Genomic DNA, 121,896 nt, shown 5'->3' with positions numbered 1-121,896 from the left:
TGCCCACCTCTGTGCGAGGCCTCCAGGTCTTGCCCTGGCTGGTTAGGGCTTGGTTTCCTCACATGAATGCTTGGGCCACTTGCTTCCCATCTGTGGTCCTGAGGCGGAGATGCAGTGCCCCTCCTGCCCAGGACTATGTGGCTGACCAGATGGCAGGCCGACTAGGAAGGGATTGAGCTCCCTGGGGCGAGGCGAGGCCCACCCCATGTGCTGCCTGGTGGCACCTCACAGTAATGGAGACTGAGGCAGCTCCTGGGGAAGCTATCCAGGCGAAAGGAAGGCAGGACCTAGCTGGCGGCATGGCAGCCTCAGGCCAGATCCAGGACAATGTGACTTTAGAATTAGAGCTCAAGGGAAACTTTATTTAGTCTTCTTTTAAAAGCAACCTATTTTGAAAGGAAGTTGAGGTTAAGAGAGAAGAACACAAAACTAAGACAAATCAGACGGACAGACAGACAGGAGAAGGCAGGTGTGGCCATGGCCCTCATCAGATCTTTTCCATCTTAGAGATGAGGTCATCACAGATCCTGGTCAGCTCATCGTTTTCTTTAGTCTGAAGGAAAAATTAAAAAATGAGTTGCTGGGCTTTTACAGGATACTCAGGGGCCCTGCCCCCTGCACCTAGATAGACAGGCTGCAAGGGAGAGGCAGGCGTGGCCTTCCGTAGGCACTGGCAGCCAGGATGGGGCCTCACACCCCACCTTCTGCTCCACAGACTTCTCCAGAGAGTGGATCTGCATCTGTGCCTTCCTCAGGCTCGCCTGGTAGGCCAAGGCCTCCGCCTGGGCCTTGCTCCGGACCTGGGTGATCTCCTCGTTTGCCCTGGAAGAGGGAGGGGCAGAGGCTGAGGCTAAGGCTAAGCCCAGCCCCGCCCCACCCCTACCCATTCTGGTCCCCACCCAGCACTCACAGCCTGAGCTTCTCCTCTGCGTGGGCCTTCAGTGCCTGGTACCTCTGGCCCTCTTTCTCAATCCTCACTATGTAATCCTCTACGCACTTCTTCAGTGACTCTTCGTTCTTAGGAATGAGCAGATGAGAACTCTTTAACAGTGTGCCATTTTGTCCACTGTGCCAGGCTAAGTGGGCAGGGTTCCCTCCACGCACATTCCCAGCCCTCTGTGTACTACGGGACAGGCCCTGGACCTTCCCCCTGGGACCGAGGCCTGGCCTTCAAGTCTTCAGAATTGCCAGGCCCTGCTGAAGAAAGCAGGGGACCACCACATAGGCCCCCAGACCCACTTGGCAGGAGGACACGATGAATACTGAGGGACCCACTCAGCTTTGCTCTCCATGGCGGTCCCTAGACACACCGAGAGGCCGACTGCTGAGGAGCAGTGACCCTAGTACCCCATGCTCCCAGCCCTTGAAGTGGCATTTAAATGGATTCCTACCTGCCACTTGGAAAGGGAGCCCCTTCAGAGTGCTCCCTAAACTCAAGCCAGCTGCCACCAGCTGTTGTGCAGGTCCCCTCTCTCTACACCATGAGTACCTGCAGCCCTGAGGCCTTGCCCCTTGCCCTGTTCCTCCACCCAATACCTGCATAGAGATGTGCTAGGGCTTTTGCTGAGGTCCCTCCTACCTCTTGAACCTGTGTCTCACAGAAGGCGTCATGTGACTCTTGCTCCCACTCACCAGCACCTACTGGATACAGTCTATCCCGTTCCCAGAACGCCACACACCCTGGAGCCAGGGAAAATCGGGCAGAGGACCCAGGCAGACCCCATTCACGGTACCATGGGCACTGACTGTGAGCCACCCACCTTGCGGTAACCTTCAAGAACCTCCTTCTGTTTCTCGAACCGCTTGAAGAGGTCAGAGAAAGACTTTTCCATGGAGTTCAGATCCATAGTGAGTTGGTCTCTTTCTTTCAGAACCTTCTGGATTTCAGCTTTGGCAAGCTCCTTCTGTTTCTGAGCCTCCTCTTGAGAAAATCAAACACTAGGACTCAGGGAGCAGCCCCTGCACTGGGTGCCACAATCAGCCACAGAACAAGAGGCAGGGCACAGCAGGTTAGATTCTGTCCATTAACCTTGCTGCTGGGATCTCTGGAGCAGGACAGGCCAGAAGCAGCTGCTGCTTCCATGCCAGCGCCTGACAGATCCTTGGAGAGAGGGCAGGTCCCCCCTGAGACCTGGAGGCTTGTGTTCAGCTTGAGGCCCATCACAGGTTGTCTGGATGTAAGGCTCTGCAGGGGGGGCAGGAAGCACCGACCCCAGCCCCCTGGGGAGGGGAGGGGAGGGGAGGGGAGGGGATGGGATGGTGGGGTAGACTGTGGACTGGGTAGGCAGCATCTGTCACCCACCCTGGCAATCATGGCCCTGGCTACCAGCTCAGGGGACACAGATGGAGACACGTGGGGGAAGTACTCGTGAAGCAGCTGGCACTCACCCATTGCCTGGCACACAAGCCCTTCAAACCCGTCCATGACCTTCCTGTGGAGGAAGCATGTGATTGTCTGTGGCCACCCATGTCAGGCCATCCTGGGTGTGAGCCAAACACGGCTGCAAGCCTCACCCCATCTCCAGGTTCTTCACGCGGAGTTCCTCACACCTGCTCTTCAGCTCCAGGTTCTCTTCCTGTGTTGCGCTTACCTGAACAAGCCACATGTGGTTGGCAGGTGGGTACACCTGGCTGCTGAGTGGGTGCACCCACAGGGACCTCCCCACCCTTGAGGTCTTAAGAACCTGGTCAGGCTGGGGGCTGCCTGCTTCACGTGAATGAGGTGTGGGGTCCCTGGCTGCTCCTATGGACCTGTACCTGCCCAGTGAGCCCAACTTCATTCCAACTGGCTGTGGGTCAGGTATGTACCAGAAGCCCAAGTTAGGTGAGCCCTAGACCCACAGGGTGGGGCTTGCAGTGAAGACCAGAGGGCTGCTTGGGCACTGAGGTAGGGCAGCCTGGGTGTGTCTGGTTCAGGTGTGTATCACTGGCCCCTAAGAGGACACTGCCCTGTGGGTCACAAAAAGCTACACTGAAGCAGATGTATAGTTTGAGCCCAATCTGCCAGCTTTCCTTCCTGGGCTACCTGGCCCCATCTCTGTGCAGACTAGTGAGCATAAAGGCAGCTCAGAGTGGAGCCTGAGGCACCTGGACCTTTTGTGTGACCCTGTGCACAAAGGTTCTCTAAGGTGACCCAGAACCCACAGTTAACACAGGCTGAGGTTTCTGCATATCCAAGGAGCAAGGAGAGATGGCTGAAGCATGGGATATGAAGGGCAGGGGGCTTCAGACTCCAAGAAAGTCAAGACAAGCCTTCCATCCTGCCCAGAGCCACGTCCATGGGGGCTGGGGTGCTGGAAAGGGTTTGACCCAGGATTGCAGCAGCAAGTTACTACCCTCAGCACTGAGACACTGGTGCCTACTTGCCATGGCACACTGCAGTGAGACTGCCCCACAGATAAATGCCACATCTACACGGCCATCTTCCCCACAACTGAACCCCTCCTGGGAGGCTAGGTGACAGAGGTCTTAGCTGACTGGGGACACCTGCTATCTCTGTGTAGGGATAGCTGCCTGCTTGGACCTGGAAGGACATGTGGAATCCTAAAATACTTGGGCTGCAGTGTAGGCTGAGGCCCTGCGGAGTGACTGATGTCAGCCAGGGCTAAACCAGGCCCAGCGTTGCTGCAGCAGAGATGGTTCCACCTAAAGCAGCAAGGGTAGTCAAGGTCACTGGACCCAGCAAGGAACCAGGTCCTGTGCTCAAAGCTGTCTGTGCCCAGTCCTTGGCTACTCCCCAGAATGGCTGGAGAGCTGGAGAGTAGGGGCACTGTTGGCCTGGGTCCTTACCGCTGCATCCAGGTCCCTCTGGCTGTATTGCAGGACGTCCACAATAGACCCGACAGACACAGACAGCGGTGGGCCTCCAGGCTCCAGGAGGCATGCGGGTGGGCCTGGTGCCTGGGAGGGCGATAGACAGGCTGATGGGAGCTGCCTTGCTGCCTCTAACCTCTCACCAGAAGCCAGGGCCACAACCAGACAGAGATGCCCAGTGAGGGCCCCACAGCAGAGATCTCGTCTGTCATGGAATGGCCAGGGGGCCCTTGCCCCATCATCAGACCCAATGTCTTCAGACCTTCAGAAACATAAAACAGGCCCACAAGCTACCCATGTCTTTTTTTTTTTTTTTAAAGTATCTTTTGGGTTGTAGATGGACATAATACCTTTATTTTTAATGTGGTGCTGAGGATTGAACCCAGTGCCTTCCACATACAAGGTGAGCGCTCTACCACTGAGCCCCAGCCCCAGCCCCCACCCGCATATACTGAGACCACAAAAAGACTGCTCCAAAGAGACCTCGATGCTTACAGGAACATCTAACGTGCCCAAGAAATCCAACTCCACAAGCCTGGCTTCCAGCGGGTTTCCCAAGGAAGGTTCATCGGCATCCTGTGTGCTGAGACTAAATAGGCAGCAGGGTCACTGACACGTTCTCCATTGAGAAGGACAGGAGGGACAGTCACGTCCCCCCAGCCCCAATGTGAGGGATGGAGCCCAGGGCCTTGAACAGGCAGGCAAGGGCTCCGCCACTGAGCCATGCCTCCAGCCCTGATGAGACAGAATCTTACCAAGTTGCCCAGGCTGGCTTAAACCTACCAACCTCCTGCCTTGGCCTGCCAAGTAGCTGGCCCCAAAGGCATGCCACCGCACCTCATCATGTCCAGTTTAAAAAAAAAAAAAAAAAGGTACCAGGGGATTGAATTTGGGACACTCGACCACTGACCACTTCCCCAACCCTATTTTGTATTTTATTTAGAGACAGGGTCTCACCGAGTTGCTTAACAGTTTGATTTTGCTGAGGCTGCCTTTGAACTTGTGATTCTCCTGCCTGAGCCTCCTGAGCGGCTGGGACTACAGGTGTGCACCACTGCACCCAGCTGCCATGTCCAATCTTAACCACACTCTGTTTTTGGTTTTCAGGTTCATAGTAGAGGATGCAGAACTGCACCTGGCAGGCTGGACATCTCTGATGAATTGGGTCCTCTCCCGTCTTGCCTGCCATCACCCACAGTGCTCTCCTTCCTGGTGTTCAAGGCCCATGGCCGCACTGTCCACAGCAGACGTGTCCAGTGGGAAGGGCCTTAATTTTGGGTCCTCACAGTACAGAGAATTCTCACAGCCAGAGGCAACAGCCCTTTCTCTTCCCTGGCTTTAAATTTCCATATCATGCTAAGTCATTCTCCTTGAAATTAGACAAATATGCCCATTTTTCTTCCAGAGCAGGGGTCAGCCCAGATTTTCTGCAGATGCCAAATAGTAAATGCTTTTAGATTTGAAGGGCACACAGCTTGTCACAGCTACTGAGTTCTGCCCCTGTAGCATAAGACATTACCCAGACCATTTGTGAGGGAACAGGTGTGACCTTGGGCCAACAAGCTTCACTTATGAAGTATATGTAGCTGAGTGCAATGGTCATGCCTGTAATCCCAGAAACTCAGGAGGCTGAGGCAGGAGGGTCACAAGTTCAAGGTCAGACTGGGCAACATAGTGTCTTAAAAAATAGAAAGGGCTGGGGATGTGGTTCAGTAATAGAGCAACTCTGGGTTCAGTACCCAGTACAAACGAATGAATAAATAAATGACTAAATAAATGAATTAGGTAAAATAGTAAAATATAGGCAGTGAGCAGAATTTGGCCACAGGTCATGGTATACTGGACTCTGTTCTATAGGATCTACTTTTCTTAATTTTAACAATTAGGGCCTTTAAAAACTTAGGGTGGTGTGTATGGTGAGGGTCAGCGGCCCCACCACATGAGACTGGCTGCAGCTCATGACCTGCTTATCTGCCACCACGACCGATTTCTAGTTCAGATCAACCCCCTTAGTCGAGAGGATTCACCTCCCTGGCCCATGTTAAAAGCTCCACAGATGAGGGGACATACCTTGTTGTCACTGGAACCACGGGCACTGGTCGCAGAGGGCTGTCTTTCAGCAGAGGGTCGAATTTCAGGTACAAGGACTGTTTCCTCCAGGCTGACTCCTTAAACTGGAGGGAAAGGGCAAGGTGACAGGCTCCTCTGCTATCCCACAGGTGCAGCCCCATGAGCTGGGCCACCTGCTTGCTGACAAGGGGCCTGGGGAAGGACACGCTTGGCCTGCTTCCAGTGTCCCTACCACTGCCCGAAGGCCACCTATCCAGCACTGTGGGTGTCTACCGGGTCTCAGCAAAGGGGCCAGGACCATAGGATGCTGGGACAAGACGCTATAGGAAAGGGGCCCCACAGAGACTCGGCCACAATGCCGGTGCTGTGGGAGTCCCAAGGGCTGAGCACCAGCACCGCACAGGGTGACAGCAGCAGGGGTGGGTCTTAGGGTACAGACCTCTGGTGAGGCTATCAGAGCCTGCCACTTACGGAGGAAGTCCCAAACTGCTCCAGGTAGTCCACCTCAGCACCTGTGCCTAGAACTGAGAGAGAGTCACAGTGGGGTCACCTCCTCACACCTGGGCCTACAGCTGTACAACGATGCTTCCCAAAGTGCTTGTTAGGGAGGGACCACAGTTCTTTGGTGAAATTAATGCAGCTAGTATTCCCAGCCATAGGCCAGAGGCTTCTCCATGTCCCGGGAAGAGCCCCACCAAGAACCTGGTTTCATGTGGTAAGCAAATCCTCTCTACACATTCAAAGCTGATGCAGTTTTTCTTTGATAATTTCCTATGCAACACTGATTGAAGGATGTGGAACCCTGGATACAGGGGTCAACCGTGTCCTCAAGTCCTACCTAACAAGAGATTGACCTCTCAGTTAACAAAAAGATACCATATTTCACCACATAGTCTTTGTAGATTTTATGTCAAAAGAGGGTTGTGACCATTTTGTGAAGCTTAAAAACATTATGCTGTTTTACTTAAAAATCATTCATTAGGGGCTGAGGCTATATAGCTCAGAGGTAGAGCACTTGCCTTGCATGTGTAAGGCCCTGAGTTCGACCCTCAACACCACATAAAATTAAATAAAGATATTGTAACCACCTACAACTAAAAAAATGTAAACCACCTAAAAAAAACCCATTTATTATCAGGAATTACAGCCTCTGGGACAAGAGTCCACTGTGTTTCTCCTTTGCTAGCAAAGCAATAAAACTTTTCCCTTTTTTCCTTTTAAACTGTGTCCTCATTATCAGATTGACATCAGGGACAGGGACCGAGCTTTCAGTAACAAATTTGGCACCCCAGGTGGGGCCCAAAAGCACCCCTCTCCAGTACTCTTGGGCAGGCCTGGCTCTCCAAGGAACCCACTTCCATGCTGAGGATTCATGTGCGGGAAACTTGTTAAGAGCAAATGCAAGAGAGTTGGGAGATGGGCGGGTATGCCTCGGGTCAAACCAGAGGAGCTGTTCCCGAGTCAGGGGAGGGACTTCAGGGGAGGGACTTCAGCAGCTGCTGAAGCTCCTTTGGCTTCAGGAACTCCTGCCTTCTCCGAGTTGTACAGGTTGTGATCCACTTTGAGACAAAGGAAACTGAACTCAAGAAAGTCATGACAACTTTGGTCATCTGAGAGATCCTTGCCCTATGTATACTTTGTCCATTCGCCTGCCATCCGCCAATGTGGACCTCTGGACTGCTCTGATGCTGTATATCCTTAATTGTCCACACCCCACTTGATAGAGAACAAGACTTTGGTTTACTCCCCCAACTTTGCCTACTCTCAGCAGGAAGCAGCTCGGAGATGTCATCACGCGTTTTCCATAGAAATGGAATGTAGAAATTGACAGTGAGGAAATGGAACAGTGGTCACACTTTATGCTTTTAGTATAGCCCCTGCTGCTCTGCCACTGCAACTTATTTTTAAAGTGGACATGTTTCTTTCCCTTCCTCTCTCCCTGCTCTTCCCTAATCTCAGGGGAGCAGGATTACCTTTCTTCCCCATTTTAGGCAGAGTTACCTGTCCTTGAATACATACCAAACATAAGAATGAAGTAATCCAGACTTTGGGGATGGCATCAGAAGATCTCAGAAATCACTATCTTCCAAATTATCAAGTGAATTATAGCTCCAACAGAATACATGGTACATGGCCTTGAATCGCCTTTTTAAAAGCCCACTGTTCCTGCTGATGAGCAGAATCACAGCCTCCGGGGCAGGAGTCCCCAGTGTTTTTTCCTTTGCTAGCAAAGCAATGAAACTTCCTTTTTCTCAAACACACACACACCCCACAAAAAAACCAACAAAACCAAAACCATTTATTACTAATAGCCAGGCACGGGGATGCACATCTATAATCCTAGCGCCTGTGGAGGTGGGGTAGTTTGAGCTTAACCTTAGCAACTTAGCAAGACCTTGTCTTAAAAAGAAAACCGGGGATGTAGCTTAGTGGTACAGCCCCCCTGGGTTCAATCCCTAGTCCAAAAGGAAAAAAAAAAAAGCCATCATTACCAAACTGTCCTTGGTACAAAGTTAGGATGCATGGAATGCTTTTGAATGTATGTTAAAATTGTAAAACTGAATAATCCAAATCACTGCACATCATTTTTCCCTGACAGTTTAGTAAACATTTTTCTTGTTTGGGGAAAGTAAAATATTAGTACATCAGTTTTACTGATTTGTGCACTCTACTGAAAATATTACACTTGAGAAAATTTACTACAGTGTTGCAAACCATGGACTTGGTTGTTAGGAACTAAACAGTCTTCAGTGCCACTCCTGTAAGCCCTGTCTGCCATTAGTGCAGAAGCCTCTAAACAAATCACACACAACTTTAGGTCTGTTTAGACAAAGCACAGGTGCCGAGAACTCTGGGCCCATGGCTCAGTGTGCATGCAGACGCCGCTGCTTGGCTCTCTAATGTGGGTCAGCACTGCTACTGAACCACATCCCACTCTCTTCTCACTGGCCCGACGGACAGTTAAACCATTGCAACTATTGTTCAACGTAGGAAACGTAATATTATTTTCAATATTAATAATATTTATGTGGTGGCAACAATTATACAGTTAAGAGATGGTAACCAAATATAAAAAAATGAGCAAATGATGTGAAAAGACATTTTGTCCAAAAATACACAAAAGGCAACGAGCACATGGGAAGGTGCTCAAAAGATGTTTGCTAGCTGTCTGGGAAACATGAGCCAAAACCATCATGAAAATCCCTTTCACGCCTGCCAGGAGGCTGGAACCTGTAAGAGATGACAAGCACTGGAGGGGCTGTGGAGAAATGGGGCCCTCCTGAGCCACAGACATGAGTGTAAAATGGTGCAGCCACTTAGGAAAACCGTCTGGCAGTTCCTCAAAAAGCCACATATAGTTACCAGCATCCAGTAATTACACCCCCAGGTAGGCACCCAAGAGAAACGACCCAGACCCATGCACACACTTGTGTAAGAGCATGCAGAGTATTGTCACTCTTCTTTACCCTCCTGATGCTGGGGATTGAACCCACAGCACTCACCACTGAGCTGCCTCCCTAGCCTTTTACTTTTTGAGACAGGGTCTCATTAAATCACTCATGCTGGCCTTGAATTTATTACCCTCCTGCTTCAGCACCCTGAGTAGATGGATTTATAGGGGTGGGCCACTGTGTCCCACTAGTAGTGTTACTAAATAGCAGAAACCATCCAAGTGCTTTATCAATGAACAAATGTAAAGCACGCATCCCTGCCACACCAGATGAGTCCCAAAGGCCTTAAACTTGGTGAAGAGACCAGGCACAAACGCCACGGCACATGTGACTGCAGGTCCCAGACTTCTTGACCAGGCCACAGTAGCCAACAGGGAGCTCTCACCAGCTGCCTTCCATCCTTCAAGCGACGTAGTCACAAGTTCCCACTGGCTGCATAGGAATGCCGTCTGTCAGCGGGTACCCAGTTGCTCATCACTCATTGGATCTCACCTGTGCATTACTTTGTTCACATCTTTTGCCTACTTTGGGAATCCACAATTTATATGTCTAGGGTCCTCTATCGTAAAAGTATTATTTATTCTACTGAAAATACCTTATCTTTTGATGGACCAGAAGTTTTTATGATAAACACTTAAAATCGGGAAACAGACACCTGTAAATGATACAGCTAAACCAAGAGACAGAACAGAAATGTCCACAGGACAGCTTTCGAGCAAACAGAGCAATACCAGGGCTGCGTACCCTCAGCTGGGTCCCTGAAGCACTCCTCCTCCAGGTCCGAGGCAGGCTCCAGTCCCTGATGAGGAGGGGCGGGCATCAGTTGAGCAGAGGGGGCTGTCAGCTCATTCTCCAGACAGTTCTTGGGAGCCAAGCTTCCTTTCTACAGGGAAGGTCAATGTCATCTCACGCAGCTGAAAACCCTCGTTAGACTGTCTCACCCAGTCTCAAAACACACCAGAAGGAAAGGAGGCTTTGGGAAAGAGGGGTGGGCAGCAGTGTATCCAGCCTGATGACAGAAGATTTCACTGGCCTCTTCTGCCCTCCATGTAAATGGCTGCATAGTATAAGGATGCACCTATGTACACACATACACACTGTACCTTGTCCTCTGCTCTTGGGGTCTCAGATGCCATCTGTACCACAGGTATGTCACTGGTTGGGGCCGAACACAGCTGCCTGGAGAGAGAAAGTCAGCAGAGGCTGGTGTTCACCGCATTCCCCACTCCAGCGCTGAGCTGCCACCTGCCTATCTCCTGCACTGCTGTGCTGGTTCACCTGAGAAGGTGTTCATGCTAGAGGTGCATCAGCGTGACTTGAGGAAGTCACCCTAGAGGAAACAGGCTGCGTATGGTGTTGGAATAATGGCACTCAATACAGGTCATGGCTGCCCCCTGAAGGGACATGCCCAGGGACAGTGCTGTGCCATGGTGCTGGCTTTACCGCTTATCACCTGGTGGTAGGCTGTTCTTTCTCTTTTTTAAGCCGAACACATTCTATTGCATATCAGCTGAGGCAGCTCCCAGCACCTGTGCTCCCCCCAGCAGCCCCCCCCCCCAGTTTGGTTCTGAGCCCCGAGGCCCTTTCTTCTAAGGTGCTGTGAAGGGACAAGTGGCAACTTTGGATTCAGGTGCTTGGTCACACACAGAACAGCTGCCCGACATGCCTTCCCCATACTCACTGGCTTGAAGGAGAGTCCTCCTGGGTTGCGGGTCTGACACATGGTTGCTCAGCCACAGGTGGTGCTGACCTGATTGCTGGGCTTTCTGGAGGCCAGGCCTCTTTGCCATCAGGCTTGGAGCCACCTCCTAACGGGCTGAAATTTGGGTCACCTAGTTTGTTCCAGCCAAGGAGAGAGTCCTGGGGAACAGGCTCAGGGCCCTCGCCTCCCTCTGCTGCCTCCTGAGGGGCCTGGTCCTGCCTGCCCTTGGGTTTCTTTCCCCGTCTCCCAGGTAGAGCCAGCCTTCTACTGGTGGTTTCATTAGAGAAATCGAATTCTAGTCTTATGGGCTCACACCTTGGCAGGACAGTCATTTGGCCAATGGCCTCTTCCTTCTGAGGACTTGGGTTTGTGGCCCCATCAGTCTGCAGAGGGCCAGCTGGGGCTGAGTTCTCAGGACCAGATGAATAGATGTGGGGAGAGAGGAAGGCACTGGCTGCTGGCTCAGGGGAGCCTGGGGTCTCACTAGCCAGGTCTATGGGGAGGGCCCCTCCACATGGACTCTCAGGGCTGGTACCAGGTGAAGTAGCCATGGCTGAGGCAGTGCAGTGTGAACTTTCTGCAGGGGCTCGGGGAGGGGTCTCCATCTTGTGTTGAGGTGCTGTCCCCAGAGGATCTTCTAGGGTCTCAGAGGTGGATGGCATCCTTCCAACTAAGAAATGAGAGCTAACACTTTCCTTTGAGGCTTGACCCGGACTGTCAGACACTTGTCTTGGAGACAACATCTGGTTTTCAGGACTTTCTGGGCCCTGGGAAGAGCTTAAGGAGCTTGGATCAGCCAGGGTGGCCAAGCTGGGTTTTTTTGAGCCATCATTATTTTCAAACGCTTCAAAGCTTATGTTTCCTGGAGGAAGGTCAATATCGGCCACTGCTTCTGCCTGGAGAAACCCATTTATAGCTTTGGTGTCCACTTCCTTGGTAATCTGTTGGCTTCACAGAAACAGACTGGTTAACGCCAAGGGTCCTAAGCTTTTCAACAAGATTTCAGTCCACATGGAGAACATTACCAGAAGACACAAGAATGTTTGGCTAACTCTTTCCTCTTGCTTAAATCTTACTAAGTCCATGTTCATAGGATAGTGCATCAGGGCACACACTGGCTCAGAGTAGAGACACGATAAGCCAGCAGTCCCAGTGAAAGCTTTCTCACTTTTTCCTCTAATGTGGGGATTAGAGCTAAGTGGCTGGGGGGTCAAAGCACACATGGTTCCAGCTTTTCACAGGGAAAGGGAAATTAAGGTCAGGAATGCTGCTTTCAGACAGTTGGCTGCCGTGGAGAACATCAGGGTGCAGAGGGCAACTCCCAAGGGATCTGCTGTCCCTGTCGTGCCTCATACCTAAGAACAAGGGTGGCAGAGAGCAGGGTGATGGAGCCACAGAGCCTCTGACAGGCAGGAAGGTCTGTCAGGACAGTCAGCGGATGGAGGGTAGGGCTGGGGACTGAACTACAGTGCAAGAGGGCACAGTGCCATTTTGGAGCAAGTGTTATGTGATCTTGGATCACTCAAAAGAGGCCAGCCTCAGCATTTCAGTGACTCAGAGAAGGGACTCTGATTATAGCCCTATTCTTTTCTCCAAATTTGAAAGCATTAAAATTAAGAAATTGGGATAAGGAACTTCTCAACTCCTTCGACTGCTCACAGCTATGCTCCTCCCTCCCAGGTTGCCACCTCAACACACTAGGATAATGTTTGGCCAGCCACTTTCTACTCTCCCCAATAAATACATGTCCCCACCATGTAACTCAGCAAAGTATCAGGAAGGAGATGAATGGAAACAGGGCAGTAACACCACGCCTGAGACCCTGATGACAAGCTCACAGATGAAGCTCATAGCCAACTTCCAGCTCCTCTCCACCTCCTGGCCTATGGCCAGTTGCTAGGCAGCCCCAGAGACACAGGGCAGGGGCAAGAACCTTCCTGGCTTCAAAGCAGGCCAGATCCATGGCAGCCAAGTGGCAAGTCTTCCTTCTTAAAATTGTCAAAGATCATGAGATTTACTCTGATCTCATCTGACCAAATTTCAAAAAGTATAAAATCATGTTGAAAAGTAGCAAGGACATATGGGAAAGCAGTAGATTCAGGTTGGGAGATGGGTCCACAGGGTGGAGATAGCACATGGCCCAGAGAAATATCTTCATCTATTAGTGACATTTTATTTAAATCAGGTGAGAAGCACAGCAGTGATATTTCTTAGGCTTTTTTCTCTACACATGTGAAATCTGTTTAAAAGTTTTGAACAGTTAAATATGCAAAAACCAGCACAAAATTGTGCTAGTGAGGTCTCTTCCTGCTCTGGACATGGACTTGTCCCTGGGGTCAGGCAGGTGGAGAACTGCTCGGGCTTTGCCTGGAAGCAGCTCTAGTCAGTCATTTTGATAGGTTGGTGGCCCAACAGCTAAGCCTAGCACCCAAAGGTGCTGGTCAAGTGTTTTGTCTTGATCCCTTTGGCCACACATGTGCTCTGACTAGTGTACCATAGGACAGTTTCTCTGCCTATGAGCCTCCCCTGCTCTCTGCAAGTGCCGACTTTCAAGCAGAAGGAAATAAGCAAAATATGAGAGGAAGGACACTGTTGATTCCCTGGAGACAAAGTCAGAACATTTAACCAAATTACAGAAACAAAGACCAACTGGCAAGGGCACAGCAAAGAAGTGAAGCATGAAATCAAAACTTTTTCTAAGTACCTGATAATTAACTTTCTCCTGACAGGCCACATCCTGCATCTGCTCAGAGCAGAGATCAGGAGAAAGCCAGCCTAGAGGAGACAGAGCACTCCTGCAATGCTCCTCAGGTAGCAGAGTTGTAGATATGCAAGGACACCAGCACTTACTTCTCTTTCTGTATCCAGGTGTAGTGAGAGTCTTCTAATACAATGCTATTATCCAGAGCAAAAGGAGTCTCAGATTTGCTAGTCATATTAGGACTTAAGATCCTGTGCGTCTGTGGATCTCGCAGAGGTGTCTGAAAAGTCACCTGTGGGAGGGTGAAGAGAGTATCTCTTCCATGATGCAGTTCCCCATGACCACGCTGGCAGCACCATGCAGCTCAGGGCTCCCCACTCACCTTTGCAGCTTTGGCCTGGTTTCTAGGTGGCACATTTTCCTTCTGTGACGGACGAAGGACAGATGATCTTCCGGTAAGTTCTGGTGGTGAAAACAGGAAGTCACAATTCTCTGTACTTTTTTCACTGATGGCATTTTCGTCATTTAAGACCTGCAGACTCATTCTGAAAAAGGAAAATGTTTTGTATCAATATGAGGGCAATGACACTGTCATCTGCATAGACACATCCCAGGGACAGAGCTGCCCCACAGTGCCACAAGAAGTCTTCCCTCCTGCAAAGGTGGGCAGAGTCTTAGAGTCTCCATTCTGCTTCAGGCTGCACTGCCACCTTCTGGACCAAGCGCTGACAGGGCTCATGCTGACAGAACCAGTGCTTAGAGACTGCTCCAGGTGTATCACACTGTTGGGCAAAAGCCAGGGTACAGAAGGTCCTAGTCTTTAAGAAGAATTAAGAGCCAGAGGAAGCCTCAGGTTACACATGAGCCTCTCAATGTGGTATAAAGCAAAAGTAACAGTTGTAGCTGATTCTATAGGAAAGCAGCACTAGTCTGTACCCCTCCTACTAGGCAGGAGAAGGGAAGGACTAGGGTATTTGCAGGCTGGAAGCCAAGAGAAGGCAAGCCAACAGGAAAAAGAGATACTCAGTAGGTGCCAAGAAGGGCCCTCAGGCCCAGAAGATTCTAAAATGGCTCCATTTCTACTCCCCAGGTCCTCATGTTGGTCACTCACAAGACACAGATTTCATTTACAGCATAAGCAATTCAGGTGTAACCAAAGAACCAAGTATCTACCTGCCCAAAAGGACTCCATGGGTACATGGTTCTGTTAGAGCCCTGGAAGTTTAGTTTGAAGAGCAAGAAGGGAGGCAGAGAAAGAGGTCAGCACAACCAGTACCAGAGGTCCTTGCTGTCTCAACTTGAAAAGCCCACTATGGAACTGTGAGTGGATGGACAGGGAAGGAAGTGATGAAACCAGAATCTCCTGCAGGCTACAAAAACAGGTGCAAGTGGGAAAACAGAAGTAAAGGGCAATTTAGGTTTTTGGTCTGAAAAACTGGGTTACTTGTCAGGGAGTACAGAAGACACTGGATGACTGTGGGAGGCACAAGCTTAGGACTCTGGGACATGCGGACCTAGAGGAAGCCTTTGCAAGAGGAAAGTGGGAGAACAGTCAGCTCATTCTTCTCAGGTGGGACCATGAAGGATGGAAAAGGCTCTTGAGCAGAGTATGAAAAGCCAGGATTGTGTTTTGATGCCCTCTGTGTGCAGAAGTGACTGCTGAGTAGGGGACAGAGTATAAGGTACACTGGGGTCTTGCGACTGCACCAGTCCCATCAGAATCAGCATCTTAGGGAGAGCAGGTTAGGGTCCAGGTGTTCATGGGAGGTGGAAAACCTGGAGTTGGTGATGGCCCTCAGGTGAGGAACAGGAGAAAGCATGAAGGATGACCCCTGGAAGGCAGCTAAGCAACCCTGCTGCTAGGGAGCGCAGCAGGAGCTGGTGGGGATGAGATATCCTGCTTACAGCTATCAGAAGAGGGGCGGCGACTCCGCAGCTGTTCGAAATCAAACACTTAAGGCTACAAGCACGCATTTGTGAGTCAGCCTCCAGGTGACACTCCAGGCAAGATGAGGTCACCTGGGGGCTGGAGCTGAGGAAGAAGACAGCTCGGGCTACTGCTTCCGGGAGGACGCCGCCCGCCACGTCTGGAGGCCGGCAAGAGCGCTTCCGAAGCGGCCGCCCGCTCCGAGTTTCCGAAGCGCCGCGAGAGCCCTCGCAGGGAGCCGGGAAGGGGCGCAGAGCAGGCGCGGCCAGAGCCCTCGGGGCTCAGGAGGAGCCTCGCACGCGCCGGGACCCCGCCAGGGAAGGCGGGCTCGGGGCCGGCGCCGCCGCAGGATCCGGGTGGGGGTCCTCGAGGCTGGGACTGCGCCCTGCGGCCGCCGCCTACCTGTCCGCCGCCGCGCCCGCCGCGCGGAAGGAAGAGAGCCGCCCTGGCTCCGCGCAGGCAGCCGAGCCAAGAAGCCGCGCCGAGAGGACCCAGTAGCCGCCGCCTCCCAGCCCGCGGTCGCCGCCCGCCGCGCCCGCGGATTCAAATACCGACGGTTGGCGCCACCCGGCCAATCAGCGTGCCGCCGGGGGCGGGCCCACAGGGCGCCGGGAACCAATGGGAGGGCACTCTGGCCCCACCGCTCGCGCACCGCCCGTTCTGCTTCCGGTACCTTGGGACCGCAGAAGCCGTGGCCCCAAGCTGGAGACGGGGCATTGCCCACGAGTTTCGGGCTTTGTTGCGCACGAGAGCGTGCAGCGCGGCATAGCCGGGGCCAGAGAGGCGCTCCCTGTGGCCTGTTTTCTCGCCTGTGAAGTGGGGCTAGGTGCAGCCCCCCTCTCCAGGGCTGCTCGTGAGGAGGCCCATACCATTACGGGGACTTGCAGGGCGACTAGAAACTTCCGTCCCGGCGCCTTGCTGGGGGCAGCTGGGCAAAAAACACAACCTCCCAGAGTGCCTCGCGGGCGGCCCGACGCGGACTCGCTCTCCCAGAGTGCCCCGCGGGCAGCCGGACGCGGACTCGCTCTCCCAGAGTGCCCCGCGGGCGGCCGGGCGCGGACTCGCTCTCCCAGAGTGCCCCGCGGGGGCCTGGCGTGGCCCGGCTTGGCCTGGGAGGCTGCTACCGCTAACTGTCCGAGATCCGACGCTCTGGCTTCTTCCCCGTTCTCGGGGTGGCGGCGCGATGGACAGCCCCGAGGTGACCTTCACGCTCGCCTACCTGGTCTTCGCCGTGTGCTTCGTGTTCACGCCCAACGAGTTCCACTCGGCCGGGCTCACGGTGCAGAACCTGCTGTCGGGCTGGCTGGGCAGCGAGGACGCCGCCTTCGTGTCCTACCACTTGCGCCGCACGGCCGCCACGCTGTTGTGCCACTCGCTGCTGCCGCTCGGTGAGCCCCCTGTGCGCGGGCGGGGCTTGCTGCGAGACCTCGGGGTGCCCAGTCGCCCCGCCCGGCCCGGCCCTGCAGCCGGTCAGTGCGGGTGGGGAAGGCGACCGGCACAGTCGGGTTCGAGTCCTGAACCGTCATGGTGGCTGGGGTTCAGGATCGCGCTACTGTGCCTGCCGTGGGGGAGGGCGCCTGGGCGAGGTGCCCTGGAAGATGAGTGTGGGGAGAGTCGGCGCGGATGGGCAGCTCGAAGTTGGGGGCCATGTAGATGCAGAGTTCTCTGCCAGGCCAGGACACTCAGGAGCTGTCCAGGGCAGTGCTGAGCAGTGACCCAGCTGCTAGTGGGGTCTCTGGGAGGCGGGGCTGTCAGTCGGTTAGAGGATGGATTTGGAGAGCGTTGGGGCACATTAGGGAACTAGGCAGGAGTTCTTTGGCACTGGGAGAAAGAGGTCTGGGAGGACAAACGGCAGTGCCACGTCTGCTGCTCTGTGGACACCGGTGGAGTTGGGTAATGGAGAGCTGGAGGCACCCAGACCTACCTCCAAGGGAAGGAGGGCTGAGGGGAGTCCGCTAGAGAGATGAAGATGGGACTGCTGTGGCAGTTGGTTTCTTGCCCTGATGACCCCGTGTCCTGTGAGGCAGATGAGGAAAGTGGAGCAGACTTTCTGACCATGTTGCTCCCTTGAAGGATGTGGGGTGGGTTTCTGAAGATCCTGTACTTGCACCCTCCTCATGGGCACTCCCTTTGCACCAAAGGAAAGCTGGGCACGCAAGTCTTTCATGGAGAACATACCTATAGCAGACAGCAGAGCTGGCCTTACAGCCTGTTGTCTCACCAACTCGTGTTGGCAACTTTCAAAAAGCTTCCAAGTTTCATAGATGTTAGTTATCTATTGCTACATAAGTTATCTTAACACATAGGGATTTGGCCAGAATAAACATTTACTGTTTTGTTTGTTTTTTGCAAATGGGAGCCTGCCTGTGTAGTCCCTTACCATCTACTTTGTTATTCATTCTGATGTTTCCATTGTGCGGATGTGGCAGTAGGGCCCTGGAGCTAGTTCCTTTGTCCTTGCAACATACTTCATTATTCTTTCTGTACTTGTTCACCTTTTTGTTTTGGTTCTAGGGATTGAACCCAGCAGTGCTTTACATTTAAGCTACATCTCCTCCTCTTTTTAAATTTTGAGACAGGATCTCACTAGAGTGTTTAGGGCCTGCCTTGCTAAGTTGCTGAGGATGGCCTGGAACTTGAGGCCCTCCTGCTTCAGTCTCCTGAACTACTGGGATTACATGCATGCACTGTTGTACCTGGTTTGTTTATATTTTTGCATAAATTGTCCCAGCTCTGGGATGGGTGTTGTCAGATCTGCCTTCTCAGGGTGGAATGGAAAGACCAAGATCTGACCCAGGTAGCTACCCCTAGGATCAGCCTTGTGACAAGGTCTTTGTGTATACTTTTGGTTTTCTAGTCTGTGTTTTTTTTTTTTTTCAATACTCTCATGTAAAACTAAAGAAGTAAATTGAAAACCTTCCCCCTAATGTGGTGTGGAGGTATAGGAATGGTGAAGCCCACCTGTCCTGGTAGCTGGCCAGGCCCAGAGCTAGTGTCAAGAGAGGATGTAGTCACTCCCCTCTGCCAGCCGAAGGGCAGCACTGTGACCTCCAGATGGCCACTGCAAGAGGAGGATGGCACCTGACAGCTCCAGCTTCCCTGAGGCACCTTCTCCTTTGCAGGCTACTATGTGGGCATGTGCTGTGCGGCTTCAGAAAAGCGACTCTACTCCCCCAGCCATGCCCCAGAGGCCTGGCAGCTCTTCCTCCTGCTGGCTGTGACCCTCCCTTCTGTTGCTAGCATCCTGATTTACTACTGGTCCCAGGACCAGTGGACCTGCCATCCATTGGCCCGCACCCTGGCCCTCTATGCCCTCCCACAGTCCGGCTGGCAGGCCGTGGCTGCCTCCATCAACACTGAGTTCCGGCGGATTGATAAGTTTGCTACTGGTGTGCCAGGTGCCCGTGTAATTGTGACAGACACATGGGTGATGAAGGTTACCACATACCGTGTGCACGTGGCCCAACAGCAGGATGTACACCTGACAGTGACAGAGTCTCGGCAGCATGAGCTCTCACCAGACTCAAACCTGCCTGTGCAGCTCCTCACCATCTGTGTGGTCAGTGCCAGTCCTTCTGTGCAACCCTTTGATATCCGGTAAGTGTGTGGTGGCTGCGGTCTGCTGCAGGGTGTGGCCTTCATTGCCCCTTGGGAGGCACTGGGTGTGGTGGTGAATGCTGCAGCACTCCTGGGGTCTGTGTGCTATGGGTCATCTGACCTTCCAGCATCACCCTCCTTCAGGGATCTTGCTGCTCTCAGCTTCCCCATGTGCTGCTCCTTCTGCTCTCTAAGTTTCTACAGTTTCTTGGAACACATTTAGGACAGCCCAGGACCATGATTTGGTGTCAACTTGGCTCCCAGCTTCTCCCCTCCTGGCTTTGGGGGTGAGTTTATAGGATCTGGCCTTAGGACCATCATTGTTGGCTGCTGTCCTGGGCACCCTTCAAGGCAGCTGGTTTCCCTGGACCCTGCCTGCCTCTGGGTCCTGGCTAGCGCCAGGTCAAGGCCCCTCAGGCAAAGGAACCCAACCCAGCAGGCTGCATCTCCTGCAGGCTGAACTCGACAGAATATGGCGAGCTATGTGAGAAGCTCCGGGCACCCATCCGCAGTGCCGCCAACGTAGTCATCCACCAGAGTCTGGGTGACCTATTCTTGGAGACATTTGCCTCCCTGGTGGAGGTCAACCCAGCCTACTCTGTGCCTAGCAGCCAGGTAAGTGCTAGCCTGAGGGGAGGGTTGGATGGACCTCACAGAACATGTCACCAGGCTCTTACAGCTCCCTGTGCAACCCCTGCAGGAGCTGGAAGCTTGCATTGGTTGCATGCAGACACGTGCCAGTGTGAAGCTGGTGAAGACATGCCAGGAGCCTGCCGTAGGCGAGTGCCAGCAGTGCTACTGCCGCCCCATGTGGTGTCTCACCTGCATGGGCAAGTGGTTTGCCAGCCGCCAGGACCCCCAGCGCCCTGACACCTGGCTGGCCAGCCGTGTGCCTTGCCCCACCTGCCGAGCTCGCTTCTGCATCCTGGATGTGTGTACTGTGCGCTGAGCTTCCCAGAGGATGTGGGTAGGGCCTTGGAGATCTGGAATGGACTCTGTGGCCCTGCCAGCCACTTGCCCCTGCCAGGGAGTGGCCATACCTCCCTGGCCTTGGCATTGGGCTCTATTCAAAGCACATGACCTGAAGCCACTCTGCCTTGAGCCTACTGTATGTTGAGGATATTTGTCTAAAAGAAATTTCATCAGAGATACTCTATCCACAGGGACTTCTGCACTTTGTCTTTCTGGCCACCTTCCTCCAGGTGAGGGCAGGTACTGAAACTGAGAGCATTCCAGGGCCTCCAGAACCTAGGACTGCCTTGATGACCTTCACCTGGCCACTTTGCCTTAACTTTACCAAGCACATCTATCCCTCAATTATGAGCCAGACTCATGTCCGTTCACCCAGGCCCATTCTCTGGCCCATGTCCTGGAGCTGGCTGCTGGCTCTGGTGTTGGGACACCTTCCCCAGCCATGGATACTGCTTGGAATACTTGAGGTGGAGCCCAACTGTGGAAGTGGAGATTTGGGGTGCCACTGTAGTGTGAAGGTCCAAGCTGGGGCATTTTGGTGGCTGCAGCCTGCTGAGAGGCTAGTCCTGGATGAGGAAGCAGGAGTAGCAAGCTGGGGTCAGTCCATGATGCCTCCACTCACTCCTGGGGGCCACCTAGCACCTGGAGGGTATTCACTGTGCCCTGGTGTATTTGGCTCCCATGGTCCACAGAAGACTGAGGCATCAGACTTGGCCCCAGGACAGCAGGGAGGATGTTGAGCCACAGGGACATCCAGAAGTCAAGCCCACCAGGGACAAAGGATAGGGCCAGTCATTGACTCTGAGTCTGCCTGGTTCTGAAGAGGTACTCCCAATGGTCAAAGTTCTGATGGGCATGCTGCCCTACTGATGATTTGATGGTTCAGGTTGGAGGGGAAGAAGTCACCCCCCACCAGCTCTGACACAGTGGTTGCTGGAGGGAGGCCCTCACATCTGTGCCCTACACCTTGCTGTTTCAAGCAGGCATGAAGGATCCAGCTAGCCCTACTTATCCAAGGCTGAGCCTAACCCCAGGAGGTTTTCCAGCAGAGCAAGCTGTTTTGGGGAATGGGGATTGGTGGCAAGGCCAAGAGCCAGTCACAGAATTTCAAGGGCTGCCTAGGAAAGGCCAGCAATTTGGGGGTTGTTTTTACCAAAAAAGGAAGTTTGTTTTATACAGATAAATGTAGCTAAATGATACTGTACTTAATAAAATATTAGTTTGAAGTGCTGTGCTTTATTTTACTTTTGATATTAAAGCCAACTTTTGCTAGGTGCTAAGGCCCATGCCTGTAATCCTAGTGACCAGGGAGGCTGAGGCAGGAGGATCACAAATTTTTAGGCCAGCCTCAGCAATTTATCAAGGCCCTATCTCAAAATGAAAAAAAGTAAAGGGCTGGGGATGTAACTCGGTGGTAAAGTGCTCCTAGGTTCAAGCATCATTGCTGGAAAAGAAAGCACCAAGCTTTTGTCACAGTTGGGGTGATGGCTGGAGAATATTAGGAAAGCTCTCGCACACTGATCGTTGTGCAGTGTTCAAGACAAGAAGGAATGAACGTGTTCCTGGTGTAGGAACTCAAGGGTGGACAGAGTGAGACCCATCTGCCTTAGCCTGCGGATGACCTTTTTGAGTTGGAAAGGGAGGGCCCGGCATCAGTCTCCATGGCTGCCCCTGGGCAGCAGATGCCAAAGCCCAGCCCTCCGGGTGTGGGAAAAGGACTTTGGAGCTGGGCACAGCCTCTTTGGCCTCTGCTTCCGCTGCTGCTTAGGCGGAATGCGCGAGGACAGCACGAGGTCTGGTGCACTTACCCTCCTTCGGCCCCTAGCCAGGTACAGGGTGGACCGGTTCCTGAAACCTACCACTATTATGCCCGGGGGCGCTAGAACTGGGGCCCAAAGCCTCGGTGAAGCAAGCAGGCCGGCGGTGCCATCGCTGCTGCCTGCATCTAGGGTTGCTAAGCCACTGAGCTACATCCCCAATCCTTGTTTATTTTGCGACAAGATTTCGCTAAATTGATGTTTGACTTTGAACTTGGGGTCTTCCCTGCCTCAGCCTCCCAAGTCGCTAGGATTACAGGAGTGCGCCACCACGCCAAGCAACGCCAAAGTTTATAATGGCTTAAAACCAAAGACTAGAAACCCAAAACCCAAGGCGGCCGTAGGATCTGCGGACCAAAGCCAGGCCGTACTTTCCGGGTTCCCGCCAGCGCGGAGACGCGCCCCCTGCCCGGACCAAGCCAATCAAAAGCCCGCTCCTTTGGTCGGGACCAATCATTGGAGCGCCCGCTCTGGCGGACCAATAGAAAGGCAAGTCGCACCGTCTATTCCGTGTGGCCACCGCGCGCGCGTCGAATCTCCCGCCAAGACCCTTCCGCCCGCGAAGGCGCGACCAATCAGCGCCCGAGCAGCCGCGGAGACGGCCGTCTGGAAGCCAGAGGGGGGTATTCTGTTCCTCCGCCTCTTCTCAGCTAAGCCAGTGGCGTTGGCTCGCATTCTTGGGCGGTAGCCTCCGGCGGCGAGGTCCCACGTCTCCGCCCGGCCCTGGGGCCTGGGCCCAAGCCTTGTCCTCCCGCAAGGAACACGTAGCGGAGCGGGGATCCCCCGCCGGCGCGGACCTGGTGGTGTCTTCCGACCCCGCGCGCGCGGGAGCGCCGAGGGCGGGGCAGCGCGCACAAAAGGGCGGTTGGGGGCGGGGCGCGCGCAGAGCCTGTTCGCGCCGGCGCCGATCACGCTGACGCCGTCCCTGCCGCCATGGCTTGTCGGCCGCGAAGCCCGCCTGCCTACGGGAGCCGCCGCGACCGCGGCGCTAGGTGAGTGGGCCTGTGATGGGGTCTCGGGCCTGGCCGTGTGCGGCGCGGCGGGTCCCGGGGCCTGGCCGTGTGCGGCGCGGCGCGTCCCGGGGCCTGGCTGGGTGTAGGCTGGGTCCCCGCCGCTGACCGCGATCTCTGTCTCCGTAGCCCATCGTCCCCTAAGAGATGGAGCCTCGGGCGGAAGCGCAGAGCGGACGGGAGGCGCAGGAAGCCCGAGGACGCGGAGGAGGGCCAGCACCCGGCTGATGACCGCAGACCCGCGAGGTGGGCCTCGCAGAGTGCATGCGACGTGTTGCGGGGGCTGGTCTGTGTGCCCCGTTAGGCGGCGTCAGGTTAGGCAGGCGGGCGCTGGGTCCCTTGTCTCTGCTCCAGGCCCGGGAAGCATCCTCTCCGACAGGTTGCTGCAGAACCGGTTTCAGCCCGAGTTGATCACTTCGTGAACCTCTGGTAAACCCTGAGACGGTGCTGGGAGCTACTTGAGGATATTTCTTTAAAAATGATCTAATAACAAGCTGACAAACTATGTCAGTTGTGTTTTACTTTGAGCAGATTTTGCTAAGGTATGTTACACCGGAGTAATAGAGATGTTACGTAAAAGCCAGGATGAAAACCAAAAGTTAAGCTCCAGCTCCAGGTAGCTCATCTTTTCCACGCTGGTGCACCCCGGAGTCTTGCCATTTTATGGCCTGTTTGGTGTCTGCTTGGCCCAGCATTTTCTAGGTTAGGCACTTCTGGGAAGGTCAAGATGTGCACCAAGCAATGTCGCTTGGGACTTGGACAGCAAGTGGAACAAGATAGTCCAGAGGGACCAGGAGTACCCGAGGAGAATGAGCTGGTGATGGGCTGCTCAGGGAGAACTTCTTGAGGGACTCTGGTGACTGGATGAAATGGGAAGTGATCCCTGTACCACATTTTATTCCTAGGCTTTCAGGTGGGCTTGAGTGGCCTGAGAGCTGACTAGAGGACAAGGACAAGGCTGCTACTGAGCTGTATGAAAGGACATGGTGATTAGGCCAGATGGGGGTAGCAAGGTGGTGGGGAACACTTGTTTAGTGTGGGCCCTTGAAGGCAGGACCTGGAGGATTTGTTGATGGTTTGGGGGCTAGAGGAAAGAGGAGTCAGGGTGACTTGAGCCTTCAGGCCTGAGTACCTGTGTTGACTCCGGAGTCTTTTGCCCAGGATGAGCAGATCTCCTGTGGGGAGGGACTCAGGGATTAGGCTAGAGGAGGCACAGTGTGAGTCACCAGTACGTATAGATAATGTTTAAAGACTTGGAAGAGGGGTATGAGCAGGAGCCCTAACTAGTTCTAGGCTAGGTAGAAACGGGAGGCAACAAAGCCTTACTGAGATCAAGCTCTAAACCTTTCCCAGTTAAATCCTTACAATGTCTAGAATGCCTGATATCTGGACTCAAACCCTCAAGCAGATAGGTCAGCTGCACAGCCTCATTCCACCAACGTAAAAGGAATACTTCTGTCCTGGGCTTTTGCACTTGCTGTGTGTGCACTAGCTGTATCTCCATGCTAGTCATGTTGGGGTAGGCAAGAAGTGGTCCCTTTGGGAAGAGGTTAGTTCAGTGTATAAAATAGGCTTTGTTGTTTTCAGATGGGGTAAATTGGGCATCCAATCTGCCTTGTCAAAAATGTTCTTTAGAGGCTGGGATTGTAGCTCAGTGGTAGAGCGCTTGCCTAGCACGGGCAGGACCTGGGTTCAATCTTCAGCACCACATAAAAATAAAGGCATTGTGTTGTGTCTGTCTATACCTTAAAAAATAAGTAAACTTTTTAAATGCATCACAAAAGGTTCCAAAATATGAGAGGTGGCATAAGATCGCTTGTGCATACTCTTTAAGCTATCCTTGTGGGGGATCTGGAGACCCAGACCTGGACCTCTTGCTATACCACTTGAGGGCTTTGCAGCCTATGGACAAGCCTCCCTATGCTTTACTCTGTATTTACAATACAGCTATTGAACCAGATTAAATTGTACTTTATTACTTGTTTTGATTTCAGGCTTTCCTGACCATTTTTAAAATTTAACTTAAGGTTCTCAGGGGTGACTATGAGGGAAGAAAGTTACATAAATAAATTATTGTTGCAGTTATGTTTTCCAAAACATGCCATTTGATTTGTGACTATAACACCTGAGGTTGTTTATTTGTTGAAATTAGTGTCTAGTCTAGCTTTGATACACCAACAGTAGTCAATAGAAAGTTGGAGAGGAAAAATAAAAGATATAAATTTATATCTAATATAAATAACAGACATGATGAAGGTTCTGGCTGCCAGTTTTGGCATGAAGCCTTGATAGAATTGAGCTCTTGGGTTAGGTTTGACTCAACTGTAAGTGTGCACTTTATTGCCCTAGTGCAGCAAAGGCGCCAGACAGTACACTTTACATCCACAAGATAGTTGTGTGTATAATGGGTTTTGAGTCATGTGTGCCTGAAAGAAAAAAAGTAGCCACTCCACTTGATTCTTATGTGTGCCAGACACTACATAGCAGTAAGCATGTTATCTGAAATCTTTTATAAAACCATTACGTAATGGTTTCTTGTTTTGTAGCTTTAAGAACAAACTTCAGGAGGTGCCCTTCTCAGTACTCCTAGTGCCTTGTTGATTTTTCCTCTTCCCCCAGTCGACATGCCTCATTGTTTAGCCAGTGTTGGCTTAAGGTGGGTGGGCAGAAATCATCTAATGGAGCCCAGAAAGGCTTTAAGAGAATCTCCCAAACTCAGTGAACTAGTCAGTTACAGAGTAGAGATGCTTTCACATCTGATTCATTCTGCCAGATGGCCTGAGTGTTTCCTGACAGTGTGAAAGGGAACTGGAAGTGCTCCTGAGGTCAGATGGCCTTTCTGTTTTGTTGCAGTTTCACCACTCCTGAAGGCCCCAAGCCCCGTTCTCGGTGTTCAGACTGGGCCAATGCCGTTGAAGAAGATGAAATGAGGACCAGAGTTAACAAAGAAATTGCAAGGTACACATTTTGGACCACATTAAAATGTTTTTGTGGCTTTTGAATCTTACACTCATTTCAAGGTGTGCCTTAGAGCAGTGGTTCTCAAAATTTGGTTCCCAGGGTGAGGCTGTGGCTCATGGTAGAGCATTTGCCTGGCATGTGTGAGGCCCTGGGTTTGATTCTCAGAACCATATATAAATAAATAAAGTTCTATCAACAACTTTATCAGCATCTCCCGGGAGCCTACTTTCCAGGGCCTTAGTGGCGACCCTTCCAAGCTGTGGGTGGTGTGACGAGGCAAGTGCTCCACCACTGAGTTGCACACTCAGCCCAGCTCCACAGCCACTGACTATATCACCACTGTGTGCCACTCAGGTGAGGAGTTGTTCTCGATGGTGGCCTGGCTTGGTCTTCATGCAAGATGGTCCCCTTCCTTGCCTCATTGCATCCAGATGATAAATTCCTGGGTCACATCGTGGGCGTTTCTAGTCCCTCTTCTCCTTTTGCCCCTCACCATCCAACCCCAGCCCGGCTGGCTGAGTTGGTGTGGTTTGTTGCAGTATGTTGGATCAAGCAGGGGACAAGTAGGTGGGAGCAGATCTGTTAGCTGCCTCTGATGAGGATGCGTCTTGGGATTGGCTGCCTGTCCTCATCTGGCTGATGACGCTGTCGAGGGTTTTCCTTTTGGCCTAGAGACTCTTTGTGTGATGTAGGGTGGTGTGCCTGAGAGCGTTAGGACAGTTTTTTTAGACCTGGTTGTTCTAAACTATGATCTTGGCAGATAACCTTTGTTTTATAAGATGGTGTAACTGAGGTTAGTTTTGCATTTAAAAACAACAACAATATGCTGACTTCCAGGGAGAAGGCTGCATTCCTGGTGGCTGTCAACTCTAGAAGCATTGCTAGTTTTTAGACCTTTAAAGAAAGTCTTTTTTTCCTCCCTCTCAGATATAAAAGAAAACTCCTCATAAATGACTTTGGAAGAGAACGGAAATCATCATCAGGAAGGTACATGCTGTGTAAACATTTCTTTGTAATTGAATTGCAGATTGTCCTGATAGCACTTATTGATTAGCCGGTTCCTTACTGATTTGAAATAGTTTCTGTTGTGTACTAAATCCCCAAATGTACAAAGGTTCTGGGCTGTTCTGGGATTAATATAGTTTGGAACCCAGAGGATGATGATGTTCTAGCACTTTCTTGGCATAGCTTACATGGTGATTTTTTTATGCCAGGCTTGTTCTTAATCTTCCATGTTTTCAGTTCTGATTCAAAAGAGTCAGCGTCTACAGTGCCAGCTGATGTGGAGACTGACGAAAGTGTCCTGATGCGAAGACAGAAGCAGATCAACTATGGAAAGAACACTATTGCCTACGATCGCTATATTAAAGAAGTCCCCAGGTAGTCTTGTCTCCTTGGCACTTCCTAAATCAGCCCCACCATGCCTTGCTGAGAATTGTCTGTCATTGACTCACAGGAGCTTGTGTGCAAATCAAGGAGAATAGATTGGTATCTGAAAAGCACCCAAAATAAATAATGTCAGGTGGTATGCTCATGAGTCCTAGTAGTCTTGCAAATACAGTTATTAAAACGTACAGTGGGGATGGGACTTTGCCAAGGATCCTGAAGATGTAACCGCCACTCAACCCTGCTTTGTCTCAGGCAGCATGTCCTTGCCTCTCTCTCCAGGCAGACACAAATGGATACAGGAAAGGCTTTTGAATTTTCATGAAGTATTTGGTAACATTAAGATTAACATTTACTTTTCTGGAATAGATTGCAAATAAGTAGTGCTTTTTTTATATGGCTGGCTCATTTTGTAGACTCACCTGATCTGTATTTTGTCAGAGCTGATCTCAGAGCCTGGCTAACGTAGTTATTGAGAAATGTGAGAGGCTTGTGTTGAGGTGACCTTACTCCCCTGCAGACACCTTCGACAACCTGGCATTCACCCCAAGACCCCCAACAAATTTAAGAAGTATAGTCGGCGATCATGGGACCAGCAGATCAAGCTCTGGAAGGTGGCTCTGCACTTCTGGGATCCTCCAGCTGAAGAAGGCTGTGATTTGCAAGAAATGTATGTCTTTGTTGTATTCTAGTTCCGTTTCTCTGGCACAGTGACTGATGACAGGTGTTCCTAGAAGTTCTCAGAACAGAGTGATTCGCTCTCAGGGCTTGGCTTGGTGTCCCCTAGTCATGGGACTGTGGGGAGAATTTCAGGGAGGATTTTGCCTACTGGGTTGGATTTACCTTCTGGAGTTGGAAGAGAGTGTTCAGTAAATCTAGGACTCTGGTGGTTTTTTTCTATTCCCTTAAAAGATGAACATCCTTAGAGTTATTTGAGTCAGGCTGGCGATATAGCTCAGCAATTGAGCACTGGCCTAACATACATGGCCCTGAGTTCAATCTACAGTAATAACAACAACAAAAAAATTATTTATGAAGAGTTTTTTAAAAATATTTTTATTAGTTATTGTTGAACCTTTATATATATGTGGTGCAGAGAATCAAACCCAGTGCCTTACACATGCTAAGCAAGCACTCTACCACTGAGCCCCAGCCCCAGCCCATGCAGAGGTCTTATTTTAATTAAGGAAAGTTTTTATCTTCACAAGTTGTGTTTTGTTGTTGCTGTGTAGGTACTAGGTTTTGAACCCAGGAGCACTCGACCACCAAGCCACATCCTGAGTCCCAGCTCCCTTTTTTCTTTTTAAATTTCAAGGCAAGGTTTCCCAGGTAGCTAGGATTACAGGCATGTGCCAACGCCCCCGTCCTGTCCTGACTCTCAAAGCCTTGTTGGATTTCATTTCACAGACACCCTGTGGACCTTGGGGAAATGGAAACTGAATCCACAGAGAGCAGCTCTGAGTCCCAGACGAGCTCACAGGATAACTTTGTAAGTACTTGGATGTTTCAGATCATAAGATTGAATTCTGAGAGAGTGCCCTAAAGTTAGGCTTTTGATGAGTCCCACCGTTTACATTTATAGTAAAAGGCCTTTGCCCTCTGAATCCAGCATCTGTGTGAGCATTGTCACAAGTGTTGTAAGTGGTGTCTGGCTTGTGCTGGGGAACTATTGGCATAAAAATCAATGCTGAACGTTGCTAGATGAGGGATTGCTTTGTCTCTGGGTTTTTTTTTTTGTTGTTGTTGTTTTTGTTTTTTTAATGGTACCAAGTGTTGAGGGCCTACAAGTGCCTCGTGGCGGCTCGGTTATTTTGTGCCCAGCCAGATTGCGGCAACCAAGGATTGAACTCGGGCACTTAACCACTGAGCCACATCCCCAGCCCTATTGTATTTTATTTAGAGACAGGGTCTCCCTGAGTTGCTTAGTGCCTCACCATTGCTGAGGCTGGCTTTGAACTCATGATCCTCCTGCCTCAGCCTCCCAAGCCGCTGGGATTATAGGCATGCACCACTGTGTCTGGCCGCTACTTAGGTATTTAAAGTTAGGTTTTCTAGGGGGAAACCCTTTAAAGATAGTATACAGGTTGCCTCATCTCCAGTTCTGTGGATAATGAAGTGGAATTTTTTTTTTTTTGTGTGTGTGTGTGTGTGTGTGTGTGGTTCTGAGTTTCAAACCCAGTATCTTACACATGCTAGGCGAGTGCTCTACCTCTGAGCCACAACCCCAGCCCTGGGTTTTTTTCAGACTTTCCTGCATAAGTACAATGTACAATGAAAAGATTTCTTTATTATTCTTATAAAGGAGACTACCCAATGTTTTCAAATGGAAATATTCAAGAGTTTTTTTTTAATAGTTCTTTTTTTTTTTTAAAGATAGGGAGAGAGAGAATTTTTTTAATATTTATTTTTCAGTTTTCGGCAGACACAACATCTTTGTTAGTGTGTGGTGCTGAGGATCGAACCCAGGGCCGCACACATGCCAGGCGAGCGCGCTACCGCTTGAGCCACATCCCCAGCCCATATTCAGTCTTTAGTTTAAAAAAAAAAAATAGGTGAAAGGTTTAAATATACATACTTGAGCAATTGGTGCTTTTGGGTTCCTGTACCATATATGAACAAATAAACCAAGGTCCAGCGTTGCCTTTTACTGTCTGCCTTCCTATGTCGCCCGTTTGTATACCACACAGTCTACTTGTGATTAGTAGGCGACACAGATGTTCAGTAGAGGAATAGCAAAATGTTTGCTTAAGGCGTATAGCTTGTTAGACTTTGTCCACTTGCAAAATCCTAAAAATATTTTAAGATTTCTTTTGGCTTATAATTTCACAGGTATCGATCCATGTTAACCTGTCTTTGTTGCTTTGGGCCTAAGGAAAGGCAGAACATGGTGGAAAGACTTGGTAGAGGAAAACTGCTTAGCTTATGCCACCAGGAAAGCAGGAAGTAGGGGGATGGGAAGAGGAAGGGCCCTGGAACCAGATACATCCTTCCAGGGGCATGTCCCCACGCATCTATTTCCTCCCACTCCTTTTAATTTTTAAGATAGGATCTCACTAAGTTGCCGAGGCTGACCTTGAACTTGAAATCCTCCCATTTTGGCCTTCCAGGTTGCTGGGATTAAGGCTTGTGCCACCATGCCCAGCTTTCCCTTTTCAGTTAAATTTTTGAAGAAAAAAATTAATTGAAAGGTCATACCCTCACAGGTCAGTTAGGTGATGTCTTATATCACAGCAGCTCCTGTTAGGTGAGGCAGCCATGGCTCAGAGGTGTGAGGTGTTCCTTGGGGCAGGGGTGGGTGGATAGTTAGTGGGCAAGAATTTGAGACTTCCAACTAAAATAAGGTTTATTGTTGTGCATTGGAATCGCTCAGCAAGCCTGCCTCTTTGAGGGACAGATGTGACCTGTGCTTGTGTCTTTTAGGATGCGTATTCTGGCACACCCACCAAGGTCAGACACGTGGACTGCCAAGTGGAAGACGAATTTGATTTGGAAGCTTGCTTAACTGAGCCCTTGAAAGACTTCTCTGCTATGAGTTGACTGCCACCTGGTGGCCACTGGGAGAAGCAGGTGCCATCTCTGGCCGCGTAGAGGTCGGCCAAACATGTAGGCCTGTGATGTGCACTGGTAGCTGGGTGGTGTCTGTCAGTAGTTCATGGTCTTAGGATGAGTTGTTGTTCTTGCCTTACTTTCTTAGAAACATTAATTTTGTGTATAGTGAATGTTTTGCATGTTTTAACTTGTAAATGGTGCTGAATCCAAGGAATATTGATTGCAAAGCAGTCTTGAGCAAACTTGGGTGCATGGTGTTTCCACTCTCAAGTTGGAAAGGCCAGTGCAAGTGAACTTGTTTCCCACAGCCTCCTTAGACTTTTAGTTGCCGCTTGTCAGGTGGGCTGGTTGTAAACTTTACCATGTGTTCTTAGGACCAATATAGGGTGGTTTTCTTTGCAGGTACTTGACAAAGTATATTCAGTGTGAGACATATGATGATTTTGTGGAAATGTGTTTTCTGGCCTTTTATCAATAAGTCCAAGTAGTTTTTTCCCTCCCATACAGAGCTCTGAACAAAGATGTTAAATTAATGGGTTTTATGTAAGTTAAAGTCTCTGATTGGGTACTTGTAAATAGCACTAGGTAGGTCTTAACTGATGAGACAGTTAAGGCAACAGAGTGACTTAGGATGTTTTTTACAATCAGTTAATTGACAGTGTAAAATTACTGTAAATGATAATGTGTACAGATATTCAATTGTAAACTTGTTAAACTGTTGTGTTTTCATTGCTTTTGTATGGAATGATGTTGCAAAAATAAAAAGGAAAAAACTCTTTTAACGGATCTATGACGTTGCTGGATGGGCTCACTGCCTTGATGAACTTTGTGTAGGGGATCAGAGTGAGCCTCTTGGCATCCCTGAGGTTCTGCTGAGGTGCACAGGGAGAGCAGCCCAGGTTCTGAGAGAACTGAGCCCAGTGCCAATGAGAGTGCTGGCCCAAGTCCCTGCCTGCCCCACTGGTGAGGGGCCTTGATAGTCCTGGCTTTGGCATGGGAGCCTGCCCTGATGGGGAGGAAGCTACAAAGGCTGCATTCAGGGTCAGGTTAGGGGATAAAAATATGGGGGTGGTGATGCTTGTGAGGATGCATTTGAGTAACTTGACACCCCTTGGGGAGCAGCAAGTGTGGAGCCCTGAGGTGGGAGCAACGTGTAGACTGCAGTAAAATTCCAAATGGAGAGGATGGGAGGGCAGACTGCCATCTCAGGTGGTGGAATCAGAGACACCAACTTCCACCTGCTCCTGATACAGGCTCTCCAGGCTGCTTGCTGACCACTTCCTGGCTTCTGCTGCCCATGTGAGAACGTGGGCATTGATAAGCTAAAGGACTGTTGAACACACAGTGTGGGCTTCCACCTCTCCTGATGGCAAAGAAGGTAAAGTTAAGTAAGTGGCTTCCAAGCAAACATCAGGTGCAGAGAGCAGCCAGAGGTGGCTGTGCTGACGCTAAGGGCAGGGCTGCTGACTGCTTGAGGGTCTCAGACACTGGGGCTGCTGAGCTCATGAGCTAGTCCTGCAGAAGCCTAGGACCCAGAGGCTTCATCTGGAAGGGGGATCGATGTAGCCTTGAATGCCAATAAGAGGACTGGAAGGGACAGGCAGTGGGAAATGGGAAAAGACCTTTGGACCCTCTAGATCCTCTGGCAGGAAGCCGCCTGAGAAAACCCCAGCTGTATTCACAAATATCCCTTGATGGAAAGAAGGTGCTTCTGACAGTGGGCCCAGGATCCAGAGGGCAGAGCCAGGAGCCTGGAGGATTGCCCTGTGCCCAGCCTAGCCGGGAGATTGCTTGTGTGCCCTGCTGGCTGGATTGTGCAATTGCCATGGACTGGGGACCCCAGAGCATATGTCCCCCTCTGTGTTGTGTGTGTGGTGGGGCAGGAAGAGGTACTCATCCTGGGGTGCTGTACTTAGAAGCACATCCAGGAGCCTCGCCACACTGAGCAGCTTCCAATACTATGCCCTGCACTGGGCTATTGCTGTGATCAAGTGGAACTCTGAGGCCTCAGTGGGGTTGGTGTGTATATCCTCCATTTTGGAGGAATTTAGTTGATTTGTGACTGGGGTGGGCTGTGGTGGTCTCAGCCCAGGGCAAGGCAGATGAGGTGATGAGGAGGCCAGAGTGGGGGAGGGAGGCTCAGGCTTTGTTGAGGGGTTGGGCAGCTGGGAGCCCCAGCTCCTAGCTTTTGCTGCACATTTAAATTCTTGGAAGGCTGTTGAGCACCCAAGGAAATCAATCTTGAGCCTCAGCCCTTGCTTTACTGTGTGAACATAATCTAGTATTTTCTGTATGAGTGTTACAAATAACCAACAGGCGAAGATCAAGTTGTCTTTATTCTTGACTCTTGTACATCGAACCAAGGAGTGTCGGAATTAAATTAAGTGAGTTCAGCATGATTAATTCTTCACATCCCAGGCTGATTGCTATCTCATCCCATTCACCAGTCATCTTCCCGTCTCTGTGTGTAGACGGGGTCAGCTTATCAGGGCTGTCATCCCATGTCCCCTGACTTGCTTTCTCCTTATGTATTGTGCAGCTGTTCATTTCTGGCTGCTGTCAGGATCCTGTCTCAGCAATTCTGCCACCAGGTTGCTGACTCCTCCCTCCCTTTGGTAGGAAGATGTCCATCAAGTCTCCCAGGTGAGTCACTTGTCTGAGTTAGCCACGGGGGGGGGGGGGGGGGGGGGCCTTCTGAACCCTGGTGGACAGCTCTTCCAATGAGCTGATGGGTTTTAGGATCTTTGGTTCTCCAGCACGGGCAATTTGGAAGGTCTGCTGGGCTGGGTGCATCAAGTGCTGTGCAGACTGGTACTTGGCCTGTTGGCTTTGAACCTGGCTTGGCAAATAAACATGATTTTATGTTTAATAAGAGTTTGAAGCTGAGTGCACACACATAATCTCAGTGGCTCTGGAGGCTGAGGCAGGAGGATTGCAAGCCAACCTCAGCAACTTAACTTGGTGAGGCTCTAAGCAACTCAGCAAGACCATCTCTAAATAAAATATAAAAAAGGACTGGGGATGTACTCAGTGGTTAAGTGCCCCTGGGTTTTATCCCTGGTTCCAAAAAAATAAAAATAGGTAAATAAAATTATAGCTCAGTGATAGAGCAGCCCTGGGTTCAATCCCTAGTAAAGTCAAGTCCCACTCAGGGACTAAGGAGCAGGGTCCTGTGCCTACAGGCAGTGTGAGTGCCCAAAGGAACCCCAGAAGACAGAAGTAGACTGCCCAGCCATTAGAAGGACTGCAGCCTCGGTAGAGCAACAGGCAGCAGAGGGCAACTCAAGGAGACAACAGGATGGAGGTGGTTGCTAGAAGTGAATGAGCAGGGGAATGAACAGAAAGACAGGGCTGTGGGTGTGGCTGAGGGGTGGAGCACCTGCCCAGCAAGTGCAAGGCCCTGGGTTCCCCTGCTGGGGGTGGGGTGGGGGGGTGGGAAAGAGAGAAAAGCAGGGTGGAGGGGGGGGGGAAGAGGCATGCACTAGAAAGAGTTGCCCAGTGGCAGGCCATGGGATGTCCACACAGATGGTTCTGAGGAAACCACTCAAGTGGCCCTGCAGCTGCCAACTGAGCCCAGCAAGGCCGCAGGCGCTAGAGCAATGGCTCTGCACACCAGCAAGAGCCTGTGCATGTGGAAACAAGTTGACTTTTGCAGTGCTTTCCAGGCCGGAGTCCTGGGCCACATCCCACAAAGCACCTGTGGGATCCGATGCTTGTGGCTGCACAGCGCCTGGGCTGGGTGCCACTCAGCGCACAGCGCCTGCCTGTGCCACAGCCAACCTGCACAGCCCCTCAAGGGCATGGGCTGTGCTCCAGACTGCGCCAGGCTGCTGGGGGTGCAGTGGGACCCTAGGAGGTAAGCCAAGTAGGGAGGGCCCAGTGGTCAGAGGGGTGTCCTTCTCACTCCTGTGGGTGGACATGGCTAAGTGTGTCCCCTAGGGTGGCACTGTGGGAAGGCCATGGGCCCTCAGTAGGTGGGGCCAGGTGGGAGGTCCTTTTCTGGGGACATGCCCTCGGCCTCCCGAGTGGCTGGGATTACAGGTGGGTGCCACTGTGCCTGACTCTGGCTTCTTTTTCTTTTTTATTTTTGTGAAAAAGGAAAAAGATGGGTTTATTGCTTTGTTGGCAAAAGTTTCTGGTTGGGTGCTCACACTGGGCTCTTTCCACTTGGGTTGGCGGCTCGTTTTGTGTTGGATGGTGCTGGCTTTGCTCACCCCCACAAGATCCAGCGTGGGCTGTGGCCTTTCTGTGTATCCTCAGAAGCAGGGAGTGGGCTGGTTGGGGCACTGATGGATCTCCTGGACAGGTGCTGTACTGGTGTTCCCCACAAGGTGGGCAGAGCACCTGCGGGGATGCTAGGAGGCTCTGCCAGCTGTTCACTGTCAGTAGCTCTGTGCTACCCTCAACAGTATCCTCACCCACCAGCCTGTGTCAGGGCTTCCAAGAGAGATCGCCCTGGCCCCTCCCTCTGGAGAGAGGGACTGTGAAGGCTTCAGGTCTGAGATGTGCCAGGTCTGCCACAGGCTGTAGGCCTGGGGAGGTATCGCCCGCATCCATGGGCAATAGAATCGAGATCACCCTGCGTGGTTTGGGCTGTCAGCAAAAAGACCACACAGACACGGAAGTAATTTCTTCACAAAGCCTGGCGGAAGGCGGGTGGTGGTGGTGGACAGCTCTGCGACCTCCGGGGTCCTCTTCCACGCTGGAAGGCAAGAGAGCAAGTGCACCCGGAATCACTTTATTTATAGGGAAAAGACAAAGGATTTTCAATAGAATATTCTACACCAAATAAAGCAGGGGGTAAGCTTTCAGGGTGCTGTCCAGTCCCACTGGGTAACGCTCAAGCCCAGGGCTGAAGCAAATTCTTTGTCGAGCCAAGGTGAAGGCCACTTGCTTCGAAAAAGCTTGTGGTGTGCAATGCCAGGCCAACACCCCCTTTAATCAAGGCTGAGAGGAGTGCTTAGCTCATGGGCAGGGCGGCCTCCCACAGGGAACGGGCTGGTGTTACCCTGGAGTCTGAAAGCCACGTGTCATGGGGGATATCAGCCCCCCTGACCTTTATAAAAGTCCTTCAACTGATTGGGCAAGGCCCATCTGCATTGTGCTTTCAGCAGTCTACTGTGATTAATGCTGATCTCATGTGAAACACATCTTCACAGCAACACCCAGACATGCCGACTGAACGTGTTCTGAGGTCAGATGGACGTGGAATGAATCCTCATGGCACTTGTGATGCTTCTGGTCTGAACCGGCCATTGCTATTGTACTACTGTCATGGTGTTCCCTGTGTGGTGACTTGTTAGCTGCTGTCCTAAGGAGGGCTTCTCTTCTTGCTTGTTTGTCAACTTGGCTTAGATTCCTGGATTTTTAATTTTCTTTTTTTTTTTGGTACTGAGGATTGAACCCAGGGGTGCTTAACCACTGAGCCACATCCCCAGCTTTTTTTTTTTTTAATATTTTGAGACAGAGTCTCACTGAGTTGCTAAGTGCCTTGCTAAGTTTCTGGGGCTGGTTTTGAGCTCGAAATCCTTGTGCCTCAGCCTCCAAAGCTGCTGGGATTATACGTGTGTGCCACTGTGCCTGGCAGATTCCTGGATTTTTATTTCATTCAGTGGACCATGAGTAGTTATTTATTATCGTTTTTTTCTTCTTTTTTTTATTTTTGGTACTGGGGATTGAACCTAGGGGCGCATTACCATTGAGCCACATCCACAGCCCTTTTTATTTTTTGTTTTGAGACAGGGTCTCACTAAGCTCTTAGGGTCTAAGTTGCTGAGATTGGCCTTGACTTGGTGATCCTCCCGCCTCTACCTCCTGAGCTGCTGGGATTACAAGCGCATGTGTGCCATGGCGTCCAACTTGTTTTCCCCTTTTCCTTTTTTTTTTTTTTTGGTACTGGGAATTGAACTTAGGGGTATTTAACCACTGAACCACATCCCCAGCCTTTTTTTATGTTCTATTTAGAGACAACCTATCAGGTTCTCTCTTGTCTTGTGGGAACTCTGCCTCTTCTCACTTGAATAAATCCTACCCTATGCTAAAACAAAACAAAACAAAACAAAAAACAAAGGAATAAAAAGGGCTGAGGATGTAGCTCAGTGGTAAAGGGATCCTGGGTTCTATCTCCAGTATCACCAAAAAAAAAAAGAAACGCTTCCTTCCTACTTGCACTTAGATAAGGATATTCTCCCAGGTTTTCCCGAGGTCTTGCTTTGATTCCTCTGGGGCTGGTTTTGTATAAGGCAAGAGGTGGTAATGTGAATTCACTACCTGGAGAGAGCCAGGGCTGCAGTGCTGACTTGGCAGGCCTGGACTGGGTTCAATCCCAGCACCACACCAAAACAAAAACAAACATGGAAGGGAATCAGTGGCACTGTGGACCAGCCCCAGCCCACACCTGCCCTGGCCAGCAGGGCCCCTTCTGCAGGTCAGTGACCCCAGAGAAGCAGCTTGTTTCTGGATTCTGTCCTGCTTGCTTTTGGCCATTTGTTCTTTCTACTGATTGCTGGCATCAGCTTGGCAAGCAACACTGAAAGCTTTGTGTTTACAGGTTATTTGGAGAGAAAACCCGCCATCTCTGCGTTCTCTCTGTCACTGTGACAAAACATCCACTAAGCTAAGTCAGCATAAGGAGAGGTTCTTCCTGGCCCATGATTTTGTGGCCCTGTAGCTTTGGGCCTGTAGCATGTCGTGGTGGAAGCATGGGGGTCGCAATGTCCTCTTCAAAGGCATGCCCCCAGTGTCCTACTTCCTCCAACTGGGCCCTACTCCTAAAGGTTCCACCACGGGCTCCTAGTCGTGCCCCAAGCTGGGGACCAAGCCTTCAGTACGCAGGTCTTTGGGGGAGGTTAAGATCCAGACCACAGTTATCCACAAATACAGCTCAGCTGCCTCCTTCAGACCCTTCAACAGAAGTGTCTTATTTAAAACCTCATCTCACTCACCCGGACCTGAGGTTGAAAATGGCACTTTCTAAAAGATGCCGCTTTGTGTCCCGATTGTTGTTTCCTGGTCTTGTCCCGCACCCTGGCTGTCTATTACAAACCCTGATCTGTTTTTTTGGTGTTTGAATATGGAAAATCGTTCTGACTGTAAAACAGGCGTTGACTTCTTCCTTTCCAGCCCTTCTAACTTCTTTCCTTAACACTGAAAAGAGTGGACGTGGCGGGCGCCCGGCGGACCCCGCGCTCTGGACCCGGCCGGGCTGAGAGGCTGCAGGAGGAGCCCAGCACCCAGAGTGCGGCGCGGCTTCCCCCGGGCGCAGGCGGAACCGGCCCCTCCGTGTCGCCTGCGCCGCGTCCTCCTCGGCACCGCACGCGTGCCTATCGACAGCGCAGATCCCGAGAGGGCGAGTGGCTTCCCCAGAACCACAGGTCAAAGCCAGGCCCGGGAGGCCTCAGCTGGGATCCGTCGGCCACGCCTCGCGCAGGCCAGGCGCGGCCCTGCAGGCCCCGCGCCCTCGCCCACCGCCGAAGGTCGCCGCCGCCTGCCTTCGCCAGCTGCATCAGCTCAGTACGACGCGACCCAGTGAGCGCAGGCGCACAGGGCGGGCCGCGGCCGGGGGCGGGGCCGGGGCGTGACCAATGCCGGCGCGCCCCGCGCTCTCGGGGGCGGGGGCGGGGCGGGCGCGGTTGCCCCGCCCACGCGGCGCCGGCTCTGGCGTCGCCCCGCCCGTCAGTGCGGCCAAGAGGACGGAGCGGCGGCGGCGCGCGGCAGGCGGCGGGTGACGGCTCCGGCGGCGGCGGCGGCGGCCAATGAGGACGGCCGGAGGGGGCGGGGCGTCGCCGCGGTTTTGTTCCGCCAAGGCTGGGGCGCGTCGAGCCCATGTGAGGAGCGCGGCCTGCGCGGCCGGCGCCCGCCGCCCCACCTCGGCCCCTGCCCGCCGCCCGCCGCGCAGGTACCGAGCCGGCCGCCCGCCCGCGCCGTGCTCCGCCGCTGACAGCTCCGGCCCCGTGCCCTCGCCGCCGCTCACCGGGACCCGCGTGCACCCGGCACTCTACCGCTGTGCGCCCGGGACCCCCTTCCATTAGCCCAGGCCCCCGCGCGCCTGGGACCTTTGTGCGCCCTCGGAGCCCCGCGCGCCCCGGGGTCCCCAGCACCCCAAAACTCCTCGTGCACCCGGCGGCCTCCTTCCACCGGCGCAGGCCCCCGCGCTCTCGGACCCTTCCCCCGCCGGCTTTCGCTCCTCTCGCCTTGGGACCCTGTGCACCCTCGGATCCCCGCGCTCCCCGGGGTCCCCAGTACTTTAAAACTCCCCGGCACCCGGCGACCCCTTCCGACCAGTCTAGGCGCGACCCGGGACCCCCGGATCCCTCCTGCCGCCCCAGGCACCCATGCACACTGCAAGAGGCGCGCTCCACTTGTTGAATCAACTTTGCTGTCGCCTTGCAGAGCTGGGTGGGCCACTGCCTTTTCTGGGGCCCATGTGTTTGTCGGTCCCATAACCCAGGAGAAGGAGGGCATTTGAGGAGATAACGCAGCACATTAAGGAATCCCCAAAGGTGGACCCAGACGAGGTGGGGACCATCCCCAGCGACCTGCACAAGGTGACTCAGGTGGAATCCGGAGCCGCTTTTCCTGTGTAGGCTGCGGTCCCAGTAAGTGGCTTTAGGACTTCTCTGAGTGGAGAAGGGAGCACTAGGTGAGATGGCGTCTCCTGACTGACTCTGCAGCATGCATTTATTTCATTTTGCCTGATCTGATTACAGTCACAAATCTGAGGTTTCATCTCTCCATCTGTGTGACATTGACTCTTCTCTGTACTGGGGATTGAACCCAGGGTGCTTCACCACTGAGGGGTACCCCAGACCTTTTTATTGTTTATTTTGAGACAGGGTATCACTCAGTTGCTGAGGCTGGCCTCAAACTTATGATCCTCCTGCCTCAGCCTCAGGCTTGTGCTCAGTTGACTCTTTTTTTTTTGTAGATGGACACAATACTCTTATTTTGTTGTTTGTTCATTTTACATGGTGTTGAAGATAAACCCAGTGCCTCACACTTACCATCATTGTATGGCCACAACCCCAGCCAGCCCCTCAATTGACTCTTGACTTTTGTATTTCATAACAGGGTACCTCTTTGAATCTAAGCTTCCCTTGTAACTTTATGTTAATTTTTTTCCCTCTGTTTTCTATTTTTTTCCCCCGTGGTTCTGGGGACGAAACCCAAGTCATTTCACTTGCAACAAGTGCTCCACATATTTATTTATTTAACTCAAACTAGATTCATGGCTTAATTGAATTTATAATGAGCTCTCAGCTCTGAGAAAGTCTTTAGCTGGGGCTGTTTTGACTTCAGGACCTGCTGCTGTTGCACACCATTCAGGAGCATTGCTGGTGCGATTGCTGTGCTGTCCTTTCACAGTCACCTTGTCCCCAAGGAAAATCAGTCCAAGAGGGAAAGTCTGGCCTCTTGCTCTGAAGGTAGAAGGCCAGGGAACAGTTTTGTTTTGATTTGAAACTATTACTTCAAATTCCAAATGGAAATTGTTCAGAAATAGTGGCTTTTCCTGATATTGGGTTAGCCAGTCCAGGAGTTCTTGGTGGTAATTCTTTCAGACAGTTCTCCTCCCCTAGCTCTGGAGCCTTGTCCCTCTCCCGATTCCTCGGTGTATGCTGGGCACAGGAGATCTCCATCGCTTTCCATTGCTTGATCGATGGTTCCTCTCCCTGTCCTGTGAACTTGCAGCTTGTATCTGGGGTTTCTAGCACAGTTGTGGTTCCACTCTGAGGACCAGATGCCATGGTGGGGGGCTGTATGTGGAGCAGTGGTGGGTGCCTGCTTTGCATGCGCAAGGCCCAGGTTTCATTTGCACACTGCAAAAAAAACAAAAAAAACCCCAGAAACTTCCTTTGTAACCGTTCTGCCACTTTTGTATGAATCCTAATTTTTTGACTTACGTTAGATTTAGGGGCCACAGTGAGAGCAGTTTTTGTTGCTGCTCAAAGTATGTGAGATGAAATGCTAAGGCAGTCATTGTTTTAAAGTAGATGCACCAGTAGCTTTCTGGTTGTGGAGATGCTTGCTCATATCACTGTGTGCATAGGGAACAGTAGTATGAGGACGTTCCTTTTTGAGAAAATATGATTTAACTGGTAGAGAGAAGAACCAGGAAAACCCTTGGGTACTTTTCACTGGTGTACTAGAAATCCTGAAAACATTTTTTTTATTTTAAAGCAAATTAAGGGGGTGCTGGGGCTGTGGCTCAGCAGTAGTGCACTTTCCTGGCATGTGTGAGGCACTGGGTTCGATTCTCAGTACTGCATATAAATAAGTAAAATACAGGTCTGTCAGCAACTAAAAATATATATATTAAAAGGCAAATTAAAAATTTTTATGTAAACCTTTTTAGCATTTTCTGCAATGATATTTACCAAAGGAAAATTGGATAAAAATTTTCTAAGCATTTGCTGTAAGCATAGGTCATAGTTTAAACCTCGTCTTTGGCACTTGGGTGCTTTCAAACATTAGTTAATTTGATTCCTTGAGGTCTCATGGGTTGTCCTTTTTTGGGTCCTAGGAGTTGAACCCAGGGCACTTACCTACGGAGCCACATCCTCAGCCCTTTTTATTTTTTATTTTGGGTCAGGGTCTTGGGAAGTTGCTGTGGCTGGCTTTGAAATAGGATCCTCCTGCCTTTACCTTCACGCCACTGGGATTCCAGGTGTGTGCTAGGCAAGCTCTTCTTAATTTCAGTTCTAGGAAACTTAGGGTCAGAAAGGAGAAGTCATTGCTCAAGGAGCCCAGGGGGTACCGGCCAGCTGGGGCCACCTGCTCTCCCACCCATCTGTCTAGCTAGAGCTTGCCTTGTGCCCCTTTGTCAGAGTGAAGTGCCTGGGAGCTATTTCCTTCTGTGTGACGTACAGTGTGTGGGGACCAGCAGAGAGGAGGACTCCATTCAAGTGTCTTGTTGTGTCTCAAAGGTAGCACTTCAAGCTTGGTTTCTCTACATTTAAAAAAATATGCTTTATTTCTCAGAGCAGCAGCTTTAGGTTCACAGCAAAATTGAATCAGAGGGCAAGGGAGTTCCCATCTACCCCTTCTCCTATCCTACACAGCCAGCATCCCACCAGAGTGGCATATTGGTTCCACTTGAAGCTACTGTAGTACATCGTCAGCCGAGTCCAGAGCTAACACTGGGGTCCACTCTTGGTGTTACTGTTTTGTGGGCTTGACAAGTGTGTGATGAGTAGTGTCACTACTGAAGACCCCCTGTGCCATGCCTGTTCATTCCTCGCTCTGCCACATTGGTGGCACTGTCTTAGCTCGAGTCCCAGCGCAGGGCCTTTTCAGATTGGCTGCGCTGCTTTCACTGTGTTTCAGTTTCTTCCATGGCTCCTTGTGTCTCCTGGTAGCTCATTTCTTCTCAGCCTTGCACGGCACCCCTTGTCCAGATGTGCCAGTTTATTTATCCACTGGAGTGCTGAAGGGCACCTTGGATGTGTCCAGGTTTGGTGATGGGAATGAAACTGCTGTAGGCACCTGGGTAAGATTGTTGTGGACAGAAGTTTCTGCTTCCTTTGATTAAATGCCAAAGGAACATGACTGCTAGTTGTGGAATGAGGAGTGTTGAAGCTGCCAAATGGTCATACACAGTGGCTGTGCCATCTCTTATCCCACCAGTAGTGAAAAAGAGTGCCGTTGCTCCCCGTCCTCCTCAGGATTTAGTGTCCAAGTTCTGGATTTTGGCCATTCTAATAGGTGTGCAGTGGTACCTCAGGTTTGTGTGTTTTTTTCTTTTTTTCCCTTTATACTGGGGATTGAACCAGGGGTGCTCTATCACTGAGCTAACCTCCTAGCCTTTGTATTTTTCACTTTGAGACAGGGCCTGGATAAGTTACTGGGGCTGGCTTTGAACTTGTGTTCCTACTGCCTCAGCCTCCTGAGCTGCTGGAATTACAGGCATGCGCCACTGTGCCTGGCTATTTATTTTTGATTGGTACTGTCTATATATACATAAAGGTGAAACTACTTGTGGTATATTTATACATGCATATGACATGATTTTGTTAAATTTGTTCCACATTTTCTTGCCTTTCCTGTCCCTTCTCCCTCCATCTCCTACTCCTGTGATCCTTCCCCTATTTTTATGATAGTTCATTCCCATTTCCTTTCCCTTATTTTGCTCCAGCTTCCACTGATGAGAGAAACAGGCTGTTATGTCCACTCAAAAGTCCTGTGCTGAAAGCTACTCCATGATGCAATGGTATTTGGAGGTGGAGTCTGGGAAGTTCTTAGATTGTGAGGGCAGATCTCTCTGGAATGGGATTAATGTCCTTAGAAAAGAGATTATGGTTCTCCCTTGCCCTTGTATCATGTGTGGACACATGGTCACCTGTGAACCAGAAAGTAGGCCCTCACTAATCACCAAACCTGCCGGAATGGTGAGTAACGCATCTCTGCTGTTGACAAGCCATGCAGTCTTTGGCATCTGGTATGATGACTTCGTGGGTAAGAAGTTTGGGACTGTACTGAATGTCTAGTTGGGAGGAGATGGTGCTTTGAGTGTTGATCCTTTCCTCTGCACAGATGAGGGTTCTTCCATGTATTTAGGGTTTGATTTCTTTCATCAGTTTTGTGGTTTCCTTGGTATAGAGATTGTACATATTTTGTTAGATTTGTTCCTTAGTCATTTTTTTGGGTGCAAATGTAAATGGTGGTGTGTTTTTAATTTCAGGTTCCACTTGTTCATTGCTGGTATAGAGGAACGTGGTGACGCGTGTGTGCTGACTGCTGCAGTCTTATCTCGTCGGCTCAGTGTTCCAGAGGTAGTCGTCAGGCCCTTCAGATCTGCTGCAGAACGATTCTTCCTCCGTCTCCTGCTGAGAACAGCATAGTTCTGTTTCTTGCTCCCCAGGCTGTGGACCTTTTGTCCCTTCCTCTCCCACTGCATCAGCTGGGCTCTGGAGGGTGCTCTTGAGAAGCAGCAGTGAGGGGTATCCTTGCCTCATTCCTGGTTTGAGTGGGGGAGCTTCGTGTTTCTTGCTAATGCATGTGCTGCTGTCGGTTTTTATAGATGGTCTTCATCAAGTTGAGAAAGTTCTCTTTTTAGTCCATTTTTGTTAGAATACCTGGCGGTGGGTGGGTTTTAGAGAAGCAAGCTTCTCGCTCTCCTACCATGACATCCAACATTGAAGCTTTCTCTGGCGTCTGGAGGTGGGAGCCTACTCCCCACCAGCAAGTGAGCCATCAGTCTGCAGAAGAAGCAGCAGGGTCAGGTCAGCTCTGACACCACCTGACTGGAGACACATCAGGTCCCCAGACTACACCCATTTCGCCCCAGCTGCAGTTCTGGGCCTCTGGAACTTCTGACTGACCAGCTGTAAATTGACCTTCCCACAGCCCCCTCCTCCGGTTTGATTAACCAGAACTCAGGAGTACCATACACACATTTGCCAGTTTAATGTGGAGGAGATATATATATATGTTTTGAGCCACATCCCCAGCCCTTTTACTTTTTATTTTGAGACAGGGCCTCGCTAGGTTGCTGAGGCTAGCCTGGAACTTGAGATTCTCCTGCCTCAGCCCCCCAGGTCACCGTGCGTGCATCATTGCACCTACACAGAGAGAGTGTTTTAAAGAATACAAATGAGCAGCGAGGTGGAGAGGTGCAGAGGGCAAAGCCTAGAGGGGTCCTCAGTGCAGGGGGCAGGGCTCTGGAGCTGGGTTGCCACCCTCCCAGCACACAGGTGACTTCTGTTCACCCTCCTGTGAGGGTTCCCTATTCAGAAACTTCCTGGGCCCTGTCCTTCAGAGTGTTTATGGAGTCATTGTCCTTGCATGGTGTGACCCAGCATGGTGTGATTGGACACATAGGCTGACAGACTGGGTGGGCAAGTCCAGCACTGGCCTCTGACCAGATTCTTGGGCATGCCTTCCTGGAGGGCAGGGGCAGGACACTTCTCATGGGGGTCTTGTCAGACAGGTGGTGTTTGATGAGAACTTAAGATGAGATTTCTGTGACCTGCCCTAGGTAAAAGAAATTACGGGAAGAGAAGGCGGGAGAAGGCCGGGAACAGGACTGCTCTCTGAGGCCTGAGCCTGCTCCTGAGGCTGGTGGTACCCAGCACTAACTCAGTCAGAGCCGGGGCCAGGAGCACATTTTACACGTCGTGTCGCTTCATGTCACACTAGGTGGTTTGTAAGGATGGGAGGTACCCTTGTGGCCCGTCACCTGCTACTGCCCCGCTCTTAGAATTGTTACCTTGGCAAGGCCTGAGGTTTGGAGGGGACATGTTCAAGTTGTACCCTTTCTTTGTATCTACTGAGTTTTTTGGTACCAGGTACTCAGGGGCACTTGACCACTGAGCCACATCCCCAGCCCTATTTTGTATTTTATTTAAAGCGGTCTCACGAGTTGCTTAGCGCCTCGATGTTGCTGAGGCTGGCTTTGAACTTGGGATACTCCTGCCTCAGTCTCCTGAGCTGCTGGGATTACAGGCATGTGCCACCGCATCCGCCTCTGAGTTTTTATCATGAATGGATGCTGGTGGAGTTTGTCAGATGCTTTCTCCAGTATCTACTGATGTGATGACATGAGTTTTCTATGTTAGTCTGTTGATTTGTTGGGTTACACCAACTGACTCTAATTCTCATGCACTTTTTGCTCTGTAATAATGATATTATTTTTTTGTGGTACCTGCGATGGAACCCAGGGCCTTGCACATGTTAGGCAGGTGCTCTACAACTAAGCTACATGCCCAGCCCTTCCCAAGTACTTTTAAACTAAGATCCTACTTCCAAACAAATAGTTGTGGGTTTTACTATTAGCAAGATATTGAGAGAATTGGGTGTGGTGGCAGACACCTGTGATCCCAGCAGCTCAGGAGGCTGAGGCAGGAGGATCATGAATTCAAAGCCACCCTTAGCAACTTAGTGAGGCCCTAAGCAATTTAGTGAGACCCTGTCTCAAAAGGCCTGGGGATGTGGCTCAGTGGTTAGACGCTTCTGGATTCAATCCCTGGCTCCAAAAACCAAGAGATTGATTGGTTAGGACAGGTGCATTTTATTCCCTTTCTCGTTTTGTTCTGTCCTGTTTTGAAAGGGCTTTCCAGAAAGAATTCCGAGTTCTTGTGCAGCTTATTAGTAGCACTAGCTCTGTGGCATCAGAATAAGAATGTGTCCCGGGCTTCCCAGGACCCAGAGCATGGTATCTGCATACGCTCTCTTCAAAGAAGAGACAGCTCTGAGCTGGTCAGCAGCCACCAAACAGCAACAGTTGATGATTTCAGTGGCCGTGGGAGGTTCACTTGCTTGGCCGTGCTGAGAGAGGGACACCACTGGTACCTTCTCCCCAGTCCTGGTGCCAGTGTGGTGACTAATCAGTCTAGCAGCGAGGTGGCATTTGGCTCTTTTCTCTGGAGTAAGCGTCACTGTTTTAGTTACCTGGCAGCATAATAAATTGCCTCCAAAACTGGTGGCTTGGGACAGTAACAGTCACTTATTCTTGCGTGTGGTTCTGGGATCTGAGGTTCTGGAGCAGCTCCTCAGGGCGGCCCTTGCTCAGGGTCTCACCCTGGTAGGTCAGGGGGAGCCTCCCTGGCAGCACCCTTGCTGCCGGGTCTGGTGTCTGCCCGGAACCAGCTGCATTTCTCCTGGCCTAGTGCCTCCTGGGCTCGTGCTGCCCGTGTCAGTCCAGTGAGATCCTTGCTGAGCTCTCTGAGTACCCTCTGAGTGCCAGGGGTCGTGCCTGTGGGCTCCTCTGCCTGAGGCAGCCATGTGGCTCTCCTCGGCGTCAGTGACGAGTAGGGTGACAAACGTTGGTGGAAGTCCAGCCTGGAAACAGGACTGAGGTGACCAGTGCAGGACCAGAAGGAACGGCAGATGGCTCTGGGAGAGAGCAGGCTGAAAGGTGGACCGTTCCGAGGGGCCTTGGAGGTTCAGCGGGCCCGGTGGAGGCCCGTGCCACACAGAGCTGGGAGCTGGAGCTGAGGGTAGGCCTTGCGGGCAGGTCAGCGGCACCGCAAAGGGGGTGAGGTCCGGAGGAGAGGCCAGCGGTCTGGAGAGGACATCCAGGAGCTTTCCAGAGACAGCACTGGAGAGGGTTGAGGCATGGTCAGCAGCCAGCACGCCTGAGATCTGCAAGGTTGTTCTGTTTTCCAACACTGGGGAGAGAAGACCCTGAGAGCTAGAAGATGTTGGAGGGGTGGGCTTCCTGCCTCTGTGGGAAGAGAGCAGAGTCAGGGGCTTCATGGGCACCTCTTCCCAGGAAGCTGCAAGATACGGGGCCAGGCCAGAGGTAGGAGGACACTACCCTATGGTCTAAGCTCAAGGCTGCAGGGTCCTGATGTCTTTTATTCCTTATTTCTTTCTTTCTTTAATATTTTAGTTGTAGATGGGCGTTAAGACCTTTATTTATTTTTATGTGGTGCTAAGGATCAAACCCAGTGCCTCATACATGCTAGGCAAGTGCTGCACACTGAGCTACCGCCCCAGCCCTCTTGATGTCTTTTATTCAACCAAACTTGTTCCTAGGAGCTTTATAATTCTGTTGGGGAGTTTGGGGGAATAACTGTATTAGGCAGAAACTTTGCAAATGAGAAAAGGAGGGCTGGGCGCAGTGGTGCTCACCTGTAATCCCAGTGGCTCAGGAGGCTAAGGCAGGAGGATTGCAAAAGTTCAAAGCCAGCATCAGCAAAAGTGAGGCGCTAAGCAACTCAGTAAGACCCTGTCTCTAAATGAAATACAAAATTGGGTTGGGGATGTGGCTCAGTGGTCCAGTGCCCCTGAGTTCAATCTCCATATTCCCCCCACCACAAAAAGGAGGGAATTTTTAATTAGGGGACAGCCTGCTGGGCAGCTGACTGAGCATGCTCTGCATGGGGGTAACGTGGAAGAAGACTCACTGAGCCCCTGGGAGGTGTGGTGCAGGAGCTGGTGTAGGCTGTGTCCATGTCAAGGTGAGTTGGTCAGTATCAGTCACTGGTCCCAGGGAGGGGGAGGAAGTGGGGCAAGAAGGGAAGCACACCTCCCAGGGGCTGAGAGCACCCTCTGGGGTGTCTGCTGTGAGGAGAGGATATGGACTTGGATGGTATCTCACCCAAATCCACATGAAGTCCTCATCCACGGGACCTCAGAATGTGACCTTATTTGGAAGCAGGGTGCTGGAGTGGGGTGGCCCTAATCCCAAAGAACTGGTGGACACAGATGGGATGCATGGTGGGGGTGGGAATGAGGCTGCTATTAGGGAGAGGCCCTTGAACATGCCCCAGGGCCACTGAAGGGCCATTAGAGCTGTGCATTTTGTGGGGCTTGTTTAGGACAGCCACAGGATACTGACTCATGGCTTGGCCAATGCTCTGACTCCATCTAGTAGACCTGAATGAAGATTAAAAAAAAAAAGAACCCACTTTGATGCTGATGTGGAGGGTGAGTCCCCAGGAAGTGAGTACAGAGCCCCGCGGGAGTTCTGTCTCTGTCTAGGTAGAGGGTGAGCATCTGGGTCGGTGCCGAGTTGGGAGCCCTTGTCATTGCCCCTGTGGAGCCCCTGCCCCGCCTATGATGCTTGGGCAGAGGATGGGGGCTGTGCAGCCACAATGTAGGGTGACGGAAGAAGAAAGGTAGGGAAGAGCCAAGGGCTTGGGGCCAGGGCCAGGGTTTTGTCCTTTGTCCTAGAGAGACCCGGGAGGGTGGCTCTGGGGGCAGAACGTGGGAGGCCCCTTTCACTGGCGTTGGTGCAGGGGCCTGAGGACCAGCTTGGCCCAGCATGCTCCAGGGTAGAGTGGGAAAGAGTAGCAGGGAAGGGGCAGGGCCAAGGGGTCAGCTGACACTGGCTCCTGTGCAAGGAGGGCAGAGGTGTTGGGAGCTGGCTTGGTGAAAGTTGGAGTGGGAATGGGCTCCAGTGGGCATTGGTCCCTGGGATGGGCAGACCATGGGGCCCACTGTCCCTCCTGAGGTGTCTGGCTAGTGTCCTTTCCCAGTTCCAGAGCACTATGCGTGGCCATGTCCCACCCTCCTGTGGGCAGGGCTGGCCAGTTCTGTCACCTGAGCCAGGTATCCCACTTTGCCTCCGCTGCTGTACATCCACCTCTGCATCTGGGGGATCTTCCTGCCAGGGCCAGCCTCTGTCTCCCTCTTGGGGCCGCTGGCTCAGCTTTCAGTCTCAACTTCATGTCATCTTCCACGGGGCTTCTTAGGTTGCCCGTAACAGGCTGCTGCTTGCCTCTGATGGAGGCCAGTGGCCCTCCTCTCTGCCACCTCTTCCCTGGTGAAGGCCAGTGCCCTCCTCTCTGCCACCTCTTTCCTGACGGTGGCTGGTTGGTTTCCTCCTTACTGCCATTTCATTGTTTTGTGCTTCTCTGGCCTTTCCTGCCTAGACTTGTGCTTCCTCTGATCCTGACCAGCTTCATCTCAGAACCCCACCTAGGCTCCTGTGGAGGGGCGGAGCCTACCTGGAGGATAGGCATGCTGTAGCCTAGTGGCTGTGTCCTGGCATCACGGTCAGTTTCTTAGAGGGCAGAGGGGCCTGGCACTGTGGGTTGAACAGTGCCTCCCAGCTGTATTCAAGTCCTGACACCTCCCTCACATCTCTGAATGTGACCCTACTTTGAAGTTGGGTCTTTGCAGATGTGACCTAGATAGGTTAAGAGGAGGCCTCACTGGATTAGGATCGTCCAGTCCTCTGAAGCTGCAGAGCCTTGGGAGAAGCTGCTCACCTGTTAGGTGAGGACCTATGGAGAGGCAGAGATATTGATGCTTCCAAGAAGCTCAAGGCTCCCTCTGAGCCACTGGTCCCGGAGCTGCAGGGCCCAGCTGTTCCTCTGTACCTCCAAGGAGGGCTCTTTGACTCTGGCTTGTGGAAGCCCCTCAGTGTGGTGCTTTGTGGTGGCAGCCCTGGAAACACCCAGTCTTCTCAGTTGGCATCTTCCTGCTGTGCTGGGGTCTGGCCACTGACAGCCCCTGCTGGGCTTCCAGGTGGGAAGGGTGTGCGGAGCTGCTTTCTCCTCTACTGGCAGGGGTCCACCACCACGGCCCTCCCCCATTCTGCCCTGCCGAGCAGTGCAGGCCCCTCCTGAGCTCACAGTGTTGACAGGATGTCCTTGTTGAGGGGTGTGGAGACCTTCCGCAGGTCCACATCTGCCACTGCTACAGGGCAGAGTCTGACCTCCATCAGGAAAGTGATGCTGAGGGGTGCAGGACTGCCGTCCAGCGGGGCCAAGTCAGTCTCCCAGTCTCCTCCTCAGTTGTCCTCCTCCTGCTGTGCTGGGAGGCCTCAGCAATGGTCGGTGTTGTGTTGGGTGCCCTCCTGGCCTTACTGGCCTTGCTCTGGCCTCCGTGACACTTCTGATGGTGCTGGCCAGTTGTTTGCAGTTTGCCTTCTGGGTGTGTCTGATTAGACTGAGGTTCTGTATCTTCAGTAGGAGCCCTGCTGTGGGCCGTGTCCTCCCCAGGGTCCCCTCAGAAGGCACCGTGTCCATGTGTCCTGCCTCTTGTTGTGGTCATTTGATCCTGTGGCTTAGGAGGTCCCCTGTGGGTTATTTTCCTTTGTAACTGATGAATGTCTGGTGGGGAGGTGGTTGCACACAGTGTCAGTTCAGATCCTTTCACACCGTCCCTGTGGAGTTTAGCACTCAGCTGGTGATGGTCCCTTTCTTTCTGTTTTGCAGTGCTGGGATCGAACCGGGCCCCGCACATGCCCAGCGGGCAGGCTACCCCTGAGCTGCACTCCAGCCCTCCACTGATGGCTCTTGCCTGAAACCCGTGTTGGTATGTGTGTCAGAGGGTGAGTTTATGGGGTTTCAGACTTTCCGTCTGAAACAGACCCACTCCTGTCCCATCTGCCAGCTGCCCCCAAACCTGCATCAGCCCAGCTTCACCTGCTCCTCCAGTGCTCCAGGACCATGGAGTCTGTTGCTTCCTCTCTCCTTGAACTGGGAACCAGGGTCTCCACATGGTAGACAGGGGCTCTACCACTGAGCTACATCTCCAGCCCTTCTTATTTTTATTTTGAGACAGGGTCTCACTAAGTTGCCCAGGCTGGCCTTGAACTTGGGATCCTCCTGTCTCCTGAGTTTCTGAGATTACAGGCATAGCTACCACTGGTTGTGGCTGTTTTTAAAAATAACTACTCATTATGTTATGATTTTTTTTCAAGTTGAATTGTGCTACTGTGGCCTTTTGGGGTTGACGTGTGTGTTTTTGTCTACCCAGGAGGTTTCAGCAGGAGGAGATGGTTTCAGCAGATGGTGGCACCTGGGCTGAGGGAAAGAGAACTGGTGGATGTTGGGATTGTTACAATTAAGGAGTGTCCTGCTTGTCACCCATCTAGCTGAGGGTGGACCCTACAAAGCCCTGTCCTATGAGGGTGTGACTCAGAAGTTGGGGCTGAGGTGAGCTCTTGTGCAGCGAGGCTGGGCAGCCAGACCAGTGCTGGTCCCACAGCAAGCCTGGCGCTGATTCAACCTCCTTGTTTGAAAAACACAGACCCGCTGGACCTGTCTTGGCTCACATTCCCTGTGTAGGCCAGAGCTCTGCCCAGGTCGGCGGGGGCTGTCAGTGCCAGGCACACCAGGTGCTGAAGGAACAGGGGTGTGATCCCAAAGCAGACGAGCTATATGGGAGCAGCATTCCAGCTGCTTGGGTACCCCCACCTGGAGTAGCCCCTGTGTGTGGGGAGGACTCAGTCCTGTCTGGGCCAGGCCTCCTGGTCCCCAGGTCAGGCCTGTGGCACCTGCTGGGTCTCAGGTGCAGTGTTGATGGTTACACTTGGCCCTGCTTCCTGCTTATGGAGGGCCCTGACTGCCCCATCCAGGCAGATGCCAGCTTTGGGCCTCAGTTTCAAAGTCACGCAGAGTGGGCCTGGGGATATGGCTCAAGCGGTAGCGCGCTCGCCTAGCATGCGTGCGGCCCGGGTTTGATCTTCAGCACCACATACAAACAAAGATGTTGTGTCCGCCGAGAACTAAGAAAAAATAAATAAATGTTAAAATTCTCTTTCTCTCTCTCTCTGTCCCCCTCTCTCTCACTCTCTCTTAAAAAAAAAAAACAAAAAAACAAAGTCACGCAGAGGAAGTGTTGGTGGATTCTGTTTAGAGGGTGTGTTTCCTAAGTGTGGGAAGTGAGTGCTAAGTCTTGGCAGCGTCTTGGAGGTACGGGGGTTCTCCTGGGCTTTCCTGGTCTCTCCGTGCATGGCTGAGGTCAGGTGTTCCTGCTCTCCAGTGTGGCCCTGCTTGCTGTGGCAGTGGCGCCACACTGTGGGCCAGCTGGCCGCACCTGCTGAGTTGGGGTGGACACTCACCTTGGGCAAGCTGGCTGGCTGGAAGTGGGGCTAGCGCTCGTAGGTGCTCCAGTGTGTAGCTGCCCTGTCCTGTCCTATGGCACTTGGGGACGTGTGCTCAGGAGGCCTGTGGGGTCCAGTGCTCTTCAGCTTCCAAGGCCTCTTTTGTTCTCTTTGTCCTTTCAGAGGGTGCTGTCACCGGGTTTGCCACTTTGCTTCCCGCCATCTTTGTGGCCTCTTGCTTCCTTGGCTGATGGCCTGTAGTGGCAGCTCCCACTCACCACTGGGCCCAGAGCAGTCTAAAGCCTTGTGTGAGTGGTGTCCTGGGGGCACGCTGGACCTCTTGCTGCATGGGGACATCTTACCCTGTGGGGGAGCTGGCCACCCCAGGGCCAGAGAGCTCAGGACTTGCAAACCTCCTTCTTTTAGGACTGGTGTGCTATCCTGTTCTCCCCAGAGGGACCCACGCTTCAGGGGCCAGGGCTGGGGAGGCAGACCTGGTGTGGAACCCTGCTGGCCACCTGGAAACCTGGCTCCCACTGCTGCTGTTCTTCCCTCCTTCCTTGGAGCAGGTTGGGTGGCCTTTCCTGCAGCTGTAGGAAAGGGTTTCAGTGGGGCTGGTGCTGTGTGTGCCTCTGACCCTTCATCCTTCCCCAGAAGAGCCTGTTCCTGGAGGTTCCAGGTGGTTTTGAAGGCAGGAAGGTGTTTGTCGGGCGGGATGTTAGGAGTGTACGAGAGAAGCCTCAGCACCGTGGTTCCACTCTGGTCACGTGGCCGTTTCTCTTTGCAGGCACAGCTCTGAAGAGCCTGGGGAGATGGGCTGTTGTGTCTGCCAAGCAGAGACATAACCTGAGGTTCAGCACAACCCAGCTGTGGCCTGGGCCTCCCGAGGTCCGATGTCTCAGAACTGCAGCACTCCGTGGTGGGCGGAGGGAGGGCGCTGACCATGGTCACGCTCATCACCGAGAAGCTGCAGAACCAGAGCCTGGATGACCTTACCCACAAGGCCTGTGAAGCTGGCCCGGTGAGTTGGCTCCAGCGCCAAGGGCAGAGTGCTGCCCATATGTGGTGTCCCAGAGGTGGCTGCACTGGGACGTGGAGGCCTCCCAGGCTGAGAGCTGAGGGGCCTGGTGGGCTGGGCAGCAGAGGCGCCGTGTGCATCCAGGCCCAGGCCTGTTGGCGTTGTCGGGGCCTGTGCACGTCTGCGTCCAGGTGGTCAGCACATGTGGCCTAGTCAGGTGCTCTGAGGGAACCTCTTGATTTCATCACTGTGGGTTTTGTCTGGTCTGAACCTGGCGTAGGCAGAGTAGTTTTCTACCTATGAGGTAAGTGGACTTTGTATGTCACCCTGAGGACACCCACTGCCCTGGTTAGATTGAGCGTCCAGCCTGGAGTTGGCACTGTGCAGGTGGCCTGCCTGGGGGGTCTCCATCCTGTCACCCCATCCCGGCTGGCACGTGGCTGGGCCCGTGCTAGACAGACCCAGTGTGTTGTTCCTCTCTGGGTGGACGTGGGCTGGCCCACTGTGGCTGGTCCCCTGTGGTGTGGGCCTGGCCTGCGGGCGTCGTGGGAGCGTTCCTTGTGTGCTGGAGGAGTTTCCCGAGGACCCGCCAGGTGCTCCCACAGCAGCTGCCACGTCCCGTCTTGAGAGAACTGTCGCTGTCAGGGAGAGCACAGCCGCCCTCATGAATGTGGGTGGCGCCTCGCTGTGGGGCTCCTCGTCCTCTGAGCTGGGTCCCCCAGTGGTCATGCTGTTCCTCTGTTGGCTGTCACTCATGCATGTCCTCTTGGGTTCTGGGTACTGGCCCTTGCTGGCAGTCGTGGAGCTTCGTCTGCCCAGGGTGCTGACTTTGCACTCACTTGAGGGCATCGCTGAAGACACGGTGTTTTTTGTTTGGTTTGGTTCTGGAGATTGAACATAGGGTGCTGTACCCTTGCCCTAGACCCCAGCCCTTTTTATTTTCAACCAGGGCCTCACTAAGTTGCTGAGGCTGGCCTTGAACCTTCCATCCTCCTGCCTTAGCCTCTTGAGGTGCTGGGTTGACAGGTGTGTTCCACCACACCTGGCAAAAACTTATTCTTTAAAAGCCAAATCTTTTGAGAAATTTGTATATTTTATTCTACAGCAAATTCAACTTAGGCACTAAAAGTCTCACTGTAAAAAAAAAAACAAAACTAAAAACTCAAAAACCAAATATTTGTTACAGAAATAGTTGATGGTGGTATTTAGATTTCATAAAACTTACACTTGAAAAAGAAGGTTCACACATCCAGGCTGCCTAAACATACTCAGAGCTAGGTGTGTTGGTGCACCTCTGTGATCCCAGCACCTCGGGAGGCTGAGGATGGGTGGCTGCAGGTTTAAGCCCAGCCTCAGCAACCTAGAAAAACCTTCTCTGAAATTAAAAATGGCCGGGGATGTAGCTGGGAGTTCCTTGAGTTTAATCCCCAGTACCCCTCCGTGCAAAAATGGCTTAGTTGGTAGGGTGCCCTGTGTTCAATCCTTGGCATTGCAGAAAAAACACAAGTTTTCTCGTAACAGAATTGGATATAAGTTTTAAAACTAAAATTTAAAATAATCTGAATGCAGTTAGAAGTCCCAGACATCAGCGCCCATGCCACTTGTCCAGCCCAGCCCACCCCAAGCACCTCCCTGTGCTGGATGCTTAGGACCCCACATCCCTGGCCTTGGCCTGGGTGTGGTGCACTTCAGAGGCCTCACCCAGTCCCGGAGGCTCTGGCAGGGAGGGCAATGTGTCTGTCGTGACAGAGGACTGCAGGGCCGGTCCATCCTGTCAGACCGAGTCCTCCCTGGATGCAGTGAGGTGGGCTCCTCCATCGCTGCTCTCTGTTGAGTCTCTTGGGGCTACACCCCTTGTCCCCAAGGCCTCCTTTTACCCAGGACTCAGGCTCACCCATTTCTTTCTTTTTAAAAAAAAAATATTATTATTATTTTTTTTTTAGTTGTGTGCAGACACAGTATTTTTATTGTATTCATCGGTATGTGCCAGGCAGGTGCTCTACCCCTGAGCCCCACCCCTGAGCCCCAGCCCCAGCCCCACCCATTCCTTCTGCTCTGCTTCTGTCTTTGGGGAATGGAGGTTAGTCCTGCTCTGCAGAGAGGCCTAGGGAAAGGATGGGCTACTCCAGCCTCCCCTGCCCTTCTCTTGCCCAGGTAGGCCAGTAAGTGCCTTGAGGTTGCCCACGTCTCTTCTCCTGCCACACCACCTCCCCTGTGCGTCCCCCTTCCCTGGGGCCCTCCAGCATCCCTGCTTGCTCTTGGTCAGCAGTGATTCTCGAATGGCACCATGCAGCGTGTAGCCTCTGGCTTGGCTTTCCTTCTGCGCAGCTCTCTCAGAGCTGGCCTGTAGTCACTGCCTCTCTGGTTCGCCCCCTTGTGCAGTGGGGGAGCTTCATGGCAGGAGTGAGTCTGGAGGGTTCTTCAGCACGTGGCGGTCCTGACCAGCTCCCGGGGCACTTAGCAGGGTGTTCCTTGCCCTCTGGGGAGATTTGGGTTTTGATTCCTTCCCTTGCCTGTGGCTTCAGGCCAGAGGAGACGCTGACCACTTGGAGGTCCACAGATGACCAGTGACCATAGGAGTGATGACTGGTGACACTGGGGGTTGTGGCGGGGCCTCACTGACTGCTGGAGCAGTGCTGGGGGCTGGGGGCATGATAGGGGCTGAGCACTGAAAGGTGGGAAGGGTCCTTCTGTTGCTGTGGCAGAAAGGTGGGCCATGAGGGCCCTCAGGGCCAGGGAGAGAAAAGAGTGGACAGTGCTTGTGTTTGGGTGTCCAGAGGCCTGGAGATAGCAGCAGGTACTGAATTCCACATATAGAAGTCACTCAGCTGGGTGCCTTCCCATACCTGTACCTGTTCCCATGCTGGGGTGGGGTATAAGTGCTCACCTGTGGGTGGCAGATGCTGGGCAGGGGCAAGAGTGAGTTGTGCAGTGTGTTTAAAGAAATGTTGGTGCCCCTGAGGGTGGCCAGAGTGGTCGGGGGCTGCAGGGCGATGGCCTCTGGCTGGGGCTGGAGGTGGTGGGTGGTGGGCTGTGTGCAGGTCTTGGGGAGATCCTTGCTGGCTGACAAACTGGTGGTAGTAGGAAACTGTGGACTCGGGTCAGAGTAGCTGCCCTGGGGCAGTGGGAGGGGAGGGCTGGGACGCCAGATGGAAGCAGAGAATGCAGCTGGCCTGGGTCACCATTCAGACTGGCATAGAGTGGCTGTGGCTGGCTATGGTTGGTGCTGGGGAGGGACATGGGGCTCTGGGAAGTCCCATCATGCCACTGGCCTGGGTGGATGTGGAGGTTACCAGTTCAGCTCATATCCCATGCAGCCTGTATGTGTGGGGACCTGCTGGAAGCATGTGCTGCCCCGCATGTGTGTTGGTCACTTGGGAGGTGCAGGCCTGCGGTCCTCAGTCACGGTGGCAGCCATTCGAGCTGGCTGAGGGAGCCCTGTCTTGCAAGTCTGTGGATTGGGGGCCACTTCCTTATACACTGGGGATGCAGACCTGGGAGGGTGAGCTCTGTGTGCTGTCCTGTACTCACTGTGGGGGAGTACTGGGATGGGGGGAAGGGCCACTGGCCATGAGGCATTGCCAGCCACAGACGAGGTTGCAGCCATGTGGAAGGGGCTGGGAGAGTAAGCCCCCGGCCTGGGCGGTACCACAGCTGTGCTGGTTTGCACCAGGGCCTGGGAGCCTTCAGGTGTGCGCTGTCAGTGTCAGGTGGTCTGCAGAACTGTTGCTTCTCTGCTTCTGAACCTGAAGATCACTAACTAGTGCCTGTGCCTATGCCAGCCCCCACAGCTGTGCATGTGGGCAGCTGCTATCCATGGGTGTCTTTTTCTTGGTCTCAGAACCAACCGTTAGTGCCTTTTCTGTGCAGCAGCCATGCTGTCCCTGCTACATCATGGAGTGCAGTGACGGGAAAGGCCATGTGGCATTTGCCATGGCATCTTTGTGCTGGCCCCTAGAGCTGCCTCCCTGAGGGAGTGGGAGGCTCTGCACCCTCAGTTGCCTGGCTCTGGGGCTCCTTGCTGAAGAGGAAGGCGCAATGATTGGAGCACAGACACATCCCAAGCTGCCAGAGGAGAGGCAGCAGGTGCATCAGGCTCAGTGACAGGAGGTGTGTCTGAGGCTCAGAGTGAAACTGCCCATTCATCTAGCTTAGGTTGGCAAGTTCTTGGTGCTGGGGATTGAATCCTGGGTGCTCTGTCACTGAGCTATGCCCCAGCCTTTTATATTTTTTAAAATTTTGAGACAGGGCCTTGCTAAGTTGCTGAAGCTGGTTTCAAACCTGTGATCAGGCTCCTGCCTTAGCCTCCTGAGCTGCTGGAATTACAGGTGTACGCCACCATACCTGGCTTAAAAAAACTTTCAATAATGCTGGATGTGGTGGTGCACACCTGTAATCCTAGCTCCTCACAGGCTGAAGTAGGAGGATAGAAAGTTCGAGGCCAGCCTCAGCAACTTAGCAAGATCCTCTCTCAAAATAAAAAAATAAAAAAGGGCTGGGGTGTAGCTCAGCAGAGGAGCACTTACCTTACATACATGGGCCCTGGATTCCACCTCAGCACTGGACTCACATACACACGCTCACAGAGTGTGTTTGGAAGCCAGTGCTTTTCATTTTAATCACCATTACCCCCAAAATAAAGTGTTAGGGAGAAGTAGGATTTTTTGCAGTGATGAATGCATTGGAGTATTTCTTTTCTTTTTTTTTTTTTTCTTTTTTGGTACAGGGGATTGAACTCAGGGGCACTTAACCACTGAGCCACCTCCTCAGCCCTTCTTTACATTTTATTTAGAGATAGGGTCTTCCTAAGTTGCTTTAGGGACTGGCTAAGTTGCTGAGGCTGGCTTTGAACTTGAGACCCTCCTTCCTCAGCCTCCTGAGCCACTGGGATTACAGGTGTGCACCACCATGCCAGCTAGGAGAATTTCTTTTTTCTGAATTTTCATATGTAAGTCTCAGTGCTGAAACTTCTCTCTTATCACTTTTAGTATTCTGCTGAGCAACTGAACAAAAGTGGCCATTTGTTCCCTTTGGAGGTCAGTGGTAAGTGTCTCAGAAGCCTTGACAGGGAGTAGGGTGGGACCCAGGGGAGTCTTAGAGCCAGGCCCCGGGGATCCTCTGTGTCCTCTGTGTGGGCCGGGAAGGTCGCTGGCTACTGTCTTCCCTGCTGGGCCAGTGGTCATGCATGGTCTGTGAGGATGGGCCAGGGTCAGGGCTCAGCGAGGGCTCTGCCTTCTCTGCTGGCAGCAATGTGGGTGGGGGTCAGGGGACTGTCTGGCCCTTCCTGGGAGGTACCAGGCTGCCCCATGGCATCCTTTGGCCCCTAGAGAAGGAGTCAGGTGTTGCTGTGGCTGTCACTGCGATCTGCCCTGGTGTGCACTGTGTAGCTGTGTCGTTGGGGACGGCCATGCAGGGGGGTGCCTGCGTCTTCCTAGGCTCGCCCTTCAGCCAAGGAGGCAACCTCTGAGCTTGGGGGCTGTTTCTAAGAAGTGGCACTGTGGGGTCCCAGCCTGTGAGGCTGGCAGGGACAGAGGGAGACAGCTCGGTGGTGCAGGGCGTGCACAGAGCTGGGCTTGCCCCCAGGGGTGCTCTGAGGGCCTCCTGAGACCAGGTGGTCTCCTCAGAGTGAGTTAGCCCCACAGCTGGCCTTTAGGGAGGGAGACTGTCCCGGAGCCAGTGGTCAGCACAGGTGGGCCAGCCTTGCCCGAGTGGCTGGTGGCTTCTGCTCTAACACGTACTCACCTTGTGTCACCTTTTGTCCCACTGCTGTGGCTGCATCCCTCAGAACAGAACTGGGGCAGGCTCTTGGCCTATGTCCGGATTGCTGGGGACCCCAGCCCCTGCTCACCGTCTCTCCTCCGCCCTTTGTGTCTCTTCAGTGGATGAGAGCCCCTGGAAGGCTTTTCACACAGGACGACCTGCTGGGAGCCAGGCGGCCGCGGGGCCTGTGTGCCCCTTCCTCCCAGGCCCCTGTGGCGTGGTGCACACTGAGGGTCTTCAGTGGAGGTCGGAGTCTCCCTGCTCCTGCACAGGCCCGGGGGTGGACAGTGCTCTGAACCTCTGCGAGAACACAGGGCCACCCGTGGCACCACCGACCAAGCGACACTGCCGATCTCTATCCGAGCCCGAGGAGCTGGCACGCTGCCGGTCCCCATGGCGTCCTGGCAGCTCCAAGGTCTGGACGCCAGTCTCCAAGAGGCGGTGCAACAGCGGCGGGAGTGCCACACTGCAGCGTTGCAGCCCCGGCAGCTCCTCCCTGCAGCGGAGCCCGGGTGCAGGCCTGCCCAGGAGCCCCACATCGCCTGCCGGCCCCATCTCGCCTCTGGTGCCCCGGCCTGCATCAGCCAGTAGCGGCTTCGTGGACAGCAGTGAAGGCAGCTCCTCCGGCTCGGGCCTGCCCTGGCGTCCCACAGGGCCCTGCCCGCTCTCCTCAAGGCGCCGCCTGTCCCTCTCACAGGAGCACCTCGCAGAGGCAGGGACCCGCCTGCCTTCAGCCAGCAGCACCCCCACATCCACACCCGAGCTGGGCCGGCGCCTTGGCCTGCTGCGGTGCCGCTCACAGCCATGCGTGCTCAGCGGGAGGAGGAGCCGGCGCAAACGGAGGCGTGAAGAGGATGCCAGGTGGACGCGCCCGTCCTTGGACTTACTAAAAATGACACGGGTGAGCTTCACCGTGAGTCCTGGGTGCTCAGGAGACCTAGGCCCTGATGGGGTGTGCCTGGGGGTTGTGCAAGGGGCAAGGAGCCTTGTGCAAGGATCAGTGCACCTCATTCTGAGTCGGTGTGCTATGTGGGATGACCTGGGCAGGGAGCATAGCCCCCATGGAGTGGAGTCCAACTGTGAGTGATGGTGGCCCTGTCTCTGCTTCAGAGCACCTGTAGTCACACTGGGGCAGAGCTTGCACACTGGCCCTGGGGACAGAGGAAGCCGGGAGGAGTGCATGTGCCTCTCCAGTCCAGTGGGCTGTCTGCTGGGGACCCTGCTGCATCTTCAAGGGTGGCAATCACCCGGGAAGTGAGCCCGGGACCCCAGCAGAGCTTGGGGAGCTGCTCCAAACCGTGGGCCCCTTGGCCCATGGGAGTCAGTGGGAGATGGGGCCACTGGCCTGGCTGTAGGTGACTCAGTCTAGTAGCAGCTGGCAGGTAGCACCCACACGTGACCCTGATGTCCCTGCCACCTCTTGGGAAAGTCCTTTTTTTTAATATTTTATTTATTTTTACGAGGTGCTGAGGATGGAACGCAGTGCCTCACACATGCTAGGCTAGAGCTCTGCTATTGAGCCACAGCTCCAGCCCTGGGAAAGTCCATTTAGAGGGAGCCATTTTTGTGTTGTGGTCTGGAAGAAAACCTGGCGCAGCCTGGAGATCTTACAGTGGGTGCCAGCACCCTGACCTTTGGCGATGCCCACAGCTGTTGCCTGTGGCGCAGTCCAGAAGGGGAGGACTGAGAGGGGCCTCTGGTGTGTACTGGGAGGCATGTCCGTCTCCCTGCCTCAGGTGGAAGGAGACTAGACCTGGATGGGCCCTACTTACAGCTGGTTGGCTGTGTGGGGTCCTGGGGCTGCACAAGGCGGAAGGTGGGGTGGCAGGGTGTAACGGCCTCCTCATTAAGTGACCCGTGGCCCTGGCTGTTCCCTGACTGCCCACTGCCCAGCCCATCCCAGGGCCTCAGGCCATTGGTTCCTGCTGCTGTGGGGCCTTGCTGTGGGTAAATGTGGGCCCTGCACGTGGTGGGCAGTTGGTGGGCAGTGCCCAGTCTGTCCTGGAAGCAGCTGCTGGAGTGCAGTCTGCCGAGTCCTGAGCACAGTCAGCACAGTGGCCTCAGGCTCTTGGCCAACTGGCTGGTGTCCCGTGTGGGACGCCATGGGGCCCTGCCATGTGCCTGCTCTGGACCAGGACCACTTGATCGGCCAGTTCTCTGCAAGGCTCTTCCTGGTGGTGATGGGGGTCAGACCCTGACTCACTTTGCAGAGAGCCAGGTGGGGCGCCTCTGGACAGCCGGAGGAGCTCCAGGCCCACAGCACTGTCCTCCACCAGCCAGGGTGCCCGTGGGCATGGCTTGTGGGTAGAAGGAGGACGGCAGAGGAGGGGCTGCCAGTGGGGAGCCATTGGCTGGGTGCCTTCAGGGTGGACATAGCTCATGCCAGGGACATGTTGATGGCCAGGCGACAGTCACGTTCTGGAGATACCATAGACACTCCGCACCCGTTGGGGGAGAGAGAAGGCGGGCATGACCAAGGGTGGTGCTGGGTCAGAGTGTCCATAGATGTGGGACAGTGGGGTGCCCCACAGGGCAGGGCGTGGCCAGAGGCAAGGCTGGCTGGCCAGGTGCCTCAGGTGTGAGGGTGGGGCTGTGCTCTGCACACCTCGCTGTGGCTTTCATGCTCTGGAAAGCTGAGAGATTTCGGCACTTTAGACACCACAGACCCTGGTGTCTGTGGCAGCTGCTTATTAGCCTTGCTTATTAGTGTGGAAACTCCACATCTCTGCTCATCAGGAATGTGTCCCCAAGCGCTGTGTGTGACAGAGATCAAATGCACTTTCTTAGCTAGTGTAGATGCAGTGGGCAGTGAGCAAAGTGGTAGGAGGTGCAGGTGGGATTTCTGTGTAATGCAAAATGGTCAGCTTCCATTCTCTGAATCTTACTGACCATCTTTCCCAATTACAATAAAAATTGGCATCTCAAATTATTAAAAAACATAATAGTTAGACTTTTGTGTTCCCACCTTAGGATTGTGATGGGCCTTTCTGTGTGTGTCCCCACCCCAGGGTTGGTGGGTGACAACTTGCTGCACTTCCTTGAATCACTTTTTTTATTTTATTTTTTTTTAGTTGTAGGTGGACACAATACCTTTATTTGCTCAGGATCAGACCTGGTGCCCATCCATACTCAGTGAGAGCTCTGCCAACGAGCCTAGCCTCAGCCCCTTCAGTCACTTTCTTAATGAAGTGAAGCAGCAGGGCCCCTGTCATGCTGTGCCCCTCCGGGACGCAGGCCACGTCGGTTGTTGAGGTCTGCTGTGTGCAATGCCGTGTGATGGCATGCAGCGTGTGAAGCGCCATTTCCTTCACGTTATCTGTGAAAGTGTTCACAAATAGCAATGCCACCTAGCCCTCATTCTTAGTGAAAAGAGCAGCTCTGCTCTTTGCACCACGAGGGTCATGCTCAGATCACCAGGGACCAAGTCCCAAGGAGGCAGTGATGTTTTCTTGCTGCTTCTGCAAACCCGGACCCGTGGACCTCAGCCCCAAGTATTGTTCTTCCAGTCTCCCTCTTGTCTGCCTGTTTTTTGTTTTTTGGTTGTAGATGGACACAATACTTTTATTTGTTTATTTTTATGTAGTGCTGAGACTAAAACCCAGTGCCTCACCCATGCTAGGTGAGTGCTCTGCCACTGAGCTATAGCCCCAGCTCCACACCTACTTTTTAAAAAAATCTTTTTGAGGTGTTGGTTATTGAACCTGAAGCCTCACACATACTAGGCAAGTGTTTTACCCGTGAACCCTTTTTTTAAATGTTAAAAAAAATTTTGCTTTTTTTTTTTTTTTTTACTGGTGCCTTATATTTCTACATAATAGTGATAATAGTTGTTACATATTCATAAATGCACATATGAAAATACAATTTGGCTGGGCATGGTGGCACATGCCTGTAACCCTAGCAGCTCAGGAGGCCAAGGCAGGAGGATCATAAGTTCAAAGCCAGCTTTAGCAACTTAATGAGTTCCTGAGCAACTTAGCAAGACCCTGCTCAAAATAAAATATAAAAAGGGATGGGGATGTGACTCAGTGGTTAAGTGCCCCTGGGTTGAATCCTTGGTACCAAAAAACCCCCCAAAACCAAAAAATAAACAGGTACATATTTATGTATAATTTGGCCAGTATCACTTCCCAGCCCTTTCTGTGTTGCTATGGGGGCTCCATGGGTCGGCAGCTGTTCTCAGATAGCTGTCTCCTGCCTGAGCCTCCCAAGCTGCGCAGCTCGCTTGTTTGTGAGCTGTCCTTGATCAAAACTGACCCCACCGTTTCCCTTGACCCTTGTCCTCTGTGTGTCCCTGTCCCTGTCAGCTGACTGTCCTCTAAGCCTCCTCCTCTCCACCTGCTGTCAGCCACTTCAGAATGTGTGCTCGATCTTTATGTTTCAGAGTGAGGACATTGAACCTGCTCTGCAGACCTTGTAGGTGTGTGGTCAGTCTGCGGCTTGTGCAGGGCCATGCAGTGCAGCTCCTTTGCCCTGTGGAGTGGCAGCCCACATGGGGAGGGGACCAGCATGTCCAGCTGCACCTGAGAGCCTGCCCCCCCCCCCCCCCCCCGCTGCTGGGTTACTCCCAATGGGCTGTGCTTCTGGGGCAGCCCTGCCCTTCACGTCGTCCACAGCTGTACGCGGCTTCCTGTGGCCTCTGGGTGTGACTGTGGGTCCTGGTACCAAGCCTGTTTTCCTGGGGCCAGCCTCCCACAGGCCTCTGGACCTGCGTCCCTGCCTTCTGTCAAGAGCTAGCAGTCTCCCGGGGCTCTCTGCTCTGGTTGCACAGGTGGTCAGAAGTCTCTCCTGGCCTGGGCCTGTGGCCTTTCTGAGCAGAGCCCTGAGGACGCTTTGCCTACGTTTCCTGATTGAGTCGAAGCCTCGCCCATGAGTTCCATCTGGGCCTGGGGCACCTGCTGCTGCTGTTTCTTTAATGGGTTACACATCTTTTAGGATTTTCTACTTATTTTTTTATGTAAGTTGTATCTTTGTGATAAAGGGTCTGTTTTAATTAGGGTCTCATTTTTGGGTGATGTCATTTTCAGATCCCTCTTGACCTTTGTGAATTCTCCTCCTGATGCTGTCAGTAGTGAGGTGTGTGCTGTTGTGAGGGTTGTGGCCAAGGCCCTGTGCTGGAGAGACCTGTCTGCAGCACTCCCGGCCAGCCTGGTTGTCCTGGGTGCAGAGTCCTGCATGCCTGCCCCTCCACCTGCTGGTCTAGCCTGCTGCCTCACGGCCCCCTTGGTGCCGGAGTAGCCTGCCCAGCAGGAAGTGCAGCTGTTCAACCTAAGGAGCAGGCATGCCGGTGCCGTGCCATGTGGCTTACCTGGATGCTTGGTGCTGCGTTTTCAGGTACCGGGGTGAGTCTGGAGTAGCCTGGACCCTGAGATGTCACTTGTGGGCGGAGGTGGCCCTGAGGGACACCTGTGGTTCCTGCATCCAGCCTTGTCTGCGCCTCGGGAGTCTCCCCAGGAAGCCTGTCTGGATGCTGGTGGCTGTCCCGCTCATCTGTCACTCCAGCTGTTATTGGGCCTTCTGCAGTGGCTGCCATCACTCGGTTTTGGGGCCTGCGTCCACACAACAGGACAGGCAGTCTTCTGAAGGAGCCTCGGGAGGGCTGCTTGCTCAGCCCTAGTCTGGGTGTGCTGGAGATCTGGTGAGGGCCACAGTGGGTTGGTCGTGATGGGGAACCAGGAGCCTCCATTTTTAGAGGTGGCCACTGCCGTATCCATGGGCAGAGAGCTCAGCCAGGACCTGGACATGGAGAGCTGGATGCTCCTGCACCGAGGCCCTGGCCACTGCAGTAGGAGGTAGGGCCTGGCCTAGGGACCAGAGCCTTCACTCTGGGCCTGCACTGGGCAGGGTTAAGGTGGGCTTTAGGCAGCAGCAGGTAGACACACACTGACTGCCCTGAGCCCCATGTGGACTCTGTTTTCACAGGAAAATAGTTTTGTTTTCATCAGCCAGGCGATGGTCCAAGGTGGAAGTTGCCCTGGACGTTGTGGATGGTTGCAGTGGTGGGCAAGCAGGGGCCGGCTTCCCACAGGGTGCGCCCTCCGAGCTGTAGAGCATCTCCAGGGTGGCACATGCTGCCCTCTGCAGGGTTGAGCCTACTCCCGTCTGTGGTGCAGATGGAAACTGCTCCCTGTTGGCCTTTCATCTGGGCCTGGAAGGCTTTAAGATAGCAGTTAGCAGCTGGTCAGTAATTATTATTATTCCATAGAACCTAAGGCCAGCTGGGCTGGACATGGGTGACGAAGCCTCTGGGGTGTTGTGCTCATGGGAATCAAGGTTTGTGAGCTGTCACCACTGTCCTGGGCCTCAGAGTCAGGAGGAAAGCAGGCTGAGCCCCCGTGACCACCGTGTGCTGGGATGCTCAGGTGCCTTTCTTGTTGAAGCCAGAAGTCCTCAAAGCTTACCACAGTTCGCTGTCCCCAGAGAGAGGCCCTCTTAGTCTATGTGCTGTGACAGAATTCTGCAGTTTGGCGGCTATGGATGAGCTCAGCGGTGGAGTGTAGACTTAGCATGTTCTGGGCTCTGGGTTCTCTCCCCAGCATCACCAAAAACAGCAGCAGCAACAGCCGGTCTGGTGTCTGGGTGTATGAGGATGCGGAGGCTCCCTGGGTCTGGAGGCTGGACTCTAGCTGGGTGTCCAGAGGCCCAGCATTGGTGCCTCCTGTGGAGAGACCACCCTGTTCCTCCCATGCATAGGGACGGAGGTCAGTGGGCCTTGCTGGTTCCCCTGAGCCCTCTGCAGGGTACATGACCTGGCCCCCCAGCGGTACCACAGTGGGGCTGAGCTTGAGCACTCAGGGTAGAGGAGCTGCCTTCTGAGCTGGGCCTGCAGGCCCCAGCAGAGACCTGTGTGTGCCCTTGCCTCTCTCCCTGCGCCTGTTCTGGACCTTCTCCCCAGGACTGCACCAGGCCGCGTGCACAGGTGAGGGGTGCTGCCGCTGGCCCTCCCCTGCCTCCCTGCAGAGGGCTGTCTTGGGCTGGCCTCCCTCTCGAAGTCATCTCCCGAAGTAGGGCCTTCCGATGGGCTCTCTGTCTACACTGTCCCCAGTGCTGAGCCAACAGACAGTCCCGAGGACCTGCTCCATGTCCCGTCAGTCACTTGTGACTTTAATCTTCTCGTTGGATAAACACATGTGAAGGTGGACATGGTGACAAGCCAGTGCTGTCTCAGAGGCCATTGCCACCCTGTGGAGGGAGCTGCCTGGGGCCACACGGGGTCACAACGGAGCCAGTGTCTTAGGCTGTGTGCATGGGCCCCCACTCTGTCAAGCCCCCGGGAGTGTGGTGGCTCCTGGGTGCCAGGTAGACAAAGGTAGAGTGTGGGCATAGCAGGGCGCGGGCCTCCCTGAGCAGGGCCACCATGGCCTCAGGTCCCCAGACGGTTCAGGGTACCTGCGGGCATGGTCAGCAGCAGAAGTGGGGTGAGAAGCTGCCTGCTTCCCGCCATCCTGGCCGCAGGCCTCCTGCGGCAGTGCTGTGGCCTGGCTCTCCTGCCTCTCCAGTGCCATGGCAGGGGCATGTGGCCCCATCCTGGTGTCCACCCTAGCTACTGTCTTGTGCTTCTTAGGACCTCGATCCCTGTCTTCATCCGACTCCTTCCTGCAGCCGTGACTTGCTGTTAGGAGTGGGTGCCGTCCCTCCCTGTGGCCTGGGCTCAGGTCACTGGTGTCCTGCTTCTCTCTCCCGTCTTTCTTTCTGTTGAGTGATGGGCATCTTGTCTGTGCGACACCCTGTGTCTTGCTGGGCAGGCTGTCTTTGCTGGCCGCCATACCTCCTGCTTCCTCTTTGGGTTTGCTCTCAGAGATGCATGGGGTGCGGCCCTCAGCCTTGGGCTTCCTGTGGCATCAGGTAGGCTGGAGTCTCCTCAGGCTCGAGTCCCAGAGAGGCCCGGGAGTCCCTGCCTGGAGAGGCCTGCATGTGGGGTGCAGGTGCTCACCTAGCCCCCACCCTCTACCAGAAACTCCTGAGAGTGCAGCTCCTCTCGGGCAAGGCTGGGGCAGGTGCCAGCGGAGGTGGCAGGGACCAGGGGTCCATGTGCTTCCCACACCTGCTTCCTCATCATATACACGTGGCGTGCTCACACACAGGCCTGTGGACACACCTGTTTGACCATGTCTACCGTGGCCCTTGGTGTGGATGTGCGCAGGCATGCAGGCCCCTGGCCTGGACCAGCCTGGCTTTTCTCTTGGCCATGGAGGGAGGCTCTTGTGCATTTGCCCAATGTCTTTGCTGTTTCTTGGCCACACCGTGGCTTACTCTTCTGGGCTAGGCCCTGGCTAGAGCCCTGGCCTGCAGAGGGGCTACTGGGCCTGTGGACAGTTAGCATTGGTCCTGAGTAGCCTTGGATGGTGGGCAGGGCTAGTACTTTCCCCAAAATGTGAACCTGGACGTCTTAGTTTGGCCAAAGCTGGGGCTTCTGCAGGTGGGTCAGTGCAGATGTGGTGAGCCCAGCCTGGATGTGTGTGGAAGTGATCTTGGGATGGTGTTAGGAGGCCGCCCTTTCTTCCCCAGCTCACCTGATGATGGTGCTACAGTCTTAACCACGAGCCAGCCTGCCTCAGGAGTCAAGTCTGTCCCCACAGGCTGTGTCATGCCCAGGGCCAAAGGCGCTCTGGAGACAGCGCTGCTTAGAACCTGAATCTGTCCTTTGCTTTTCCACGCATCTGTCAGGCTTCTCTGCTTGGAAGTGGAGGACAGCCCTGGGGACGAGGCCAGGTGTGCAGACGGTGTCAGTGTAGTGGTCACCCTGGGAACCTCAGTGTCCTCTCTGCGGCCCAGCCCTGCGTGAGGTTCGTGTCTCCTGGAGCAGCCATCCTGTCCTGTCTACACCTGGAAGTCCTCAGAGCTGCTGGTTTCCTGCCTTAGCTGCACAGCTGGGGTCACAGAGGTGACAGGACCCCGCAGTGGTTCCTGTGTGTCTGTCAGATTTATGCACAAGTCCAGCAGGTTGGCCTCTGTACTGAGGGCTGAAATGCAGTGTCCCTATAAGCTGGCGCAGCAAACAGTGTGGCCCCACTGACCAATAGGGTCGGGGGGAGACAGGACAAACGCTCGGGCCAGTGGAGGTTGCCTGTGGAGGTGGCACGGGGTCCAGCTCATCATGGTTTGAGAAAAAGTAGTGATGCACCCTTGTTCGTGCCCAAGCGTGGCTGCGTTTGTCTTTGAGGACTTGGTTCTCTGGGATGTAACTCCTCAGATGCTCACTTTTCATAGTTGAGCCATGACAGGAGGAAACGGGGCGCTGTGTCTTGGGAAGCGTCCTTCCGGGTGCTGTGTCCGGGGGAGCTGTGTCCGGGGGAGCTGTGTCCGGGGGAGCTGGATCCGGGGGAGCTGGGTCCGGGGGAGCTGGGTCCTGGGGGAGCTGGGTCCTGGGGAGCTGGGTCCGGGGGAGCTGGGTCCGGGGGAGCTGTGTCTGGGGGAGCTGGACTCAGGGTGGGTTCCTGCAGGCGCTGACTCATCAGGAGCACCCTGGAGGGTGCGCTCACCTCCCTTCACCCTCACCTCCCAGTGGGTCTGGGGAGTTTCTACCCAGAAGCAGATGCTGTCCTGTGAGCAGCTGGAGCCTCTAGAAAATCGAGGTGTGGGGAGGGCGCTGGGCTGTGTAGAGCTGGTCAGGTCCTGTGCCAGTTTGGCTTCCAGCCCAGGGCTGTGTTTCCATGTGGTCTGTGCCCCGTGTCCAACCACATGACACATGTCTGAAGCCAGCATGAGTCTGACCCTAAGCAGTCAACCCCTGGGTAGGTGGAGCTGCAGTGGAGGCCGAGGTGGTCAGTGGGTCCGGGGAGCCATCACTGGACTGAGCTGCAGGCTGGGAAATGGTACTGGGACCAAGTCCTGTTTATGCCGAGAGGTGGCTTCTATAGTGCAGTCTTGAGGTGGAATGTCCATGGCTGTTGCTGGGGGCCAGTGCACAGCCTAGCTGGCATGGGGATGGTCCAGGGACTATGGGGTGCAGATTGGAGGTTGAATTGAGCAGGGCCCAGTGAGGAGGGGGGCAGCTGCCGTGGTGCTAGCAGGTGTCAAAGCCTCTCAGCAGAGGGCTGAGGCTTTGCCGCCCTGGGCAGCCTGGGGACCTGGACAGGGCTGGGAGGTACCCACTTGGGACAGGGTGGTTGGTGGCCTCATGTGTGTGTCTTAGATGTTAAGAGGGGAAGTATTTGCACAGACGTATATTTGAAGAATGACCAACCATAAGGAGAGTAGGAAAGTGGGAGACCAGGTGGAAGTGGATAGGCCTTGGGTGACAAGCCGTGGTGAGCCAGGTGAGTGGTCAGGTTCTGTGTGGGTTCATACTTCTCTTGGTGAGGCCCAGATGGCTGAGAGGTGAAGGGAGCAGAAGAGCAGAGTGTGCCCTGGGTGGGGGATGCTGTTGGACGGACACATGGGACCCTCCCTGCTGGTCTGTCTGCTGGGTACAAGACTAGGGCTCCCGATGCAGCTCTTGCCGAGTCCCCTTGGTGGCTAGGCTTGTCAGGTGCCAGGCACCCACAAGCCTTGTGCCTCTGGTGTGGGTGGAGCCATGCTGCTGTATCCCTGGAACCAGCACGTGGCCTGCAGGGAGTGCTTTCAGCCTTTGTCTTTTCTGTTGCAGACTTTAAAAAATTCCAAGAGCCTTTGCTCTCTGGACTGCGAGGACGACAACGAGGACGAGGCCCAGGCGAAGACGGTCGTGTCCTCCCCCTGTGACTCGCAGGCCCCTGTGGGCACCAGCACGCCAGGCTCCAGCCCCAGGATTCCCGGGCCCTGCCCAATCAGCTCCTGGGCCTCCAGGGAGCCAGTGGCCAGCACAGGCGAGGGAGGGAGCAGTGGAGACCCCAGTGACTGGGACAGTGCCGGGGAGGAGGGCATCTTCCCCCTGGACCGTGGCGACCTGGACCTGGAACAGATTGAGAACAACTGAATCTGGGCAGGCGGGGCCTGTGTGCGAGGTGATGGCCGAAATAGGTTTTGTGCTATTTTGAACATGAGGTGTAATTTTGATTCAATTTTTCCTAAAGAAGTATTTTGCATTTTTATGGCTTTTACAATTCGGGGAGAGCTCTCTATTTTGAAATGAGTTTTCAGAAGGGCATTCTATTAAATGCGAGTCTGCCTGCGGATCCCAGTGTGGGCAACCTTCCTTTTGTAAGGAGCCCAGTGTGGGAAGCGTGGCATGTGGTTTGCTTGCTGGAGACCCTGGGGCTGGTGGTCTGTGTCCTTCTGGGCAGAGCTCCTGGGGCATGGGCCTGTGAGCAGGTGCCCTGTGCCCGGGCTTGTCACTGGGTGCTGCCTGGCCTCTAGCCTGGACCGCCAGGTTGCTGCACTGCTGGGGGGCTTCCTGTGGCCCAGAGGTCTCTGCGCTCAGGGTCTCAAGGGGCCATGGGAAGGCAGTCCTGGTGGCACATTTGCACCCAGCTGTGAATTCAATAAAAGGCGTTTGCTCTGTAAGTGCCCATGACCTCTTCCTCTCCTGGGTGGTGTTGTGGGCCTGGTGGCCACAGGCACCAGACCCACTGTCTGTCCTGTAATTTGTGAAGCCAGCCTTGATCTGAGGTTTGCCCCTGAGAGGGTGTCTGCAGCAGTGGAGGAGGCCCCCTGGGGACATTTTCCTGATTCCTGCCCCCCAGGGAGATTTGGTAGAGGTGACTGACACACTCGTCTGAGCCACTCCCACTGGTTCAGAGCGTAGAGCTGAGCAGGTGCAGGTGTAGGAGCTGCTTTGTGGGTGCCTGGCCCCTGCAGGGGGGCCGACAGCAGGCTGTGGTCACCTGCCACCCTGGTGGGCCACATTAGCATTGATGAACATTACTCTTGGAGCCTAGGTTGCTGCCCAGGCTTGGTGTCCACAGCAGCCACTGCTGAGTACTGTTAGTGAGGAGGCCCAGGTCAGGGAGCCTGCTGGGCCAATGGAGGGCCCCTGTGCTTGGCTCTGGACTGTGCCCCCTGGCTCTTGTCCTCCCCACTGGGCTTGGCGTTTGGACCCCACAGCTTTGGGCATAGAGCCGCCTCTCACTTGCACATGGAACTGAGCAGATGGGGGGTCACTGTCTGGGGGAGTTGTCATGAGGGCTGCTGATTGTGGGTACTGCTGGGCCCCCAGGTCAGGGCAGGGGTCTGGGACCCTCCCCTGAAAACCACTGCTCTGCCGGGTGAGCCCTGTCCCATCCTGGGGACCAGGGCCGTGTGGAGGGTGTAACTCTGGCTGCTCAGTGCCTCTGCCAGATGGCACCCACACCTGGGAGATCCCTCAGCCTCTACCCAGGGAGAACCCCTCCCTGCGGGTTTGGAACATTCCTGGCTCCCTCGGCCAACGGGCCCTCCGAGCAGAGGGGTGGGTGGGCGTGTTCTGGGCCCCCACCTCGCGTGGCCGAGGGACCACCCCCTAGCTCACTTGGCTGTACCATTCCTGTGTGAGTTTGGTCTCTACCCACGAAACCCCCAAGTCCCTCCACCCTTCAGGTCCCCAGAAAAGTCCAGGCCCCACTGTGGCCACTGGCTCATGCCCACAGCGCCTTCCTCTGTGGCTCCCAGTCCACCTTCGCTGCCTGTTCTGGGCCTCTGCCCTGTTTGGCTGCCCCCGCCTGCGGCCAGGCACGCTGGGTATGGGCCCCTCCTCTGTCAGCCAAGTGTGGGTGCTCTGTGGCTCCCTGCTGCTTCCTCCCCAGCCGCAAAATCCCCTGGCCATCCTACCCTGAACCTATCCCGTCCCACCTCTGGGGTCCATGGTCTCCATTGGAGGGGAGACTGGCATGAAACATCAGCTGCCAGTGTCCTTGGGGGTCTGGTGCCTCCAGGCCCATTTCCCAACCAGGACCCAACCCTCCAACTTTGATTTGCCACCTCCCTCCAACAACCTGCTCGGCCTCCGGCTCCCGCCCTGCAGGTTGAGCCTCTCAGCCTCCCAGAGTGCACCTCAGTGCTCCAAGCTTGTGCGTGACACCCTCCAGCCAACCGTCGCCCATCTCCAGGGCCTTCTTCCAATCAGAAGCTCTCGGCCCCAACCACCCTCAGTCCCATTCTGCTCCTGAACTGGAGGCTGCAGGCCCCTTGGGGGGTCGAGTCTTGGTGTCTCTTGGTGTGACAGGGCCACTCACTCAGCGTGACATCCTCAAGGGCCAGCCCTGCTGTGTGTCAGGACTGCCCTTAAAGGAAGGGATGATGCCAGTGTGTGGGGCCCACCTTTACTAATTATGCTCGAGTCCTGAAGACAGGGGTGGGTCCTGTCACTCTGGGGGCTTCCCACTGCTCACAGGGTAGAGACATGCTTGGCCATTGTCCCCCAAGCCAGACCATGGCCCCTGGCCCTGGTAGCTCCTGGATCACACTGGACAGTGGTCGCCACCCCCAGGTGGGCACTTGCTCCCCTGCCCCGCTCTTTTTTATTTTTTTAAATGAGAATACAGTTTACTAAATCCTGAAAGTACACTGTAGGGTATGAACAGAAAGTCCACCAACCAGCATTTACTGACCACTTAACTCTGCAGGGCAATTAGATGTCACAGAAGAATCCCTGTCCTGCTCTTGCTCAGCCCAGGCGTCACCTCCAAGACCCCTCCTGCCACCCAGACATTCCCTGGGTATGTGGTCCCTTGTGGCAGACAGGTGCAGGCTGGCTGGAACAGGCAGAAGGGATGCCCTTGGGCCAGCCTGGGGACATGCTGCTGTAACTTCCTTTCCAGCACTCTGCCCAGCCTAGCCTTCTCACAGCTTCTGGGGACCGGCAGCCAGTCCCACCTTTGGGTGCCACCTCCCATCTCTTGCTTCCTGACTCTGTGGCTCCCTGGGCCTCCAACGCTGACTGGCAGTCAGTGGGACTGAGGGAGAGCTTGGAGGGCTGAGCTAGGCCCCATGCCCACGCTGCCCTGGAGGGTGGGGGTGGCACCTGCTGGGGCAGGCCCTGGATGAAGTGCTGGGACCCTGGAGCAAGGCCAGTGTTCTGAGCAGGTCTCCACCAAGGTCTGAGCCCAGAGGCAGTTCGTGGGGTTCTTCAGGGCACTGCCTGGCAGTGTGAATGTGCACTGAGGGTGGGCAGTGGGCAGATGCCCTAAGTCCCCAGGGCGTCTGAGTGTGTGCACGCATGTGTTTCCTGGGGTGGGACTCCGGGCCCTCTCCCCTCTGACAACCTGGCTCTTCCCTGCAGAGTTGCTGCCTGGACAGCTGAGCAGCAAGCCCCTCAGGGTGTGATGGCCACTGTCCTCATGTCTCTCTCTGTCCAAGGTGTGGCCAGTGTGACCTGCATGGGGTCTGTGTGGCATTTTGGGGTATTTCTGTCGTTGGAGACGCCTGTCGTTGAAGTCTGGGGCACAGCTAGGCATGGCTGCTTTCACTTACTGTGCGGGGTGAGTCTGGGTTTGATAACAGCCTTCCCTCTGCACTGGGGAGGGCGGAGGCCTAGAGCTCTGGGCCAGTGGCTGGGCCTGGCCAGCCCAGCCCTGGTCCCTGGGATCTGCTCAGTGGCCAGACCTTCTGGGGTCCCTCAGGTTGGGACAGGTCCTGTTGAGGCATGCATGGCTGCAGATGAAGACTGGGGCCCCATGCCATCCCCTGTGGCCTCCTAGCCCCTGGCCTGGCCCTGCAGGGCAGATACCCTCTCTAGACAGGCCAGAAGTCCAAGTCCCCAGCGACCATGTGCCCATTGGTCCCCAAGCTGTCTACTAATGGCTCATTGGTCCCCAGGCTGTCTACTGATGGCTCTGGGCACTGGACGCTACCCTCGAGGAGGGTGGGATGTGGGGAGGTACATTGTATTCAGGGACAGCTGGTCAAAGGCCCCAGGGCAGGAGCAAGCTGGGGTAAACAAAGATGAAGCACTGAGTTCAAAGATAAATGTACTGAGTGACAACAGACCCAAATCGCCAGGGAGCAGGCAACCCACAGTCACTCCCAGAAGTTGTGTGCTACAACCAAACTGATGGAGTTGCAAGGAGAAATTCATAAGCCCACCATCTGAGCGAGAATTTTTTTTTTTGGTATTTTAAATAGAGAAATTAAAAAATATATTTTATTAGTTATTAATGGATGTTTATATATTTACTTGTTTATATGTGGTTCTGAGAATCGAACCCAGTGCCTCACACATGCTAGGCAAGTGCTGTACCACTGAGCCACAGCCCCAGCCCTAAATAAAGAAAATTTAATGTGCAAATCAATTAATAGTTCTAATCCATGCTGTTCAAATATAAATTTAAATTTTTAGTTAAATATTTTCTGCTAATTATTTCTGAGATATTCATCGTCTTCTCATTCTCCCAGCCCGACTTTAACAGTTTTCTTAAGTACAGAAATAGAATTTTTTGTGTGAAGCTTGTTTGTAGATGGCTGAGTCCTGTCAGTGCCATGTGAGTGTGATGATGACCTGGTGGCTTGCAGAACTAAGTGGGCCAGCGGTTCCCCAGGTGGCTTGCAGTGCCTGTGGGCTGGCAGATGTGCTCACCAGGAGACACAGTTAGGAAGCCGGCTCCCCTGCTGGAGCCTGGGCACAGGTGTCAGGAAGTCGTGCATTGATTGACTTTAGGGCATCACACCTGTGGCCAGGTTCTCACTGGGCTCCATCCTGTCGTGGAAGAGATTTTCTAGTGTCATCTCTAGGTGCCATTGGTCTAGCAATTCTCTCTCTCTCTCTCTCTAGTTGTAGATGTACACAATGCCTTTGTTTTATTTTTATTTATTTTTATGTGGTGTTGAGGATGGAACCCAGTGCCTCACCCGTGCCAGGCAAACACTGTACCACTGAGCTACAACCCCAGCCCTTAGCAATTCTGTCTTAAAAAAAAAAAGAAAAGAAAGGAACACTTCATGATTTGAGTGTCTTCCTTACACAAGGGGCCAAGGGGCCGTGCTGATCTTCTCTGTATTGTTCTGGTTTTAGTATATGTGCTGCCAAAGTGAGCACTGAGCAAGATTTTGATAGTCCTATCTCGGTAGCTAACTGAACAAGTGGGCTCAGAGCAGCAAGGACACAGATCTGGCTGCCCTGTGTGAGCTTCAGCTGTTGGGCATCCCTGGACAAAGCCCCACTGGATACGGGTCACGTGGAGACAGTTGGCGTACTACAGGCCCTCCTGTCCAGCCACACCCCACAACAAAATCTCATGGCTCAGAGAATTCAAAAGAAACCCACTCACAGTAGTGGGTCAGGGGAGCTCAAAATGGGAGTTTGAAGAGCTGGGGACGGGAAGGCCACCTGCCAGGACTGGAGTGTCTGAAGCCCTGTGGAGGAACTGGATGTCCAGCTCCTCCACTGGGAGGAGAGGTGGGAGTTCGTGTGCTAGGATTAGTGCGGTCCCCAGCTTTCTCTCAAGGTCTGGGTAGCAAGCCCTTAGGTCTGGGGCCTCAGGTAGTCCCCCCCCCCCCCGCCCCCAGCAATTGCCCGAGGCTTGACTGGTCCCAGGAACAGACCGGGCAGCGGAGGCTGTGATGGCCCCTGGCCAGGGTCGTGGGCAGAGCCGAGTCAGGCCTGTGTCTGGACAACCGGAGCCAGTTATGGGAGACAGTGAGCTCAGGGCAGCCAGAGCCTCGGCTGGCCAGGGGCAGCAAGGCCCAGCAGGGACCCCCACCTCCACCTGACCCAGGCCCCCCAGCCATACCCAAATCGCCCCACCCAAGTCCTTGTGTGGCCTGGCCACCTTGAGTGGTGTCAAGAGCTGTCCTGTGGCTCCGCAGTGGGTCCCCAGGCGGGCAGTTTCCTGGATCTGTGAGTTGGTCCTGGTGATTCATAGTCTTAGAAGACTGTTGGTCTCACCCAGAGCAAGGCTGCGTGACCTGTCACTTTGTCTCCTCGGCTGCTCTGCTCCCCTGGGTTCTCCCGGGCTGTGCTCTCTGCTGATTAGACTGGTCGGGGTTTGTTTGTTTTATTTATTTATTTAGAAGAGCTGCTCTTGGATTTACTGATGGGCGCTTCCATTTTTCTTGTTTCCAATTCATTAATTCTGCCTTTATCTCCGTCCCTCCCCCTCCTGCCTCCATGGATTTACTTTATTGTTCTGTTTTTCCCTCCTTGTGTCGAATGTTTAGTTCATTTATTTTCAGTCACTCTTGCTCAGTAATAAAGACATTTAGTGCTGTGAATTCTCCTCCAGCTCCTCCTGGAGCCGCTCCGTGGACTGCAGTTCCTCTTCCCGTATAATTGTAAAATCGCCTGTCAGAGTGTTTTATTTGCTTTGTGACCTGGGAGTTGTTTGGGAGGGTGTCTCTGAATCTCCAGATCATCTGCCTCAGTGTTTTAGGTCCTTTATGAACTTCTAGGTCCCTTGTGTGGGTTGGAATAATGAGACCTGCTGAGGTTTTGCCAGTGGACTTTAGGGAGGTATGTGCTGTGTGTGCGTGTGTGGGTATGACTGCATGCATGCACATGCTTGTGTACACATGTGCAAATTGTCCACTACCACACACATGCAGATGTGAACACCATGTGTTTGCATGTACATGAGCACATGTGTGCCATATCTGTATGGACCTAGGTATGTGTATACATGTAACTTCACATGTGCCCATTTGCATGCGTGTCTGCACATGGGTCTGTGTATGTCTCTGTACACCTGTGACATGTGCATGTGCTTGCAGGTGTGTGTACCTGTGGTCTGTACATGTGCAGTCTGCCCACATGTATACGTGTGAGCACACATGTGTGCGTGCGTGTCTGTGGAATGTGTGCCCTCTGTGGGGTGCAGGTGCCCGTGGACACAGCTGCTGGGTCAGGGCATGGGTGAGGACTTGGAGGCCTCCTCCTGGGTCTAGTTCTGTCTCCGTAGGCGTCTAGGTGTCCCCAGGGTGGTTTGCAGCCTGCCCCTCATGTGGACCCGAAGTCCCCTGTTGTGCTCATGACAGACAATCCTGGCCTCTGAGGGCTGGCTGCGGGCAGGGACGGGTGGCGGGACAGCTTGGTGATCTCTCTGCAGTTGGGATCTGTCCCTGGGCTGACCTGGAAGGGTCCTGGGGTCTCCCTCCAACCTCCAGGGACCTCTACAGGGCCATGAAGTGGAGGTGCTGGATCTGGAGATTTCCAGACAGAAGGTTGGTTCCATTCCCAGTTAGCTGATGGAGGTCATGAATGGCTGTAGTTTCATTTAGCCACTGAGACGGCCTGTGACGTTTCTCTGGTTTACTTGGTGTCAGTCTGCTTGGGCTGTCACAGGTGCCACAAACCTGGCTAGACAACAGGCCGCTGCCATCTCTGTGCTCACAGGTGGCATCTTGTCCCCGGTCCTCCCATGCTCGCTCCCTGTGTGTCTGGGTCCTAATCTTCACTTCCTGGGTGGACACCAGGCAGAGTGGACCTTCACTGGCCTTGCGTCTCCAGGTGTGAGTGCCCATCATGTCATGGTAAGATACATACTGTGCACACGCTGCCACGCTGTAAGCCACCTTAAGCTGTGAATCTGGCTCTGAGCACATCCATGCTGTGGCGCGGCCACCATGAGCTACGTGCAGGAGGTCCTCGTCTTCCCAGGGGGCTGTGGCCCGCCACACGCAGGTCCCCTCCCGCCCAGCCCCTGCACCGGGTCCCAGGGCTGCCCGTGGGTCTGAGGCACTGGCTCCCTCCTCCTGCTTCTCCACATGTGCCCCTGGTGCTGCTCAGCACCTCAGGCCCTCCTTCCTCAGGAAGCGAGCAAGATTCCATCACAGGTGCACACCATCTGCTTCCCCATGTGTGGTGGTGGGAGTCGCTGCCCCCTGGTTCTTGGGAGCAGGGTTGCTATGGACATTGGCCTGCCTGTCCCTGGGGACATGCCCAGAGGTGGACTTGCTGCAGCACTTGGCGAACATTTTGGAGTTATGGAGGGACTGTCCTCCATGATGGCCACTGTTGTGCTCCTCAGCATCCATGTCCTCCACCATGCTTGTTCCTTTGGTTTTCTGTTGCAGCCACCCTGTGGGTGAAGGCCTACGACCTCTCACTCCCACTGTGGTGGGAATGTGTTGAAAGTTCATGATCGATTTCCACACATGCTCCATGTGCACCTGAGGAGACATCTTGCAGGGACACACCTGTGGGTCGGGAGATGGAGCCTGGTGCACGTCTCCTCTGTCCTCACTTTCTTTGGTCTGCCCGATGATGGGTTATTGATCACTGCGTTGGATTCTGCTATGGCTGCTGGGTCTCCCTCCTCCTGGTTTTGTTGGTGCACAGAGTTCAGAAGTGTGCGTTTCACCTTCTTGTCCCTGGTGATGATTTTTGCTTAAACCCTCTTTTGTCTAAGACGTACACAGATGGTCATCTCTACTTGGGGTTCCTGCCCCCATGTGCTCTGTGTCTGGAGCCCTTGTCTCCAGGTTCACCTCCCTCAGCCTGAGATGTGTGCTCAGGACTCGAAGCCTGTGTCAGCCTTCACTGACAGGCGCTTTAGCCTTGTGAGATGGAGGTCGCCTCTCCCTCCTGACCGCTGCCTCTTGGCTGGCGCCACTGGGGGGGAGTCAGGTGAGCTTCATCGCTCTTCCTTGGGAGCGTTGGAGGTCTCTCTGACCTTGGCTTTCATCAGCTTGACCTGACATCTGGGTGCTTTTCCTTAGTCTTCCCATTTGTTCCTGTGCTTGGTGTTTTAGCTGGCTTCTTGAACCTGTCTCTGTAGTGTCCTCTCCTTGTTCTGACAGAAACACAGATGGCCCGGCGCTGTGACAGGCTGTGAATTCCCAGGGGCTGAAGGACATTCAGGTTGCTGCCTGAAAGACCCAGCATGGGGCTGGACCCTGGAAGCGCCCACCACCAGCCAGCTCCTGAGCCCTCCCTCCCCTCTCACCCCGGACTCACTGGGCTCCACCTGCGTTGCCCTCAGTAGCCACTGGGTGGCAGCAAAGATTGGCCCTGGTGGCCCTGGTGGGAGCTGGAGCTCTAGGGGAGATGCAGGCCCCTGGCCCGTGAGATGGAGGGGCTCCTCTGTTTGTCCCATCCTCTCTTGCATCCCAATGACCAGCTCTTTCTACTTCCAGCCAATGCTGGGTCTGGGGGGTGCCCAAGGGGGTCCATGCCATTCCTCAAGAGTGGGAGGCATGGGTGGGGAAGAGACCTCTCGTTCTCTGCTCCAGGGAGCGTCTTCCCTGCCTAGGAGAGTGCAGCAACCCATCAGATGCAGAGGTGGAGACCTGCAGTGGCCAGTGACCTACTAGGTGTCCTCACCCTGTGCCACCCCTTCCTCTGCCCAGGTGAGCTGTGGGCATGACCCAGGTGTGACCCCACGGCTCGGGAGACCCGTGGATCCTGAGCACAGAGATGTGGGAGGACTGACCTGAGGCCACAAACTCTCACAGAGCCTGGCTTTTGCAGGGGTCACTTCACGGTGGATATAGGGCCTGGAGTGAGGAAGTCTGGGCCTCAGGCCCCTGGCTTTCTGTTGGTCCTGGAGGTGCCACCTGCTGAGTGGAAGTTCTAGAGGGCTGCAGTTGGGAGCAGAGGGAGAGGGTCCGGGAGTGCCTAGGATCACTTTGGCTCTGCTCCTCCACACCCTGAGGCTGGTGGACACCCCTCCTCCAGCCTAGAATCTGACCCAGGTCTGGAGAGCAGGGTCAGTCCCTACTGGGCAGGAGGGCAGGCACTTTCTGACCCAACCCATCCCAGCTCCTGGCAGGCCCTGCGGGGAGGGCTAAGTGGGCTGCAGTCTTTTGGGGAGCTGTCTGGTGGGTTCCCGGGGGTGCCGGACCGGCCTTGGGTCCTTTGGTCCGAGGCTCCAGGGCCATCTCACAGTTACTGGAGAAGTCGTCATGGCACCTGATGTCTGAGGGATGTCTATCAACAGGCACTTCACGGCTGGCCTGTTGCCCAAGGGCTCGAGCCAGCCAGGGGACAGGGACACCAGCTGAAGCACTGCTGTGGCCTTGTCAGAACAGGCCTGGCCAGGCCAGATGGGGCACCAGGGAACAAAGGGTAGAAGTCATGGACCTCCACCTGCTGGTCTGGGCAGCTTCTAAGTGCCCTGTGCTAGGGACTTTGGTGATCTTGGTGGCCAAGGGAGGTGACCTTGGCAAGAGGGCACAAAATTAGGTGGGGTGGATTGCTGGGTGCAGTGCTGGTGGGACCAGAGGCCCGCCCAGTGGGGCCCCCAGCACTGGACTCCAGGGCCTCTGTGTGGCTCCCTGTGGACCTCAAGCCAGGGCCTCCCTCAGGCACCTGCCCCAGGGGCTGAAGATCAGGGACACTGCCAGGGTTCAGCCACCATAGTAACTGCAGTGCTGACCTCGCCCACCCCAGCCTTGCCCCAGCTGAACTTCCGTGTGCCTGAGTTCTGGGCCCACATGCCCCATGGAGACTCCTACCCCAGCCCCGCCTCACTCCACTCCTGGGTCCCCTGCTTCCTCCACCCCCTCCACTGAGGCTGTGTGTGGGGGGGTGTGACTCTTCCCCTACTCCGTCCAGTTCACTGAGGTGCCATGCGTGATCAGCCTGACTGCTGGAGTTGGGACTTGGCATCTGCTTAGGACTGGGGGGAGTACCAGGTGGGCAGGATGGGGTGGGAGGGGTCATTCTGCTCCGTGGACAGAGACGCCTTGGGCTCCTTCCCCAGCTGCCCCCACCCGTGTCCCTGCACCCTGCCCTTCGCCCCCTGGTCCTAGCGCTACAGCGGCCTCGCTCTGCCCTCTGGTGGCCACTCCTTGCCAAGCCTTGCGTCCTCAGTCCCGCAGCCCCTGTCCTGGCAGCGTCTGTCCGAGGCCTGTGGAGGGCTGGCCTCCCCCAGATGCGCCCAGCTTCAGCTCTGCCAGCCATGAGTCTTGCTGGGTGGACGGTGAACCCGTGGCCCTGGCTGGGCCTCACTGCCACCACCTTTGGGGAGGAGGTACCAGGCAGCTGCAGCACCACAGGTCTTCATCCCAGTCACCCAGTGTGGGCCTGGGCCTTGGGCACTGCCCACATGCCCCAGGCTCCTTCTGGATGCTGTGGCAGGGCTTTTCCTGTTTGTCCTTGGTCTGCGTGAGGCTGGCTCCTCACAGCTTGGAGGTGTGTGACCAGGGGCCCTGAGAGCCTCACCCATGTCTTCTGGGGCCAGCGGTGTCCAGGGATGAGCTGCTCAGGTGGCCAAGCTGGGGTCAGGGGGAGGACGCTGTGGCCAGCCTTCCTGAGGCTCTGCTGAGGGTCGGTCTTTGGCTTGCCTCTGCAACGTGGCAGGTACTTGAGTAATTCTGCCAGAAAGGGACCTGTTCCAGTTCCATGTCTGAGGACAGGGACAGCCAGCACCGCCCCTCGCATGGAGCAGTGCAGCCTGCCCTGCTGGAGGCGGAGCTGGCCAGCTGGCGTCATCCCTGCCCTGTCTGTGTGGAGGGTGTGAACCGGCTGGCACGTCTGGAGTGGGTCCCTGGACGGCTTGCCCAGCGTCGCCTGGGCCGTTGTACTTGGGGTTCAGAGGGGTCTTGCCTCTGGGATCTCCGTGCTCCTCTCCCGGCCTCAGTTTCTCCTTGGTGAAGCTGGGACCCTGTCTCCCCGAAGGCTGGGGCTGTGGGTGCGCAGGCGTTTCCCTGCGGAAGCTGGCGTACCAGTGCAGGAGGGCAGCGCGGAGTCCTCTCCTGGCCACAGGGACAGCAAGCACTTTGTACTCTGGCCACCTTGGCATCCTGAGGCTGCCCTCATGGGCTCCTGCTCTCTCTGTTTTTGTGTGGAAGAAACTTGACAGGCCTCAAGGGGCCTCTGCGCCCCTGACCCCTGTTGAGCCCTCAGCCCTCCAGGACCCTGGGCAGAGGACTGCAGTCATGCCTCATGGGCCAGGTCAGGAGGCCCGGGCTGGGCAGGTGTGTGGAGGAGGCCCAAGCCCAGGGCCTTCCCCGATGCTCACCACGTCATCACTCCCTGTCCTTGGAGCTGAGGGACCTAGTGGGGCCACCAGCAGGCGGGTGTTCAGGCACCTGTTGTGTGGGTGGATGGCCACGACAGGAAGCTCACTCTTCGCACCCTTTCTCGGGCGGGCATGGGTCCCTGGGTGCTGGGATGTGCCCTGGGGGCCTTGGGGCCCAGCTGCTGCCTCCCAGCCTAGGGCCATGCCCAGCCGCTTCCTGCCTCCTGCTCACTGCCCGCTGGAGATGGAGCCTAGCACCACTGCCTTCCTCAACTTTTTTCTCCTCTCCAATTAATTAATTTAAATTGACCATTAAGTCAGCTGAGTTTTTGATTGATATTTTCATTAGCAGCGCTGTCCGACGCCCCAGGAATGTATGGTAATGTCCAATCTGCGGGCGGGCCGCGCTCCTCCTCGCGCGGGCTCTGAGTTATGGCTGGCACCCGCCACGGCTCCCAGGGTAATTTGAATTCAGATGAGCTGCCGCAGTGTTCCGGAGCCTGGCGGCCGGCCGCTGACAGATGGCACTCGGGTTACCACAAGGTCACCAAGCAGCCGCCCCCGCTGGAAGGGTGGGCCAAGGTGCAGGGGTGGGTGGGAGCCGGGCAACCCTGTGGTGGGTGGCCACAGGGACTCTGAGAGCTGTCCAGCTGGTGGCCAACTGGCTGAAGCGCCGTGAGCCTTGGGGCCATGTGGCCCGGGGCCCTGGCTGAGCCTCATTGCAGAGGGGCAGAGTAGCCCTCCTCCCAGGAGAGCTGACCAGCTCCGAGCAGTTCCCATTGTGTCCAGGGAAGCTTCTCCCGTCTCTGTCAGCTGGTGGGTGATGGGCTGAACCCATGTGCGGCGTGACCAGCTGGCTCACGGCATCCATGTCCTGGGCCCTGGCCATGCCAGGCAGAGAGTAGACCTGCTGCCCCCTTCTCAGCATGAGCACCGGTGCCAGGCGGGTACCACTGTGATGGTCAGATGAGATGTGTCTCCAGAGGCTCATGGTGCTGCCGAGCTCAGAGGTGGGCTCCTGGGGGGATGGGATGGGGGGCTCCGACCTCGGCAGTGGGTCCAGAGCCACAGTGTTGAGGTGGCGCACGCTGTGGTGGGTGTGGCTGGAGGGGTCTGTGGGTGGTGACGTGGCGTCTCCATGTTGGCTCAGGGTGAAGCACAGACAGGCCACCTGGGCAGGCCTGGCCTGTGTTGGGCCCCTGCATGGCCTTCTGCTTGCACACCCCACACAGGACAGAGGGGCACCTGTCTGGCTCCTCGAGAGTTTGGGGTGCATGCTGTTGACCACAGGCCTAGAGGTCAGCTTGTGAGTGGTCCACCATGGGGAGCTGAGGGTTGGCACTGAGCTGGGCTATAGGAGGCTGATGGCTGTGGGCGGGACTCGGCAAGCAGGCTGTGTGGGCAGCTCTGGGTGCAGGACGCGGGTGAGGGGCACAGCTTTGGCGGGCCATGGGCCTGTCCCCTGAGAGGGCCCAGCTGGAGGCCTGGGGGCCAGAAGGAGCCTGGCAAAGGTGTCCACTCAGTGCCCACTCATGCCAGCCCTGGGGTCTACCTGTGGTCACTCCCAGGGAGAAAGCCACCTTTGTCCTGTCTCTGTCCTTGTTTCTGCCTGGGCGGGCTGAGCTTGGACATGACACTGATGATCTGATGATTCACCCACCTTCAGTAACGCTCCCAGGCGTCCTCACGGTCACCGAGGGCAACCGAGGGGAAGTCCAGAAATAAACTCCATCAGATTTAAATTGGGCTTCATTCTGAGCAGGGTGGGGACACTCTCCATTGCCCGCTGCAAGGAGGACCCTCCCCTGCCTGGTGCCGCCTACCTGCAGGCCACTCCGTCAGGCAGTGAGGTGGGTTTTCAGAACCACGCAGTGGCATTGGGTGGCGTCCCCTGGGGGCCTGGGCCTGGCCCAGCTCCTCCAATGCTGGCCGATGGCGTCTGCTCTTCTGGCGAGCAGCAGTGTGCCTGCAGCCACACCTCCACAGCTGCTGGACTCGGCTCTTTCTGGAAGTGGTAGCCTATTGGCTCTCTTCTGGGAACCTTGGCCCCTTGATCTCAGTGACTCTTTTGGGACCCCACTTTTCCTGTCCATTGCTAAAACTTGCTGAGTGACCTTACCCCCTAGATCTTATCGTGTGGCCTGAGGGGTGGATGTAGAGATATTCTTGTCTCCATTGTCTCCATACAATAATCCAATTTGTTTTTATCCCAAGTTTTTGAGATATTTAAAAAATTTTAAAGGTTATCAGATACATTTCCTGACACTTTTGAGATGACTGAGTGATTTCCTTCTAAAAACACACACATTTGTGTGGCATAACATCTCCCTACACATTCAGGTAGGGAGATGTTATGGCTGAAATATTAGGTGTCCCTCAAATGCTCATGTGTGAGACAAAGCTAGAGGCTGGAGGTGAAAAGACTGGATTATGTGAGCCGGTTAACTGAGTGGTAACAAGCAGCTGGGGTGTGGCTGGAGGAGGGGCCATGGAGGCGTACCTTTGGGATAGATCCAAGGTATCTGGTGAGTGTGGACTCTCTGGGTTTCTTGATAACCTTATGAGCCACTTCTCTCTGCTGAACTATTTTGCCATGATGTTGTGCCTCACCTCGAGTCCCAGGGAATGGAGCCAGCTGTCTGTGGAATAAGATCTCTGAAACCGAAGTCCCCAAGTGAATTTTTTCTTCATAAAATTGTAATTTTCGGCTATTTTAGATAGAGCAGTGAAAAAGACGATTCATATAGTAGATAAACACATAACTGACTAAATGGGTGTGTCATTTATAACACAACTTGGACTAGACTCCAATTCATTTATAATTGATGCATCAATCCTGGTGACATACATACACATATGTACACATGTAAGACATACAAACGATTAAACAAATATATCCAAACAAGTATATGAAGAACATGCATGAACACACTTATATACGAAACATACATACTAGGTATATAGGAACAAAAACTCATAATAATAGGCACAAAAATACATTACATATGATTACCACAAATGGAACTATGCATCAATATATACAGATGCTTAAAACACATATGAGAAAGTATATGTAAGAGTGGTGAGAGTATACTGGGGAAAGGGGTGTATGGAATGGGACGGAGTGTGGGATGGAGTGTGAGGGGTAGAGTGTGAGGGATGAGAGTGAGGAATGGAGTGTGAGGGATGGAGAGTGAGGAGTAAAGTGTGAGGGATGAGTGTGAGAAATGGAGTGTGAGGGATGGAGAGTGAGGGATGGAGATGAGGGAGGGAGAGTGAGGGATGGAGTGTGAGGGACAGAGTTGAGGGATGGATTGTGAGGATGGAGTGGTGGATGGAGTTTGAGGGATGCAGTGTGAGGGATGGAGAGTGAGGGATGAATAGTGAGGAATGGAGTATGAGGAATGAAATGTGAAGGATGTCCTTGAGGGATGGATTTTGATGGATGGAGTGTGAGGGGTGGAGAGTGAGAGATAAATTATGAGGATGGAGAGTGAGGGATTGAGAATGAGGGAAGGAATGTGAGGAATGGAATATGAGGGATGGAGTGTAAATGATGGATATGGATGAAGTGTGAGGATGGATTGTGAGGGATGCAGTGTGAGGGAGGGAGTTTGAGGATTGGAGAGTCAGGATTGGAGAGTGAGGGATGGAGAGTGAGGGATGGAGAGTGAGTGATGGTCTGTGAGGGATGGATAATGAAAGATTTACCGTGATGGATGGAAATTGAGGGATGGGGAGTGAGTAATAGAGAGTGAGGGATGGAGAGTGAGGGATCAGGTGTGAGGAATGGAGTTGAGGGATGGAGGGTGAGGGATGGAGTGTGAGCGATGAAGGTTGAGTGATGGAGTGTGAGGAATGCAGAGTGAGGGATGGAGAGTGAGAAATGGACTATGAGTGATGGAGAGTGAGGGATGGAGAGAGAGGGATGTAGTGTGAGGGATGTGTGAGGGGTGAAGAGTGAGGGATGGAGTGTAAGGGAGGGATTGTGAGGGAAGAATTTCAAGGGATGGAGGGTGAGGTATGGAGTGTGAGGGGTGGAGAGTGAGGGATGGAGAGTGAGTGATGGAGAGTGAGGGATTGACTCTGAGGGATGGAGTGTGAGGGATGTAGAGTGGGTGATGGAGGGTGAGTGATGGACAGGGAGGGATGAAGACTGAGGGTTGGAGTGTGACAAATGGAGAGTGAGGGAAGGAGTGTGAGTGATGGAGAGTGAGAGATGGAGAGTGAGGGATGGAGGGTGAGTGCTGGAGAGTGAGGGATGGAGTGTGAGGCATGGAGTGTGAGGGATAGAGTGTGAGTGACGGAGAGTGAGGGATGAAGTATGAGGAATGGAGAGTGAGGGATGGAGTGTGCGGGACAGAGAGTGAGGGATGGAGAGTGAGGGATAGAGAGAGAGGGATGGAGAATGAGCGATGAAGAGTGAGGGATGGAGAGTGAGGGATGGAGTTGAGGGATTGAGTGTGAGTGATGGATATTGAGGGATTGAGTGTGAGGGATGCAGAGTGAGGGATGAATTGTGAGGGATGGATTGTGAGGGATGGAGAGTGATTTATGCAGAGTAAAGGATGGAGTGTGAGGGATGGAGAGTGAGGATTCGAGAGTGAGGGATTGAGAATGAGGGATGAAGAGTGAGGGATTCAGCGTGAAGGATGAAATTGAGGGATGGAGCGTGATGGATGGAGTGTGAGCGATGGATATTGAGGGATGGAGTGTGAGGGATGGAGTGTGAGGGATGGAGAGTGAGGGATGGAGAGTGAGGGATGGAGAGTGAGCGATGGATATTGAGGGATGGAGTGTGAGGGATGGAGAGTGAGGGATGGAGAGTGAGGGATGGAGAGTGAGGGATGGAGAGTGAGGGATGGAGTGTGAGGGATGGAGAGTGATGGATGGAGAGTGAGGGATGGAGAGTGAGGGATGGAGAGTGAGGGATGGAGTGTGAGGGATGGAGTGAGAAGGATGGAGGGATGGAGTATGAGAGATGGATGTGGATGGAGTGTGAGGATGGAGAGTGAGGGATAGAGAGTGAAGGATGTAGTGTGAGGATGGAGAATGAGAAATTTAGAGTGAGGGATGGAGACTGAGGGATGGAGTGTGAGGATGGAGAATGAGAAATTGAGAGTGAGGGATGGAGGGTGAGGGATGGAGAGTGAGGAATGAGGGTGAGTGATGGAGAGTGAGGTATGGAATGTGAGAGATGGAGTCGAGGGATGGAGTGTGAGGAATGGAGTGTGAATGGTGGATATGGATGGAGTGTGATGGTGGAGTGTGAGGGATGCTGTTTGGGGATGGAGAGTGCGGGATGGAGAGCGAGGGTTGGAGGGTGAGGGATGGAGAATGAGTCATGGAGTTTTAGGGGTGGAGTGTGAGGTGTTGAGTTTGTTGTGCTGTTAGTGTTAGTGAAGTATCTCTTTTCAGTGTTATTGGTCACACTCTTTCTGCGAGGACCTCCTATTTTTGGTGTGAGTCATGGGTTTTTGAGTCCCTGCCTCTGTGGTGCGAGGCAGGGTGGCCTCCTTGATTCTGGGTTCTGAGTCCACTTATGCTTTTTTCAGTGCGCTCCTGACAAGGTGGTTTAATGCGTCTCCAGGGTCTGCGTGGCCTGGGGATCAGTGTGTATCTTGGTCTCAGCTAGTCTATTTTGGGGGTTAGAGGTCATCTTTTTGACCTTGCTGGGTCTGTGTCAGGGAGATGCCGGGACCTGGTGTCCTGCAGGGTCCGTAGCGAGTGCCCCAGTGTGTTCCACCTGTTCTCTGGGGCTGAGGGGCTCAGGAGGAAGGAGCTGCTTGGTTCCAGGTGTGGGTGCTCACATCTTCCAGACTAGGTGGTCAACTGGCAGTCCTTGGGGTGCATTTTGACGTCCATGAAGAGGGTTGTGTGGTCCGGAGGCAGAGGTGGGGCAGCAGAGGAAGAGGGGCCTGGATGGCAGTGCCCTGTGCCTCTTGTCCTGGTTGCTGGCCCAGCCTGTCCCTGTTCAGGCACTTGCTCCCCCTGGAGGGCAGGCCTGTGGTGCTCTGTTCCTCTCCTGGCTCTTCCTGCAGGTCAGCCTGGGTGTGCAGCTCAGGGCCCCGGTCCACAGTGGTGGAGCCACAGGTGCCTTTGGCCAGAGGCACATGGGGAAGGATGGGCTGTCCCATGGCTGCACTTAGGTACCTCTGCATAGAGGGGAGAAGTACGTTTGTACTTGTGCAAGCATGTGTTCGTGTGGAAGGTGTCTGTAAACATGGTTCTCGTGTCTACCATTCTTGTAGAGATGCCCAAGTTTGTTGGCCAATGCCTTGTGTGGTCCTGCCTACAGTCTTTGCATATGCGTGGGTATATGTGCACATGTGTGCCAGTGTGTGTTCACGTGGCTTGCATGTACGTGTACACATCTGTGTAGGCAAGGGGGTGCCCAGATGTGCATGTGTGTGTTGTTGGGGTTCTTCTGCATGCATGCTTACCCAGGCCTGTGCCCCTGTGGGTGTTTCACATGTCAGTGTGAGCATGTGTGTGTGGCATGCAAGTGCACATGAGCGTGTGTGCTTGTGTTGACGAATATACACATGTACTTATGCACATTCACAAGGCCTGTGTGTTTGTGCATATATATGTCTGTGCACGAGTGTGTGCATTGGGAGCTGTGTACACGAGCAAGTCAGTGTTGGCCTGTAGACAGGTGTGTGCATACACACTTGTGCCATGAATGTGTGTGCATGTGCCTGTGCATGTGTGTCAGGGTGCTGAGCTCACCCTGGCCAGCCCTGGAGGACGCTTGAGCCTGGTTCCTCTGTGCCCACCTGGGACCACTCTGGAGGCTGTGAGCTAGGAGACCTCCACCGGCCACACCCTCAGAGGCCCTGCAGAACCTGGTGTAAATACAGCAATCCACACTTCAGATGAATACAAGATGCATCAAAAGATTTAAGGCACCTGTTGTGTATTTAAAAGAATTATATCTTGTTTATGGTTCAGTATAAAACGCACAGCTGATTTATATAGTGGCTAGTCCATCGCGGAGGAAATCTCATTTCAATCATAAATGGCAGGGTTTGATTTAAGAATTCATTCTTTAATGGGTCTGCAATGTTCAAATTTAAACCCGTTCAATTCATCAGCCAAATATTCAATATGGGCACAGGGAACTCATTTAGGCAAACAGAGACTTTTAATATAAATTTTCCGGGAGATTTCTTCATCGATTCCGCAGTTTAGTGCAAAATGATTTGTGCGATACATTCTTGGGGATCAATGCTGCCGGTCAATGGCTCCCATAAAACCACCCCCCCGCCACACGGGTCAAGGGACTTTGGCTCTCAGGCTGGAGGCGTGGTGGCTCAGCCGGAGGCCCCTGTGTCTGACCTGGCACCCACCGGCAGACAGGCTGAGCCTCTTGGGTTGGGGGTGCTTGCTACTTCACACTGGCCTGTTGTCCACCGGGTGGAAGGGACCCTGGGGCTGGGAGCCAGGGCCTGCAGGGTGGCCCCAGTCTGCAGCTGACCACAGTGGCGTCTGGCAGGGTGAGCTCTCCACTTGGGCCTCACCCCTATGATGTCTGGGGCCCAGAGGGGGCTTGAGACTTTAGAGAAGCGGCCATCGTCCTGTGCACCAGGGCCATCTTGGGACAGGCCCCTCCAGCTCTCCTGCTGTGGGACCGGTACAGAAAGGGCCTTCCTGGCCAGGCCAGACTGCCCTTTATGGCTTGTCCCTGGCCTGGGGGCTGCTCTCTGGGACAGAAGAGGAAGCATTATTGGCTGCAGAGATGGGAGCTTCCTGAGGCAGAGTGGACCTAGGGCCAGGTGGCTGGACTGGGGCCCCAGTCAGGGTGTCACCAAGGGCTGGGGACAGGACCCCACAGTTCCTGCACGCTGGCCAACATGGTGCTCCAGGGGCACACAGAGCGTGGCAAGTGAAGGCTGCCGGTGGCCAGCCAGCACCGTGGGACCCCCAAGGGGCAAGAGGTTGCTGCCTGCCTCCTGCCCGGGGGATTGAGCTGCACCCTCAGGGTGGCCGAGGGCTCCAGTCTCCATCCCCGGTTCCCAGAGGAGGCTTTGAGGATCTGCCCCAGGTCCTCAGCAGGGTTCAAGGCCACAGATGCAGCTGCAGGAGCCAGACCATCTCATGGGCATCGTGAGGGGCAGCGAGGAGGTCCCGGCAGCCCTGGCAGACCCGCCACCCCTTCAGGGTGTCCCAGAGCAGGGCAGAGACTCTGAGTGCTGGTGGCCAAGTCCACTGGAGGCTGCTGCCGGTAGGGCTGGCTCCAGGCGGGACAGGGGCAGGTGGGGCCTCAGAGGGGGAGGGCCTGGTGTGCTGGTGGACCGCAGTGCTGGGTAGGCAGCAGTAAGCCCTGGGTCCCTCAGGTCTGGCCTCCTGCCCATCCCGGCCCTGCCTACCTGTGCTAGGGCCCCTGGCTCCCCTGGTTTTCAGGCTGCTGCCTGGTGTGCCCTCAGTGGAGCGGTGCCCTCCCGGCTGTGCCAGTTGGTCCTGGTCTTCGCCCCATCCACTGGCTCACCTGTCTGCTGCCCTGTGCTCACCGGCACTGGGCCCTGTGCCCCGAGATGGATGGGGCAGTTCTTTCCTCCAGCAGCTCGTCTGGGCAGGGCCAGGAGGAACCACGGGCTGGACCTGTGGGAGGCCCCAGCTCCTGACCAGAGGATCCTGGCCAGCAGACTCAGCGAGGACTGGGGGCTGAGGGAGGAGTGTGGTTCAGCCTCCCTGCTGGGGACTGTCCTGGGGAGGGGCAGAGCTGCCATAGTCAGGACTCCAGCCCTGAGGGCCGTGGATAGGGGTTGGCAATGAGCTGGCAGGGAGCTCAGTAGAGGTGTCCCAGGGTCATGGTCATGTCTACTGAGGAGAGCCACAGTGGACGGGGTGGAGCCACCTCTTGGATGACTGGGGACATGAATGAGGCTTCCTGGAGATGATGAGGGGATGAAGTGGGCACCCAGATGGGCGGAGAGCCTGGAGGGACCACAGTCACAGTGGAGTGGCCCCTGTTACAGGCAGCGAGGGCGGGCTGGGATGGCTCCTTCTGTGGTCTGCAGCCCCCGGGGGCTCCCCTGGGAAGCTGTGTGCTTCCATCTGACCCAGCTGGAGTCGCAGGGCCTGGACCAGGCCTGTCCCTGGCGCCTGGCTCCTCTGCCCGAAGCCAGCTGCCTCCTCAGCCTGCGTGGTGTGCAGGGGTCCACAGGAAGAAAAGCAGAGCCCATATTGATTTCATTTCCAAATTATTAATCAACTTCACAGCTCAACAGAAATATCGTATTGTTCAGCTTGGGCAGCTCTGAATGGCTCTCCCTCGGGCAAGGGGCAGGGGCAGTGAAGGACAGGGCGTGATAAACGGGCAGAGGCAGGGCATGGAGGGGAGAGTGGGGGTGCCAGGCCCACCCGCCTGCCCAGGTACGTGCTGGGGAGTGGGTGTGGGCAGTGCCACCTGGTGCCGCAGGACCCAGTTCTCCCCTGGGGTCCCTGGGTGGGGGGACTCACTACTCCCCTTTTAGCCCTGGGCCCCTGTGATGCCACAGGCGAGCTGCTGACCACAGGTTCAGCAGCGACTAGGTCTATGGGCTGAGCTTCCCCAGGGGCTGGGGTCAGGGTGTGCATGGCCTCTCCCAGACCCTGACCTGGGGCCCTGTGTGGATGAGGCAGGCTGTGACCTGAGGGAGGTCACCACTGTAGGGTCAGTGCGGGGGGTCCCTCCAGTGAAGAGGCCTTTCACAGTGTGTCCTTGGGAGGATGCTGTGAAGATGGGATGAGGGGGCCATTCAGGGCGGTCACCAGATGAGCTGCAGGTGGGAATAAGGCAGACCCATTGTCCTGAGGAAGTGACCATCCAGGAGATCAGGTCATAGTGACCATCCAAGGCACTGAGTCTGGGATGACTGCCCAGGGTCCTGGGTCCACATCTGTGAACATTTCCGGGTTATTAGAACAGCTTCTGTAAAGTGTCCATGGGGATGTGGAGAGGTTGGGACCCTGGTGCAATCTGACGGAGTGTCCACCATGAGGCCAGGGTGCAGAGCTGTGTGGTGGGCCTGCAGAAGGACCAAAAGAATCACCAGGTGACTGAGCTGTCGGCCTCAACAGCACCCATAGGCAGCCATGCAGGGACCTGAACGGGTACTTGCCCACCAGGGGCACAGTGGCTCTGTCCACGTGGGAATGGGGGGGGCACCGGCATGCCCATTGGCAGATGAAGGGCATCTGTCTCAGTGGGGACAGGGGAAGGCAGGAGCCCCACGGCTAGTACAGTGGAGAGCTGACTAGGCCCTCCACAGGAGAAGTTCTGATGGGCAAAGAAGGACATGAGGACGTGAGTTAGGGTGCAGAGTCAGGGCAGAACCCAGAAGGATAGCATGGGGGAGGCCACTTCTGACTCTCGGGTCATCAGTCCAAGAGAGACAGACAGCAGAGTGGGGAATCCAGGGGAGGGAGGGCAGGCAGCGAGTGCTCAGTGGGGGAGGTTCAGTGGGGACCAGGAGGCTGTGGAGAGGGAGGAGATGTCACCTCAGTGGGGGGAGGTTCAGTGGGGACCAGGAGGCTGTGGAGAGGGTGGAGATGTCACCTCAGTGGGGGGAGGTTCAGTGGGGACCAGGAGGCTGTGGAGAGGGAGGAGATGTCACCTCAGTGGGGGGAGGTTCAGTGGGGACCAGGAGGCTGTGGAGAGGGTGGAGATGTCACCTCAGTGGGGGGAGGTTCAGTGGGGACCAGGAGGCTGTGGAGAGGGAGGAGATGTCACCTCAGTGGGGGGAGGTTCAGTGGGGAGGAGGAGGCTGTGGAGAGGGAGGAGATGTCACCTCAGTGGGGGGAGGTTCAGTGGGGACCAGGAGGCTGTGGAGAGGGTGGAAATGTCACCTCAGTGGGGGGAGGTTCAGTGGGGACCAGGAGGCTGTGGAGAGGGAGGAGATGTCACCTCAGTGGGGGGAGGTTCAGTGGGGAGGAGGAGGCTGTGGAGAGGGTGGAGATGTCACCTCAGTGGGGAGGTTCAGTGGGGACCAGGAGGCTGTGGAGAGGGTGGAGATGTCACCTCAGTGGGGGGAGGCTCAGTGGGGACCAGGAGGCTGTGGAGAGGGAGGAGATGTCACCTCAGTGGGGGGAGGTTCAGTGGGGACCAGGAGGCTGTGGAGAGGGTGGAAATGTCACCTCAGTGGGGGGAGGTTCAGTGGGGAGGAGGAGGCTGTGGAGAGGGAGGAGATGTCACCTCAGTGGGGGGAGGTTCAGTGGGGGTGAGGAGGCTGTGGAGAGGGAGGAGATGTCACCTCAGTGGGGGGAGGTTCAGTGGGGACCAGGAGGCTGTGGAGAGGGAGGAGATGTCACCTCAGTGGGGGGAGGTTCAGTGGGGGTGAGGAGGCTGTGGAGAGGGTGGAGATGTCACCTCAGTGGGGGGAGGTTCAGTGGGGACCAGGAGGCTGTGGAGAGGGTGGAGATGTCACCTCAGTGGGGGGAGGTTCAGTGGGGACCAGGAGGCTGTGGAGAGGGAGGAGATGTCACCTCAGTGGGGGGAGGTTCAGTGGGGGTGAGGAGGCTGTGGAGAGGGTGGAGATGTCACCTCAGTGGGGGGAGGTTCAGTGGGGACCAGGAGGCTGTGGAGAGGGAGGAGATGTCACCTCAGTGGGGGGAGGTTCAGTGGGGACGAGGAGGCTGTGGAGAGGGTGGAGATGTCACCTCAGTGGGGGGAGGTTCAGTGGGGGTGAGGAGGCTGTGGAGAGGGTGGAGATGTCACCTCAGTGGGGGGAGGTTCAGTGGGGACCAGGAGGCTGTGGAGAGGGAGGAGATGTCACCTCAGTGGGGGGAGGTTCAGTGGGGACGAGGAGGCTGTGGAGAGGGTGGAGATGTCACCTCAGTGGGGGGAGGTTCAGTGGGGACCAGGAGGCTGTGGAGAGGGTGGAGATGTCACCTCAGTGGGGGGAGGTTCAGTGGGGACCAGGAGGCTGTGGAGAGGGAGGAGATGTCACCTCAGTGGGGGGAGGTTCAGTGGGGACGAGGAGGCTGTGGAGAGGGTGGAGATGTCACCTCAGTGGGGGGAGGTTCAGTGGGGACGAGGAGGCTGTGGAGAGGGTGGAGATGTCACCTCAGTGGGGGGAGGTTCAGTGGGGACCAGGAGGCTGTGGAGAGGGAGGAGATGTCACCTCAGTGGGGGGAGGTTCAGTGGGGACCAGGAGGCTGTGGAGAGGGAGGAGATGTCACCTCAGTGGGGGGAGGTTCAGTGGGGACGAGGAGGCTGTGGAGAGGGTGGAGATGTCACCTCAGTGGGGGGAGGTTCAGTGGGGACCAGGAGGCTGTGGAGAGGGAGGAGATGTCACCTCAGTGGGGGGAGGTTCAGTGGGGACCAGGAGGCTGTGGAGAGGGAGGAGATGTCACCTCAGTGGGGGGAGGTTCAGTGGGGGTGAGGAGGCTGTGGAGAGGGTGGAGATGTCACCTCAGTGGGGGGAGGTTCAGTGGGGACCAGGAGGCTGTGGAGAGGGAGGAGATGTCACCTCAGTGGGGGGAGGTTCAGTGGGGACCAGGAGGCTGTGGAGAGGGTGGAGATGTCACCTCAGTGGGGGGAGGTTCAGTGGGGACCAGGAGGCTGTGGAGAGGGAGGAGATGTCACCTCAGTGGGGGGAGGTTCAGTGGGGACCAGGAGGCTGTGGAGAGGGAGGAGATGTCACCTCAGTGGGGGGAGGTTCAGTGGGGACCAGGAGGCTGTGGAGAGGGTGGAGATGTCACCTCAGTGGGGGGAGGTTCAGTGGGGACCAGGAGGCTGTGGAGAGGGTGGAGATGTCACCTCAGTGGGGGGAGGTTCAGTGGGGACCAGGAGGCTGTGGAGAGGGAGGAGATGTCACCTCAGTGGGGGGAGGTTCAGTGGGGAGGAGGAGGCTGTGGAGAGGGAGGAGATGTCACCTCAGTGGGGGGAGGTTCAGTGGGGACCAGGAGGCTGTGGAGAGGGTGGAAATGTCACCTCAGTGGGGGGAGGTTCAGTGGGGAGGAGGAGGCTGTGGAGAGGGAGGAGATGTCACCTCAGTGGGGGGAGGTTCAGTGGGGGTGAGGAGGCTGTGGAGAGGGAGAAGATGTCACCTCAGTGGGGGGAGGTTCAGTGGGGACCAGGAGGCTGTGGAGAGGGAGGAGATGTCACCTCAGTGGGGGGAGGTTCAGTGGGGGTGAGGAGGCTGTGGAGAGGGTGGAGATGTCACCTCAGTGGGGGGAGGTTCAGTGGGGACCAGGAGGCTGTGGAGAGAATGGAGATGTCATTCAATAGGGATGGGTTCAGTTGGCTCCTGGTCACAGGCCTGACGATGTATGAGGACTTGGGTCCAGGGTTACTGGTGGCTGCTTCCCTCCACCTTCTGTTTTGAATACCTCGGTGCAAGTGTCCTGTGGCGCATGGCAGAGTGTGTGGGCTGTTTTCTTGCCCCCTAGGTCCTCAGAAGGACTTGTGGTGCTCCTGCAGTGCCCTAGGAGCCTGCACCACACCTGGACCCTCTGGTGGAGATCTTGTGCCTGCAGTCCAACCTGGTGCCATGGTCATGAGGTGCACTGATTGTGTGTCAGGATGGGGACTGTGCCGGGGGGCGGGGGTCTGCCAGCCTTGCCCTTCAACAAGGCTCTCAGCGTCCAGGACGTGTTCTGCTGGGGGCTGCACTGTGGTCCCCTGAAGCCTGTGGTGCATAACCTGGGGCAGTGAGTCTGGTGACTGCCAAGGACAGGTTGTAGGAAGTGACACTGCTTGCCCTGTCTGGGACACATGCTCTGGGGCCTGGCCATCCTCCTCATGGAGAGGCTGGAGGGGATCTGTGCTGGCACCCAGTTGGGGGCACATGTGTTGGCGACAGCAGCAGAGGGCCCACACTGGGGAAAGGAGCCCAGGCCCCGCTGTGCCTCCTGATGTCTGGGGTCTGTGGGAGCCACCACTTGGTGGCGTCTGCCACAGTCATTGTGGCCATTTGTTTTGCTGCAGTAGGTAGGGGACACAGGAGATGAAGCACAGAGACAGGGAAGTGTCAGGATGAGGCGGCAGAGGAGGGCCCATCCAGGAGAGAAGGTAGACAGTGTCTGGAGAGGGGAGGGCTCCAGGGTCCTGCTGGGGAGGGCGGAGGTCGCCACGGCTCTGTGGGGAGCAGGGCAGGGGCCGAGCAGAGAGCGGGGACGGAGTCAGGCCTCAGGAGGAGGGGCGCCTGGGGAGGGGTCCCTGGCCCCCGGTGCACGTTCTAGGCACGGCTTGTGTTGCTGGAGTGCACCTGGAAGCAGGGGCAGGGTTCCTCGAGGTGGGCAGCGTCCCAGGGAAGAGGAGGACCCCACCCCGTCCTGTGCAGCTCCAGGGAAGGAGGGCCAGGGCCGAAGGGCCGAGGGTCCTGGGGAGTGGTGTGGCCCACCACCTGGGCCTCCGCTGCAAGTCCAGGGCCATGTGGAGGCTCCTTGGGGCCGGTGCTGGCCTCAGGGCTCTGCTTCCTCTCTGGGGGTCATCACCGCTCCCAGGCCTGGATGCCGGGACCCCATACAGTCCCCTCCCTCCCCAGTGCCCCCATGTTCCTGTCACCTGCCCCCTGCCCCATCTCCTCCAGGAGGCCTAGTCCTGGCCTCCCTTGGCTCCCTCGCCCCTCGGGAGTTCCTCTAGGAGCTCAAAGGCAGCTGTTGGAGGGACTGGCTATGTGGAGGGCACACACTTCTGCCCGTGGCTGGTGGACCCACTCCAGTGGGCTCTGGGACATGTGGGCTTCCGCTGTTGTGGGGTGAGCACGTGGTGGGACATGGGTGCTGATGCCCACCCTCCTGGCTGGGCCTGGAGGCCACCTTGGGTCTCCACCAGGCTAGCCCTCCCCTGGAAGGGGACCTTTCCTGGGGGGTCCCACCCCACCCCAATGTCTAGAGTCCTCTGGGGGCTGGGGGCCTTGCCCTGAACCACCCGGCAGCTCCAGTGCCCCGCGTCATCCTGGGCACATGGAGAGCCCAGCTGGGTCTTCCTGGCATGTGGTGGCTGTGCCCCGTGCTGGTCGCTGCATGGACAATCAATGTGTTCTGGTTGCCTGGCCTGGCCCTGCCCATGCTCAGATGGCAAAAGTGGTGGCTTTTGCTGTGCCCAGCCTTGGTGACCACCAACCACCCACTGCCTGCTCCAGGACCCACCCCCACTGCCACAGACGCCCCTGGCAGCCTCTGGCTCCCTGGTCCCCTGACTCCTGACGTTTCTCCGTCCTTTTCTGAGGGGTTGGCCCTCTGGGTCACCTCTTGAGACAACCAGAAGGGTTTTCCAAGCTCTGCTTCAAAGTGGCCCCTCTGAGTGGAGGCAGGAGGTGGCCTGGGGGACAGCCTGCTGTGAGGACCGTGAGTCAAGGCCTACCCACCTGGACCACTGTCCTGGGGCTGCCATGCCCCCTCCAGCTTCCCTGGTGCCCGCAGAGCCAGGCCAGCAGGGGCAGGACTCCGTGGAGGGGCCCCTCTGTGGGGGCTGCTGCTCCACCCCTGGGGAGCCCTGATGGCCGTGGTGGCAGGAGCAGTGGTGGTGGGCAGGTCCCATGGGGCCAGGGTGAGGCCCTTCTGGGATCAGGAGGCACCCCATGGCCCCTGCCGTCTGAGAAGCCCCAGGGGCACCACCTAGGACGGAAGGGTGTAGGACAGAAGGGTGTAGGACGGGGTGGGTGCTAAGAGGACTGCAGGCCCCTCGCTGGGGCCTCTGCATCCTGCTGCCTATGGGCAGAAGATGGCCTCGGGGCCAGTCAGCCTGGGCCAGGCCCTCTACCTGTGGAGCCCTGCATTCAGGCCTGGCTTGGTGGGCGTCTCCCTGGGGGGAAGGACTTGCAGCAGGCCAGGGGTACCAAGGCCATGGGCTGGGACGGAGGTGGGTGATGAGGGGCCCTGGGGGTGAGGCCTGGGGCATCCTGCACAGAAGCATTTGAACTGTTGGCCCCTGTAGCGGTCAGAAGGCTGCCAGGCAGACGGGTCCTGCTGGGGAGCTGTCCAGCAGGCAAGGACCCTTGGGAGGGGTGGGGCCTGGCTGAGCCTGTCTGGGGCGGCCCTGGGCTGGGTGAGCTGAGCCCCAGGGGGCTGGTCACCATGCAGACTGGCTGGATGTCTTCTGTCTCCCTGGGCTCCTCCTGGACATGGTGGGCCTTGTGGTGCCTTTGCCCCCTGTTCCTCAAGCACAAGGGAGGGGCAGGCTGATGGGCTCAGACCGGTGGCCCGAGATAATCCGCTTTGTCCCTGCAGCACGGCAGCGACGGCTCCTCGGCCACATTCGCTCTTATTGTCTATTTTCAGGCAGCAGCAGCAATTTTCGAGGCCACTGCCACTGCCCACCACCCGCTATCTCGCGGGTCACCTGTCACTCCAGAAAGGTCAGCAGCTCATTCACAGTTCCATCACTTCACATGAGCAGGCGAATACGCTCTCATCTGCCGCAGCCTCTATGTGGAGCAGAGGCCCCAGCCATCGTCCCTTCCCCGCTCGGGGAGCCGACAGTGCGTGGTCATTCCCGTGCCCTGCCTGCTGCCTAACAGCTTCCACAGGGAGGCAATTTGGGGAGGTGGCGCATCCGGGGCGCCTTCCTGCCCTGGCCTCTTAGGAGGGAATTATCCAATTACTCCCTTGGGGTCCAGCTCAGCTGCCATGTCCACCACACTGCCTGCTGGGCAAAGCAGGGCGGGCCCTGTGGAGCCGCAGACAAGTTAGTCCTCCAGATGCCCCTGCACCCCAGGGTCCATCCCACCTTGCAACCCCCAATTCACCCAGTCTCTCACTCACCCAGTGACTGCCAAACCCGCCTGGCAGCCATTTCTCTCTCTGGGCATCTTCCTGGAGGCACCAACCTGCCTGGGGAACCAGGGAGCCCCCTTGGCTGGGCGGGTGCTGGCCCCGTGCTTGGCTGTGGGGCTGAGACTGTAGTGGGGGGCTCAGTTTGGATCATGAGCAGTGGCAGTGCGGTGTGCCCTCCTGGGATGCCGTGCCCCTACTGGGGTGGTGAAGGCTGTGGGGACCACTTTCCTCCCTTTGGACATTGGCACCTCCCTTCTCCTTCAGACCAACATGCCGACCAAGCTCAGCCAGCCAGCCTGGCCTGCCTTGTCCAGCTCTGTCCAGATCTCTGAGGTTTGGGGTCACTCTCTTGGCCTCTCTGAGCTTCATCTCTTCACAGTGAAGCACTCAGGACTTCGTTCTTGGCCATCCTGGGCTGGGGGGGTCCAGGAACCATGCCCTTCCCCCTGTGGGCTCCTGGTTGGCTAGCTCCCAGAGGCACACTGAGACCTGGGGGCCTGGCTCTGTGGCCTTCCCACTACACATTGGTCTTGGCTGTGTGGTGCAGCTTGCCCTTCCCACCTGAATCCCTGGCCCCTTCTGGGGTCCTCCCAGCACTTACCAGGCTCTGCCTTGTCCTGATCCTCACATCTCCACCTCCTCACAGACTGGAGGTCTCAGGACTTGCAGGGAGCCTAGGACCTGGTCCCCAGAACTGGAGGGGTGGAAGGAGGAAAGAGGGGACAGGTGACTGAGTGAGAGCTGCAGGGAGGCAAGGGTGGGCCAGGGCTAAGCTGAGAATCCTCCAGGGGAGAATGAGCTCAGAGACAGAAGGTCTCTGCCCTGTGGGAAAAGGAGCCACTCATGGTCTGAATCAAAGGCTACCTGAGCCCTCTCCATATCTGTGCATCAGCTTCCAGAACAGCCTACTGCTAGGGGCTGGCCCTAAGCTCTGTAAAATAAACATTCAGTTATCTACCTTTCCATCCATCCATAGCCATCCATCCATCCATCTGCCCATCCATCTATTCAACTATCCATTCATTCATCCATCTACCCATCTACTAGCCCTTCACCATCCATTATTAACCACCCATTCATAACCATCTAAGCATCCATCACCAACCATCCATAACCATCCATCCATCACCATCCATACATAACTATCCCTCCATCCATAACCACCCACCCACCCAACCATCCATCCTTCCATTCATTCATCTGTCCATCCATCTATCCAATTATCCATTCATCCATCCATCTGCTCATCTTCTAGCCCTCCACCATTTATTACTAACCACCCATCCATTCATCCATAACCATCCATCCATCCATCCTTCCATAACAATCGATAACCATCCATCCATCCAAACCATCCATCCTTAATCACCTATCCATCCATTAATAACCATCTATCTGTCCATCCATAATCATCTAACCATCAATCCATCCATCCATAACCATCTAACCATCCATTCATCCATCTATCCATAACCATCCATCCATCCACCCATAACCATCCATCTATAGTCATCCAACCATTCATCCATAACTGTCCAACATCAATCCCTAACTATCCATTCATCCATAACCATCCATAACCTATCTATCCATAACCTTCCAACCATTCATCTACAACTATTCATCCATCCATTCATAACCATTCATCCATAACCATCCACCCATAATCATCCATTCATAGCCATTCACCCATAATCTTCTGTGTATAACCATCCATCCATTCATCCATCCATCACTAACCATCCATCACTAACCATCCATCCATAACTACCCACCCATAAGCATCCATCCATAACCATCCACCCATAACCATCCATCCATAACTACCCACCCATAAGCATTCATCTATAATCATCCACCCATAACCATCCATCCATAACAACCCACCCATAAGCGTCCATCTATAACCATCCACCCATAACCATCCATCCATAACCATCCATCCATAACTACCCACCCATAAGCATCCATTCATAACCATCCACCCATAACCATCCATCTATAACCATCCATCCATCACTAACCATCCATCCATAACTACCCACCCATAAGCATCCATCCATAACCATTCACCCATAACCATCCATCCATAGCCATCCATCCATTCATCCATTCATCACTAACCATCCATCCATAACCACCCATCCATCCACCCATCCATCACCAACCATCCATCCATCCATCCCATCAGCAAGCTCACAAACTTGAGCAGAACACTAGTGGGGCTGGCCATGGCCTTGGCATTGGAGAGAGCCCAGCAGGCCCATTCAGAAGTCTCATCCCCTGCAGAGCACACAGTGCTGCCTGTGACTTCACTTTTGTATCCATGGACAGGTGACAACACGAGTGGAAGGACAGGTCAGGGGCAAGGCCATGTCTGGTGACCCCACCCTCTTCCCGAGGTCTAGCCTGGCGTCCCCTGATTCACTCCTGTGCATTTTTTTCTAGTAACTCTCCAGGGCAGAGCCTGGTCCTCCTGGGCTCATGGCCCTGCCCCTGCCTAGGCTGTTCCTCAGAGCAAACTGGCTGCCTGCCCACCGGATCCCTCTTGCCTTGCTTCTGAGCACTCTGCTTGTCTCCCAGCCCTGGGGGCCCTGCCTTTGGGGACAGATGCTCCCTGGGGTGGAGGTAGAGCTGATGAGGGCAGTGAGGGGAAGGCTGCCCTCAGGCCTCTGCTGGACACACGGGGCAGGCGCAGGACCACCTGCAGGGAGCTGGGCACTGGTGGAAGGCTTCCTGGGCTGCACCACCCGCCGCGTGTCCTGCCCAGGGCAGCCCCCGCCATGTGGCGAGCAGGGCACTGGGGGGCTCTGCCCTCCAGCCTCTCAGATCACAGGTGACGAAGGGCTTCAGGGCCAGGGAGGGATGGAGGAAGCGGGACCCCAGGGTGGGGGAGAGGGGCTCCGGCCACACGCACCCCTGCGCAGGCTTCAGGGGAGAAGGGAGGATAACTGATGGGTAGTATTTTAAGGCATATTAACCCAATTACAAGTATATTTTTACAATCGTGGCTCCAACATTTATCATGCGGCGTTTATTAGCCCTGAGCCGGGCTGTGTCAAGTGAAGGCTGAGAAGCAGGAGCTTTTCATTACGCTCTGCCCGCGCCAGCCTCCTTCCCGCGACTCTTAAACCGCATGATTTTATCAAAATCTTTGGAAATTGAAGCAATCACTAAAAGGTGTCGGGGAATTAAAATGTTCTGTCTCAGTGAAAGAGATACACTTCTTGTAACATATATCAGTGGCTCTTTTTTTTTTTTTTTTAAGACACATTACTATGCAGAGAAAAGGCATCAAACGCAGGAGGGGCGTTCCGGAAGAATCCCGTGGCAGCAATTCCTCATGCTTAAAAGTCATCCTCTGGGGGACGTGGGCTTGGGGCTCATGACCTCCTAGGTGCTAAGAGGGGGTTGTCCTCTCCTTTCCTCTCACTCTGCATCCCCAGCCTGAGTGGTGGACAGGGCTGCGTGCCCTGCCTGTCCCCTGGGCTGGGAGGCAGCCTACCCCAGGAGCAGGCCCTGGGGCTTCCTGTGTGAATGGTCCCAGCTGCTGCCCCTCAGCTCCTGGCTTTCTAGGCCCTGTTCCCAAGATAGTTCTACAAAGATCCTTGGCTCTGCCAGGGGTGCCAGGCCACATGCTGCCCTGGGCACCTCTGAAGGCTTTCACGGCATCGCCGGTGGGGCATTGGCCCGAGGGACAGCACAGGCAGTGGGGTCCTGGGTTTCTTAGGACACTGAGGTCAGCACCAGCTTAGTCCCTGTGCTTAGACGTCCTCCTGGCTCCTGGCTGACCATGGGGAGCCCACAGGCAGAAGTCCACAGGGGCTTGGACAGGGCACAGGCAGGTGGGTGTGAAGGGGCCAGGGGACCAGCAGCCCTCGGCTCCCCTCAGCAGGTTGGCGTCAGGCACTGGGTCATCTGGGCTTGGGGCCTGGGGAGGGCAGGCGGGGACGGGGCCTCGCCACAGCCCTGAGCAGAGGTTGTGGGACACACTTGGTGGCCTGATGGGGAAGTGGGGAGGCGGCCCTTCTGGGTGGGCCCTGTCACAGAGGCCCTGCCTCACTCTGCCTCCTTGTGAAGAAGTTTATCTTGAAGGCGATGGGGCTGAAGAGCTGGACACAAGGTGGAGTCCTGTGGATGAGAAGACGCCATGGCCATCAGGGACGAGACGCCTGGGAGCACTCCACGGAGAAGGAGTAGGACTGTGTGGTCCTCGGGTCACAGAGGGGTGTGGGGTGGACTCTGGCTGGCTGGTGAGGGTGTGTGGCTGTGATGCTGTGTGGTGGCCCTGCGGGACATGGTCTCAGGGGTGCGGGCCTCTGCTCACTGTTTCTCACAACTGTACCTGAGCCTCCAGGAGAGCTGCCGTGACCCCCACCCAGCAGAGGGCACTGGTGCAGGGAGAGCACCACCCCTCCCGCCCACTGCCGAGAACCTGGTGCAGGGACAGCCCCGGGGCAGGTGGGGTGCAGAGAAGCCTGCTGGCTCTGAGCACACGGACCCTTGGGCTCTTCTCAGACTCTCCCTGCTGGTCTGCCTCCCTCACGGGTCTCCCCAGGGCCTGGCCCAGAGTGCGTGGGAAACCCGGAGAGGCTGGACCAAAAGGAGAGGCTGTGCGGGGTGCCTGCGGGGGAGGTCCTCCCTGCCTGCCTCCTGGCCACTGAGTTCCACTGGTCAGCAGGGACAATTGATCCCTTCCAGGAGTAGTGGCATCCTGGGGCTGGGACAGGTGTCTGGCCCCTGTGGAAGGTTCACGGAGAGGGCAGGGTTAGCTCCTGACCCGCAGTGGGTTGGCCGTGGGCTCAGCCCTCAGAATGGCTTGGGGCTGTGGCCCATGGTGGTCCCTGGGCATGGCCCCATCACTGAGCCTCATTCCTCCTCCACTTCCCCACCCAAAGCCCAGCTCAGGGGCAATGACCTCCCTGTGCCACATGGGTCGGGACAGACTTCAGAGTTAGCGTTGGGACAGCACCTGTTGGCCCCGCTTCTGGGGGCTAGTCTCACCTGAGCTCAGGCTGCCTTAGGCTGAGGGAACCCTGGTGTCACACTAGCCCTGTGAGGCCCCACTCAGAATTTGGGCCACGGAGAGAAACAGCCTGGTCTCTGGGTGGGTCAGGACAAGAGAGAGGAGGGACCGAGGGCCTGAGTGGACCCCAGTTGGGCCACACAAGGCCTCAGCATGGGGAGCTGCAGTTCAGTGTCCTTCTGTGCCTGGCTGTGGCTGGCTGTGGCTGGCTGGGGGCTGTGACTCCCCGGAGAGGTCCTCCCTCCTGGGGGTGGGCCCACCGTGAGGGCCCCAGGTAGGCTTGTTCTGCCAGACCTCAGCACCTGGCTGGGCATCACTGGGTCTGCTCAGAGGTCAGTTATCTGCCAGTCAAAGCCATTAATTTGTACCAGGCGCCATTTCCCAGGGCTGCCCATCTGGTCCCTGCCGACAGCCACTTAGCCTACCCTTGGGTTCCCAGGTGCTTCAGGGCCACCACTGGGGTAGCGGTGGCTCCAGGTGTAGCCCCCGAGGAGACCCAACTGCTGCCTGTCCCAGGGCAGGCACCGCTCCCAGCACATGGAGTCCTCCCAGTCCCAGCCTGTGGGAGCTTGGCAGGGGGTGAGTGGGTACCTGTAGTCTGTGGTCACTGCCCAGTGGTCACCCAGGGTTGTGGCATTCTTAAAGATGGTGGCCCCGAGACTCTGCTGCCGACCCCTCCGCTCAAGGTGAAGCCTCAGTGGGGCTTCAGTGAACAGGCCGTGTGTCTGTCCCGCTGGTGGTGAGGGCAGCAGAATGGCCAGGGCACCCTTGTCCAGGGTCTGGCCGGGGCTGGCCGTTTACAGGGAGTCCTCTTTCCCGAGCCCCAGGCCCCCCTGATGCGCGCTGAAGGAGGTCCCAGCTCTCCCGACCCACAGGCCTTCCTGACACTGGTGTCCTGGGCCCTCTACTGCGTGAGGACAGAGAACAGGCCCAGGACAAGGACCATCGTGATCAGGATGACAGCCGTCCTGCCTGACAGCTCCTCTGCCCCACGGCCCTCAGGCCATGCCACGTCACGCGGGAGCGAATGACAGTGGGTGGGTGGTCTCCGTGAGGCCCCACTAGGAGGGGACACAGGGCTGGGCACAGGGTCCCTCCATGCTGCCAGAAGCCTCAGGCCCTGTGGGACCCCAGGATGAGCCTGCGTCTGCCTCCTTCCACCTCTGCACTCTGTGGGTGGCTGGGGGGATCTTCCCAGGAACTGGGCTGGCCTGGGGCAGGTGGCGGGCCCTGCAGGAGGCCGCGGGCGGCTCCTTCCTGTGGACTGTCTGCCTCTGTGATTCCTGCTTGTCCTCATCACCGACTTTGCCATGGGTCAGGAGTTATCCTGCCGTGTCTTTTGTGTTCTAAATTTAATTGTTGCTCTCCTTTTCTTCTTAAAAAGATCAGTAAAAACTGTTAATTTGATCAATACTTAATTTTTTCACCCAGAGCGCGTTTCTTCTGCTGGCCCGTGATAAGCAGGCGGCGGGGCAGAGGGACAAGTAAATTGTCAGGAATTTCTCCGCTCTCCCGCGGCCACTCCACCACTTAGAGCCGTGTAATTTATACCCCGGCAGTCGCTCTGCAATTACCCTGTCTATTGCTGTCGACAGTATCGCACTATCTTTTAAATAGATCCGGCTCGGCTGGTCCAGACGAGCCAACAGGACAAATGACACCATCCCTCATTCCGCAAGTCCTGGAGAGATAAGTCCCTTAAAGAGGGGGCCATTTATCAGCTGATACGAGCTGGGTACTTACAAGCCCACTTCTTTGTTTGGGCCCTTTTCAGATTTCCAAAGCTATTGATCTGCCGAGGGGGGGTGCTGGGATGTGGGGCAGGGTGTCCAGGGGCGGCCCCGAGGGCCTGTGCTCGCCCCACACAGCAGAGCATCCTGGGAGGGGCCGAGGGGGTCTCCAGATGCGCACCTGGCCTCAGTGGGGCCTGGTGTGGTGCCGACTCCCGGTGGAGTCCATGCACCTCAGTGGGTTTCTTTCCTTGAGCAGATGAGGATAGGGTCCTGTGGGAAGAGGTGTGGGTGGCCTTGCTGACTCCAGACCTCGGAGCTGCAGACTGCCAGCCCTTGGGCCCCACAGGCCTCCGCTGGGCAGCAGGTGTGGCTGGCGGAGGCAGAAAGGCCTTGGGTGCCTCAGGCCTTGCCCGGGACCTGGTCCTCTACTCACTGAACCCATGTGCTGTCCGTTTTCCCTGGAGCACACGTGCCGGTGAGCGCTGATCCTGACAACCGTCGGCCGGAGGCCTGCGCTCTGCATAAGAGAGAAACTGGACAGCACGGATGGGCAGGGCGGCTCTAGCAGGGGTGACCTGCCTTGACTCCGGAGGCCCTGAACCGGCCTCTGGAGAGGGCACCCCGCAGCAGCTGCAGTGAGGTGCTCTCTAGTGAGCAAGCCTGCAGCCCACCTGCCTTGGCAGCACCTAGGAACCAAGGCCAAGGTCCAGGCCCGTAGCCCTGTAGCCCACAGGGGGAACAGGGATCAGCATCTGGAGAGGCCGAGGCTGGTCTGACTCTCGGACTCTTGCACATCCACCTTGGGTGGGCTCAGGCCTCAGTGGCTTGGGTGCTCGGGGCAATGGCAGGGGAGGCCAGGGCCTGAGGACCCCTCCCCAGGGCCATCCCTGGAGTGGTGACTGGGGGGAGGTGTGAAGGCCCTGCAGACCCTGTCCTTTGCTCCTGGTAACAGCTGTACCTGCTTGGGTGGAAGGTTCCCTCTAGCTGCTTCCGCAGGTCAGACCCTGGGCCCTGGAGCTGGGCAGGTGGCACTCTTCTAGGCCCAGTGTGCCAGCTCAGCCCAGCTCCTGGGGCTATGATGGCAGTGGTCAAGGATCCTGGGGAGTAGCCCTGACCTCCGTTGGGGCGAGGTGGTGAGGTACTGTCCCTGAGCCACAGGATCAGTCTCCTTCTGTGGTAGCTGCTCCCAGGGGGCACACTGCCCTTCCACTCCTCCCCACCCTGCCCCTGATGATTTTTTAAATTTTTTTTTTTTTTTTAGGTGTAGATGGAAACAACACAATGCCTTTATTTTTATATGGTGCTGAGGATGGAACCGGGTCCCGCCCGTGCTAGGCGAACTCTCTCCTGCTGAGCCACAATCCCAGCCCTAACCCCTGATGATCTTGTTCCCTCCCAGTGGCTGTGGTCCTTCCCTGTGGTCCCATGGCTTCTCCCCCCTGAGCCTGGACCACCTCGCCTCTGCCTGGCCTGGTCCTAAATATGGGACTGGGCTGGGGCAGGACCAGCCTCTGGAAGCTGAGGGCGGCTGGTGCTGGAATGGATGCTGGTTGCTTCTAAGTGGGCTTCAGAGGACCACAGCCGAGAGCCTGGACCGCCCAAGCCCGTGCCAGGCTTCCGCGGCTGGCCCGTCCCCTCCGCTGCTCAGGAAGCCTGGGTGCTTCTCCTCCAGAGCTGCAGTGATCTGTGTGGTCCCCACCACGTGCCCGAGCCTCCCTGCAGGAGCTGTGCCCTCCTGGCCACATGGCCACCACAGGCCACCTTGCTCCCACACTGCCTTGCTGGCTGGCCGTCACTCCACACCGAGATGGATGGGAGTGTGGAGCTGGACGGGCTGATGTGGGGATACACGGCGGCCGTCTGTTTGGTCTTAATTTAGAAAACCTTCACGAGATTGTTAGGCGGCAGTGCACTGTGGTGCCCGATGGTATCGGGTGGGTTCAGAGCTCAGTCCTTAGTTTATCTCCCTGAGCGCTGCATTACCACGCAGGCACGAGGGCCCAGCTACACCACAAAAACAAATAGAAATGATCTTTGCAGCACCTCTCTTTAAAAATAGCATCCATTTATCATCCCACTGGATGGCACTGGGCTGTGCCTGAGGTCTGGGGCGACCGGCAGTTGGGCTTGAATGTCTGCCCATTCACCTCCCTCCATTCCAAGAGGGGGCTCCAGTGCTCCTGCAGGTAAGGGACCCTGGTCCCCAACTTCCTGACCCGTAAGTAAGCGGGGCTCTGGCGGATTCCTCAGCTCAGGAAGCTGGGTTTCCTTCTGACGCTGAGGTCCCTCCTTGGCCACTCTGTGGAGGCTCATGCTCTTTCCCTGGGACCCCAGGCGCCTGGGTGGACCCTGAATGCACAGCTGGAAGGAGCCGCAGGGAGGGGAGGGCCTCTGGCCAACCACATGTGCAAAATGAAGCAGGACCATGGGTTCACTTCTCAACCATGAAAGACAGACGGGGGCTGGGTGAGCAGGTGGGCACTAGGCACGTGGGCAGGTGCTGCAGGGAACTCTGTCAATGCACCACATCAGGCTGGCACCGTGGCAGGAATGTCACTGGCTGGGTGCCCTGTCTTGTTCTGCCTCCCTCCCTCCTCCTCTGCTCCTGGCTCTCTAGGTGCCCAAAGGGTGTGGCACAGAGAGGGGCTGGCCTGCCTGGGTGGGTAAACACCTGCAGGGCCCAAGGCTATGGTGTTAAAGAGGGAGAGAGGAGGGATCTTTGCAGACCTGGAGAAGGAGAAAAGACAAAATAGGCCAACTACACAGAAATTAGAAAACTCAGAATGAGAGGGGTCTACGGTGCCAGCAAGTACCGGCTAAATCTGGCGCAGGGCTGATCTGATAGCAGGGACCCCCACAGTGAGGGGGAGCCAGCAGGACATATCGTACAGAAGCACAGAGAGACCAAAAATAAAGAGACGGACAAAAGATACACAGGCAGATAAGATCCAGAGAAATTTGGGGTAGCGATTCTAATATCTGACAAATACAATTAGGGTCAAAAAATCACAAGGGACAAGGAAGACTAGACACTTGCTCAAAAAGACAATAGGCAGGAATATAGAAGGACTATGTATGTATATGCATTAAGTAACACAGTCTTCAGGGTTCCCTCAGCTGTGGCTGAAAACCGCCAGGAGAAATACTCAAATACATTGTGGTATTTGGAACTTTCAACAAATTTCCTATAAAACGATGATGTATGTGAAAGCAGGCACAGGTCCTTGCATTTCAATGTTACAGTAGGTCCAATTGCACATTATCTTCCAATTTACACAACCCATAGACAACACAGGTTTCTTCTGTGTGCAAATCAGTCATAGAAATTGGCCACACACTAGGCCACTGTCACGGCCAGCTGCAGAGGTAGGCACAGCTAAAGCAGACACACCAGAAGTGGGGTGTCAAGTTCAAAAGATAAGAACAAAAGTCAGAGAAAAGGGAACAAACTCAACCTTAAAAGCCAGAGGAAACTTAAATAGATAAATAGGCCAAGACTGGCAGATCTCAAGCAAGACTGGCAAGAAAGGAGAAAAGAAACACGAGATGGACATAGAACAAAACTGGAAAACAACTGCAGAAATACTAGAGGAAAGTCATGAGTGACTATACACCAATATGTTCAGAAAACCTGGAATGAATCAATTTCTGTGAAAATGTGAAGTGCTCAATGGACACTCGAGTAAATAGAGAATTTAAATAGACCCATATCCACGAGAGAAACTGCAACAGGGAACAAATGACTCCCACCAAAAATCCTCAATAAAGACTAATTATTTCTTATGTAAACTTTTTTTAGAGAATATAATACAAGAGTAAGTCATCTCGGCTCATTTTATGAGCTAGTGATACCCTTACTCCAAAATCAGAAACGAAAGGACAATTATGAGCCTTTCAATAAAAATCCTAAATAGAATATAACCAAGCCCAAGGATTTTTATTTTATCTTATTTATATTTTTTCATTGTAAAATGGATTTATTCCAGGAATGCAAAGATGGTTCAACATGAGAAAAATCATGTCATGCACCAAAATGTGCTTTATCTCATGAATCAACTAAAGGAAAAGACTACTGTGAGTATAGATAAAAACAATTTGATAACGTTCAATCCCTATTTATGGATTAAACTTACAGGAAACTAGAAATAGATTGAACCTTTTCTGAACTTGATCAAAAGCTACTTGTTTAAAGCCTGACAGCAAACATCAGTGTTTATTAGAAAACTTTCTCTGGCATCCCTCATACATCAAGAGTTAAGGTGACAGAATGCACCACTGTTGCTCAAATTTGTCACCAACAAGAGTAGAATAAGACAAGAAAAAATAAACTAGGACACTGAACTGAAAAGGGAGGGACTCCCCGCCACAGTTCTAGGAGAACACGGTTACCTGCATAGAAACTCAACGAGATCAGCAGACACATTAGAATTGGTAAGAGACTAAGCAGTGCCTGTGGATACAGGGTCATTGATTAATGTCAAGTGGTGCATAATTAATTATGCACTTGTTTTCTTGTAGCTGCTGTAGGTCAGGGGTTTGGGAGCAGCGTGGTCCAGTGGGTCTGGCTCAGAGACCATGTGGGCTTGAGATCAAGATGCTGCTGGAGCTGCGTCATTGGAGGACCTGATTGGTAGGAGGACCTGCTCCAAGATGATGCATCACAGGGCATCAGCTCCTCTCTGGCACTGGTAGAAGGCCTGATTTCCTGATGAGGGGGACCTGCTGACATGGCTCCATCAGCATCCTCGTGACATGTAGCTGGCTGTCCCTGAGCAGGTGACTACAGAGAGATCAGGCAAGAGGACACTGAGGTGACTTTTACAGCCAGTTCTCCAAAGTCACACACTGCCATTCCCACCATCTCCTGAGAAGACCATCACTACCTCTAGCCCATACTTGGCAGGGGTATGCTCTGCCTTTTAAAGGAAGGGCTGCAGAGAATCTATGGACATATTTGATAAACCCCAATTATTTCACAAAACCACCCATGTTTTTCTGCACCAGCAATTTAGCTACAAAGTGTAAACATGGAATGAGGAACCTGCTGTAAATCCTGGTGCTGTGAGAAGCCAGGCACAGGCTCAGAAGCAGCTCTGCAAGGCTGACCTTACTTCTGCAGCAGGGCATGCTACCCAGCCTGGCTATCAAGCACACCTGGGTGGGTGGTCCACTGACTTATTCCTAATGCAGCACTGCCCCTTGCTCTGATAGGAGGAGCTCAGGGTTACAATCTACAAACTGGCTAATTTCAAAATTGGGGAGGGCAAAGGGAAGGACTATGGTTCAATTGGCTACAACTGGATCTTTCATCCCAATTAAGGCTAAATACTATATTCTGAGAATGGACCACTGGACTTTCTGTCTCTCACAGTTCCCCCTTTTTACACCCTTTGGCTGCGTTTTCATTTCTGTTCTTGTGCCATCCATCCTAGATATATTGAGTGGAAATCACCCATGGCAATGAGTTCTCCCCTTTTAGGAGACCAGGTAGGCATCCTGGTGATGAGGAGCACTTGGTAAGGTCCTTTCCAACTCAGCTGTAGCTTGTCTTCTTTCCAGGTCTTGATTAAAACCAAGTCGCCAGGCTGGAAGTGAACTGCAGACTCCAGAGGAGTCTGAGCAGCAGCTCATGATAATCATACCAGAAAAAAAAAGCACAGACAGGTCTCAGATTGGCTCAGAACACACCTGTGACTCTGACAGAGCTTTCTGCAATATTTATCAGACACTCCTGTATAAAGACGCTTCCTTTATAACCTCCCAGTTTTACTGACTTTCAGAGGACTGACACAAATGTACATCTCAGGTAAAAGAACCTGTCTTATCTTTTAAATGTCCACATGCAGCTGTGCTTTGGTTATACTCTCCTGCTGGGTGTTCAAGACCAAGTTGGCCAAAATTGGCCTTTACTCCCTCTCACCTGTTAGAGTTAGCTGAGATTTGTCAGAGATCACTCTTGGGAACTTCTGAAAAGCCTCTTGGCTCCTTTAGCTTTTCCTCTTCCAGTTGTGCCATCTGCCAGGATGGGCCAAGGTCTTGCTGACCACGTGTGGCTTCCCTGGAAACATCAGGGACATTTCCCTCTCCAGTGACCCTCCTCTGCAGAATGTGCACTGGGTGGCTTCCTGTTCTCTAGGGTCCTCGTGATCCCCCGATCGGGAGGTCAATGACTCACTGCAGTTAACCTTAGAAGGGTCCTGTCAATCTCCTGTTGACCTTAGAAGGCAAGACCCAGAATATTGGCTGCTTTTTCCTTGGCCCTTTTACTTCCTTGACTTTGGTCTCCATGTTTTGGGTTGAAACATCCAGCAGGTCAGTTTCACCAGTCTTGGAGTAGGAGTACTGGGTTTTAACTTCAATGTCTATAATTTTATAGTTACCCCTTCCATTTCATTGTGGTCACAATTAGTACTGGAAGTACTAATACTTTATTAGTACTCTAGTATTATTAGTATTCCTCCAGTACTTCCAGTACTAATACTTTATATTCTATCTGACTTTACATGATGGCTTCTTGTCTGAAATTAACTCAGGCTGTTTTTTTAGAAGCAGGCACTCTGCAAATACATTAATGGGTAGCAGTTATAAAGTTTTAAAGGAAAATACAAAATGAAGTTAATAAAAGCAAAAGCACTTCAGTTTGTGTAATAGATTTGAACCAAGAAGCATAATTTCTGTAATAACACCAATATGTCTTTGGTTTCTATTTTGCCTAACAAAGACCCATAAATTTATAACTTAATCACATAAGAGAGCTTTTCAGATTTGCTTTCTTTTGAAACTCTTTTATAAAGAGTTTATATACTGAATACATTTTATAATTTATACAATCCTTTACTTAAGTTTAAAGTTTTGTATTAGATTGTCTGTTTATTTTTGAGACCACAGTAACCCTTACAATAAAAAATCTATCCTTCCAGCATAACTTGAAATGTGCTTAATTCTGGCCTACTTTGGAGCCCTCCTAACGCAGAGTGGGGTAAGAGGCAGAGCCTTATCTCAAGTGAGATGGAGCTCTTGACTAATTTTAGATGTTTTATTTCTGAAGCTGATCTTTGCCTCTTTTAAAAATAACATCTTATAAAATTTTTATATATAGTTTCCTGAGGTGATATGAATATCAGTTTACACAATGCAAATTACACCTGAAATTCGAATCAAACAAAAGAATTTTTAATTTTTTCTTTGTGGAAGAAGTGGCAAATGTTTCCACGTTTCACATTTTCAACCTTTAAGTACATCAGAATCTTCTGATACCTTAACTCATCATCCCAATGAATGCAGTAACACAAAATCTTTATATATCACATGCTGGTGACAGGTTATTTTTACTTAGTTACAAAACATCAAATGACATAAGTAGATCCCCAACTAAATTGTCACTTTCATGTAAGTCTGGAAGAGAAAACTACAGAAACTTTGGTTTGGAATATACCATCTTGGTAAAGAGTTATCCTAAGCTTTATATTTTAGAAGACTTGTATACTTCGAGGCTATGAATATATCTAATATACAAAAAAGCCAGTAATAATTAGTATCACAATTATACTGGTGTCCTTATATCAACTAAATTTAACTTTTAGAGAAAAATTTAAATCCACACTGTAGGTAACTATGACCACAGGTCTGCGTGTTAGCAACACTGACAAAAGTCAAAGTGTGACTTTAAATCTCTCAATTTAAGAAACAGTGTCGATTGTCCAAACCAAACTTAGTCAAGGCACACAGAAGCCAGGTCTTCAAATGGCAGCTGGGCCCTTCTACGTTGGTTACAATGTATAAAAGAGCACTTACTGGTTACTTTGCCTGTAAGCCTACATAAACTTTCATTTTACAAAATTATAATTAGACAAGGCTCAGACAGGTCTTAGATGTAAACACATCTCTGGTCACATATATTTAGGGTGTCAACTCTATTGGAATGATGTAAAACAACAGTTGATTATTTAACCAGTTACAAAGTAATCATTTAGAAGACTTTAAAACAGCTACAAATTCTAAATCCCTTAAGACTTCGTGTTCCTAAATATTAAAACCTAATAGACACAAGAAATCACCCTGATAGATAAGAGCAGATCAATGTTTTAAGCAGCCATGTTATTTCTGAACATAGAGAATTGGCTTATTAAAGCTGACCTTAGGGAAGAACCCTTGAATACCTTTGTGCTGATTACGGCCCCTAGTCCCTCGGGACTTCTTGAGACTGGCCTTCCCACGCCCTACTGCTGCCGCTGAGACCCTCGCAGCGTGACTGCCCCTTGGTTTTCCCTTTCCTCTTGGACTGAAGTGTACTGTTCCTTCTAATTCTCCATGTTAAGATACATTTCCACACCGTGACTTTCTCACAACTCTTTTCTAGTTTCAGACCTTTTTTAAAATCTACTTTCTGAAAAAATACTTATGAAATTTGTGAATTAGACAAATCACTCCTTTCAGCAAGGTAAAAAATGCTTTGTTTCACGGGTTTTAAAACACAGCTGGAACTTTTATATTCTTTGCATATAGAATTACATGTTAGAATTTTGACTCTTAGTAACCTTGCTTTCAGTGAAGACCCAGAAACAGTCTTTTCTCATTTACCAACAAACTATAAAAACACATTTAATAGACCCAAATATATTGTCTCATATCATTCAAGCCAAGAGTACTTGATTTCATATTCAACCATTGCTGTTTTAGTATTTTAACTGTAAATATCAGACATTTCCTCAAACGAGCACAATTATAAATGTTTATCCCATTCTGTTTACCCATGAATATCAAGGTATCAGTCAAGTCTAGTTGACACCTTAAGTTGGCTATTCCTGCCAAGAAGAATCCTTAAAAGCAATGGACGTTGCACCTTAAGCATTTTTATGGAACCTAACATTTTCATGATTGGCCACCTAGAAAAGCTTGTGTGTCAGTAATTTAAAAGATATCTTTAGTCTTATCTATTTAACCAATTTAAATCGAACTTTTCCTTAAAGGCTTAAGTCACATGAACTAAAAGGAATTTGGATTTTTTTTTTTTTACTAAAAGGAATTTGGATCCATTTTCTTTTACTAAGTTTATGGACCTCCATTATCTGTGTGCTGATTTTGTATGTGGACAAAAGCACACATCAGGCCCAACACAGAACACACAGGTGCGAAGGTATGCATGCACACATACCTTCCACACCTTCTCCTTGAGCAACTGACCTCTGAATACAGGCAGCAGGAAGGGCAGATGGAGGGCTGACCCTCCAGCTGGACGAAGCAAGACCCACGGAACACAGAGCATGGACCTGGGCCCACCACTCCAATGAGACAGAGCTTCCGAGGAAGCCAGGGGGCCTAATGACTCCAGCAGAGGAGAACAGGGCCGCCCGTGTCAGGCCAGAGTGGGAGTCCAGAGCTCCTCAGGAAAAGGTTCTCAGGAAGAGAAGCCTTGTGCACGTAGGATCTTTCCGTTCCCCTCCCGCCCCCGGGCCTGGAACGGCGCTCCCCAGGTGCAGCATGTGTCATCTCCATTGCCTGCTGTGTCCCCTGGGTCTGTCGTCTCCGAGGGTGTCTCGAGTGGGGCCCCTTTTGCCCCTGATTTTTTTTAAACATTTTCTTTTATTAAATATTTATTTCTTAGTTCTCGGTGGACACAACATCTCTGTTGGTATGTGGTGCTAAGGATCGAACCCGGGCCGCACGCATGCCAGGCGAGCGCGCTACCGCTTGAGCCACATCCCCAGCCCTGCCCCTGATTTTTAGGGCCTGCTTTTCTTTGGGTCACCTGTTCTGTGGCAGGGAGCATGACTTTTTCTTTCTCTGTGTCTCTCCACCACTCTGAGCCCCCTCCACAAGCCCCTGGGCTGGTGTCCTTGCAGTTTCCTAGTTTCTGTGGTTTTCTAGCAGTGTCAGGCCAGCCGTCAGTCATAACTTGTGGTGTTGACCTTCCTTGCCCTCAGGGGTCACCACATGGAATCCAGGATATTTTCTCACCTGTTCTTTCAATCCATTCAGAAATGCTGCGGGCTTCCTCTCTTTCTGGTGTGTCCTTGGCGCTGGCTGAGCCGGGGACGCCCTCCTGTTCCCTTTGCAGTCCTCTCTCTAACCGTCTCACAGGGCCCTCACGTGGCCTTCATCACCATCACCGTGTCCAGCTGGATGCTCACGTTCCTGAGCTGCCAGGGATAAACTATCAACATGTGTCGGGGAGCAGGCCGTCGGGAAGCTGCAAGCCGCCCTCCAAGGGGAGAACTCCGAATTCATCGTACGCAGCGGACCCAGAGGAGAGCCGGCCCCAGACTCCGAGCCCCGGTCGGCAGTTTCCTCGACACTCACAGGTCCTGTCTTAGGCCCGTCCTATCACTGGGGCTTTTCTCCTCGTCTAGAGGCTGAAGCCCGTGCAGGGCCTCTAACCTGAAGGTGCTCACAGAGACGGACGGGAGGACCCGCTCTGCTCCCAGGCATCGCCCACGTCCAGAGGACGCCGTCAGAGCCCAGGGCAGTCATCCACCCCCAAAGGTGGGGACGTGGTCCCTCAGGCTTCCTGGAGAAAGGCTGGGGGGACTGACCCCGCCCCAGGCCCAGGTTTCTTACCACAGTGGTTTTGTGCTTCACGTCATAACCAGGTCTGGTTTGGCCATCGCACATGGACATGAACTCAATCCAGATGTAAAGTCGGGGCCTGAGGAATGGGTCTAATTGGTCTGCAACTCCTCGTGGGGCATCTAACAAAGCCTCCAGTTCCCGTATCAAATTTTTCACCTCCGAGCGAGTTAGGGTATCAATCTGATTTCACCTCCTCCCGGAAGATCCTCACCTACAGGATAAAGGTTGATGGGGAAGAAAAGGACCCAGACTTCTCTCCCAGGGTAAAGGGGAAGTGCTCTGTGGAGTTGGCCTAATTCTCTTCCTAGTCGAGGTAGGAAAGGAAACGATGCTGGGGAGGGCCAGCAGCCGCTGCTCCTGGCCCCGGTACCTCTCTGTTCTTTTCCGAAATATTCCCAGGGAAGACAAGGGGCCCTGCTCTCCTTCTGAGTCTCACCAGTTTTATTCTCAGTTTTAGTAATTAGGGAAGAGGACCATAGGCCCCTTTCTCCTACAGAGAGCATAATCTGTCTCTTCCTATCAGGACAGTTATCATTTACACATCTGTCAGTCTCCATCCAGCCTCCATCTGCCCTGAACTTTGACCAAAACACTGAAGGCGTGGAGGCAGGTTCCTGAGGACAGATGAAGCAGGAGTGTTTTATCATCTTGGTTTCTTTTTCCCTTTGGTCCTGAGCCTGGATTTCCAGGATTTTACATGAGGCCCAGAGGGCTTTCGGGAACTGTGGTGTGTTTTCCCTGCCGGCAACTTCTTTCTCTAGACTAGAGTTTTCAATTTGGGGGCTCCATCCCCCAGCCCCCCAGAGGTTTCTTGTCTTAGTCACACTTACACAACCCCCCACTGTCCCGGCCACCAAGGGAGTTCCCTCTGAAGAGCAGGTTTCCTACCTTGGTCTGTGCCTGGAGCTGCCTGGTCACCACGGTGCTTGCTTGGGACCTTTTCCTGTGTTGCTGATCCACTTTTGGTTTTGAGTTTGTTGTGGGCTCAGGGATCACAAGTTTCCTCCCCGACAAGGAGGCGGTCACTCAAGGCAGCAGGATGTGTATCTTCTGAGGAGGGCGTCGCCATGGTCCCCTGGGTGACAAATCCCAATGAGCCCCCAAGATTGTTGGAAATACTGGGGTGCCAGAAGAAATCAGGCACGTGCTCAGAAGCAGCTCAGCAAGGCTGACGTTACTCCTGCAGCTACCCAAGAGTAGCGACCCAGCCTGGCTAGCCAGCGCCGCTGGGTGGGCCGTCCACCTCATTTATCCCTGATGCAGCGCTGCCCCTTGCTCTGATAGGAGGGACTCGGGGTCACAATCTATGCAACTGGCTAATTTCAAAACTGAGGAGGACAAAGAGAAGGGCTAGAGTTAAAATGGCTACAATTGGACCTTAGTGCTCAGTTAATGCTAAACACTGTATTCTGAAAGCAGACAATGGATTGTCTGAGTCTCACAGAGTCCTGGCACAATAGCATCAAACAAAAAGCACCTCAGAATTAACCTTGACCTTATGTAGAAGATCAAAGATCCAAATCGGCCAAAGAGAGCTGGATGGTGCGCATGCCAGCAAGTTCCTGAGTCAATCTGCAACCTAAAGACGATTCAAAGAACAGATGTTTGAGAAAGGCTACTCAAGACTAATTTTAGCATTTACATTACGATGAGTATGAACAACACCTTAGACGTGTTTAAAAAGGAAGGAGATTGCCCTGCAGTCAAAGGCACAGAGGGCCCTGGGCTGGAAAGCCGACCCCCAGGACTTCTGCGGACCCCTCCAGCAGGCCCCCTGCTCACGGCAACCTGATGTAGGACAGTGGCCGTGAGTCTTTCAAAGAGATGTCGGGGAGATGTCTGGAAAATGCATGATTTTTTAGAAAAACGGGTCTGGGCAAAGCTCCCTGGCGTCGTCCTGGGCTATGATATTTTGGACATGACCCTGAAACAACAAAGCAAGAACAGACGAAAGGGACTTATCAGACCAAGGGGCTTCTGCACAACCAGAGTGAAGAGATGACCTGCAGAGGGGCCTTCCCTCCTGCCAGCCCCAGCTGCACAGGACTGCCACCAAGACAGGCGCATGCTCCCAATAGCTCCCCATCAGGAAAACAAGTGACTTGATAAAAAGTGGCCAAACCTGGGCCTCATGGCAACACCTGTGATCCCAGTGACTCGGGGAGGCTGAGGCAGGAGGATCACAAGTTGAAGGCCAGCCTCAGCATCTTAGTGAGACTCTGTGTCAAAATAAAATTTTAAAAATTGGTTGGGGGGAAAAATTGGCTGGAGGTATGGATTTCCCACTGATCCACCCCCATTGAATAAATAAATAAAGGCCAAATAGAAAGTTCTCAAAAAAAGACATAAAAGGCCAACTGGGACGTGAGGACATGCTCGACATGACAACCACCTAGGAATCGTGACGTCACAACAGAAGCTGGCCTCGGGCCTGTCAGCATGACTGACAGTAAAGGGCAAAGACAGCAAGTGCTGGTAGAGGGGGTGCCCCTGCACACTCTTGGGGTCTCAAGTTGTACAGCCGTGGTGGAAAAAGGTGTAGAGGTGTCCCGAGCTGCCCCGCAGCCCAGCCATGCCCCTCCTGGGCACATGTTCAGAGGAAATGCAGACGGTGTCGGGGACACCTGCCCCCCTTCACTGGACTCTGCCCAGAGGTCAGTCAGCAGATGGTGGACAGAGGGTGGGGCATCTGTGCTGAAGGCAGCACTGTTGGGAGGAGGGAGGAAAAGCCATGTTTGCAAAGGCCCGTGGCCTGGAGGACTCTGTGCCCAGTGGACAGCCAGGGGCAGACGGCCACGTGCACAGGGTGTCACCCAGGAGCAGCATCTGGGGCGCTCAGCCTAATGGAAACAGAGAGCCGCAGGTGGTCACCAGGGGCCAAGGGCGGGGAACATGCTGGCACAGGAGGCAGACTCAGCTGCTGGGAGGCGGCAGGAGGCCTGTCGCGTAGCCTGGGGACCACAGGTAATGGCATGTGGTATGTCCTCCAACGAACGACTTCCAGGGTCCCCACGACAGGGGGGCTGTGCACAGACCCAGCTTTGATGCAGCTGTCCCACAATCCACATTTCAAAATAGCACACCAGATGGATACACGCCACATATATGTTAGTGATTAAAAACTAGTTAATTAGGGCTGGGGCTGGGGCTCAGCGGTAGAGCAAGCGCTCGCTTAGCCCATGCGAGGCCCTGGGTTTGATCCTCAGCACCACATAAAAATAAATAAGTCAAACAAAGTATAAAAAATTAGTTGATTAATTAAAAATAAATACTAAAAAAAATTGAAATAACAGGTCTGTGCTTCAACCCTGGTTTGAGAGCTGGATCTGGGTCTCCTCGGCTTGCACTGGCCTTAGGGACTTCCTGGTGACCACCAAATGCAGCACAGGTCACACAGCTCCTGCCTCTCTTGGGTCATAGGTCCGACAGTAGCTGGACACAGAGCAAGAAGTTGCAGGACATCAGGATGCACTCTGAGGAACCCGTGTGGTGGGCATGGGTTTCGGCAGCTGGCCAAGCTCCCAGCCACTGGCCCACATCCTAGCCACGTGGCTGACCAATCTGCATGTCCAGCAGGATGACTGGCTGAGGCTACAAGCAGCCACTCTCCCCCTACAAAGGGAAGCCCTGCTAAGCCCTTCCCACGTCCCCAGTGCTCAGAATCAGGTTGAGGGGCTTGTTTGAGGCTATTGGGGGTCAGAGCAGCTTTTATGCAGCAACAGAAACCGGGACACCTGGGGACATCCGCTTACCTTGCAGGAAAGAGAAGGAAAAATCCCGACCTCACACCCTACAGAGGGAAGTCCAAATGTGGATCAAAGCCTCAGACACGATGGTGAGACTGTGGGCAGATAGGAAAACGTGTTGGGGAACTTCTTCGTGGCCTTGGGAGGAATTTCTTGGAGGAGACCCCCAGAGAACTACAGGGTGGGAAATGGATGGTGCCATGGTCCCACGTGGCGGGTTCTCCTCAGAAGACTGGCAGACCAGGGCAGGGCTGGCAGCGGACGTCTGGGACTTCGGGGGGTTGGTACAAGACACAGGGAAGCACCATAATCTGACCACCTGGAAGAAGACAAACCTCAAAAGAAAAGGGGGGTCTGGAGTGAACTGGCAACCCCCAGAAAGAGCCAGGGCCGAGCAAGCCAGGGGCCGCTCCAGGCCCTGGGACCAGAGGACAGGGACGGAAGCCAGGAGGTGCAGCTGGCGCCCATCAGAAAAGCAAAGCCAGGTGATGGTGCAGTTCCAAGTGCTGTGCAGGAAGGAGAGCCCGTCTGGCCAGAGAAGGCCACTGGGGAGAGCCACTGGCTGCAGGTGGAGGAGCCAGCGCAGCAGGAGAGCCCGTGTCCTGTGCTGAGCACACCACTGGTGGTCTGGCTTGGCCCTGCATGGCTCTGGGGAGGAGGCTGGGTCAGCAGGCAGCACAGAGGGTGACCACAGAGCTTGGGGCCTGCAGTAGTGCCCTGCAGATGTGTGGTCAGCGTAGAGAGGGGAGTGCTAGGCTTAGAGCAAGCTCTGGCCACTGGGTCCTCTGCAGCCTCCAGCCATGACCCTTCCTGCTCTCCCTTCATCCCAGGGTCAGACCTGGGTGTACAGGTCCTGTCCCTGACCAGGCCTGCAGAGGAGGGCCCTGCCTACCTTCTTGTGATGCCAGTGCAGCCTTGGGGACAGGTGTCCTCTGGGTCTGCCCTGGAGCACAATCCTGGGGGTGTCTGTCCCCACAGTACGTGCCTCCCAGCATGCCCCTCCCTTCCAGTCCCTCCCAGGACAGCCAGGCATAGCCACGGCACCAAGCATCGAACATGGCTTTGTCTTGGCTCCTAACAGCCACTCAGCAGTAGGTTTGGCCTGTGTCTCTGCCAGGTACTGGACTCCTGGGCCATGAGCAGCCATGTAGCTGACGTGCTCGAAGACCTTGGGAAGCAGGGCCCAGGCCTGGCCCTGGATCATGCCACACAGGTTGCTCTCCTTGCTGCTATCCTGGGGACATCCCTTTCCTCCCTCTCCAGCCAGCACCTCAGAGGTGGGTCCTGCTGGATTTAATGCTGGTCATTGTCCTGCAAGCTGGAGACCAGACCTGGCCACCTCCTGGGGCCCCCTATTGCCCTGGGGGTTCCAGGGGGTCTTCTACACAACCCTCTTAGGAGGGAAGTGTTGGCTACTTTTGTAAGCCCAGAATGTCCAGGGGACCTGCAGAGCCACGGCCTTAGGGCTGTCCCCCAGATGTCCTTTCCCATATCTGGTGGCTCCTGACCAGAACACTGACCTCTATGTCGCAGCTGCACCTTGGCTCCAGTGTCTATTTAGTCCTGAGCTCTGGCATTAGGACCTCGGTGCCTTTGGTGGTTGCCCTTCCCCTGCAGGACGCCCTGGCCCCTCACAGCCTCCCTGTCTCATGACCCTCTGCAGGCCATCCGTACAGCTCAGGAGTGGCCAGCCATCCTTCACTGCTCAAGCCTGGCTGCCCCAGGGTCTGTTTCAGGTCACCCCCGTGGGGCTCTTGCTCACCAGACACAGCTGAGCCGGGGGCAGTGTGTCTTCACCCGCCAGCAGTGGGCAGGCCTGCCCACTCCCCATTCTCACGCCCTTGGTTCCACTACAGTTAGCCTAGGACTCCGAGGGGCAGACCAGAGGGGTGGGGCTTGTGTTGGGGGAAATGTCTGTGAAGGAAAATGGGAAGGGAATGGCCAGGAAGTAGGCTGGCCTCGTGAAGGCAAGGGCAGGGCAGCCTGGCTGGTGGGGGTCTAGGAGGCTCTGGGGGCCCTGGGCTGCTCATTAGCACATGGGCTTCCTAGTGTCTCTGCTGGCTGGGGAGGCCCTGAGCTCCTGGAAGGGGACCTCAGCCTGCCCTCCAGGTGCGGTGGCCCCTGAGCTGGGAGGGAGGGACACCAGGGCAGCAGGAGCCAAGGGCAGCGCTTGGTGACCAGATGCAGGTGGCTGCCCATCAGAAGGTCGCTGGGACTCAGACACAGCACGCCCTGCCCTGCAGGTCCCAGTATCCTGTGAGAGGAGGCTGGCATCCTGCCTGATCCTCCTTGGTCAGAACGGGAGCAAGCCCCCAGAGACCCCGAGTGAGTCGACCAGCAGAGTTCTCAGACCGGAGGCCCTCGGCGAAGGGGAGCAGCTCCCTTGAGGGGGACCTGTGTGGCTGCAGGCCCCTGTGTCTCCCTCCAAGCCTT

General features: G+C 54.4%; 4 protein-coding genes, 1 long non-coding RNA gene and 1 pseudogene across 44 annotated transcripts; 3 read left to right on the top strand and 3 right to left on the bottom strand.

Annotated features, from left to right (window-relative positions):
• Window positions 1–341: 341 nt before the first annotated feature.
• On the bottom strand, window positions 342–16,660 carry Tacc3 (transforming acidic coiled-coil containing protein 3). 6 transcript variants are annotated; one of them, XM_078020842.1, is made up of 18 exons: window positions 16,339–16,626; window positions 14,121–14,283; window positions 13,888–14,030; window positions 11,353–11,985; window positions 11,017–11,151; window positions 10,439–10,514; window positions 10,080–10,218; window positions 6,355–6,407; window positions 5,884–5,987; window positions 4,309–4,402; window positions 3,790–3,900; window positions 2,515–2,591; window positions 2,389–2,432; window positions 2,030–2,185; window positions 1,761–1,921; window positions 911–1,017; window positions 702–822; window positions 342–553 (listed from the first exon to the last, which is right to left on the bottom strand). In XM_078020842.1, exons 1-18 carry the CDS (start codon window positions 16,380–16,382, stop codon window positions 488–490), a joined length of 2,427 nt encoding a protein of 808 aa, XP_077876968.1. In that variant the 5' UTR covers window positions 16,383–16,626; the 3' UTR covers window positions 342–487. The 6 variants fall into 6 exon arrangements, with proteins under 6 accessions (XP_077876968.1, XP_040148757.2, XP_040148754.2 ...); XM_040292823.2 differs by having other exon boundaries at window positions 11,017–11,985; window positions 16,535–16,660; XM_040292820.2 differs by having other exon boundaries at window positions 11,017–11,985; window positions 16,339–16,625.
• A 50-nt stretch (window positions 16,661–16,710) lies between these two features.
• On the top strand, window positions 16,711–21,460 carry Tmem129 (transmembrane protein 129, E3 ubiquitin ligase). Its single transcript, XM_005319037.5, has 4 exons — window positions 16,711–17,053; window positions 18,788–19,262; window positions 19,718–19,877; window positions 19,963–21,460. The coding sequence occupies exons 1-4, from the start codon at window positions 16,849–16,851 to the stop codon at window positions 20,209–20,211; spliced, it is 1,089 nt and encodes a 362-aa protein (XP_005319094.1). The 5' UTR covers window positions 16,711–16,848; the 3' UTR covers window positions 20,212–21,460.
• A 1,422-nt stretch (window positions 21,461–22,882) lies between these two features.
• Window positions 22,883–31,743, top strand: Slbp (stem-loop histone mRNA binding protein). The gene is made up of 8 exons (XM_005319039.5): window positions 22,883–23,043; window positions 23,191–23,307; window positions 25,915–26,019; window positions 26,950–27,009; window positions 27,265–27,402; window positions 27,929–28,078; window positions 28,816–28,897; window positions 30,829–31,743. The coding sequence occupies exons 1-8, from the start codon at window positions 22,985–22,987 to the stop codon at window positions 30,943–30,945; spliced, it is 828 nt and encodes a 275-aa protein (XP_005319096.1). The 5' UTR covers window positions 22,883–22,984; the 3' UTR covers window positions 30,946–31,743.
• A 6,973-nt stretch (window positions 31,744–38,716) lies between these two features.
• On the top strand, window positions 38,717–70,376 carry Fam53a (family with sequence similarity 53 member A). 35 transcript variants are annotated; one of them, XM_078020838.1, is made up of 11 exons: window positions 38,745–38,854; window positions 43,634–43,724; window positions 47,719–47,855; window positions 48,216–48,324; window positions 50,562–50,677; window positions 52,358–52,482; window positions 52,601–52,743; window positions 52,962–53,195; window positions 58,181–58,235; window positions 59,072–59,865; window positions 69,541–70,376. In XM_078020838.1, exons 8-11 carry the CDS (start codon window positions 53,118–53,120, stop codon window positions 69,847–69,849), a joined length of 1,236 nt encoding a protein of 411 aa, XP_077876964.1. In that variant the 5' UTR covers window positions 38,745–38,854; window positions 43,634–43,724; window positions 47,719–47,855; window positions 48,216–48,324; window positions 50,562–50,677; window positions 52,358–52,482; window positions 52,601–52,743; window positions 52,962–53,117; the 3' UTR covers window positions 69,850–70,376. The 35 variants fall into 35 exon arrangements, with proteins under 35 accessions (XP_077876947.1, XP_077876956.1, XP_077876952.1 ...); XM_078020832.1 differs by lacking the exons at window positions 52,358–52,482; window positions 52,601–52,743 and adding exons at window positions 49,272–49,394; window positions 51,106–51,284 and having other exon boundaries at window positions 50,562–50,661; XM_078020835.1 differs by lacking the exons at window positions 52,358–52,482; window positions 52,601–52,743 and adding an exon at window positions 51,106–51,284 and having other exon boundaries at window positions 50,562–50,661.
• A 4,329-nt stretch (window positions 70,377–74,705) lies between these two features.
• On the bottom strand, window positions 74,706–74,820 carry LOC120892463 (U6 spliceosomal RNA; annotated as a pseudogene).
• A 37,479-nt stretch (window positions 74,821–112,299) lies between these two features.
• On the bottom strand, window positions 112,300–117,216 carry LOC144366484 (uncharacterized). Its single transcript, XR_013425542.1, has 3 exons — window positions 116,606–117,216; window positions 115,706–115,928; window positions 112,300–115,287 (listed from the first exon to the last, which is right to left on the bottom strand). It is a non-coding gene; the product is annotated as an uncharacterized LOC144366484 (long non-coding RNA).
• Window positions 117,217–121,896: the final 4,680 nt, after the last annotated feature.

This window comes from Ictidomys tridecemlineatus, chromosome 9 (genome assembly GCF_052094955.1).
Source record: "Ictidomys tridecemlineatus isolate mIctTri1 chromosome 9, mIctTri1.hap1, whole genome shotgun sequence".
Lineage (NCBI taxonomy): Eukaryota > Metazoa > Chordata > Mammalia > Rodentia > Sciuridae > Ictidomys > Ictidomys tridecemlineatus.
The sequence above is the reverse complement of the archived record's forward strand: the minus strand, read 5'-3'. Positions and strand labels throughout refer to the sequence as shown.

What these genes read in the sequence shown, in the direction of transcription:
- Tacc3 (XM_040292820.2), bottom strand. Translation starts at nt 16,382, where the DNA reads ATGCCCCGTCTCCAGCTTGGGGCCACGGCTTCTGCGGTCCCAAG. An exon ending in ACCAGGCCAAAGCTGCAAAG is followed by an intron (nt 14,031 to 14,120) that starts GTGAGTGGGGAG and finishes ACCCTCCCACAG; the next exon opens with GTGACTTTTCAGACACCTCT. An exon ending in CTTCAGGGACCCAGCTGAGG is followed by an intron (nt 6,408 to 10,079) that starts GTACGCAGCCCT and finishes ACTCTCTCTCAG; the next exon opens with TTCTAGGCACAGGTGCTGAG.
- Tmem129 (XM_005319037.5), top strand. Translation starts at nt 16,849, where the DNA reads ATGGACAGCCCCGAGGTGACCTTCACGCTCGCCTACCTGGTCTTCGCC. An exon ending in CCACTCGCTGCTGCCGCTCG is followed by an intron (nt 17,054 to 18,787) that starts GTGAGCCCCCTG and finishes TCTCCTTTGCAG; the next exon opens with GCTACTATGTGGGCATGTGC. An exon ending in ACTCTGTGCCTAGCAGCCAG is followed by an intron (nt 19,878 to 19,962) that starts GTAAGTGCTAGC and finishes CAACCCCTGCAG; the next exon opens with GAGCTGGAAGCTTGCATTGG.
- Slbp (XM_005319039.5), top strand. Translation starts at nt 22,985, where the DNA reads ATGGCTTGTCGGCCGCGAAGCCCGCCTGCCTACGGGAGCCGCCGCGAC. An exon ending in GATGACCGCAGACCCGCGAG is followed by an intron (nt 23,308 to 25,914) that starts GTGGGCCTCGCA and finishes GTTTTGTTGCAG; the next exon opens with TTTCACCACTCCTGAAGGCC. An exon ending in TATATTAAAGAAGTCCCCAG is followed by an intron (nt 27,403 to 27,928) that starts GTAGTCTTGTCT and finishes ACTCCCCTGCAG; the next exon opens with ACACCTTCGACAACCTGGCA.
- Fam53a (XM_078020825.1), top strand. Translation starts at nt 53,118, where the DNA reads ATGGTCACGCTCATCACCGAGAAGCTGCAGAACCAGAGCCTGGATGAC. An exon ending in AGGCCTGTGAAGCTGGCCCG is followed by an intron (nt 53,196 to 58,180) that starts GTGAGTTGGCTC and finishes TATCACTTTTAG; the next exon opens with TATTCTGCTGAGCAACTGAA. An exon ending in GTTCCCTTTGGAGGTCAGTG is followed by an intron (nt 58,236 to 59,071) that starts GTAAGTGTCTCA and finishes GTGTCTCTTCAG; the next exon opens with TGGATGAGAGCCCCTGGAAG.